The sequence below is a fragment of the Eleutherodactylus coqui genome, chromosome 4 (genome assembly GCF_035609145.1).
Source record: "Eleutherodactylus coqui strain aEleCoq1 chromosome 4, aEleCoq1.hap1, whole genome shotgun sequence".
NCBI lineage: Eukaryota > Metazoa > Chordata > Amphibia > Anura > Eleutherodactylidae > Eleutherodactylus > Eleutherodactylus coqui.
Window position 1 is genome coordinate 243,991,861 of NC_089840.1, and position 104,478 is coordinate 244,096,338.

Here is a 104,478-nt window from a genome sequence, read left to right on the forward strand (position 1 = left end):
GTAACGTTATATCGACGACATGTTTGTTTTATGGACAGGTTCGGAGGTTGAACTACTGAATTTTCACAGATTCCTTAATGACATTTATCCTGAACTAAAGTTCAGTATGACGTCATCTAAAGAGACAATTAACTTTCTGGATGTTAAGGTAATCCTTACAGGTTCTACTATCTCTACGGATTTATTTGTTAAGAATACTGATAAAAATTCTCTTCTGCACTTCAATAGCGGTCACCCTCGGAGAATGATTGAGTCACTCCCTTGGTCACAAATGCTTAGGGTTAGACGGGTCACCGATGATACATCAAATGATATACGCTTGGAGGAAATGAGTCAGAAATTCCTCCAGAGAGGTTACCCTACCAATCTGTTACATGAAGCCAGTGCTAAGGCTAGACAACTCACTAAAGAGGAGACGTTGGCGGTCAAGGTACGAACTCCAAAGGTCAATAGGATACCGTTTGTCTCAGTTTTTGGGCCCATGAGTGGTAGGATTAAAAACATTATCTACAAACATTGGCCATTGATTGGCAAATGTTGTGGAAATATTCCAGAATTTTCCGAGCCTCCACTCGTAGCGTATAAAAGAGGCCGTAACATTCGAGACAAATTGGTACGTCCCTTGGTGTCATCAAATAGTGAACCGATACAACAGGTATTGAGATCTACCCTGTTTCCCCGAAAATAAGACGCATCTTATATTAATTTTTGCTCCCAAATATGCGCTATGTCTTATTTTCAGGGGGTGTCTTATTTTTCAATGAAGAAGAATTCCCATTTATTGTTTAACAAAAAAAATGAACATTTATTACCGTATATACTGCACAGAACCGTAGTTGTCACCACAAACCAATATAGCTAGACAAACTGTGAAAACAAAGCAAAAATTACTCAATGACAGTCATGCCATCATCTTCTGGCACAGAAAATTTGCCTGACTCACATACAGGGCCACAAAAAATAAAAGCTGTAAAGTACCTGGCTCCCACACACTGTCTGGAGACTGTAATGCTCACCCCCTAAGGCTGGAAATACACTCTGTGAGAACCCAGCCTTAAGAATCACACATATGGTTGCCTGACTCACACACAGAGCCATAAAAAAATAAGGGCTGTAATTTAAGTAATGTACCTGTCTGCAGACAGAAGTTCCTCTTGTAAGCAGGGATGGTATTGCAGCTTCCGGCCACCAGGGGGAGCTCATCACAGAAGACGTGTACAGCAGCAACAGAACAACAGTATGGAGTTTTCCAGCCAGCAAGGGGAGCTCACAACAGCACACTCGTACAGCACAGGAGGAGGTAGGAGACAACAGGGATGGCAGCAGGGGACAGGCCTCTCGACTTGCCTGCACACTTTAGTATGCCTTATTATTGGGGTGTGCCTTATATTTGCGATTTCTGCAAATTTCTTAATGTGTCTTACTTTCGGGGGTGCCTTATTTTCGGGGAAACACGGTAGTAAAAAAGGAAATTTTCCCTGTTTATCGTGCTCATGTTGCAACAATATATTAAAAGGAGATCACTTCAGGCACCCTCTGATGGGTAAGAAGTATTATTTGAGGGACAGATTCACCTGTATGACCTCTTTTGCCATTTATTTGATCACCTGCCCGTGCGGATTGGGCTATGTAGGGGAAACCAGTATGGAGGTACGTACCCGTATGACAAACCATAAGAGCACAATCCGCACAGGCAAGGTAGATTTACCGATTCTGAAACACTTCAAGGAATACAGACATTCCATTAGCCAGTTTAAATTTTGTGTTATAGACTGGGTACCCCCATTATCGAGGGGCGTGATCGCTTGGCTATATTAAAACGCAAAGAGCTTAAGTGGATACATGAGTTGGATACACTTGCGCCACTTGGTTTGAACCTTGATTATCCTTTTATGCTGCATCTTTAAATCTTCTGGTATCTGTGTTTGTATTTTTTAAAAATGATCTGTTTTCTGACCCTGTTTTTAATTGCACCTTTTTTTTTTGTTTTTTAGGCCATTTGGGTTACCTGTACGTGTCCTCTTCTCACTATGACTGCATTCAAAAATGTCTAAAAAAAAAAATATATATATATATATACATCTACATTATATGGTTGTTAATAAAATTCCTTTTTTGGCCCTCTGTGTTAAAAGAATTTATTTCTGGAAGAAGTGCTGCACCCTATGATGTTCAAAGGGCTTATTGCCCTTGATTAGTGATAATGAGAGTGAGAATGTAGGTTCTTTATACTACCATGCACTTCAGCTGTTTACTGGTGTGTGCGGGTGTACATACTATTTTTCGTTTGCTCTACTCATTTTGACTATTGAGTAAAACTAACAGTTTCGTGATGTGTGCGAATATTCGCGCATGCGCGTTATACACAGCGATACTGATAGTGCTGCTTCCCCTGGTCGCTGCGATGGTCTCGCGATATGTGCGAATTTTCGCGCATGCGTAGCGATGTTGCATTTTCTTTTCTTAATTGCCGCAATGGTTCTCGGGATGCTTGCGAATTTTCGTACACACGGGATTGGGTGAATGACATCGGCGGCTTTGTTGCCACGTCATTTAACTCTCGCGATTCATTAGAGTATTTGCATATGCGCACTACACCTTGGAGACGCTGCAAGGCATTAGGGAGAGTGAGGACAGATTAGGGTTACACCAATGGTATGTCTGTATGTTTGTAAGCACACACCTGTTGATTGTTTTCTATTTTATTCTGCTGCTATATATGGAGGGTGTGATGTGGGTCTCATTATGCTTGACAAAGATCTCCTGTAGAGATCGAAACGTTGCAGCTTTTACTCTGGAGGTAAAATAAAGTTTTGATTTTTTTTGCATCACTTTATGCTGCCACAAACTACTTTTTCAAATGTGAAGCATAACACCTGGAGATGAACATCAGCGAAAACAGTTGGGGGAGTATCATGGTACTACATGGGCTATTCAAGTCAGAACTAAATACCAACGTAGTAAAACTTTAAATGATGTTTCTAACATTAGTACATTGCTGGCTGATTCCCAAATCTAAGACCAATCTTCAGAAAGAGTGTTAAACATGTCTGCCTCCCATCATGAAACATAAGTCTATTGCGCATGCTAGGAGGAGTGGACAATATGGGACTTCTATCTTTGCCTGAGTTACTGTTACAGCAGCTGTTGAGATCTGCTTTATGGCAAGTAAAAGGACATAACTAAACAAAGTGAAAAAATGTGACTTATTGACTTCTGTAGACATTCTGAATGCTGCATGAACAATACAGAAGTCACTGTGCAGGGAAGAGGAGCCGCGTAAATTATAATTGTCATAGTTGTTATCTACCTGCAGCTTTATAATACAGGTATTACTTATCTCTGTAATCCTGTGTGTGATGAGAATGAGCCAGTAAAACTTTAAAAGTCAGTGTCCTGGGTGCATTAAAATCATCTTTATTCCTCCATAGGCTTGAGAGACTGTGTTACGTCATTTACACTCACGAACTGGCGAAACTCCGTCAGGGTTCTGAAACAGCCGACATATCTTATGGACAGACATAGCACATTAACTGACAAATGCCCAGAACATGACCAAGAATACCCGCACGCATAAACAGATGTAAATAGATACGATGCAAGGTATTGGTTTGTATCTTGGCCAAGATACTTAAAGTCCGCGAGCCCACTTCATGGGTCCTCTTTGTCTCACAGGTCCCTACTCTAACGAGACAACTTCCACATGAAATCTACCTGCATGCATGGCGATCATCCCGACAAGGCTGGCCCCCATACTGGAACCTAGGGACCTACCAAGATCTAGAGGAAACGCAGCAGGACTGAACACAGCTCACATCAACACGCCAGAGATTTGCATACAATATAGTAACATAGTAACATAGTATGTAAGGCTGAATGAAGACATTGTCCATCTAGTCCAGCCTGTCTATCCTACTTTGTTGATCCAGAGGAAGGCAAAAAACCCCAAGGCCAGAAACCAATTAGCCCTTTCAGGGAAAAAATTCTTTCCCGACTTCCTAATGGCAATCAGACTGTTCCCTGGATCAACCCCTAATAGTTCCTACCTGCCTATATACCCGGATTAACAATTAACCTAAGATTTATATCCTGTAATATCCTTCTTCTCCAGAAAGACATCAAGTCCCCTTTTAAACGCCTCTGTGGATTTTGCCATCACCACTTCCTCCGGTAGAGAGTTCCATAGTCTCACTGCTCTTACAGTAAAGAATCCCCTTCTATGTTGGTGATGAAACCTACTTTCCTCTAATCGTAGCGGATGTCCTCTTGTTACCGTCGTGGTCCTGGGTGTAAACAGATCGCGGGAGAGATCCATGTGTTGTCCCCTCATGTACTTATACATGGCTATTTGGTCCCCTCTTAACCTTCTTTTTTCTAGAGTAAATAGACCCAATTTGGATAGCCTCTCTGGGTATTCCAGTCCCATCATTCCATGTATTAGTTTAGTTGCCCTTCTTTGAACCCCCTCTAGTACCGCAACATCCCTCCTGAGCACCGGTGTCCAGAATTGTACGCAGTATTCCATGTGAGGCCTGACAAGTGCCTTATATAATGGAAGGATGATGTTCTCGTCCTTCGCCCCTATACCTCTTTTAATGCACCCCAAGACTTTATTTGCCTTTGCAGCAGCTGACTGGCATTGGTTACTCCAGTTTAGTCTATTATCCACTAATACCCCCAGATCCTTTTCCATATGACTTTTCCCTAGTGGTACCCCAATAAGTGAATATTGGTGACATCCGTTTCTCCTGCCCATGTGCATAGTCTTACATTTTTCAACATTGAACTTCATTTGCCATTTTTCTGCCCAAGCCCCCAGTTTGTCCAGGTCCGTTTGCAGCCGCACATTGTCCTCCGTTGTATTAATTATGTTGTATAATTTTGTGTCATCTGCAAATATTGATATTTTGCTGTGCAGCCCCTCTACCAGGTCATTGATAAATATGTTGAACAGAGTGGGGCCCAAAACTGAACCCTGTGGCACCCCACTAGCGACTATGGTCCAATCAGAGTACGCACCATTTATTACCACCCTCTGCTTTCTATCATTGAGCCAATTTTCTACCCACTTACACACGTTTTCGCCCAGTCCGAGCTGCCTCATTTTGTATATTAGCCTATTATGTGGCACGGTGTCAAACGCTTTAGAGAAGTCCAGATATACGAGATCAATAGATTCTCCCTGGTCCAGCTTAGAGCTTACTTCATCGTAGAAACAAATCTGATCAGTTTCTGATCAGATTTGTCTGACAGGAGCGACCCTTCATGAATCCATGCTGGTGAGGAGTTATTCCCTTGTTTTCCTTGAGGTACTCATCGATGGCGTCTCTCAGAATCCCCTCGAAAATTTTTCCCGTTACTGAAGTGAGACTCACTGGCCTGTAGTTTCCAGGCTCACTTTTGCTCCCTTTTTTTGTAAATTGGAACCACGTTGGCAATGAGCCAATCCAATGGTACTATACCGGTCTTGATAGTGTCTAGAAATATTAGGTATAGCGGCCTAGCTATCTCGTCACTTAGTTCCCTTAGTATCCTTGGGTGTAATCCATCTGGGCCCGGCAATTTATCAATTTTAGTTTTCTTTAGACGCTTCCGCACCTCCTCCTGTGTTAGGTATGAGATGTTTTGTGAGGGGTTCATTTTATTCCCCTGTATCTCGTGTGGCATTTCCTTTTCTTTTGTGAATACACTTGAGAAGAAACTGTTTAGTAGATTTGCTTTCCCTTCGTCATCATCAATGATTTCTCCTGCATTGTTTTTTAACGGGCCATCGCTCTGCCTGCAAATCCTTTTGCTGTTAATGTAGTTGAAAAATAGCTTCGGGTTGTTTTTGCTCTCTTTGGCGATCAGTCTTTCTGCTTCCTCCTTGGCAGTTTTGATCGTATCTTTGCATATTTTGTTTTTTTCCCTGTACGATTTTAGCGCTTCTTCGCTGCTTTGTTGCTTTAGTAGTTTGAACGCTTTCTTTTTTTCGTTTATTGCCCCTCTTACCGTCTTGTCGAGCCACATTGGTTTCCTTTTAGTTGAGTTCCTTTTATTTATTTTTTTTAAACTCGTTTTATTGAAAACATTGTATTGTACAATAACTGAATAATAAAAAAAACTTTGATTACATCATTAGCTCGTTACATGCATGTCAAGTATTTTAGTACAGTCAATTGACATATTTATTTGTTACATTTTTCCCTGATGTTGTGTTTTCTTTGTGGTGCCGGTGAAGGGTGTGTTTCTTTTTTGGTTTTACAAATTGTTTCTAGGCGTTGTTATTCTCATCAAATTATGGAATTGGTCCCGTGTATGCACCGTACCCGTTGTCCCACACCATCTTTCCCACACTTTATTAAACTTTTCAGGGCATTTCCTGTTTTTGTATACGATTTTTTCGTATGGCAGAGCGGCGTTAATAATGTTCTGCCACTTTGTGAGTGTCGGAGGGCGTCTATCCATCCAGCGTAGGGCTATTGCTTTCCGGGCGTAGAATAGTACCCTTGTAAGAAATATCCTGTCATGGTACTGCCATTGTTCTTCGTCTAAGAGCCCCAACAGGCATACTGCGGGATCGTGTGGTACTGGTATTCCCAGTATTTGTGTTAGAAATTCTATGATCTCTCTCCAGTATGCCTGTATATCTACACAGTTCCATATTAGATGATTAAAGTTTGCATTAGGTATTCCACACCGGTGGCAGCAGTTGGTGGTTATCCGATTCATTTTATAGAGTCTAGTCGGGGTTAGATAGCACTGATGTAAGATATATAGTTGTGTTAGTTTGTTGTTTGCCGCCGGTGATACTGTGGTGTATATGGACATTGCCGTTTCCCAATCCTCACTAGTGAGGCTGGGAATAAGTTCTCTCCATCTCTGCATTACTGACATTGGTGTGTCGGGAATTTTAGCTTGCAGTAGATGGGTGTACAGCACTGAAATCAGGCCTTTAGGTCCTTGTGTTCGCAGTATGCCTATTAATGGATACTGGGAGAATGTTTGTCTAGGTCCTGGAAATTGTGCGGTCAGTGCGTGTCGGAGTTGCAGGTATCTAAAGAAACTCACCCTTGGAATCTGGTACAGTTCTTGCATTTGTTCAAAGGAAGCCAGCGTTTGGTCGCTGTATACATGTTCCAGTGTAGTGACTCCTGAGTTTATCCAGAATTGTTTGCCTGGCAGATTCATCAAGTGTGGTAGCGCCCTATTGTCCCACAGGGGAGTCTCCAGGGGAGTGTTCTCCTGTCTAGTTAATGATTTACTTGTCCGCCACACGTTCACTGCCAGTCGGTGGATCGGTAGCATTTGTTTGGTCACCCATCCTGGTTTTTCCAGAAGGATCCAAAGCGATGTTTCCTCGAGGAAGTACATGAGGTGGTGCTCGGAGTTAGGGAGAGGCGCGCCCGACAACCAATGGCGGAGATATCTAACCTGACCCGCCAAATAGTATAGTTTAAAATCTGGCAGCGCCATTCCCGCAGTCTCTTTAGGGCGCTGCAGGGTATCCAGACGTAATTTGGCTCTTGAGTTTCCCCATATAAATGATGTTATTAATGAGTTAGTTTTTTTGAAGAATTTTTGTGGTATAGATGTTTCTGTGTGCTCTAGGCTATATAGGTATTTGGGGAGAATGACCTTTTTTATGAGGTTTATCCTGCCTGCCACCGATAGTGGTAGGGTACTCCAGCTTTTCAACTTTTGCTGCAGAGTTGTCAGTAAGGGAGTGATATTTAACTCGAGGCTTTGGGTGTGTTCTCTGGTGATATGTATACCCAGATACTTAAATCTGGGGGTGATTTGTAATTTACAGAATACGTCTCCCGTCAACCATCCCTCTGGTCTTAGAGGCATAAAGGCGGACTTTTGCCAGTTGATACATAGGCCTGAGAAGACTCCAAACTTGTCTATTAGGGATATGGCCAGCGGCAGGGTGTTTCTAGGATCTGACATATATAATATTATGTCGTCTGCATACAAGCCTATTCTATCCTCTCTGGGCCCTATCTGGACGCCTTTGTATGAGTTATGTTGTCGAATTCTCAGGGCTAGAGGTTCTATTGCAATTGCAAATAGAAGGGGGGAAAGCGGGCACCCCTGTCGGGTCCCCCTGTGTAGTGGGAAAGAGGCAGAGGCCAGGCCGTTTACCGTTACCCTGGCGGTCGGCTCTTTATACAGGATAGAGATCCATTTTATAAATGTATCTCCAAACCCGAATTTACGTAGTACCTCTATCAAATACCCCCATTCAACGGAGTCGAACGCTTTAGCTGCATCCAATGAGGCCAAGGCCCAGTCGGATCTCCATCTCCACCCCACCTGTGTGATCACCTGTGTTCTTCTAATGTTGTCCGATGTCGATTTACCCGGGATAAAACCGGATTGGTCCGGGTGTATAATTTTCCCTATAATTTGGTTTAGTCGGATGGCTAGTATTTTAGTAAGGATTTTGTAGTCCGTATTTAATAGGGAAATAGGCCTGTACGAGCCACATTCCTCCGGGTTTTTGTCTGGCTTAAGAATAAGGACTATGTTGGCCTCCAACATCGACTCCGGGAGGTGGCTCTTGTCTAGGATGTATTCGTAAAGGGTAAGTAGGTGTGGGATTATTTCCTTTTTATAGTGCTGGTAGATTTCCACTGGTAACCCATCCACTCCCGGAGTTTTGTTCTTTGCCATCTCATTTATTGCTTCTTCAATCTCTTCCACTGTAATGGGAGAGTCAAGTAAGGACTTATGGTCCTCTTGTATTTCTGGGAATATTATGTCGTTTAAGTAGGTCTCTAGTTCTGCGGGTGTGTAGTTAACTCGTGATTGGTATAAGTCGTCGTAGAATTGTTGAAATCTACCCATAATTTCTTTCGGGTCTGTAAGCATTTCTTCCTCAATTGATTTAACTCTCAGTATGGTTGGGGGGGCAGTTTCCTGTCTCGCCATATAGGCAAGTAGTTTACTGGATTGATTTCCTTGTTCAAAAAAGGACTGTCGGGTAAAGAAGAGGTTCCTCTGAGCTTTCTCTTTCAGGTATAGTAAGTAGTCTCTTCCTATCTGAAGCCATTTATCTCTTTTAGTGTCTGTGGGGTCAGCTACAAATTCTCTTTCTAATTGTTGGCATTGTTCTGCTAACAGTTCACCCTCCCGTGCCGTGGCTTTTTTGACAAATGAGATTGAGGACCTTAAACAGCCTCTAAGGTATGCTTTAAATGCCTCCCATACTAAATTTATATCTACGTGTGCCTCGTGCGCTTCATAATATATTTGGATCTGGTCCGGTATGCGGTCATTAGGTCCAAATAACGAAAGCCAGAATGGATGTACTCGTGGTCTCTTGATTGTGATTGGGCCTGGGTTTTTAAGGGTCATGCGTATTGGTGAGTGGTCTGAGACACCCCGGGGTAAGAACTCTATTGTGTCTATTTTAGGGAATAGTGAAGGGGATCCGAATATATAGTCTATACGGCTGAGAGCGTGGTTGTGGGCTGCATGACAGGTGTATTCTTTTTGTTGCGGGTGAAATATTCGCCATAGATCTAGCCATCCCGTTACCGAGATAATAGAAGCCAGACGAGTCCTGCCCGCGTCTCCCTCCCTCCGAGCACCACCCCCAAATCTATCCATGGTGGGATCCATAACCATGTTCATGTCTCCCATGCAGACGACTGTTGCGTCTGGAGAGAATGATGCAAATTGTATGCCCTCTGCTAGGATGGTTGTTGTCGCCGGTGGCGGATTATAACAACACAAGAGGACATACGGGTCATTGTTGATTTTAGCCCTTACAAAAATGTATCTACCCTCTGTGTCTCTCCTAATCTGTTCCACTTCCCATCTAAGTGTTCTTCTTATTAGTAGAGACACCCCCCTGGAGTATGATGTGTGGCATGTATGAGCGGACCATTGTACCCATGGTTTCATCAGGACTTTTGTGGTTTCAGGCGTGAGGTGGGTCTCCTGCAGGCACAGGACATGTGGTCGCCAGGAGCGTATTGATGTGTTTATTGCTGTTTGCTTTCTGGCAGATCCCATGCCCCTGACGTTCCAGGATGCAAAGATTATCTCCGCCATGGGCTAAGAGATATTAATCTGATCCGGATACGCTTTCCCATGTCATTCTGCCTGTCAGGTGTCCCTCCCCGGCACTTAATTACATTTTTATCATATATCATGTAACAGTTTTTCAGCATATTTTCAATATCATCATGGAGCACTTGATGTATACAACTTATAAACATTTTGATAAACTACTATCAACTTTAACTCTCAATCAACTTGTAATTAAACAGGTTTTAAAGTTATCCACTCTGTCAAGATCGTATTCGTGGCAATCCTATATTAGGGGGTACCTACAAAGTATAGCTTATTTCAAGACTATACTTGTGGTATTGTTGTGTCGTTGGGTCAGTTGTGTGGACCGGCATTTGTTTGACCGTCACTTTCTGGGTGGGTCCCCTTAAGGATAAGGAGAATAAGGGGAGGGGGGGGCCCCTCAACATGTGGGTCCTAAATCACCCCGCGAGGCAGCGGCGAGGGGGGTCGGCAGAGGAAGGAGAAGGAGGGGACTAGAGAGTTCCGCCAGTGCCGCAAGAAAGGAGGGCTTGTCACTCTCTCCTGCGAGTCGCGGTCTACTTGTCTGCCACAGATAAGGAAAGTCTCAGTTCTGTGCTTTTTAGTTAGGGTGTTCTTGTGGCATGTTTAGGGAATAGTCTCTAGTGTGCAGTTAGGAGCTATAAGGGGAATGTTCATCTTTGTGTAGTGGTCTCGGCACCTAGAGAAGGGGAAAAACAAGTGGTTATGTATACATTACGGCCCTTCTGGTCGTCGTCTGGTGTTCAGCCAATTTCCTGCTTCGGCTGGTGTGGAGAAGAAGCGAGTGCGGTCCCCATCGACCACTCGCAATCGGGCCGGGTACACCATCGAGTACGGGAGCTGCAGTTCTCTTAATTGTTTCTTGACTCCGAAGAATGTTGCTCGCTGCTTTTGGAGATCCGCCGAGAAATCCGGAAAAATGGACACAGTGGCGTTGTCGTGTCGCAGAGGTCCTCCCTTTCTGGCGGCTTGTAGGATTATATCCCTATCACGAGAGTTGAGCAGCTTTGCTAGTAGGGGTCTGGGTGGGGCTCCTGGTATTGGTGGCTTCATGGGCACTCGATGCGCACGTTCAATAACAAAAACTTGCGATAGTCCAGCATTGGGGAAAAGCTCTCGGAGCCAACGTTCTATAAATTCCTCCGGTCTTTGCCCCTCAGCCCGTTCTGGTAGTCCCACTATGCGTAAATTATTTCTTCGTGACCGGTTTTCTAAATCGTCCGCTTTTTGTCTCCAATATTCAGCTTTTTGCGTAAGATCTCGTATTGCATCTGTCATTGGGGCGACAGTATCATCTATGGTAGAAATTCTGTTCTCTGTGCTGGCAACACGTTCTCTTAGGTTTTGGAGATCTTGCCTCAACAGGCTTACATCCATTTTAACTTCATCAATTTTGCTGGTAAGCGTGGCTGTAGAGGTTTGTATTGCGGTCAGAAGCTGCTCAGACAATTGTTGCAGTGTTTGCACTGTTCCCTCAGTTGGGTCTGGGTTGTTGTGCTTTGTCGTTGCGGCTCCCACCGCGGCGGGCGCTGCGGGGTCAGGGCCGGGCTCTTTTCGGGTGTCTCCTCTTGCGAAGGCTTTAAGTTTGTCTACGGATGAGCTTTGTCTCGTGGGGCCCATTTTGCAGCTGTTTGGTTTTCCGCTATAGAAGTTAAGTTCCTTATAGGGGTTCTGTATTTTGACTTCTGTGTGTGGTTTTCACGTCAGTTAGCTTTCTGCGCTGGGGTTTCCCTTATTCTTCTCCCCTAGTTCTCTGGACTGTGTGGTGTTCAATCCTCTTGTGGGTAGGGAGGAGGGGGGGAACCCTCTCTGTGACCCCTTTAACGTACCTTTTCAACGCTTTGTCCGCCAGCAGCACTTGTATGCTAGCGGTCACTTCGCCGCTGGTCTGGCGGTATCGTTCACCCCGCTGTGTGTGCCTCCGGTGTATCTCTGGCGGCTCTGCCCTCTCTCTTCTCCTCTCAGTGGTTCTGTGTTGGGTCCGGGGGCAGCTCTCAGTTCTGCTCTGGGGCCTGTATGTTTATGTTGCCACTCACAAGATGGCCGCCGCGGCCGCAATTTCGCGGGCTTTTCCCGCCGGCAGCGTTTTCTGTGCCAGTGCCTCGGCTGCACCACCTGGAGTTCGGCCTCCTCTCCTCTCTCTCCGTGCAGCTCTGCATTGCACCCGGTAGCAGCGCTCCTCAGCGTTCCGAGCCCTGCACCCTGGCCGATGCCCCTCACAAGATGGCCGCCGCGGCCGCGGTTTCGCGGGCTTTCCCTCCCGCCGGCAGTGCCCGTTATGTCCGCGCTGTGGATGTTCCTCCGGAGGGTTTATCCACCTCCTCTCCCCCCTCCGCTCAGCGCTGTGCCCGACCCGGAGTCCCCGCCGACAGCCTGTGCCTTCCGCTGTATGGCCGCAGCGGTCGCCTGTCTCCGCACCCACCACTGCCGGTATCTCTCCCGCGGCCGTCCGGGAGCGCTGTCAGGGGACTCGGTCCACTCCACCCCCCCTCCGCTGGTGTTTTTCTGGGTCAGGGGACCCTCAGGATGTCTGCAGGATAGCGATTTTGCCGGTAAGCGGAGGAGCTCTCCTCACATGCGACCGGACAGTTCGGCTGCTTGGCCACGCCCCCCGTTCCTTTTATTTTTAAAGGGAATGAACTGCTCACATGAGGCGATTAGGATCCTTTTGAACTTTTCCCATTTTTCCTCCGTACTGATATTTTTGAGGATGTTGTCCCAATTAATGTTACCGATAGTAGTTCTAAGCTCATCAAATTTTGATTTACTAAAGTTTAGTTTCTTTGTCGCTCCCTGATAAGGCTTCCTATAGATTGACAGCTGGAAGTTGATTATATTGTGGTCACTGTTCCCCAGGTGCCCCTCAACCTGTACCCCCTTTATTCGGTCCAGTTTGTTAGTTAGTACTAGGTCCAGAATGGCCCTCCCTCTAGTTGGTTCCTGCACAAGTTGGTTCAGGTAATTGTCTTTAATTACTCTCAAGAATTTGTCACCCCTGTGAGATTTGCAGGTTTCCTTCTCCCATGTTATATCTGGATAATTAAAGTCCCCCATGATAATTACTTCATTGCGGTTTGACACCTCTTCTATCTGCCTTAGTAGTAAGTTTTCAGTTTCTTCTGTTGCTTTTGGTGGTCTATAGAAGACCCCTATCAGGATTTTGTTATTTTTTCTTCCCTGTATTTCAACCCACAGAGATTCCACCTGTTCGTCTCCTACCTCTATATCCTCCCGTAGCCTCGGCTTCAAGTTCGATTTGACGTACAGACATACCCCTCCCCCTTTCTGGTTCCTTCGGTCTCTTCTGAAGAGATTGTACCCCTGCAAGTTCACCGCCCAATCGCACTTATCCTCAAGCCATGTTTCCGTTATTCCGACTATATCATAGTTTTCATCATTCATACTCGCTTCAAGCTCACCCACTTTACCAATCAGACTCCTTGCATTCGTGGTCATACAATTTATATCATTTTTTTTTTTTTTAATTTGTTTTGTTTCTATTCGTACTTATGTCTGATCTATCAATTCTAACTGTATTATCCCCACCCCCTGCTCGACCCCCATTCCCTTTGCTTGGACCCGAATCTATAGTTACACTGGCTACCCCACTATTTCTCATTTTACCCTCCCCCCCAGTCCCTAGTTTAAACACTCCTCCAGCCTTCTAGCCATCTTATCCCCCAGCACAGCTGCACCCTCCCCATTAAGATGCAGCCCGTCCCTACGGTAGAGCCTGTAGCCGACCGCAAAGTCAGCCCAGTTCTCCAGGAACCCAAATCCCTCCTTCTTACACCAACTCCGGAGCCACTTGTTTACCTCCCTAAGATCCTTCTGCCTTTCTAGTGTGGCTTTAGGTACAGGTAGTATTTCCGAGAAAACTACCCTGGAGGTCCGCGCCCTGAGCTTGGACCCTAGGTCCCTGAAATCATTTTTGAGGGCCCTCCATTGACCTCTAACTCATTCATTGGTGCCAACGTGCACCATGACCGCTGGATCCTCACCAGCCCCTCCCAGTAATCTGTCAATCCGATCCGCGATGTGTCGAACTCGAGCGCCAGGAAGACAACACACCGTTCGACGATCCCGGTCTTTATGGCAGATTGCCCTCTCTGTCCCCCTAATAATTGAGTCCCCCACCACTAGAACCTGTCTAGCCTGCCCTGCTCTCCCCGTCCCCGTCTCACTGGAGCAGTCATCCCCCTGGCATTCAGAGGGCATGTCATGCTGCAGCGGTGCTGGCTCTGTAATGGCATCACCATGCACCCTGAACAAAACAGTTCACACCACACGTGCGACACATGCATCGACACGTAGGAACATGGCACTGTTGACACTGAACACACTGAACAAACAGAGGAAAGCACAGCAGCCTCCAGCAGAGGAGCTGGTATATATGAGCAACAGACCGATGGTGATTGGCTGGCTGGAGAACTCTACACCCAGCCAGTTCAATCAACTCCCACCTGTGGGGCTGTGCTGGTGGAAACCCATGTAGTACAACAGATCCCAGCAGCACACCCTAACAGACTGACACAGTTGAAACATTGCATTGACTTTGAAAGTTTACCTGGACTATGCTTTACCTGTGGATTCCAGAATTGACTGGAATATTTTCTCACAAACCTTCACAACGAAGTGTTGCTTGCTGTTTTCTTTCTTTTTTTTTTCTTACTAGAGGGCGATGAGATCATGTTCTGCAGGGATCACTTCTTAGTAGTGAAGTGTCAGTCCTTGTGAGGCTTTGTGGTCAGTGTGAAAACTGCAAGATTTCAAGTACTATATACACTGAGTGAGTGTGGCTGTCTTCTAAAGTGTGCTGTTTTTAGGTGCTCTCCCTAAGGCCCCCTGCACACGACTGGGTTTGAATTGCAGAATCTGCGAACGTGTCCTGTGCAGACGATCCGCAGCATTCCGCACCAAATTAAACCAATGGAATATCCACATGTCCACTCACATGAGCGGACAGCAACTGCAATGTTCCGCTCATGGAAAAAAAATCGCAATCAAAGTCAATGGAAGCCGTCCGACCCACAGCCCTTCCGCAATTAGCATTGCGGAAAGGTTGCAGATTCCACGTCATGACGCTGGAAAAGCAAAAGTTTAAAAAAAAATCTGTACTGCGCATGTCCCACGGTGAGACATGCAGATCATCCGTAGTATAGTTGAATAAGCATAATGACAGATACGTGGGGACGCTGGCCAGGCACAGGGTCAGATTCTGCTGTAGGTTCCCGCATGCAAAATCCAACCCGTTCGTGTGCAGGCAGCCTAAGGAGAAACTATGCCCTTCCTGACCCACGTCTATAGGCTTCTCTCTAGAAAAGCTAGAAACCTGCTGCACACTGATGAGGGGCAATCACCCCTGTGCATGCTTATTCTGGCTTTGGCTCACAGTTCCTGGTCATTGTTACAAGGCTTGTTTACAAAATCTGACATTAACTTGCAGGAATGCTGCCTTCCAAAAGGTGATGCTGCAGAGGTATTGTTCCATCTTCCCATTTGCTTATGTTTTAAGTGTGTGACTTTGGATTTAGGGACCTTGAAAGAGTCACTTGTATTTATTTACTGCTTATCTATTTAAATTTTTTGCATATATTACTGGTATTTAATCCATGTGTACGATCCCCAATCAGAATGTGCTCCATGCTTGACAATGCTGTCCAGTGCATATCTTGTGCCATGTATGCAATCCTTGAACTACCATTTGAGAGTGCATACTTCTGTACAAGATGTGAGTGGGTTGCACATTTGCAAGCCCAGATCCTGGATCTAAATGCATTGCTTGCCACACTATGATCCATTCGCATCATGAAAAGGAGTTTGCTGCTCACTGAGAAAACACGCACTGGGGTAGATATGGGGTGGATGGTAGCATAGGAGGGCAGGATGAACAGGCAGCTAGCTGGGTGACAGTTAAAAGGAGAGGCAGAGGTAAGAGATCTAGGAAGGCTAGTTATGAACTGGCACATCCCAACAAGTTTGCAGATGAGGGGGGTGCCATTACAGGATTAGCCGTGCTGCAGCTTGGAATGTCCTCTGAGTACCAAGAAGATGTCTGTTCCAGTAAGAAGTGGAATAGGAGCGCAGGGCAGGATAGACAGGTCCTGTTAGTGAAAGACTCGATTATTAGGGAAACAGCCAGGGCAATCTGCCAAAAGACCAGGATTGTTGAACGCTTTGTTGTCTTCTTGGCGCTCGAGTTCGATACATCACGGATTGGGTTGACAGATTACTGGTAGAGGCTGGTAAGGATCCAGCAGTCACAGCACACATTAGCACCAATGATAAAGTTAGAGGTAAGTGGAAGGTCCTTAAAAACAATTTCAGGGAACTAGGATGTAAGCTTAGGGCAAGGACTTCCAAGGTAGTATTTTCAGCAGACAAGTGGCTCCAGAGTTGGTGTAGGAAGAAGGGGTTTAGGTTCCTGGAGAACTACGCAGACTTTGCTGTTGGCTACAGGCTCTACCATAGGGATGGGCTGCATCTCAATGGGGAGGGTGCAGGTATGCTGGGGAAGAAGATGCCTATAAGGTTGGAGGAGTGTTTGAACTAGGGACTGTGGAGAGTTATACCAGAGATAAGGAGGGGAAGACAGTGTAGACAGTGGCCTGGGACTAAATAATGAAAATGGAGGTGGAGCAGTGGGAGGGGTTAGTACAGTTATGGCCCATTTACACAGAATGATTATCGCTCAGAATTGTTCAAATTTTTGCACTCCCGAATTTGAACACTTCTCGATCAGTCGTTGCATGCATTTACATTGCTAAATTATTGTTCAGTCGTTCAGTTTCTGCATGCAGAAAAGTAAACGACAGGCCATTCAGTGTAAACAGCAGTGGTTCACTTCTGAATGACTGACTATTTAAAGTCAATGGAGGCGGGCAGGGGAAGAATGCTCCTCGGTCCGCTCCGCCTCCATGCTGGCAGCTCTGTAAGCGATGCCAGAGATACTTGCTCCTACGTAACAGCACAGGAGCAAGCATCACTGAGATGAGCTGCGGGACAGTGGGGGTGCAAGTTGAGGGTCACCTGGGAAATAGTGACCATAACGAAGGAACTTATCCCTGTAGGGTAAGGATCTGTAGCGTAAGTAGCTGCAAGACCTGCTCACATATACTGACTGCGGACAGGATACAGATCGCCAACACACAGCAGGACTATAAGATCCCAGGGACTTTCACATGTTCCACGTCCAATGTTGTGTATCTGATCTGCTGCAGTACATGTCCTGTTGGGGGGCTTTATATCGGGAGAAACAGCGCAAAAACTGAGAGCCAGGATGAGATCTCATCACCACTCAATTACAGAGGGAAAGACTGAACTACCTGTGGCAAAACATTTTTGTAGTTAGATGAGAGTTACCATACTGAAGGGCAACTTCAAATTGCGGCATCACAGAAGAATTTGGGAGTACACATTTATGGTCATGTTTGATACCCTCAAGAATGGATTGAACCTCAGCCTGGAATTCTTGCATAAGTGGAAAATATGAAAGGTCTAAAGAAGGTCAAGAGGGATGTCCTCCTCCGAATCATAATTTTTTTTTTGCTTTAAAACGTCATAAGAATTTACAACTTGACTTGTAATATTGTTACCATCCACTAGGTGGTGCTGCATCTACTTCCATGTTCAGGTTCAAGGAAAGATAAGACACATCATAAAACTGACCTGATCTCAATGGACTGATATACGATGTATGTCTTAGCTCTGTTTGTCTGTTGTTTTAGGTTTTGAGTGCAAAACAGTCTCAAATTTCTGTGTGTAAACATTTATTTAGATCAACAGGAATGTGTTCTTCTCCCCTCTTCATCTGTATGTTATAATTCTGTGCCATCCTAACTAGTTTCATTCAACAGCCTGACGAAGGGGGCGATATCCCCCAAAGCTTGCTTGCTGTAACATCATGCATTTTTGTTATTCCTTAACAGGTATCATATCTACAAGTTTACTTGGTCTCTCACTGAGAACAATCACACAACTGTGTATATATATGAGTGTGTGTATATGTATGTATGTATGTATGTATGTGTATATGTATATATATATATATATATATATTTCAAATAAGCTTAAAGGGGTTGTCCCGCGGCAGCAAGTGGGTCTATACACTTCTGTATGGCCATATTAATGCACTTTGTAATGTACATTGTGCATTAATTATGAGCCATACAGAAGTTATCAAAAGTTATTCACTTACCTGTTCCGTTGCTGGCGTCCTCGTCTCCATGGTTGCCGTCTAATTTTCGCCGTCTAATGGCCAAATTAGACGCGCTTGCGCAGTCCGGGTCTTCTTATCTTCTCAATGGGGCTCCGTGTAGCTCCGTGTAGCTCCGCCCCGTCACGTGCCGATTCCAGCCAATCAGGAGGCTGGAATCGGCAATGGACCGCACAGAAGCCCTGCGGTCCACCGAGGGAGAAGATGCCGGCGGCCATCTTCAGCCGGTAAGTAAGAAGTCACCGGAGCGCGGGGATTCAGGTAAGCGCTGTGCGGACTTTTCTTTAGGTCCCTGCATCGGGGTTGTCTCGCGCCGAACGGGGGGGGGGGGGGGGGGGTTGAAAAAAAAAAAAACACGTTTCGGCGCGGGACAACCCCTTTAAACCACCATCCACCCTTTTACCTGGGAGAAAAATATGTTTTAAAAATTTTACCATTGCTGCATCCACAAAAGTCGAGATTATTAAAATATAACATTAAGGGCTTGGTCAGACGAGCATGTGTTTTCACGCGCATAATGCACGCTTCTTAAATGCCGTGCAGCTAAAAAAGATAAAACATGTTCTATCTTTGGTACGTGCTTACAACAGGACATTTAAAAGGTGCTTCTGGCCAGAAGCACCTTTAAAATGTTCCGCTGTTAACTCCTATTAGTCCCAGCGCAGATGAGGAGATTCCCCAAGGGTTCTGTTAATCCCTACCGGGAGTCCCCTCATCCCTAAACACTGTGACAGCACTGTCACAGCACTGTCACAGTGTTCAGTGATGAGAAGACTCCCCGCGGGGATGAAAGAACCCCCTGCCACAGCTGTCACACCTGTAATCTTCTCCTATTGCTTTTAATGGGACAGGCGCTGCTGCCGCCCCATTGAAAGCAATGGGATGAAGGCAAACCCACAAGGATTTTTGGGGTAGGGCTTGAAATATAAGCCCTACCCCCCAAAAAAGCCCTAGCTGCATGAAAAAATAATTGAAAAAAAACACCTAAAAGCACTGTCCAGCTCCAGCGCTTTTTTCTCTCCCTGACACTGTTATTAATTTCTTCTGGCCAGGAATTGAAAAATCCCCGCCTCCTGGAAGCGCTGCCTCTGAATGGCTGAGTGCTTTGACCAATCATAGTCATTCAATTATTGAATGGCTGTGATTGGTGCCTGCACACAACAAGGCCTCATTCTTTTTCTGAAGTGTTAGGTATTTCTAAGTGGCTTACTAAAGCTCACTCACGTCAGTCGTCTCTAATATATATCGCCACCTAAAAGCGCTGTCCGGCTCCGGCGCTTGTTCTCTCCCCGACACTGTTATTCATTTCCTCTGTCCGGGAATTGAAAAATCCCCGCCTCCTGGAAGCACTGCCTCTGATTGGCTGAGTGCTTTGACCAATCATAGTCATTCAATTATTGAATGGCTGTGATTGGTGCCTGCACACAACAAGGCCTCATTGTTTTTCTGAAGTGTTAGGTATTTTTAAGTGGCTTACTAAAGCTCACTCGCGTCAGTCATCTCTAATATATATCGCCACCAGAGAAAGTAACCGCCACCTTTTTTTTTTTCTTCTTTCAGATTCAGAAGTGCACTTCTGATTTAGAAAATGGGAAGATCGACCAACAAAATGTACAACAGCATCTGAATAAAATACTGAAAGAGCTGAGGAAAACCAGGGAGCAGATCACAAAGCTGGAGCCAGGGGTAAGTAACAGCCTTATATAAGGAGACTGTTACCATGCAGCGGTTGCTGGTCCTCCCGGGGCGGCGGTGTGCAGGGTCCCGCGGTCAAGGCAAGTCCCCCCGGCTTGTTGTCCAGCTGTGGGTGGCGTGATGCTGGTGGCGCGTGGCGCCGTGCGCGCACGCACCTGTGAGTGCAGCTGCCGTGCAGGAGCTCCCTTTTATATTGTTCTGTTGGGAGATGGCTGTCTCCCTCTATCTGCCCCTGGGCGGAGGCTTTTGTTTAAAAGTCGGGCAGAGACTTGCAATCACTGCCAGTTATTGGTTTCCCTCAGTGTGCTAGCCAGTCTGTCTCTGTTGGTCTCCTGCCTCTGTCAGCTTGTCTGCTATACTTTGTATTTTCCGCCAAGCTTTTCCATCTGCCTCAGTTCTGCTTAGTATTGTTCGTGTTGGTTATTTACATCTGCCTTTTCTGTTGGTATTCTACCCTTTTCATCCAGGTATGCCAGCGTCCCTTTTTGGTCCCTAGTGAGAGTAGGGACCGCCGCCCAGTTGCCTGCCTGGGCTTAGCCACGAGTGGAGGCAAGCAGGCAGGGACAGCGGTTGTGGGTGAGATCTAGGGCACCTGGGCTGGCGAATCAACGGTAGTATACCGTAACATATTAATAACTGTCCCTTAAAATTGCTCTCCAATGGAGGCCATGAGTACCCTCATGAGTCAGTTGCAGGATTTAGTGGTCATGATCCAAGACCTGTCCGGTCGTATGGTGGCCCAGGAGCAGAGGGAGTTAGTGCATGTTTCTACCGCCCCTTCTATTCCTGAGCCCAAGTGTCCGCTGAGGTATTTTCAGGGGAGAGGAGCAAGTTTTTTGTATTTCAACAGGCCTGTAGATTGTATTTTTGGATGTGGCCCCGTTCCTCCGGCTCAGAATCCCAGAAAGTTGGATTGATTATGTCCTTACTTCAGGGTCCCCTCCAGACATGGGCCTACTCCTTGCCCGAGAGTTCGGCTTGCCTGCAGTCAGTTGATGTGTTTTTTCGGGAACTTGGAGGTATTTTTGATAAACCGGACTGTGCGGTATCTCATCTCATGTCTCTATGTCAGGGGCAGCAGTGGGTAGAGGACTATTGCTCTAAATTTAGACAGTATGCAGGTGATACCTCTTGGAACAATAGCGCTCTTAAAGATGTGTTCTTGTTGGGTCTTTCTGACGCTGTCAAGGATCTACTCATTTCTCATCCCACTCCTGTGACACTTAATGGTGCGATGGAATTGGCGGTCAAAGCTGACAGGAGGCTGAGATATAGAAAAGAGGAACGTCAGGCCCGTAAGGCTAGGGAATCTGGCAGACCTGCTCTCCCTTCTCCTATGTCAACTTCTGGTGCTGAGCCTATGGAAGTGGATCAGCTGAGTCCCGAGGAACAGCGACGGTTCCGGATGAATCATCGTCTCTGCCTCTATTGTGGGAAAGCTGGACATCATGTAGCGACCTATCCTCAGAAGCGTCTATAACATCAGTCTGAACTGGCAGAAAACTTCAGATCCTAGGCGATTTTTGGGAGGATCACCTAGGATCACAGGTACTCCCTAAGTTCTTGGTGCCTTGTCAGATTGTCTTCCGGAATTTCACTCGGTCTGGTCAAGCTTTTATTGATTCGGGTGCTGCCACCAATTTGATTAGTTTCAGTTTTGTCAGACCTCTGATGACTGAATTCTCGGCGTTAAAGATTCCCATATGCTTCACTAGTATTGATTCTACCCCTCTGTCTGCAGGGGTTGTACAATGGAGGACTCCCATGTTATTGGTGTTCTCAATTCTGAGAATCTGTCGTTCTTGGTTATGGAAAGGATGTCTGTTGATGTAGTGCTTGGTATGCCCTGGTTGGCACTGCACAATCCCCAATTTGATTGGTCCACTCGGGAATTGACACATTGGGGGTTGTCCTGTCATAGCCACTTAGCTACTATATCCATGTGTTCAGCAGATACCATACTTATTCCCGAGTATTTGTCCGATTTTCATGATGTATTTTCCAAGAAACAGTCTGAGGCTTTGCCTCCCCATAGGGAGTGGGACTGTGGTATTGATTTGATCCCCGACAGTTCCATCCCTAAGGGAGCCATTTTCAATTTGTCTGGGCGTGAGCACGAAACCCTTAAGTCCTATATCTCAGAGTCTCTGGCCAAATGACATATCAAGCCGTCCAGTTCCCCTGCCGGGGCAGGTTTCTTCTTTGTAGAGAAGAAGGATGGGACATTGAGGCCTTCTGTGGATTATCGGGCTTTGAATAAAATTACAGTGAAGAACCAGTGCTCCTTGCTCCTGATTCCTGAATTATTGAATCAGGTGGTAGGGGCCCACTGGTTTTCCAAATTGGACTTGAGGGGGGCTTACAATTTAATTTGCATCCAAAAGGGAGATGAGTGGAAGACTGCATTCAACACCTCGTTTGGACATTTTGAATGTCTAGTCATGCCCTTCGGACTTTGAAATGCCCCCGCTGTGTTCCAATTTATGAACGCGGTCTTCCACGACTTCCTGGGGGTATTTTTGGTCATATATCTCGATGACATTCTGGTGTACTCCCCAGACTGGGACTCACATATGCAGCACCTGAGGCTGGTTCTGACCCGTTTGTGTGAGTACCAACTTTTTGTCAAGTTGGAGAAATGCATTTTTGGTACTAAACAAGTGTCTTTCCTTGGTTATATGATTTCACCCATGGAGATTGAAATATTCTGATTAAAGTGGCAGCAATCTCCCAGTGGGTCAGAGCAGATAACCTGGAAGCTCTCCAGCGGTTTTTAGGTTTCGGAAATTTCTACCGTAGATTCATTAAGAATTATTCCGTTATTGCTCGACCCCTGACCGACCTTACCAAGAAGGGTGCTGACTTGGTAAGATGATCGCCTGAGGCCCTAGAGGCTTTTAGTCATTTCAAAATGGCGTTTACTACTGCCCCAGTGCTAGTACAGCCTGACGTGCGGCGACCGTTCTTCATTGAGGTCGATGCATCTGAGGTGGGGGGGGGGGCTGTATTGTCTCAGGAAGTCAGTGGGAGACCTGGGTATAGTCCATATGTGTTCTTCTCACGGAAGTTCAGTTCGGCGAAACGTAACTACGACGTGGGTAATCGTGAGTTATTGGAGATTAAGTGGTCTCTAGAAGAGTGGCATCACCATCTTGAGGGGGTAAGGTATTCCATTACCGTGTATACTGATCATAAAAACTTGGTATATTTCGCCAATGCTAAGAGACTTACGGCTCGTCAGGCCAGGTGGGCGTTGTTTTTTGCCAGGTTTAACCTCGTCATTACATTTATTCCAGGGGAGAAGAACGTGAAGGCAGACGCCCTCTCACGTAGTTTCGGTTCGCCGGAAAGTGAGACAGTGGCTCCCAAGAATATCTTGGCACCTGGGGTGGTGGTGGCAGCTGTAGAATCTGATCTCATTCCTCATCTACAAAATTGTCAGCAGGACGCTCCCTTGGGGGTGCCGGAGGGCAGATGGTTTGTGCCAGAGACCTTGCGTCTCAGAGTCATTGAAGAGTCTCACTCATCTGTTCTCGCAGGCCATTCGGGGGCTCAGGGGACTCTGGATCTTTGTACTAGAAACTACTGGTGGCCAGGCATGTCTCGGGAGATCTGCGACTTTGTTAAGGGATGCTCCATTTGTGCACGCGGTAAAAGTCATCGTCGGCGTCCGGAGGGGCCTTTTTGTCCATGGTCGCATTTATCAGTGGATTTTATCACCGATCTACCTGAGTTTCAGAAGTTCACCACTATCCTAGTTGTTATAGACATTTTGTGACGTTAAAGAAGCTAACTTCTGCGATAGAATTTTCCAAGATTTTTGTAAAAGAAATCATTCGTGTACATGGGGTTCCCGAGAACATTGTATCTGATCGTGGTGTTCAGTTTGTTGAGTAATTTTGGCAGGCCTTCTGTAAAAACCTTGGATCGTCGCTTTCCTTCTCGTCAGCATTCCACCCGCAAACTAATGGTCAGACTGAGCGGAAGAACCAGGATTTAGTACAATATTTACGGTTGTTTGCTAGCGAGAAGGCTCATCAGTGGGCAGAATTCCTGCCGTTGGCAGAGTTTGCGCTGAACAACCGTACTTGTTCTTCCACTGGGGTATCTCCATTCAGTTGCGTATATGGTCAGCATCCTGGCTTTCTTATAACTATTTCTACTCCGTCTGCCTCTCCTGCAGATGATGTCACCACAGATGTGCTGCAGAGGGTATGGAAAGAAGTACAGAAGAACCTGAAAGCAACGGGGGCTTGGAAAGAGTCTGTCAGTATCTGAACCTTACAGGATGGGACAGAAGGTATATTTGTCTTCTAGAAATCTCAAATTGAAGGTTCCATCTTTGAAACTGGCGCCGCGTTACGTGGGTCCCTTTGTCATCACATGGGTAGTAAATCTGCTTGCTTATGAACTTGATTTGCCAGCTACATGAAGGGTTCATAGGGTCTTTCATAAGTCATTATTGAAACCTTTGGTCCCTTCGGTGTGTGACCAAAACATTTGTGTGACCTACCGTCGTGCAATTATGGTAGAATTCATTCCACTGTAGTCTATAATGGCAAAGTTGCATGCAACCAAAAATTTAAAGGGGTTGTCCCGCGAAAGCAAGTGGGGTTCAGCACTTCTGTATGGCCATATTAATGCACTTTGTAATGTACATCATGCATTAAATATGAGCCATACAGAAGTTATTCACTTACCTGTTCCGTTGCTAGCGTCCTCGTCTCCATGGTGCCGTCTAATTTCAGCGTCTAATCGCCCGATTAGACGCGCTTGCGCAGTCCGGTCTTCTCCCTTCTGAATGGGGCCGCTCGTGCCGGAGAGCTGCTCCTCGTAACTCCGCCCCGACACGTGTGCCGATTCCAGCCAATCAGGAGGCTGGAATCGGCAATGGAACGCACAGAGCCCACGGTGCACCATGGGAGAAGACCTGCGGTCCACCGTGGGTGAAGATCCCGGCGGCCATCTTCGCAAGGTAAGTAAGAAGTCACCGGAGCGCGGGGATTCGGGTAATTACTATCCGTTTTTTTTTTTTTAAACCCCTGCATCGGGTTTGTCTCGCGCCGAACGGGGGGGCTATTGAAAAAAAAAAAAACCCGTTTCGGCGCGGGACAACCCCTTTAAGTTTTGGAGTTTTAGCGACTGTCGTGTTGCACCACATGACCTCCCATGAACAATCATTATATGCAAAGTCGCTGTGCTTCTTTACAATCCTCATGTGCAACCACAGTTGCTGCGTAGCCCTAGTCTAACTTGTAAATTGGTTCTGTAAATCGTTGCTCTTCCAAGGCTTAAGAGTCCAGTGGTCAGTCCCCCTGCATTCACTGACAGCTATCAGTGTGACAGACAGCATATTTATTTTATGTGACAGATTCCAGTTGGGAATGCTGATATAGGTATAGGTGGTGATTTGATACATCCATTGAGTGTAGCCATATTGTTATATTTGACATATGTAAGGCAAGCTTTTCCTAGCTTATCCGCCGAATGCACCAATCTAATGCAATGTGCAAAGAGCCTTATGGTTGTACAATCATTTTGCAGATGAGTTCATATCTGTGCAAATGTAAATGAATTAAACAACATGTTTTCTATGTAGTGTTGAGATATATGATCTCTAACCAACAGAAATGTGATGTCTATTTTGTGGACTCGTCCTACAACTTTGCTTCTGACTTCAATGGCAAGCTAAACATGCAAGAGGAGCAGCTTAATCTCCTAGGGCTAATGCTTCCACGAACAGATTTCTAAGTAGTTCCCGTGGCATAAATCCACAGCGGAATTCAGCAGCTATTAAGTTCTATTGAAACTAAAAGCTTTTCTGCCAGCCAATGCCGACATGCATTATTTTACCACGGATTTACGCAAACGGTAGAAAAAAGCGCGGCATGCTCTATTTTCTATGGATTTACGCCGCAGGAGGTCTCCATCAATATAGCCTTGATGGAGACCACGGAAAAATATGCGATATTCAGCGATCAGCAGCGGTTTGTTTACAATCGCGATACTTCTGCGGCATAAAACCACGGACATATCGTGCTCCATCCGTGGGCATGAGCCCTAAGATGAGATCTGTGCACCAGCTGAGGTCCTACTGGTACAGCTGACGGGCAACGTATGGAAATGAGGGTTTGTCGCTTCTACACTCCACCCATTTCTTTCCTATGTGTGCTAAACCCACAGTCCATAAAGTCTTACTGTAAGTCATTGGTTTTCACGTATTGTACTACTGAGTTCATCCCTCCCAGGTTGGTCATTGACATCATACATTGTCATGTCTAAATGTTGGTGGGGATTAAATTATTACATGAACGGTCGACACTGGTGACCCGCCCTGGCAGCACTGGGGTTAACTGAACTGACATAAATGGGGTCTGGACGGCATTTTGCACTTAACCATTTATAAAGCATATCCATCTATAATCGCAGAACTAATTTCTTCTCGCCTGCATGGATTTTGTTTTGCTGCCCAGAGAAACAGTCTTCAAGAAAACTGGTATGTAACAAGATGAACTGTTTGCTTAACTTATAGCATCGCACTTTTATTTTCTTTGATAAGTATTCTTGAGTTGGCCTGCTTTTATATTGTTTGCATTATATTATTAACCTGTTGCCAGTATTACCTGGTTACTGAACTTGAGATTAATATTATGAGAAGTGGAATATAATAAAGCTTGTATGAAAATAATGTATCTGCGTGGTGTTTGATATGATGAACAGACTGCCTCTTAGTTTCTATTTGTGTTTTTTTTATCTCAGCCGTCTCCTTTTAAAGCGATTCTGTCATCAGATTCATGCTGCCCAAACCACAGACAGCATGAACCCAGGACTGGGATGCCTGCTGTCCCCATGAGTGTTCTATTCTGATATACTGCAGCATTTCAGAATAAATACACTTTGCAGTTAGACTCAGAGCTAAGCTCCGAGTTACGGGGGCGGGCCGCAGTGGCTTCTCCCTGCCTCCTGCAAGAAGACTGACTGCTCTCTCCCTGCTTGTGTTTAGCGAGAGAGGGCTGTCCCTCTGCATTCAGTGGGTGAGGAGAGGCTGTCGAGGCCCATCCCTGTGACTTGGAGCTCAGTTCTGAGTCAAACCCTAAAGAACCCTTGTCAACAAGGCTCATCCCCTATAGTCCGGCACTGATTTTACAGTGTCAGACTGTGTAGGTTACACCTAATTGGAAATGAAAGTTGTCAATGTATTCATTTTCAGACAGAATAACAGAATGGCACTATGCAAAGTTCTAGGAAAAGTTGATCCTTAGTAATTTTAAAAGACAGTTGGTTGTTGAATTATTTTTGACAGGTTATCTTTTTAAAATTAGAAAAATTGACAAACAGCACTTCATAGTGCAGAGGGATCCAAAAAGAATAGCGTATAAGGAATATTAGCAGTGTCACAGCACATATATGAGCCTGTCACATAAACACAGTGGCAGGCAGTCTAGGACAGAATAAATAAAACCACTGTAGATACAGGAACCAGGAGGAAATATAAAACAGGACCATGGCACACTTCAAGAAGAGAGGACTAAGCCTAGCTGATATAGTGGAAGAAACTTATTCAGCAACACGCTTCGATGCCAGAATAGCACCTTCCTCGGGACAGTTTTTAAACCTGACTGTTACCATGCAGGGCGGCGCTGGGTCCCGCGGGTCTTTAAGTGAGGCTATGGAGCTAGCGGTGAAGGCAGATAGGAGGCTCAGGTCTAGGAAGCAGGACAGGCAGGCCCGTAGAGTCAGGGAGGTCGGTTGCCCTGGTCCCTCTTCCTCCTTACTAGTCTGTTCCCTAGCTGATGGAGGTGGATCCGCTGGACCCCAAAGAGCGACGCCGGATCCGTTTGTTGCATCATCTCTGCCTCTACTGCGGGAAAGCTGGACATCGGGTGATAACCTGCCCCTGGAGGTCTCAACGCTCGCAGCCGGAACCGGCGGAAAACTCCGAGTCCTAGGCGATTGTAGGGAGGATCGCCTAGGACTTCAGGTACTTCCTAAACTTTTGGTACCGTGTCAGGTCAGATTCCAGGATTTTTCCCGATCAGGGCGGGCGTTTATTGATTCCGGAGCAGCCGCTAAATTGATAAGTCTGTGTTTTGTCCGTTCCCTGATGGCGGAATTTGTGGCGCTGAAGACGCCAATTCACTTTACCAGCATTGATGCTACCCCTCTCTCTACAGGCCTGGTGCGATGGAGGACCCCAGGATTGCCGTTCACGGTGGGGATTCTCCACTCAGAAGAACTGTCTTTCCTGGTTATGGAAAAAATGTCGGTTGATGTGGTGCTTGGTATGCCCTGGTTGGCACTGCACAATCCCCAATTTGATTGGTCCACCCGGGAGTTGACTCATTGGGGATCATCCTGTCATAGTCACCTGTCTACTATAGCCATGTGCTCCACAGATACTGTGCTCATTCCGAAGTATTTGTCAGACTTTCAGGATGTGTTCTCCAAAAAACTGTCTGAGGCTCTGCCTCCGCAGAGGGAGTGGGATTGTGGTATTGACCTGATTCCAGACAGTCCCATCCCTAAGGGAGCCATTTTTAATTTGTCAGGCCGCGAGCACGAGGCCCTCAAGTCCTATATCTCGGAGGCTCTAGCCAACCGACATATCCAGCCGTCCAGGTCACCTGCCGGGGCAGGTCTGTTCTTTGTAGAGAAGAAGGACGGGACACTAAGGCCTTGTGTGGATTATCGGGCCTTGAATAAAATCACAGTGAAGAACCAGTGCTCCTTGCCTCTGATTCCTGACTTGTTGAATCAGGTGGTAGGGGCCCACTGGTTCTCCAAACTGGACTTGCGGGGGGCTTACAACCCAATTCGCATTAGAGAGGGAGATGAATGGAAGACGGCGTTCAACACCCCGTTAGGACATTTTGAATGTCTGGTCATGCCTTTCGCTGTGTTTCAGGGTTTTATGAACGTGGTCTTTCACGACTTCCTGGGGGTATTTCTGGTCATCTATCTTGACGACATTCTGGTGTACTCGCCTGACTGGGATTCACATGTGCGGCACCTGAGGTTGGTCCTGACCCGTTTGCGCGAGTATCAACTTTTTGTCAAGTTAGAAAAATGCACATTTGGTTCTAAACAAGTGTCTTTCCTTGGTTATGTAATCTCACCCACGGAGATTCAGATGGAGTCTGATAAAGTAGCAGCAATCTCCCAATGGGTCAGACCAGACAACCTCAAGGCTCTCCAGCGGTTCTTAGGTTTTGCAAATTTTTACCGCAAATTCATTGGGAATTACTCGGTTATTGCTCAACCCCTGACCGACCTGACTAAGAAGGGGGCCGACTTGGTAAAGTGGTCGCCTGCAGCCCTTGAGGCCTTTAGCCATCTAAAAAGGGCATTTACGACTGCCCCGGTGCTAATACGGACGACTACCCTTTTTCATTGAGGTAGATGCGTCTGAAGTGGGGACAGGAGCAGTATTGTCGCAGGAAGTCAGTGGAGGTCTGGGTATAGCCCATGTGCGTTCTTTTCGCGGAAGTTTAATTCAGCAGAGCGCAACTACGACGTGGGTAACCGTGAATTATTGGCTATCAAATGGGCTCTGGAAGAGTGGCGACACCATCTTGAGGGTGCTAGACACCCAATTACCGTATATACAGATCACAAGAATCTGGTATATCTTGCCAATGCTAAAAGACTCACAGCTCATCAAGCCAGGTGGGCGTTGTTCTTCGCCAGGTTTAATTTCGTCGTGACATATATCCCAGGAGAGAAGAACGTGAAGGCGGACGCCCTGTCATGGAGTTTCGGGGTGCCGGATAGTGAGACCATGACTCACGAGAATATCTTAGCCCCTGGCGTGGTAGTGGCAGCTGTAGAGTCTAACTTCGTCCCTCAACTACAGGATGCTCAGCAGGACGCTCCTTCGGGGGTGCCGGAGGGCAGATGGTTTGTGCCAGAGACCCTACATCCTAGAATCATGGATGAATCTCACTCGTCGGTTCTTGCAGGGCATCCAGGGTTCCAGGGGACCCTAGAGCTTTGTTCCAGATACTTCTGCTGGCCAGGCATGTCTCAGCCGATGCTCGGTCTGTGCTCGCAATAAGAGTCGTCGGCGTCCTCCGGAGGGTCCCCTGAGACCGCTACCGGTTTCTTCCAGTCCATGGTCGCACTTATCGGTAGATTTCATCACTGATCTTTCAGAATCCCAGAAGTGCACCACTATCTTAGTGGTGGTCGACCGGTTCTCAAAGATGGCACATTTTGTGGCGTTAAAAAAGCTACCCTCGGCAAAAGAATTCGGCACGATTTTTGTAAAAGAAATAATTCGCCTACATGGGGTTCCCCAAAATATTGTATCTGATCGCGGGGTTCAGTTTGTGTCGCAGTTTTGGCGTGCCTTCTGCAGAAACCTGGGAACGTCGCTTTCCTTCTCTTCAGCGTTCCACCCGCAGACTAATGGTCAGACTGAGTGGAAGAACCAAGATTTAGTGCAATATTTACGGTTGTTTGCTAGTGAAAAGGCTCATCAGTGGGCAGAGTTCCTGCCGTTGGCAGAGTTTGCACTAAACAACCACCCTTGTTCTTCCACTGGGGTATCTCCATTTTTTTGTGTATACGGTCAGCATCCTCGCTTCCTTACAGCAATCCCTACTCCGTCGGTCTGTCCTGCAGCTGATGCCGCCACAGATACGCTTCGGGGACTATGGAAAGAGGTACAGAGAAACTTGGAAGCAGCGGGGACCCGTATGCAGTTGCGTAGTTAGAAGAGTCTGTCTGTATCTGAACCTTACTGGGTGGGACAGAAGGTATACCTGTCTTCTAAAAATCTCAAATTACGGGTCCCATCCCTGAAGCTGGCACCACGTTACGTGGGGCCGTTTGCCATCACACGTGTGGTAAACCCGCTCGCCTACGAACTGGGTTTGCCAGCCACATGGAGGGTTCACAGGGTGTTCCATAAGTCGTTATTGAAACCTTTTGTCCCTTCGGTGATGCCCACCTCCGGTCCCCCTCCGCCCACCCTGGTCCGGGATGAAGTTGAATACGAGGTCCAGGAGAGCCTGGATTCTCGTCTGTGTCAAGGAACCCTACAATATTTGGTGGCCTGGAAGGGTTTTCGACCAGAAGATCATTCCTGGGTGGCCGCACGTGATGTTCACGCTCCCGTGTTGGTACGGCGTTTCCACCGTCGTTTTCCGGATAAGCCTGGTCGAGTTTCCGGGGGCCCGGAGGTCCCCCGTCAGAGGGGGGGTAATGTTACCATGCAGGGCGGCGCTGGGTCCCGTGGCCAGCTCGCGCCGCTCCGGTGTCGGCTTTGGCGTCCTGGAGCTCTGCAGTCGGGGCTCTCCCGGCGGCGTGGGGCAGCCAGCGTGCAGCGGCGTGGGCGTGTCCGCCCATAGGGTGCCGCCCGCTCTCCTCCACCTTTCTTATGCAACAGCGGGAGAGTCGGCTCCTCCCACTCTCCGCCCCTGGCTTGCAGTTAAAAGGCTGGCAGTGACCTGCCAGTTCTGTTAGCCACTAGTTAGTCTGTCTGCAGCTAGTCTCAGCAGCTCCTAGTTTGCTAGTCAGCTTCCTCCAGCCTGTCTTAGCTCAGTCTTTGTTTGTTGGTCTTTTCCATCTGCCTCTTCTGTCGGCACTCTATCCCCCGTCAGTTAGTTTCATCTAGGTAGTCGCCAGGTCCCTAGCCAGAGCAGGGACCGCCGCCCAGTTGTCCGCCTGGGGTTAGCCAGGGCCGAGGCAAGTAGGCAGGGACAGTGGGGTGCGGGAAGTTCAGGGCACCCCACCTGGCGCTCGGGGGTCAGAGTGCCGTAACACTGACCATATACAATCGGATTTTACTAGTGGTTGTCGGGAACTTCAGTATTGATGACTTAAACTATCCTGAGGATATCATTGTGTGGTCCATCACTTGGGATTACTAGCAATCAGCTGATATCGGACCACCAATGTACTATTCATGCTTATTGAGGGAGATATTGACTTTTTGGTGAATCAGAAATGTTCAATTCCAAATTGCAAATGCATGCGTTGCCTCATTTATTCTTCAGTTCAGTTAATAATTCAGTTTATCAAACTACTAATGACCACTTGTCAGTTAGTGTGTGAGTGCTTCTCATGCTCCACTCCTGGTGACGTCATCGCTCTGCCCCCTGGTGACGTCATCAGCTGTAGAGCTGTGTGTGTGATGTGTGGGAAACATAATGCATGCAGCAGAGCTCTGTGTGTGTGAATCAGGATGTAGCAGAGCGGTGTGTTTGATGTGGGGTCAGGATGGATGTAGTAGAGCTCTGTGTGTGTGATGTGCGAGGATCATAATGGATGTAGCAGAGCTGTGTGTGTAATGTGTGTGAATCAGGATGGATGTAGTAGAGCAGTGTACTGTGTGGGGTCAGGATGGATGTAGTAGAGCTGTGTGTGTGATGTGTGGGGATCATAATGGATGTACCCTGTAGTACAGCTGTGTGGCACATTGCACCACCAGAAACACTGGTACTATAATTTCCTAATAATTACTAGTTATTTTGATACAGGGGAGTCTACTGAAGCAGGGTTGTCCGGTAGCCAGACAACCCTTTTATTCTGGATTAATTCTATATAGAAATCGTAAAATCATGTTCAAAGGCTTAACTTGTCCATTAAAGGAATGGAACTTTACATAGTTAAAAACTAAAATCCGTATAATGGCACATGCCTAACAGAGCTCAAAATTGTCAATGCAGAGTTAATTTTATTTTAGTTAATTTGAATTTGTCCTTTTTTGGTAAATTTAGACCAATAGTCAAATACTTATCTAACAGGGAAAAAAGCTCAATCTACCACGCTGTTTACTCAGCGATGGCCAGATGCTGATACAGTGTCAGAACAGGAAACCGTATCTTTATATCGTCACTTGTGAATATAAGTACAAGCAATTTTATGAGAATGTTGCACTGTGTAAATATTGCACGTAAAAGGAGACAATGAAACGTAGCTATTATTTACTAATACAGGAGAAGGCATCATAAAACCACGACACCTTCATCTTTGCTTTAGTTGGGTGGATATTTACAAGAATACTGTGTAACTTAACTTCCTTGTTACAAATCACAGAAGGACTGGCTACACTGCAGGACTGTAGGACGGTGCCTGAGCTGCACCTCATCACTCCAGAGCTTCTACAGCTGCCTTCACCCACAGCGATGCCAACTGGACTTAGGGAATATCAGCAATTCTAAGGCCCCCTGACCATCACTGGATATACCTGCACTTCATGTATGATTGTGAGTTTGTAACCACTGCTTTACAATGGGCTACATGATTCTATCATGTCAGTCTGAAGAAAACTGCAACTTCACCTATTTTAATTTCTACTCTGAATTCGACAAAACCTTGGCAGTGAAAGTCTTCGAGACCACGTTCCTCTCAGTACTATTCATATTATCATGCTTTGTAAACATTTGTGCCATTGTCTTGCTAGTCAGAAAGAAGAAACTGGTAACTGCCAACTGCTTTGTACTGAACCTGTTTTGTTCGGACTTGTTGTTCATCAGCATGATACCTTTCATCTTAGTCATCCGATGGACGGAGGTTTGGGTCTTGGGTGATTTCTTCTGCCATCTGCTCTTCTTTGTCATCTGCCTCAGCGGCTGTGTCATCCTGATCTCCCTTTCTGCTGTGAGTCTGGAGAGGATGATCTGTATCATGAAGGTGTCCCAGGCTACCTCCTGTAATGTTAAAGTAGTGACAATAGGAATTTTGACCATCTGGGGTTTCTCAGTCATGACTGCCTTACCCATGTGTCTGTTCTTCAATGTAATGACTCAGAAAGTGAATAATGGGGTAAGTCACTTTTTAAGAATATTCCAATAAGCCCTAGGATAACTAAACAATGTTTGACCTTTTAAAATAAAATATTCACTAGTTAAATGGTTTCTCTTCACACATAGATATCGTAAGGTGTCTTTACATGGATAACTGTCATTGAAATGTATGAAGGACAGTTGTTCATTTGCTTCTACACAGGCTTATCTATTTGCAGAGATATCGTTCATAAAGGGGATCTCCATGCAAATTTGTGCACAAAGACTACTTTTGATCAATTGACAACTTTTTTTTTTTTCTGGTAACTTGAAACGACTCCTTAAGGCCCACTTAGACACAACGATTATCACTCAAAAAGCAGCGAACACAGACAGAGAGGGACAGTGCTCAGATGAGTCCCTTTAGTGATCAGCAGGGGTCTCGGCAGTGAGATCCCCACTGATCAAAACTTTTGACATGTCTTTGACATGTTAAAAGTTTCACAAAAGTGCAGTTACTCAAAAGTCAACTTTGTTAAAGAAAAAAATATTTGTTTCATAGTTTCCAAGAAACTGTCCACCAAATTGGCTGTCATTACATTTTCTTTAGGCCTCATGTTCATGGATAGGTCGGATTCCGCATGCGGGACCCCGCAGCGGAATCCCACCCTGCCCGCCGCCGAGGACACTATTTTACCTGTGCCAGTCTTCTGCGTCCTGACCCAGGATCTTCTTCACGATGGATGTGTGTGGGAGTGCTTTTTTTCTAACTTCTGTTTTTCTGTGGGATCCGCAGCTTGTCCGCAGTGTCAGCTGTGGGTGGGTTGCGGATTAGATGGCTTCCATTGACCTTAATGGGTCCACAAATCATTGACCAAAAGGTCCACAAGTCAAATATGCATACTTTAATGCATTTGCGGATGGCCCATGTATCCCTGTGGGTGGCTTCATTTGTAGATCTTCTGCGCGGATTCCGCAAATCAGATCCGCCCGTGGACTTCAGGCCTTAGAGGTTGTTGTCAAGACTCCAGTATAGCAAACTCGCTTGTTTTTACAGCAGTAACCAGTCAGCCTTACATTATAGGATTCTAGTATTGATAGGTGACAGCAGCTGTGCAAGTTACAACTGGAAACATGTAGGATATTATCAAAAGGTTTTCCAGTTTGGACAACCTGTACCTATATTAATGGTATTGTGCACCCAATTAGTAATGATTTCCCAATGAAGCTTTAGAGTGAATTCACATGCGGCAGACTTGTTGCAGGAATTCTGGGACTGTCCCTTGTAGCTGAATGGGGCTTGCAGAAGTCCATGTGCCTGCCGCTGAAACTACTCCATTCAGATGTATGGGATAGATATTCAGTCACAGGTATTTCTGCCCATTTACACAGCTGTATTTTCAGGCTGTGAACTGTCCATGTATTCCACAGACAGCACAGGAGCCCCATTCACATTAACCATTTGTCACTCAGACCATGGAAAAACATCTCTGCGTGTTCTATTCTCGTCCTTTTTCATGGATGAGAATATGACACGCAATGTTTAGGATTCATGTGCTGTGTTATGTGAGTTAGGCTTGAGTTTCTCAGGCACAACTCGATCATGGCCTTATAAACTCAGCCTTACCTGTTCACTTCAACCCTTTTATTGCATCCAACTACCCCTTTTTGTTTACAGCAGATAGCCTCCTTTAATCTAGCTATACTCGTAAGTATCATCTGGGACAGTAACATAGTATGTTAGGCTGAATAACACAATGTCCATCTAGTTCAGCCTGTTTCAACCACCACCCCCCTTGTTGGTCCAGAAGAAGGCAAAAAAAACCCCTAGTGAGCCAATTAACTCCTGTGAAGGAAAAAAATTGCTTCGGACTTCATAATGGCAGCCAAAGTAATCCCTGGATCAACATTTGAGATCAACCACCCGCTGGTCACCTAATGTCTATATCATGTAACCAATGATTTACAAATGATCTGACCATCGACATACCAGATAAAACAGGAGAATGGGCTGTGCAAAGCGACAAGTGATTGGCCAATCATGCATACACTTCTATTTTCAGCCAACAAATGCCATAAAAAAAATCTAGCCTGGCAGATCACATTATTGGCTGACAACTTACTGCTGGCTATTGTGAATAATTTCCAAAATATGATCGGCTAAAATGGTCAAAATTGTCAATTTCTGACAACACTTATCTTAAGAGCAGGTTGAATAAAACTTTTAACAACCTAAGGCCTCATGTCCACGGGGAAAAAAAGAATTAACATCCACAGCGGATTTTAACTCTTCTCACGCACGCGGATCCGCACCCCATAGGGATGCATTGACCACCCGCGGGTAGATAAATACCCGCGGATGGTCAATAAAAGTGAATAAAAAAAAATATGGAGCATGAAAAAAAATGGACCCTGCTCCATTTAGGTGCGGGTCTCCCACGGGGACGGCTCCCACAGGCTTCTATTAAAGCCTATGGAAGCCGTCCGGATTCCGCGGGAGACCTAAAATAAGAATAAACTTACCCGCAGCGGACCGTGCAGATCTTCTCTTCTTCGCGGCCAGATCTTCTTTCTTCGGCCCGGCGGATGTGCCCGGCGCATGCGCGTGGCACTCTGTCGGCGTGCCGAGCACATCCGCCAGCCGAATAAAGAAGATCCGGCCGTGAAGAGGAGAAGATCTGTACGGTCCGCTGCAGGTAAGTTTATTCTTATTTTCAGCCCTCATGTCCGCGGGGCAGGGGGGACCCGCTACGGATTCTCCATGGAGAATTCGTAGCGGGCCTGATTTTCCCCGTGGACATGAGGCCTAAGGGTATGTGCACATGGATGAGAAAGTTGCACCCGAAATTCTCAGGCGAAACTTGCGTTGGACCTCATTCGGACATCCCATTCTTTTTCTATCTGATGTGCCGAAAATTGGATAAAATTGTCCATCAGAATTAAAAAAATAAATAAATAAAGGCCCATACAGTCAAATGAATGGGCCCTATTTCTGTCTGTTGTTTTTTTTACAAATTGTTTGATCTTAAAATCGGACAAGAACAACCCAAAGCCTAGTTTGTTTGTTTTTTTTTCCTTTTCCCCCACTTTCCCCCCTTTTTTGTCCTTGGAAATGTTTTTTTAAGTACCTGTAGTTTGCAGACTTTGTGCAGTGTTGTAAACATGACCAAATACTGTTACATTTATATAGCTATGGTTTATGAGTACTGAAGACCCCTGCCCACAGCTTGCATTTAGCATGCCATGCACCATCAAAATGAATGGTGTGTCACTGGTTAAATGTCAAGTTAATGTTTGCAAGCATCCGGTTTGATTTTCATTATTTGACTACATCCTTGGAGCCAAACAACGATTATACTAGAATCACTGGGTCAGACATTCAAGAACTGACCTGCACCAGATGGACCGAACTGACTATAATGGGGTCTTCCTGGCTTCTGGCATGCTGCAGGGCATAGTGTGTGATTTTGTGCCAGATTTATGCCGGAGGCTCTCTGACGCAGATCTGAATAGGGTCAGTGTGATAGGAATACAGCTTTTTTTGTTGTCAGCTGTGTGCGATCATACACAGTGCCACAAACCTTGCTGGTGTTAGATGGGAATTTTTCTGCCCTCCATTGTAAGGCTCTGTTCACAACATGTTTTTTTGTCTCAGTTCAGGGGTCCTGTCAGAGTGTCCATTTAAAATCCATAAGTGGAATTTCTGGACAGCGCTTGTCTCAGCCATTATAGAAAACTATTGAAATGGAGACCAATAGATCTCTGTTTCGGCAGGTTTCTGTTCATTTGTGGCATTCTGTGCCAAAAAAACCCAAAAACGTGCAGTCTATCACGCTTTTGTTTCTGGCACCGAATGCCGCACAGGATAGAGAATAAATGTTGGATTGCTGAGGGTCCAACCACTAAGACCCACAGTGATCCTGAGATCTGTGCGCCCAGAATCCTCCATGAGAATGGTTCGGTGGTGCATATATGTGGCTTTCTGAAGACCCATTCCCTTTAATCTGTTTCATCCCGCTAAGAATAACTCTGCTGTAGGGAAAATGGGACTCTTCTCTCATGCTACTCCTTACATTCCCCCCATAGGACGATCCAAACTACTACAAATGCTTCTTACCAAATATGTTTTATCTGGGTTTTGCACTTAATACATTGTGGCCTAGGCAACATTTGGAGAATCCCAGTAAATGTACCTTTGCATAGTTGACACTGCTTTATCCTTCTGTAGTGACCGAGGCGCAGGGCACACCACTGAGGAGATGGCGGGGGTAGAGATGGTACTTGTCACAGTAGCTCTACCAACTCCTCCCCTGAGGGACGCTTGTGACCCTTTGCCAGGGCATTGACAGGCCTCTTCAGGCAAACACTGATGGTGCGGTTTACCTGTATAGGAAGTTGTCACGGGTGATTCCACCGTTTATTTCTCCCATTTGGATTTTACCACGGAGTAAGGAAGTTCAGACACACACACGGGTAAATTGTAGAACACACAGTTGCTGGAAACGGGCAGTAACCGGAACTTCACTTGAAGTTTTCCAACAGGTGAATTTACAGGCAGCTTGTTGGTAAATTACACACCAGTGCAGGAAACAATTGAGGTCAGGGAAGAGAACACAGGATGGAACCGGGCCCACAGTCCAAGTTATCTGTGCAGCACCACTCCTGGAAAACAGCACACTCCGGAGGAGGGAAAAAGAGACACTGCACTGCACACTCACACATTGTCTTCTAGACACTGCATGGCAGACTTCACTTCCTTACGTCTTAGTGAGATGAGGTCCTGGGCAGAAACCTTTCTTCCTCTTCCATTCTTCACTACATCTAGGTTGAAGGTACCTACATGTGGTTGGTACTCTCTCTCAGAAGAACCACCAAGACGAAAACTTGCACACATCTTGCAAGCGTATATATCATCCAACGTCACATGACAAGACAAAATTGTTACATTTCCAGACATAACCCAGACATTCATAGACATTAACCTCTCGCACGCTGCAGCTGTGCAATACACTACTGACAGGACAATTTACACAGTGCATCCACAGTGAGAATATGACATGTGAGACAAATACAAGACAGTTATGGTGGGGCCAGATACATAGAGTTTGGGCCACTACACTTCCAACATCACGGAGTAACAGTAGGATAATAAAAGTAGCATTTACCAGCAAATTAGGTTAAACTGAATATAGGCTATATACATAAAAAAAACTGAATATAGGCAAAGGTCGGCAATTCAGGATTGTCCAGACTCCCACATAACCAGTGTCTTTAGGTTTTATACAATGCTGGCATTCAATTCTGTCTTGAGAAAGGTTATTGGCTGAGCAGCATTGTGCATTTTGTAAGGAAAGTAGACCAATAAAATATGATCTTGAATGGAATTCTGCCAATTTTAAGACTTTGTCTTAGTTTCTTCTATATTGTATAGTTATTTTTCATACATTCATTTGTTGCTTGTATTATTGTTGCTAACTGAGCTTGCCAAGTTTTCTTCCTTTCCATAGATTTTCTTTCCTCTTTATCTACTTTTATAGACTAAGGCCCAATTGGGTTTTGGGGGGTTGTCCCACATCTAGCACTTTTGCTGCAGGAAGCAGACAAGTCAGTAGAATGTGCGGTGGTCCAGGATACCGGCTTAGTCCCATTCACTTCAATTGGATTCAGCCTGCAGTACCAACTCAGGCCACTGCTCAGTGTATGGAGCTGTCTGCTTCCTGCAGCAAAACCTCTAGAAGCCGGAAAACACCTTTTTAAGGTACCTTTTCTAGGGCTTCTACCCACTAACGTTTTTTCCAATGCTGCGTTTTTTTCAATAGGACTTTCTAATGTTAAAATCACATTGCACAAAAATCGCAAGTTTGTGCATTTGTGATTTTTGTGCGATGCGATTTTAACATTAGAAGGTCTAATTTAAAAAAAAAACCAGCAATATCGCAGTGTTAAAAAAAAACACTAGTGGGTGGAAGCCCTTTGATGGCGCAACAACAGACATTTGTTTTGCTATTAAACAGAGCGATGATTGCTAATTAGTTATTTGCCGACATATCCTTGGTAAGACGGATCTCCATGCAAATTCATTCGCAAGTATTTCAAATACAAACGACTGTGACTTTACACCAGATAGCCTTTTGATCAATCGGTGACTTTTTTTTTTTAATTGAGCTGAAGCGAATTGACTAGTGACTAGTGAGCGACTTATCACTCATTTACCCTTTTGGTGGCCGTGTTTACATGGAACGACTGACGTTTCCATTCATTCAGCTCTGCAATAATTTGTATCATAGTCGCCCTGTGTAAAGCCACCCGATGGGGCTCATTGACACGGGTGTATTTCTGCTCCATATTATACATGTATTTTGTATGCACATAATACAAAATGCTGAATCCCCATTGATTTGCATTGGAGTATTAAGACCTGTGCTTTTCATGCACGTTAAAAAAATACTTGCAGAATTGAAAATAAAACCTTCCTGTAATTCCGCATCAAAATCTGCAGTTAGTCCTGTGGATTTGTGGATTTTGGTGTGGAATTCTGCAGCTACCGATTTGGCTGCGTCCTGTGGTGTAAGTCCGTCCCATGTGAAAGGTCCCTCAGGGATTGTAGGGGCTTGATTGTGTAAGCTTGTATAACTGATTGCAATAGCGACAGTTTGGGTGGTCACAGGCCTCCCCGGAACCTTGAGTGGTTGCTCCAGTCGCCCCTATTATAATCAGACATTGCCGATATTTATGTCAGGGCTGTGCTTTAGATTTCCAATAACCTAATAGCGTATTTGTTATACATGGCTTGTGTTCTCATTTCGGCATATTTTGTTTTGCATTTTGGTAAAATATCTAATTACCTGTTCAGTCCAGTAAATAAACAGCTGCTCCTTATACAAATCTATTCCGACCATCAGTTAAAAAGCCATTTATACTTGTATTTGCATACATATGACTTTCAAATGTCCTTGCTATGTACTTGAAACCATAATGCTGCTGAACTCCATAGTGACAAGCCTATTTGTTTGGTTTAAGGAACAAATTGCTTCATCATCTATCCCAGCATGCGGCAGGCATGGATCTTCTGCTTTCAGACTCAGGGTTAGAATAGAGGCCTTAAGGACGAGCTGGGATCCTCCCTTTGTGGGTGTAATCAGAGGATTATGGATAGTTCCTAGGAACCTCCATCTTCCTGGTTAGGTAAGGCAACACATTCCCCAGTGGTTAGCTCAAGTTTTTGGGATGAAGGAAGAGGCCATATCGTTGACGGTATGGGGGAGGAGCTGGGTAGCATGATGAATCGGCCGCAGAAGGGGAGGACTGTTAGTGAAATAAATACAGCTCCATGTTCTCTCCTATGTGTAGCCATTTTGTGAGCAAGTAGCCATCTTTTGTGTCAATTATTTTGTACTTTTCCTTTTGCAAAATTTGCTAAAATGTATTGAAGAATAAGAAAAGACCTCGATGATTAGAACATTCCAAGGCCCTAGATTGAATGTCTCGGGTCATTGCGCCCTGTTCTCCTGTCTCTCTTTAAACAATTATTGTATTCTGACAAGTTAATCATGTAGGATTCTACTGTGTCTGCGCTGCTTTTCCTTCAGCAATTCAGATGTTAAATTCCTTATCTTGCATGTTTATGTTTCTTTGACCAATGGTAATAAATGAATTATAATAGATTTGAATTATTGTAATTAGATCATGTGCCTATATATAAGCTGCTATCTGTCAGTCATTAAACAGATTACTTTGGATCACATCCCATACTGTGTGATTTAATGTTAGTCTCCTGAGCTCAGCTTACCTCTAGTAATTGAATTTGGACCCCAATAGCATATTATATAGCGAATATTGTTTTGCACTAACACTATTTTCATCGTCGCATTGCAAGAGTCAAAACTTGCTGACATGTCTGTATGAGGGCTTGTTTTTTTGGGACAAGTATTTTTTTTAAATAGTACCACTCGGGGGTACATATAATGTGTTTGTATAACCTTTATTACATTTTTTTGAGGGGGGAGATAGAAAAAACCCTCATTCTGCCATTGTTTTTTGGTTTTGTTTTTACGGCGTTCACCATTCAATGAAAATAAAAAGATAACTTTCTTATCTGGATCAGCACAATTAGGCTGGGGTCACACGGAACGGAATTGATGCGGAATTTCCAGGCGCATTGTCTGCACGGCAATTCCACACGCAGCTCCTAATCCCAGGATTAGCCAGCAAAGTGGACGAGATTTTGCAAAAATCTCTTCCACACACTGCAGCCAGACAGTGCGGAAATAGCCATGCGGCGTGGAAAACGATGCAGCATGTCAATTCTTTTTTTTTTTCCGCAGCAACCTCTCCTCTCTATGGGGAGAGATGGCCGCAGCGGAAATGCAGGTGGCGAAGCAGCTTCAAAACCCGCAGCTGTGCTGTTCCAGCAGAATTCTTGCAGTTTTTTGGTGTGGCCAATCCACGAGAATTCCGCTGAAAATCCATCCTGTGTGAACCCAGCCTTACTGCGATACCAAGTTATATAGATATTTTTATTTTTTGCTGCTTTTCACAATGAAAACACATCTTTAAAAAAAAGCAATAAGATATTTGTCGCCACATTCTAAGAATCACAGTATCATTATTTTTCGAATAACAAAGTTGTGTGGCGTTTTCTTTTTTACAGGAAGAGTTGTAGGTTTTATTGGTACCATTTTGGGAAATGTGACTTTTGGATTGTTTTTTATTGCCAACCAAAGAAAAATAGCAATTCTGAGGTTAGCTTTTAAAGATGTTTATTAAGCGAGATAAATAACAAGAAAAGTAATTGGTTCATTATAAATGCGGTAATACCTATTATGTGCTGCTTTTAAAAAACATTTATTCAGTATTTTATGCACTTAAAAAGGGTTTTTGTGGGAAAAATTTGTATTTTTTTTACTTTAAAGTTTTTACTGAATTTTTTACGATATTTTTTTAATCCCTCAAGGGGACTTGAAGATGCAACAGTTCGATCCCTGGAATAGTAAACGGTGTTACTTATGTAGTGTATTCTTCTAAGCCTATGACAGCAACCTATTAGACTCTTCGGGAGGCGGGGTCTAATAGGCTCAGTTACATGGCAGACATAGCGGTCTTTTTCAGGCTTCCAGCTGCCATGGGAACCCATTTGATACCTTGGAATCACACTGCAGATTGCCGATGGGTGACAGAAAGATCCCCCTCTCTCTGTTATTTACTTACATGCTGCAGTTGCTATTGATTGTGACATGTGAGGGGTCATGCTCCATTTGGTGTTTGACACTGAAAACGGTAAGTAAGCTGAATGAAACCGATGTGAACTATTGAAATAATAATTAAAAAATAATAATTTAATTAAAAATTTACAACAGTTCAGAGGTTTTAAGTTGCTGACTTACTGTTTTCAATAGCAAACATGCAATGGAGCATGTGTGTGATGTAATTTTTTGCACACCTCTGTATATATTACTTCTGTATAGACCTCTATACAGTAATACTAGGTTTAACACTGATAAATGTAAAGTTCTGCACAAGGGTAGGGAAAATACATGTTGCCATTACATGCTTACTGGGTAACACTGACATGGAAAAGGACTTGGGGATTTTAATTAACTGTAAGCTTAACTGGAGCAACTAATGTCAGGCAGCTGCTGCCAAGGCAAAGAGGAATCATGGGGTGCATCAAAAAAGGTTTAGGGGCACATGATGAGAACATTGTTCTTCCTCTTTACAAGTCATTGGTCAAACCACACATGGAATATTGTGGACAGTTTTGGGCACTGGTACTCAGGAAGGACATTTCAGAGCTTGAGCGGGTACAAAGGTGGGCAACTAAAGTAATAAATGGAATGGGCGGACTACACTACCCATAGAGGTTATCAAAATTGGGGTTATTTAGTTTAGAAAAAAGACGGCTGAGGAACAACCTAATAAATATGTATAAGTATATCAGGGGACAATACAGAGATCTCTCCCATCATCTGTTTATACACAAAGGAACAATAAATGGGAAAAAAAACTAAATCTGGCAAAATGATATCACCGTAGACAACAGAGTATGCTGCAACTCATGAGTGTGGCAGCAACTCCAATTCATCAATGCTCAAAGGTTTGTGGACACATTCAAGTTCAGATCATTAAATGATAATGTCAAAAAACATGAGTTAACCATAGAATGAGTGTTGATGCCTGATGAAGGGTAGACTAAGTAGAAATTGCTGATCTGGGATTTTCACACAGAACAGTCCAGAGAGTTCATGGAGAACATTGAGCAAAACAACAACTATCCAGCGAGTTCCAGTTCTGTACATGATAACATCCTCAAAGTGAAACTAGACTGTTTCAAGCTGACAGAAAGAGAAATAGAAAAATGTGCTTTAAAATGCGCCTCGCTAGCAATTTAAAAATGCTTTTATAGTTAAATAAAAGGTGGACTTCCCCGGTGCCAGAAGGGTTAATCCGATGGTAAAGGAATCAACCCCTCTGCACCTGTTGTCCACGTTTGCCTTCAGCAGGTTTCTTGCTTCTCCATGTTTCCTTTTTGGAGCGGCGTCCGGGGATATCCTTTCACCGTGTTTGTTAGCACGGTCTGGCTGGGTAACGGAGTATAAAAATAGAAATAAAAACTATCCCGCGCCTTGGCAGAAAACCAATGCATTCCATGAGAGCTCCGTGGATAAACAAAGGATAAATAAATCGCCCTAATTGAAGGGAAAAAAAAAAAAAAAAACACGCCCATGGTTGATTGGGAAGTGAGCCCCACATACATGTTATCCCACACTATATAAGGCAGCATATATGACAATGTCTGTATGAACTTGAAAAAGACACAAATTGTGTCGAAACGCGTTGTTTTACAAGAATAAAAAAGATTGGTTTTCTGCCAAGGCGCGGGATAGTTTTTATTTCTATTTTTATACTCCATTACCAAGCTGACAGAAAGGTGACAGCAGTACATCCACACAGGGCAGCAAATCTGTATGACATTGGTGCAGATGCATCTCATTTTTTCCTCTCACCCGTGCAGGGCTTGGCCCAGTTCCCCACTGATCTCACTTATCCTGCAGCAATGATCCCTCGCCCAATGCAGCTACACAGCCTGATACACCGGTAGAAACCTCATTATTGGTGACCAGGATGTAGAGACTGGTGGGGGACCAGGCAAGTCTCTGCACAGGAGAACTGGAGTGTTCTACTCTTTTTTGTACATGAGGAGAGACCTTTCACTCTAAATGATGGCGGTGGGGAGAAGTCAGCACAGCCCACCTCCATGACTCGGAGCTCAGCTCCAAGCCAAACTTCAAAGTGTGTTTATTCTGAAACGCTGCAATGTTTCAGAATTAAACATACACATGGCCAATGAGCATACCTGTCCCAGGTCTGAAGCTGGTGACAGAATCCCTGCAATGAACTGATGGTCAGTTCTGCAATCTGAATCAGTGGCTAGAAATATAAAACATATTTAGACAATGCAAGGGGATGCATATTTTGAGAGACCAGGCAACTCCAGGATCTGTAACCTTGTTCGTCCTAGCCTCTGGGAAACCAGGACTAAGGACAGGAAGGTTTTAAATCTTCTGTATTTCTGTATTTTTCTCTCCTTTTTTTTTGTAAGCACTGCATGTTTTTGTATTAAAGCTTAAAACCTTAATAAGCTTTGTCCCTGTTGTTCCAAACCTATAACCTTTGATAGTGTTAACCCTTTGATTTCTGGAGAGCAAGGAGTGATGGTATTAGATATTCTGACACTTACCAAGGGTGGCGGTACTGAGTATTTTGATGTGTACAGGCTGTGTTGAGGTGTGATCTATGCTCAGTTCACAACTTTATGAAAAGGTGAGCACAAGATTGAATGAAATAGATTAATCTATTACAGTCACAACCATGTAATATGCCTGGAAAGTCAGTATGTGACAGTCGTAATATGGCTTGAGTCCTGGGATGTATTCTACCTTGTGTGTCTAGGTTACTATAGGTGTCAGGGCATCATGTAAATGCCACAACATATTTGAGTATTGTTATTGACTCTGTGAATCCCTTTGTTACCACAGTCCATCTAATGGCTACTTCCAATAGATACGTCTGTGTGACAACACACACACAATCTTTAGCTGATTCTACAAACTTGACAATAAGTGAAGTCACTGAGTTTCCATCTAAAAAATGCACATGGAACAAAGTAGAACATGGCATTCAAGGTGTCCATGCATCATCAGGAAGTGTTGGTCATGCAGCTGTTTCCCCTGCCTCCCCCACACACATGAACTTGGAGCTTAGCCCTAATCCTTCTCCCCTCATACCCTCCACAACATCACCTGTCAGGAAATTTGAGTTACTACCATACACATTAGAGAGTTGTCTGGTCCAACTCCTTATTGGCTGCTTTGGACGACTAAACCCTAATGTGGGCCTTAAAGGGGTTTTCCAGGATCGTTTGGGGTATGCCACTTAGAACCCCCACTGATCAGCTGTTTGTTGAGATTACTGCACTCGTGAGCACCGCAGCCTTTTTAAAGCATATGGCGACACTTCATTAGTTACATAGCCTGAAAGCAGCTCAGCCTTATTAAAGTTAATAGGACTGAGCTGTGATACCAGGCACAGCCGCTACACAGTGTATCACGCAGTGCCTAGTTTGCAGTGAAGAAGTTGTGGTATTCACCCAAACCATTGCTCCTTGAATCACTTGATCGGAGTGAGGTTAGAGCGACAGACCCCCACCATCATATATTTACGACCTATCCTAAGGATAGGTCATCAATATTAAAGTACCGGAAACCCCCTTTAACAGCATGAATGCACAGCCAAAACATCTGCATCAACTATGTGATGTTATGTCTATACGAACCAGAACCTGCTGGGGATATTCCAGCACCCTGTTAAATCCATATCATGAAGAATTTGGGCAGTTCTGGGGGGCAAGGGGCCCCCCATGCTCTAGAGATTTGCATTTTATTGACAAGTTGCCAAGTGTAGAACTACATATTGAGTAATAAATTGTCAAGACAAATTAGAATAGATTGATATATGGAAGGTAAATGAGCCTTGAAAAGCGTGTATAAGGAAATGGACCACAAACCAACAGAGTGAAATGATGTGTGAAGGAAACAGGATGCGAAACTGTAGGATTTGGAGAAATGCAAACACAACAACAGATCAGAGACTTATGCAAACAAGTACATGGTCAAGTGCATGCTTATACTATGCCACGTGACTCAGTAGAGATGAATAATGCCATTATTTGACAGAATATTTTCTTCTGTCTGTATTGATAGCTGAATTTGCCTGGGCTTCGGCACCTTTTGTTTATTTCCACCTTCATTACAACTGCGGTCACCCCTTTCCTATCAATGACTATGAAAGAAAAGTGGGATCGAGGAGCAGCAGGTCCGCACTTCCAGTAGAAAGGAGCTGTGTCTGTGGAGTCTGTCTCCATTAGATTTGTCATCGAAGTACAGAATATTGAAGGGAATCTATTGTCACTTTTGACCCCCCCAAACCGCTAGCCCCACTGCATAGGTGATGTTTTTAGATTAAATGTGTTAATTTGTACCTTTTCTCTTGGTCAGATATGTCATGACGTGACTAGCTTTTCAGCAATATGATTTGGTGATACTCTGTCACAAGATCTTTATCTTCTTTGTCCCTATTGTGGCCACCCAGTGGTTGTGTTGCAAACTGTAGATTTTGCTAGCCTGCGATGATGTTGTGTTCAATTGGTTTCACAAGATTTTGCAGTCCCTAAACGGGTTGGCTAGTTTAGTTAGTTTTTTGCAGCAGTCAGTGTAAATGACATTTGTATTTCACTTGCTCAACAGCTACATATCCTTTCAGGCCCTGTTATGTATTTTTCAGAAATCTAACTCCCACTCGGTAGGCTTCCTGGATGGTTCACATGGCGCACCTGTCCATAAAATGGCAGCCTATGGCAATCAACATATCATTATGCCTCCTCCACTGATACACAGCATGGCTGCGCCAGACTTTGAGCACATTGTGTATCTTTGGAGGAAGGATGATGACCCGTTGGTCACATGCCCTCCATAGGCTGCCATTTTATGGCCGGTAGCACCATCCAGGATGCCTGTCGAGCAGAGGCATGACTTCTTGAAAATCTAGAATGGGGCCTGACAGGAAATACTTTTCAGCTTGTGTTATACATACGTCAGTCACACTAATTGCTAGAAAATAGTAAGAAACTGTTAACCAGCTTAGAGCTAACATAAGAGTGGACACATTGATGTGTTGCTAATCTAAATGGGAGCTTAACTGAGAAAATAAAGTTTTAATCCATCATGCGGAGTATACTAATTAGATACCAATTTTTCCAGGGCCCATAGATGTAAATCCTCTATCGCTGTTGAGTGAAGTGATGACTCTAGAGGTCTTCTACGTCATATGTGTCCACAGGGTAACACAATTACCCAGAAAACTTATCCGAAGCAGGGTAATTTAGTTTATATATATCAGGGGACAATGCAGGGATCTCTCTCATCATCTATTTATTCCCAGGACTATAACAAGGGAGCGCCTTCAAAGTCTAGAGGAAAGAAAAGAAGGTTCCTACACTAATATAGAGGGGGGTATTTTACCTTAAGAGCAGTAAGACTATGGAGCTCTCTACCTGAGAACATGATGATGGTGAACTCACTAAAAGAGTTCAAGGCGGGGAGTCAACGTTTTTCTTGAGCAGAACCATATGAGAAGTTACATTTATTAGGTTTCTGGAGAAGGGTCGGTGATTGCCAGATTTGAAGTCCGGAAATAATATTTTCACCTCCCTCCAATATACGGATACTCTTTCTGATCTGTTCTTCTTTTGCTCAGTTAAGATGCTCATTTTACGTATAGGAACTTACACTATCCTACCAAAAGTAATTGGATATCTGAGCAAGAATCAAAAGTAGTATTTACTTCCACACGTTAATACTTAGCGGGCTTCCTTTGGCCCTAATACCATTGGATACTTTCTATGACATACTTTCTACTAACGTCTGATATACTTCATCTGGTAATTCCCTTCATTCATCCTGCAAACTTCTGTCAAGTTTTTTCAAAGATGATGCATCAGCCTGTCTCCACTGGTGCAAGGAGCATCATTATTGGACAGTTGAGCAATTGAAGAAGGTTCTATGGAGTGACAAATTGGACTATTCAATCTTCAAATCAAATGGAAATACCTGGCTGTGGCCTGGGGAATGCTTTTTGCCTAAGTTGTGCCAACAGTTAAGTACAGCAGAAGTTCTGTTATGCTCTGGGGGTGTTTTACCTGGCATGGTCTCAGTCCGTTTGTTGTATTGACAAGAACCATAAACACATAGGTGTACCTTGTCATTCTAGAAAATAATGTGGTGCCAACAATGTGACAATACTCTGAGAATGGTTAGCAATACTTCCTACAAGACAAATCCAACGCTGTATTACATTGGTTTGAGGATTTGGATGTTCCACGATTGGACTGGCCTACATTGAATCCCGACCTGAACCCTACAGAACATCTTTTGGATGAACTGGAATGTTGGGTCAGAAAATATGAACAACATCCATCTTCTTTGAGGGAACTTGCCAGACGTTTGCAGGAGGAATGGAGGGAAATAGCAGCTGAAGTGTATGTAGCATAATTAGAAAGTATACCATTATGGGTATCTGATGTCATTAGGGCCAAATGAGGTCCCACTAAGTAATAACATGGAAATAAATACTACAAGCTCAGGTGTACAATTACTTTTAGTAGGATAGTGCATCATTGTGGATAGCTGACAAGTTTCAGTGTTGGCCTTATGTGATACTGTTACAGTAAAGGGATTATTTGGAGGCCAAATTCCATTGCACCAACAAAAATTGCAATATTGCCCACATTATTCTGCTTAGCATTACAAGCCTACAATAAAATGTGATGTTGTCCATCACTTATCTATACCAACAAACATGAGACTTTCCAGTAAATATTTTTGTCCATTTCATTGCACAGTGCTGTCATACGAATGTTAATTTTCATGATAAACTCACTAACATTGCAGAAAGAGTTAAAGGGGTTGTCCCGCGCCGAAACGTCTTTTTTTTTTTTTAACCCCCCCCCCCCCCCCCCCCCGTTCGGCGCGAGACAACCCCGATGCAGGGGTTAAAAAAACACACCGGGTAGTACTTACCCGAATCCCGGCGGTCCGGCGTCTTCATACTCACCTGCTGAAGATGGCCGCCGGGATCCTGTCTCTCTGTGGACCGCAGGGCTTCTGTGCGGTCCATTGCCAATTCCAGCCTCCTGATTGGCTGGAATCGGCACGTGACGGGGCGGAGCTACATGGAGCCGGCATTCTGCACGAGCGGCCCCATTGAAGACAGCAGAAGACCCGGACTGCGCAAGCGCGGCTAATTTGGCCATTAGAGGCCGAAAGTTAGTCGGCACCATGGAGACGAGGACGCCAGCAACGGAGCAGGTAAGTATAAAACTTTTGATAACTTCTGTATGGCTCATAATTAATGCACAATGTATATTACAAAGTGCATTAATATGGCCATACAGAAGTGTATAGACCCACTTGCTGCCGCGGGACAACCCCTTTAAACACTGTGGTATTTGATGCAGCTTAGATTATGAGCATGTTGGCTACCAGGAAACCAGACATTCACTGATAGCATCATGCACTAAACTTTGGAGCCAAGTCACACACAGCTTGGGGGTTCTCCTTTTCAATATGTCTGTTTGCTTTGTAAGACGTTGCACTCCCGGTACACATATTAGGTACACATATTACATTATAAATCCATTTACTGATGCACAAGTTGTCTATAGTGACTCATAAGGAATAGGTTTACTTTAGGTTTATTTCCCTTACACATTCATCACACAGATCTTTAGATTTCACAATAGCAGGCATTACCTCCATGCTGGCAGAGATGGACTGTGTCCCAGGCCCTTGTATCTACTAATCAGTTCTCTTTTACATAGTCTGATAAAATCTACTATATAAATCAATTGAAAGGTCACCGCACATGGGAAAAGATCATAAAGCAAGTGAATAAACACTTCCCTTCTTACATAGATTGTCATATTTGCTAAATTAGACATTAAAATGGCAGAGGACGGCATTAGTCAGTTAGAGAGATATGGTGTAGTTGGTGAAGGTAAACTTTGAACTGAAGAAGCTGCTGAACATCTCCAACAGTGCATCTGGTGGGAAAGAAGTGCTTGAAAAAAATCTCCTGCCATACATTGAATGTCCACTTTAGCAGAATGTTGGAACTCTGTTGCCTTTAAGAACCACAACAATTTGTCATGATGTATATCCACAGATATCAGAAGACGTGGAACCATTACTCCACCAGCCTGAACATTTGTCATCTGGCAAGAAGGGTCCCTCAATTTAAACTGTCTGCACCAAATTCTGCCCCTCCCACCAGCAAGGTGCAACAGAAATCTGGATTAATCTGACCCAGCAATATTTTTCCACTGCTCAGTGATGCAATTTTTGTGCTTTTTTGCCCTCTGGAGTCTGTCTGTTTCTCTTAGACAGTAATGGTGTTAGAATTGGTCGTCCGCTGTTATAGCCGATATGTGCTAAGGAATGATAAGTATGTGTTCAGACACTGTGGTTGGAACACAACTGTTGTACAGTATTTGGCTGCAATTTCCTTGATTGTGTTTCAGTTTCTGTACACAATTTTAATTACGTAACACAGTTTTTCTCACTGGGTATCTAGTTTGCCAGTTCAGTGATTGTTTTTCAGCCATACTTTGCATACAATGTGAAAAGGTTCAGCTCTAGCCTGCTTGTTGAAATCCAGTTGTTTCTTGCGAGCCTCTTCCATTCTTGTTTCCACTATTTCTTATGCATCGGTCAGACATTTTTGGTGGTCGCTCACCCAATTAGTAGTAGGCAAGGGGTTGATTTAATCCGTCACTGTTACACCCAAAGCAAGATCGACAGGTAGTTTACCTTGGCATCCAAACATTAGGTAGTATGGTGTGTGGCCAGTTGAGCAGTGCACAGTGTTGTTGTATACATAGATAAGTTCTAGCAGCAGACTTGGCCATTCAGCCTTCTTGTAGTGAGGTATAGTCCTCAGAAAGTGCAGGATTGTTTGATTCATTTTCTCACAAAGTCCCTTGCTTTATGAGTGATAGGCTGTAGTTCTGAGTTTCTGACAATTAAAGAAAGCATACAGTTCATAAAAGAGTTAAGACTCAAAGGTAGAACCTCTATCCATCAAAATCTTCTTCTCTGAACAGCCAAAGGGTAACAAGAAATTCTTCCAGAGCACTGCAGGTGTAGTTTTGGCAGTCAGATCTTTCAGGTGGATGGCCAGAAATTTAGTGCAGTGATCAATGATGATTAGGACGTAGGTATAATCAGTTCTGCTGGGTTCCACTTTAAGATGGTCAGGGGCCACTATTTCCAGTGCGCATTGGCTCACTGTGGAATTAAGTTGAGCCTTCTGGCCAGCTTTCTCTTTACGCTTAGCTTCACAGATGGGGCGTTCTTGACACCACTTTTCTATGTCTACTCTCATAACGATCCAATAAAATCTGCGTTGGAAAGTAGGTTCTGTCTTCTGGACACTGAAATGTCCTGACTAGTCATGATAGGCGGTGAGGACCATACTTGCATCTCTCCATGGGATGTCAATTTGATGGACGCGATTGCCTGTAATGGGGTCTAAGGTGTTGCGATGCAGATCTTTCCGTATAAAGAGTTGCTTCCATTTTCTCTATAGATGACTTAATTCTGGATCTGCGTTGTCTTGACAGATCCTCCCAGGAACTTCTCCGCTGGTTATGAACTCTTGCAGTTCTCCAATAATTCTACTTTCAGTAGAAGCTAGATCCCTTGCCCTTCCTCCAAAGGTAGTCCTGCACTTACTTCTTGTAGCTGTGAGGTGGAGGTTTTCCATGCATTGGTACTGGTTGCATTGTGTTGAGCAAAGCAAGCATAGAAGGTAAGCATCTCAACATCTTCCTAGAGAACTTCCTCTGGTGATGGATCTATTGCTCTTGGCAAGAGGATCTTCCCAGCATGATATTTGACCATGAAGTCATAGTTGGCAAGTCTTAAGGCCACTTCTGTTCTAGAGCTGCTAGACAAGCTTTATTCAAATGAGCAAAAGGGTTGTTATTGGTGTAGACTACAAATGAGGTGGCAGCCAGAGAGTCCTTGAATATTTCTGTCACGACTAGAGATGAGCGAGCACCAAAATGCTCGGGTGCTCGTTACTCGGGATGAAAATTTCACGATGCTCGAGGGTTCGTTTCGAATAACGAACCCCATTGAAGTCAATGGATGGCCCGAGCATTTTTGTATATCGCCGATGCTCGCTAAGGTTTCCATTTGTGAAAATCTGGGCAATTCAAGAAAGTGATGGGAACGACACAGCATCGGATAGGGCAGGCGAGGGGCTACATGTTGGGCTGCATCTCAAGTTCCCAGGTCCCACTATTAAGCCACAATAGCGGCAAGAGTGGGCCCCCTCCCAACAATTTTTACTTCTGAAAAGCCCTCATTAGCAATGCACACCTTAGCTAAGCACCACACTACCTCCAACAAAGCACAATCACTGCCTGCATGACACTCCACTGCCAGTTCTCCTGGGTTAAATGCTTCCCCCCCCCCCCCCCCCGCACGACCCAGTGTCCACAGCACACACCAAAGTGTCCCTGCGCAGCCTTCAGCTGCCCTCATGCCACACCACCCTCATGTCTATTTATAAGTGCGTCTGCCATGAGGAGGAACCGCAGGCACACACTGCAGAGGGTTGGCACGGCTAGGCAGCGACCCTCTTTAAAAGGGGCGGGGTGATAGCCCGCAATGCTGTACAGAAGCAATGAGAAATCCAATCCTGTGCCACCTCCATCAGGAGCTGCACACGTCGGCATAGCAATGGTGAACCTATGTGCCACACACTATTCATTCTGTCAAGGTGTCTGCATGCCCCAGTCAGACTGCGTTTTTTTTATAAATAGTCACAGGCAGGTACAACTCCGCAATGGGAATTCCGTGTGCACCCACAGCATGGGTGGCTCCCTGGAACCCACCGGCGGTACATAAATATATCCCATTGCATTGCCCATCACAGCTGAGGTAATGTCATGTTTAATGCAGGTGGGCTTCGGCCCACACTGCATGCCCCAGTCAGACTGGGGTTCTTTAGAAGTGGACACATGCAGTTACAACTCCGTGTGGATCGACAGCATGGGTGGGTGCCAGGAAGCCACCGGCGGTACATAAATACATCCCATTGCAGTGCCCAGCACAGCTGAGGTAATGTCATGTTTAATGCAGGTGGGCTTCGGCCCACACTGCATGCCCCATCAGACTGGGGTTCTTTAGAAGTGGACACATGCAGTTACAACTCCGTGTGGACCGACAGCATGGGTGGGTGCTAGGAAGCCACCAGCGGTACATAAATATATCCCATTGCATTGCCCTGCATAGCTAAGGTAACGTCAGATAAAATACAGGTGGGCTTCAGCCCACACTGCATGCCCCAGTCAGACTGGGGTTCTTTAGAAGTGGACACATGCAGTTACAACTCCGTGTGGACCCATGGCATGGGTGGCTCCCAGGAACCCACCGGCGGTACATAAATATATCCCATTGCAGTGCCCTGCACAGCTGAAGTAACGTCAGATAAAATACAGGTGGGCTTCGGCCCACACTGCATGCCCCAGTCAGACTGGGGTTCTTTAGAAGTGGTCACATGCAGTTACAACTCCGTGTGGACCAACAGCATGGGTGGGTGCCAGGAAGCCACCGGCGGTACATAAATATATCCCATTGCATTGCCCTGCACAGCTGAGGTAACATCAGATAAAATACAGGTGGGCTTTGGCCCACACTGCATGCCCCAGTCAGACTGGGGTTCTTTAAAAGTGGACACATGCAGTTACAACTCCGTGTGGACCGACAGCATGGGTGGGTGCCAGGAAGCCACCGGCGGTACATAAATATATCCCATTGCATTGCCCTGCACAGCTGAGGTAACGTCAGATAAAATACAGGTGGGCTTCGGCCCACACTGCATGCCCCAGTCAGACCGGGGTTTTTAATACATAGACACAGGCAGGTACAACTCCCTAATGTGAGGTTCGTGTGGACCGACAGCATGGGTGGCTCCCTGGAACCCACTGGCGGTACAAAAATATATCCCATTGCAGTGCCCTGGACAGCAGAGCTAACGTCTGATTAAATACAGGTGGGCTTCGGCCCAAACTGCATGCCCCAGTCAGGCTCGAGTTTTTTATAAGTATACACAGGCACGTACATCTCCCTAATGGGAAGTCCATGTGGACCGACAGCATGGGTGGGTCCCAGGAAGCCACCGGCGGTACATAAATATATCCCATTGCAGTGCCCAGCACAGCTGATGTAACGTCAGCTTTAATGCAGGTGGGCAAAAAATTAATTGGATTACACTGTAGGCGAGGGCCCAAAGAAATTGGTGTACCAACAGTACTAATGTACCTCAGAAAAATTGCCCATGCCCAACCAAGAGGGCAGGTGAAACCCATTAATCGCTTTGGTTAATGTGGCTTAATTTGTAACTAGGCCTGGAGGCAGCCCAGTTAAAATAAAAATTGGTTCAGGTGCAAGTTTCAATGCTTTAATGAGCATTGAAACGTATAAAAATTATTTACAAAAATTATATGACTGAGCCTTATGGGCCTAAGAAAAATTGCCCGTTCGGCGTGATTACGTGAGGTTTCAGGAGGAGGAGCAGGAGGAGGAGGATGAATAGAATACACAGATTGATGAAGCTAAAAGGTCCCCGTTTTTGATGGTGATAGAGAACGATGCTTCCATCCGCGGGTGCAGCCTACGTATTGTTTAGGTATCGCTGCTGTCCACTGGTGAAGAAGAGAAGTCTGGGGAAATCCAGGCTTTGTTCATCTTGATGAGTGTAAGCCTGTCGGCACTGTCGGTTTACAGGCGGGTACCCTTATCCGTGATGATTCCCCCAGCCGCACTAAACACCCTCTCTGACAAGACGCTAGCCGCAGGACAAGCAAGCACCTCCAGGGCATACAGCGCGAGTTCAGGCCACGTGTCCAGCTAATTGTAGGGGGCAGAGGCGTCACGGAGGATGGTCGTGTAATCGGCTACGTACTCCCTCACCATCCTTTTACAGTGCTCCCACCGACTCAGCCTTGACTGGGGAGCGGTGACACAGTCTTGCTGTGGAGCCAGAAAGCTATCAAAGGCCTTAGAAACTGTTCCCCTGCCTGCGCTGTACATGCTGCCTGATCTCCGCGCCTCCCCTGCTACCTGGCCCTCGGAACTGCGCCTTCGGCCACTAGCGCTGTCGGATGGGAATTTTACCATCAGTTTGTCCGCCAGGGTCCTGTGGTATAGCATCACTCTCGAACCCCTTTTCTCTTCGGGTATGAGAGTGGAAAGGTTCTCCTTATACCGTGGGTCGAGCAGTGTGTACACCCAGTAATCCGTAGTGGCCAGAATGCGTGTAATGCGCGGGTCACGAGAAAGGCATCCTAACATGAAGTCAGCCATGTGTGCCAGGGTACCTGTACGCAACACATGGCTGTCCTTACTAGGAAGATCACTTTCAGGATCCACCTCCTCCTCAGGCCATACACGCTGAAAGGATGACAGGCAAACAGCATGGGTACCCTCAGCAGTGGGCCAAGCTGTCTCTTCCCCCTCCCCCTCATCCTCCTCATGCTCCTCACCCTCCTCCTCAACGCGCTGAGATATAGACAGGAGGGTGCTCTGACTATCCAGCGACATACTGTCTTCCCCCCGCCTCCGTTTCCGAGCGCAAAGCGTCTGCCTTTATGCTTTGCAGGGAACTTCTCAAGAGGCATAGTAGAGGAATGGTGATGCTAATGATTGCAGCATCGCCGCTCACCATCTGGGTAGACTCCTCAAAGTTTCCAAGGACCTGGCACATGTCTGCCAACCAGGCCCACTCTTCTGTAAAGAATTGAGGAGGCTGACTCCCACTGCGCCGCCCATGTTGGAGTTGGTATTCCACTATAGCTCTACGCTGCTCATAGAGCCTGGCCAACATGTGGAGCGTAGAGTTCCACCGTGTGGGCACGTCGCACAGCAGTCGGTGCACTGGCAGATTAAACCGATGTTGCAGGGTGCGCAGGGTGGCAGCGTCCGTGTGGGACTTGCGGAAATGTGCGCAGAGCCGGCGCACCTTTCCGAGCAGGTCTGACAAGCATAGGTAGCTTTTCAGAAAGCGCTGAACCACCAAATTAAAGACGTGGGCCAGGCATGGCACGTGCGTGAGGCTGCCGAGCTGCAGAGCCGCCACCAGGTTACGGCTGTTGTCACACAAGTCCATGCCCGGTTGGAGGCTCAGCGGCGCAAGACAGCGGTTGGTCTGCTCTGTCAGACCCTGCAGCAGTTCGTGGGCCGTGTGCCTCTTCTCTCCTAAGCTGAGTAGTTTCAGCACGGCCTGCTGACGCTTGCCCACCGCTCTGCTGCCGTGCCGCGCGACACCGACTGCTGGCGACGTGTTGCTGCTGACACATCTTGATTGCGAGACAGAGGTTGCGTAGGAGGAGGAGGGTGGTTTAGTGGAGGAAGCATACACCGCCGCGGATACCACCACCGAGCTGGGGCCCGCAATTCTGAGGGTGGGTAGGACGTGAGCGGTCCCAGGCTCTGACTCTGTCCCAGCCTCCACTAAATTCACCCAATGTGCCGTCAGGGAGATATAGTGGCCCTGCCCGCCTGTGCTTGTCCACGTATCCGTTGTTAAGTGGACCTTGGCAGTAACCGCGTTGGTGAGGGCGCGTACAATGTTGCGGGAGACGTGGTCGTGCAGGGCTGGGACGGCACATCGGGAAAAGTAGTGGCGACTGGGAACTGAGTAGCGCGGGGCCGCCGCTGCCATCATACCTTTGAAAGCCTCCGTTTCCACAACCCTATACGGCAGCATCTCCAGGCTGATAAATTTGGCTATGTGCACGTTTAACGCTTGAGCGTGCTGGTGCGTGGCGGCGTACTTGCGCTTGCGTTCCAACACTTGCGCTAGCGACGGCTGGACGGTGCGCTGAGAGACATTGGTGGATGGGGCCGAGGACAGCGGAGGTGAGGGTGTGGGTGCAGGCCAGGAGACGGTAGTGCCTGTGTCCTGAGAGGGGGGTTGGATCTCAGTGGCAGGTTGGGGCACAGGGGGAGAGGCAGCGGTGCAAACCGGAGGCGGTGAACGGCCTTCGTCCCACCTTGTGGGGTGCTTGGCCATCATATGTCTGCGCATGCTGGTGGTGAGGCTGGTGGTGGTGGCTTCCCGGCTGATCTTGGCGCGACAAAGGTTGCACACCACGGTTCGTCGGTCGTCTGCACTCTCAGTGAAAAACTGCCAGACCTTTGAGCACCTCGGCCTCTGCAGGGTGGCATGGCGCGAGGGGGCGCTTTGGGAAACAGTTGGTGGATTATTCGGTCTGGCCCTGCCTCTACCCCTGGCCACCGCACTGCCTCTTCCAACCTGCCCTGCTGCTGCACTTGCCTCCCCCTCAGAAGACCTGTCCTCAGTAGGCGTAGCAAACCAGGTGGGGTCAGTCACCTCATCGTCCTGCTGCTCTTCCTCCGAATCCTCTGTGCGCTCCTCCCTCGGACTTACTCCAATTACTACTTCCTGAGTGATAGACAACTGTGTCTCATCGTCATCGTCCTCCTCACCCACTGAAAGCTCTTGAGACAGTTGCCAGAAGTCCCCAGCCTCATCCCCCGGACCCCGGGAACTTTCAAAAGGTTGGGCATCGGTCACAACAAACTCTTCCAGTGGGAGAGGATTCGGAACCATTGCTGCCCATTCTGGGCAGGGGCCCGACAACAGTTCCTGGGAGTCTGCCTGCTCCTCAGAATGTGTCATTGTAATGGAGTGAGGAGGCTGAGAGGAAGGAGGAACAGCAGCCAGAGGATTCAGAGTTGCAGCAGTGGACGGCGCAGAACTCTGGGTGGTCGATAGATTGCTGGATGCACTTTCTGCCATCCACGACAGGACCTGCTCACACTGCTCATTTTCTAATAAAGGTCTACCGCGTGGACCCATTAATTGTGAGATGAATGTGGGGACGCCAGAAACGTGCCTCTCTCCTAATCCCGCAGCAGTCGGCTGCGATACACCTGGATCAGGAGCTCGGCCTGTGCCCACACCCTGACTTCGGCCTCCGCCTCCTCGCCCGCATCCACGTCCTCTAGGCCTACCCCTACCCCTCAGCATGGTGTATTACCAGTAGTGCAGAAACAGAACGCTGTAATTAAATGTGCCGCTTATTGACCTGTGGTTGGAGGCTAACTTCGCTTACGGAACGCACAGCAGAGCCAGGAAAGAATTTTGCGCAAGCCTGCTGTAACACTTAGCTGGCTGCGTATTAATTAGGACTACTACCCCCAGCAGAGACGCAGTACACTCAGGACGGTCACAGGCAGCCCAAATAGAATGTTTTTTCCCAAATTTTTTTGGAAAAGCCCACTGCCTATATAGACAGTATGTCTCTTTCACTGTCCCTGCCTCAGCACTACTGGCCCTGGACTATGTAAAATTACTGCAGACTGTTTCCCTCTGGACAGGATGACAGCGGTAATGTGACGGGCAACGCAGAGCCAGGAAAGAATTTTGCGCAAGCCTGCTGTAACACTTAGCTGGCTGCGTATTAATTAGGACTACTACCCCCAGCAGAGACGCAGTACACTCAGGACGGTCACAGGCAGCCCAAATAGAATGTTTTTCCCAAATTTTTTTGGAAAAGCCCACTGCCTATATAGACAGTATATCTCTTTCACTGTCCCTGCCTCAGCACTACTTGCCCTGGACTATGTAAAATTACTGCAGACTGTTTCCCTCTGGACAGGATGACAGCGGTGATGTGACGGGCAACGCAGAGCCAGGAAAGAATTTTGCGCAAGCCCGCTGTAACACTTAGCTGGCTGCGTATTAATTAGGACTACTACCCCCAGCAGAGACGCAGTACACTCAGGACGGTCACAGGCAGCCCAAATAGAATGTTTTTTCCCAAATTTTTTTGGAAAAGCCCACTGCCTATATAGACAGTATGTCTCTTTCACTGTCCCTGCCTCAGCACTACTGGCCCTGGACTATGTAAAATTACTGCAGACTGTTTCCCTTTGGACAGGATGACAGCGGTGATGTGACGGGCAACGCAGAGCCAGGAAAGAATTTTGCGCAAGCCCGCTGTAACACTTAGCTGGCTGCGTATTAATTAGGACTACTACCCCCAGCAGAGACGCAGTACACTCAGGACGGTCACAGGCAGCCCAAATAGAATGTTTTTTCCCAAATTTTTTTGGAAAAGCCCACTGCCTATATAGACAGTATGTCTCTTTCACTGTCCCTGCCTCAGAACTACTGGCCCTGGACTATGTAAAATTACTGCAGACTGTTTCCCTTTGGACAGGATGACAGCGGTGATGTGACGGGCAACGCAGAGCCAGGAAAGAATTTTGCGCAAGCCCGCTGTAACACTTAGCTGGCTGCGTATTAATTAGGACTACTACCCCCAGCAGAGACGCAGTACACTCAGGACGGTCACAGGCAGCCCAAATAGAATGTTTTTTCCCAAATTTTTTTGGAAAAGCCCACTGCCTATATAGACAGTATGTCTCTTTCACTGTCCCTGCCTCAGCACTACTGGCCCTGGACTATGTAAAATTACTGCAGACTGTTTCCCTTTGGACAGGATGACAGCGGTGATGTGACGGGCAACGCAGAGCCAGGAAAGAATTTTGCGCAAGCCCGCTGTAACACTTAGCTGGCTGCGTATTAATTAGGACTACTACCCCCAGCAGAGACGCAGTACACTCAGGACGGTCACAGGCAGCCCAAATAGAATGTTTTTTCCCAAATTTTTTTGGAAAAGCCCACTGCCTATATAGACAGTATATCTCTTTCACTATCCCTGCCTCAGCACTACTGGCCCTGGACTATGTAAAATTACTGCAGACTGTTTCCCTCTGGACAGGATGACAGCGGTGATGTGACGGGCAACGCAGAGCCAGGAAAGAATTTTGCGCAAGCCTGCTGTAACACTTAGCTGGCTGCGTATTAATTAGGACTACTACCCCCAGCAGAGACGCAGTACACTCAGGACGGTCACAGGCAGCCCAAATAGAATGTTTTTTCCCAAATTTTTTGGAAAAGCCCACTGCCTATATAGACAGTATATCTCTTTCACTGTCCCTGCCTCAGCACTACTGGCCCTGGACTATGTAAAATTACTGCAGACTGTTTCCCTCTGGACAGGATGACAGCGGTGATGTGACGGGCAACGCAGAGCCAGGAAAGAATTTTGCGCAAGCCTGCTGTAACACTTAGCTGGCTGCGTATTAATTAGGACTACTACCCCCAGCAGAGACGCAGTACACTCAGGACGGTCACAGGCAGCCCAAATAGAATGTTTTTTCTCAAATTTTTTGGGAAAAGCCCACTACCTATATAGACAGTATATCTCTTTCACTGTCCCTGCCTCAGTACTACTGGCCCTAGACTATGTAAAATTACTGCAGACTGTTTCCCTCTGGACAGGATGACAGCGGTGATGTGACGGGCAACGCAGAGCCAGGAAAGAATTTTGCGCAAGCCTGCTGTAACACTTAGCTGGCTGCATATTAATTAGGACTACTACCCCCAGCAGAGACGCAGTACACTCAGGATGGTCACAGGCAGCCCAAATAGAATGTTTTTTCCCAAATTTTTTTGGAAAAGCCCACTGCCTATATAGACAGTATGTCTCTTTCACTGTCCCTGCCTCAGCACTACTGGCCCTGGACTATGTAAAATTACTGCAGACTGTTTCCCTCTGGACAGGATGACAGCGGTGATGTGACGGGCAACGCAGAGCCAGGAAAGAATTTTGCGCAAGCCTGCTGTAACACTTAGCTGGCTGCGTATTAATTAGGACTACTACCCCCAGCAGAGACGCAGTACACTCAGGACGGCCACAGGCAGCCCAAATAGAATGTTTTTTCCCAAAATTTTTTGGAAAAGCCCACTGCCTATATAGACAGTATATCTCTTTCACTGTCCCTGCCTCACCACTACTGGCCCTGGACTATGTAAAATTACCGCAGACTGAGGACGCAATGCTCTGCACGGCCGATATACAAAAAAACAAACAAAAATGTGCAACACTGCAAAAAGCAGCCTCAACAGTACTGCACACGGTCAGATGTGGCCCTAAGAAGGACCGTTGGGGTTCTTGAAGCCTAAAATAACTCCTAACACTCTCCCTATAGCAGCTCCACCATCAGCAGCACTTTCCCTGAGCTATGTCAGAATGCACCTGTGGCGAGCCGCAGGAGGGGCCGATTTATATACTCGGGTGACACCTGATCTCGCCAGCCACTCACTGCAGGGGGGTGGTATAGGGCTTGAACGTCGCAGGGGGAAGTTGTAATGCCTTCCCTGTCTTTCTATTGGCCAGAAAAGCGCGCTAACATCTCAGAGATGAAAGTGAAAGTAACTCAAACATCGCGTGGTGCTCGCCTCTAGTAACGAGCATCTCGAACACGCTAATACTCGAACGAGTATCAAGTTCGGACGAGTACGTTCGCTCATCTCTAGTCACGCCCATACAACAGCGAGGAACTCAAGCTTAAAACAACTGTAGTTCTGATCATTGCGTTCTGCTCTCTTGAAAGATCAGCTTGCAAAGGCAATTATCTTGTCTTTCGCATCTTGCACTAGGCTTAAGGCTGCTCCTTGTCCCTTTATCTATGCTTGCATCTATGTAGAGATGGAAAGGCTTGTTGTAATCAGGGTAGCTAAATATGTATGGCACAGTCAGTTTAGCCTTGGGTTGTTGGAAGGCAAGTTCATGTTCCTCTTCCCAATATAATAGAGATTGATCTCTTCTGGGTTTTTTTTGGGTGACCCCATATGAGTTCCTGTAATGACTCAGCAATCCGTCCAAAATTAGGTGGAAAGCCCCTGTAATATCGTGCAAATCCCAAGATTCTGCCCTCTTTCAAAGTCTTAGGTGTAGACCAATTCTTGACTACAGCAGTCTTCTCTGGGTCAGGCACCACTCCTTCAGCACTTACAATGTGTCCCAAGTAGCACACTTGAGTTTGCAGTAGGTGGCAGTTTAAAGGCTTAATTATGAGGCAGTGTTGAATCAAAATCTGGAAGACTTTTAAGCCAGGTGTTGTAGGTGATCTTTACAAGATTTAGAGTAGATGATTACGTCATCCAGGTATAACAAGACAGTCTCAAACTACTTGTAGCCTAAGCAGCATTCCATGAACCTTTGAAAGGTTACCAGGGCATTACAAATTAAGCCCATTGGGGTGGTAAATGCTCTCTTCTTTCAGTTTGCTTCTGACATAGGCACCTGCCGCTGGCTAAAACCAAAGTGGAGAAGTAAGCAGCTGATCCTAAGGCTGTCAAAGATTCCTCAATGCGTGGCATCTTTATGTGTCATGTTGTTAATCTTTCTATCATCCATACAAACTTGGATGTTGTCATCTTTTTTTCCCAACAGAACCAGTGGTGTGGCCCATGGGCTATGTCTTTCCTTGATCACTTCAGCTTCTTTCATCCACTGGAGCATCTTTTTGACTGGGTGACACATGGCTGGTGGAATTTGCCGGTACCTCTCGTTGATTGGGGGGATGAGAGCCAGTTGGCTGTATGTCGCAGACTCTCCCAAAGTCCCTTGGATGCTTGCTGGAAGTCTTTGGGTGACCTTCAGATTCCTTTAATTTGTTTGGAAGGTGTATGCACATCACCTACATGCATATCAGACCACCATGGGGTAATTGAAGACAAACTGCCATCTTTCTCTAGCTGTGCATTTCCAATGCTGGTCTTAGTATAATTTCCCCAGCACACGATGCACTTAATACATCAAGAGTCTCATGTCTCTTCATGTATTAGGTACATCTTGGCATCTCTGTGTGCATGCACGGGAATGTACACCAGGTGCCAACTTTTCACAAAAGCAAGAGCAGAACAAAAGGTAGAAAAGTTGGACAATTTTTGCGCAAACGGGCCTTGCACCAAATTGTGCAACTTTTCCACGCCAGTATTCTGGGGTAAAACCCTCAAACATGTCCTTGATGCTTTAAGTGCTATAAGATGACAGACACTCTTTAGGGTCATTTATAGTTTTGTATGTCAGATAACATAGATTTACGGAAGCTCTAGAGTGCAGGGTAAGAGAAAACTAAATTAGGATATAAGTCTCTTTTTGACTTCCTTAAAAGTTTGGTTTTCATTTTGACACTAAAGGTCTTTCTCCTGTTGGTTGATGTCAACAAAGCCTTAAGAAATCCCCCATGATTAACGTTGTTACACGATAAAACATAAAAAAGGCTAAATGGATGAATACGTTTTACAGAGATTCTCCAGCATGATGGTTCATATGGAGTAATACATGCTTTCATACAGTATGTGGCAGCTTTCCTGGGTAATTCTCATTTTATTGTTGGATGCATAAACAATACATATTCCTTGACTGGATCCTGTTATGAAAGTAAATCCGTCTTCAGGTTACATCTTTTAGATTTTGGGAGGTAAAATTGAAATGTCCCATTGCCTCTCAATTAATAGTTCCATTTTGTCAGAAGAGGCCACCAACAACAAGCTGACCTCGAGCTTGGTTTCCCACTGCTATGACCTCTAGAGATCATCTGGGAAAGAATCCAGCAAGTGTTCAATTTCCCTGCAGCACCACCAGAGGAGAAATAAAGCATTACACAAGTCCCAATGACATCAATGTGTTGTAAGAATAGTCTATGTCCTCCAGAATAAGAGAGGCACTTTGTAGTCGCTCTTTATTCGTGTTAATAAATGTGAGGCCTGAACAGGATGTCTGCTTGTGTTACCGGAGAAGGTAACGCATTTCACTGTTGCACCAATGGCTTTATCGGGCCAAGTAATCAATTCATTTGGCATGATGAAGCTGTTGGTGCAACAATGAAATGCGTTCCCCTAGTGTGTGCTGATCGGAGCTCTGAATTCCGCATCCATCACTTAATAACGACAGTCTCTGTTAGTCCCTGGTCTGTAGAGCACAAGATAGGCCCAGTAACTAGGGTGGGACTGACTGGTCACCCGGATATGGCGGGGCCAGTTTTCAAATACAGTACACATGATGCCGACAAAAGGAAATGTATTCTTCAGAACAGTTCAGAAGAGTGTAGGTCGTCACAGAAAGGAAGGCTGACGGACACCAGGATTGGAAATAACTGCAGATGCTGCACTGGAGGCTTCAACTCGAGATTCTTCGCATATGTTGCAAGCAATCCAACCGATACAGGCACGGCGGTTACCACCACACTGAGAGACGAGGGCTCAAAACATCACCCTGCTCCCTCATAAAACTCATGTCTCCTACTTATGGTCCTATGTCGCTCATATTCCTGCGCCCGTATAGCACTACCCCGTGACCATCCACCAACCAGGGAAAACCTTTTTCTAACAACCAGAAGGCAATTGCAGCAGCAGTAATTGACAACTAGGGGCCATTAAATATAACACTCATTGGAGAGTAAAACAGCAATACTCTAGGCGCACTATACACCACCCCCTTACACATCCATACACTTATTTTTGCTGATATATTTGGAAGGTTAGTAAGAAGTAGTGGACACATAGAGGAGAGTACAATATGACTGCAGGGCCAGACTACACTACACAGGGCATTGAGTTCTGTTTTAGTTAAGAATAGAATACATTTTCTGAAGAACTTTTCACTAAAGGAATAATTTTAAAAATAGAAACGAGGAAGGAAAATAAAGTCGCCAGTGTTAGGTACTTTTTTGGGAGGAGGAACTTTAAAATGAGTCAGATGTTTTGTTGGTATGCTGTTACATGTCATTAATACTATGCGGTGTACATTATTGGTAAGACATAAAGCAATCATCCACAATAACCACAAGTCTCAAGTTTCTGAACTGCTCACTGTAATCCACCTGCTATTCAGCTATGCTGGTTTCCTGTAAATTTACTATTCGCTTTAACATTCGTCTCTTCTAGTTCTCCAGGCTTACAATGATCAAGAGCAGAGATAAATATTAGGTTTGGTTAGCTTTGACTAAAGTATGGTTTCTTTTGTCATATAACCAGGAATAAAAACTCGATTTAATTTTCAGGTTCTATGGGTATAATGTTTTTCCTTGTGAAGAGAAGGGTGCAGGGAGGATTATCTAGAACATGCAATGCTCCATGGGAAAAAGCCATGCAAATGAGTGATGGAATAATCATTCTCAACATGACAGCTGGCCTGATATCAGCTGATTGGAGAGGATCCTGAGAAGTGGACCTTCACCAATCCTTGACAACCTATCTTGAGGATAGGTCGTCAATGGTTAAATCCAAGACACCCCTTTAATAAGGCTTACAATATGACTGGGCATGTAAGCGAAACCAGAGGATGCTGAGCAGTCGACCTTCACCAACCATTGATGACCTATCTTGAGGATAGTCCAAAGAATAATATGAATTAGTGGCAGCATAGAAAAGGTTTTAATAAAAAAATAACCTTTATTACTCCATAGTCTTTTTTAAAAAGGCAGGCTATGTTTCGGCCTAAGGGAGGCCTTTTTCAAGCTACCAGATCAAGAGCAGAGATAAATATTAGGTTTGGTTAGCTTTGACTAAAGTATGGTTTCTTTTGTCATATAACCAGGAATAAAAACTCGATTTAATTTTCAGGTTCTATGGGTATAATGTTTTTCCTTGTGAAGAGAAGGGTGCAGGGAGGATTATCTAGGACATGCAATGCTCCATGGGAAAAAGCCATGCAAATGAGTGATGGAATAATCATTCTCAACATGACAGCTGGCCTGATATCAGCTGATTGGAGAGGATCCTGAGAAGTGGACCTTCACCAATCCTTGACAACCTATCTTGAGGATAGGTCGTCAATGGTTAAATCCAAGACACCCCTTTAATAAGGCTTACAATATGACTGGGCATGTAAGCGAAACCAGAGGATGCTGAGCAGTCGACCTTCACCAACCATTGATGACCTATCTTGAGGATAGTCCAAAGAATAATATGAATTAGTGGCAGCATAGAAAAGGTTTTAATAAAAAAATAACCTTTATTACTCCATAGTCTTTTTTAAAAAGGCAGGCTATGTTTCGGCCTAAGGGAGGCCTTTTTCAAGCTACCAGACACATACACCATACACTGCTTAAATAACAACACATCAAGCACAATGCACAAATCACAGTGTAATTGCCACCCACATTGCTTAAAGGGGTTGTCCCATTGTGTGAAGTGTATGTCAGCACTTCTGTAGGGCCATTACAATGCACTTTGTAATATACATTGTGCATAGTATATGAGCCATACTGAAGTTATATACTTACCTACAGGGGTAGGGGGTACCTACACCCCCCCCCCCCTGTGTTGACGATCCTGTTGTCCTTGGATCCGACTAATTCTTCCAGCCAGCTTCTCCACTAGTCGGGAATGCGCAGTAGAGCTTCTTGGCCCGTGGACGAGCCTGGTGTAGTTTACACATGCGCAGTATCGCGCTTCATTCCGGGACGGCCACGATCAGAAGCATGTACTTGCGGGGTGTGCGGGCTGACAATGTGCTTGCACGGGGGGGACGGGGCAGGCTGTCAATGTACTTGCAGGGGGACTGTCAATGTACCTGGGGGGGGGGGGGCTGGCTGTCAATGTACTTGCGGGGGGTGGGAGGTGGGCAAGCTGTCAATGTTCTGGCCGGGGGGTGGATGGGGGGGATGGGCTGTCAATGTATTTGCGGGGTAAGGGGGGGGGAGGTGCTGACAAGTAGTCGCGGCAGAGGGGCGGGGGAAAGGTGCCGACAAGTAGTCGCCTCAGGAGGAGGGGCACCGACAATCAGTCGCCAGGGGGGACGGGGTGTTAACAAGTAGTCACCACAGGGAGGGGTGCTGACAACTAGTCACCACGGGGGGGAGGGGGGTGCTGTCACTGGTCCTGCACGGGGGTTGGGGGGGTGCTGTCACATTATACTTGCTGGGGGGGGGGTTGGTGTGTTGTTGCTGTCACATAACAGTTAGCGGGGTGCTGTCACATTACACTTTGTGGTGGGGGGTTGAGGGTTCCGCTGCCAGGCAGGGGTTGGGTGGTGGTGCTGTCACATAACACTTGGCGGGAAGGGGGTTATGTCACATAGACTTGTCGCTGTGGGGTGCTGTCACATAGGGGGAAGCGGGAGGGGTGTTCTCACAGTAATTTGTCGTGTGGGGTGCGAGGGGGGCAGTGACAGTAATTTGTCGCACTGGGAGGTGGGCGGGGGGCTGTCACAGTAATTTATCACACACGGTGTAATCCTGCCTGTGCAGGAAGGAGAGGAGGTGAGCTGTGACTGTTGTGAATGGTGGCTCATGTGTTCTCTACATATAAGTGTCACCGATCAGTGTAATCCAGCCTGTGTGGGGAGGGGAGCAGGTGAGCTGTGTTTATTGTGAATGGTGAGTCCTGTATTATCTATATATAGGTGTCACTGTACTTGTGGGGGGGAGGGGCGGGGCGTTGCTGTCGGTGTACTTTTGGGGGGGAGGGGCGGGGGTGCTGTCAGTGTACTTGTGTGGGGGAGGGGAGGGGTGTGCTGTCACTGAACTTGTGTGGGGGAGGGGCAAAGGGTGCTGTACCAGAACTTTTATGGGGGAGGAACAGGGGGTGCTGTCACTGTACTTGTGTGGAGGTGGGACGGGGGGTGCTGTCATTGTACTTGTGTGGGGGAGGGGCAGGGGTGCTGTCATTGTACATGTGTGGGGGAGGGGCAGGGGGTGCTGTCATTGTACTTGTGTGGGGGAGGGACGGGTGGTGCTGTCATTGTACTTGTGTGGGTGAGGGGCAGGGGTGCTTTCACTGTACTTGTGTGGGGGAGGGGCAGGGGGTGCTGTCATTGTACTTGTGTAGGGGAGGGGCGGGGAGGGGGTGCTGTCATTGTACTTTTGTGGGGGAGGGGCAGGGGGTGCTGTGTCTATAGTGAATGGTGGGTCCTGTGTTATCTATATATAGGTGTCACTGTATTTCTGGGGGGAGGGGCTGGGGGGTGCTGTCAGTGTACTTGTGTGGGGGAAGGGTGGAGGGTGCTGTCACTGCACTTGTATGGGGGAGGGGCGGGCGGTGCTGTCATTGTACTTTAGTGGGGGAGGTATAAGTTATACAGCAAAACATTCCATGCAGGAAAAAGTGTAATCCACGCTTGCTTGCAAAGTAAAATTTGTAATCTTCCTTTATTTAATCAAATTTAAAATTGCCAGGTATACACATCTCTAACCAGACGCACATCGGTACCACTGACGAAGGCTCTGTGCAGCCGATACACGTCTGGTTAGAGATGTGTATACTTGGCAATTTTAAATATTATTAAATAAAGGAAGATTAGAAATTTTACTCTGCAAGCAAGCGTGGATTACACTTTTTCCTGCAGGGAATTTTTTGCTGTTTAAAGCCCAGGACCGGGGGCAGGTGAACCCGCTTGAGCAAGCAGTGGATCGTGAGATATATGAAGTGAGCAAGCTGACAGCACAGCACATCATATTCAAGTATAAATTATACATCTCCCTGGATTTACTGTATATAGTTTCACCCTTTACATTGAATTAAAAAAATGCATTAAAACCACATGCAGTTTTTATTTTGTGTCTGCAGCTTCTTAGTAACGTACATTGTTTTTAAATACCACATGCAGGTTTTTTATGTGTTTTTCTTAATTGTAGTTCTAAAATACAACAAAAACATGAACCCCCCTAAGGTCGCTCTCACACATGTTTAGAAAACGAAGCTTAAAATCATGGCATTTTTACTGGAATTTCGAGCTGCGTTTTTGAACACAGGTTACAGCGTTTGACAGTGCTTTTTAATGCACCCCATCATTGTGATGGGTGATGAGGTGTGTTAAAAACCACGAAAATGCAAAAATAGAACAGACAGCTCTCGAAAATCGCAGCGTTAGGAATACCACGTTCCAGCACAGGTTTGAGTAACCTTATTAAAATCAATGGTGGTTAGAACGGCGCTCGGGACACCACGCTAATAGTGGTAAAAACCGGTGTGTGTGTGTGAGAGTGGCCTTTGGGGCTACAAACAAGTTTTCATGTAGTGCAGGAAATGCATCATGTTTGGAAAGATGACGCCAAGGGGCTAGATCGTGTATGCAGCACGATCTAGGTATGGGCACGGGGGAGTGTAGGTTGGAGGCCCCGTGAGGGGGGCCCTGAGCTAAACTTTTGCACCCGGGCCCCTGAGCCTTTAGGTACGCTCCTACCTGCAATGCTTTCTGGAAGAAAGTCATGTAAGTAAGTGATGGAATAGTCTTCCACAGCACCACCTATGGAAGGTAGTTACCCTATGAGTCAATATCTGACCCGCTAGCAGTCCTTGCCAGTCTTGATTTGGCTGACATCCCTAGTCATGTGGCAAGGCCCAATATAAGGTTAGAATTTGATTCATAGGCTGTTTAGGTTCGAAAAACAAGCTTGAAAATCCTTGACCTTTGTTTGGCCTTCACTGAGCCTAATCAATAAAAAAGTCAACTTAGTGTTCTTTTAGGTGAGCAAAGTGACTGTCTGTACAAGTATTGATCAACGATATAACAATTCAGCCCATGCTCATTTAAAAGAAATTTGCGCTGGATGAGGATCACCCAAATAATCAATCGCAAGAACAATAATTTACAATTTATGATCCTTCATGCAGCTATTTATTTCCATGTCTCTCAACAGTATGTCCCCTGCTTACACAAGGGGATGTGCTGCCAACAAACAAGGAGTTTATGCCCACTTAAAAGATCTGAATAGATGACAAACAGGTGCTTCCTTGTTTGTTGATTGCGGGTATATTTACATGGGTCAGTCGTCAGGAACAAAGATAAATGTTCATTAAGCTGATCATTGGCTCGTGTAAATAGGCTTTTATTCAACGGGCACACACAGTTCTGTATAATGAAACCATAGGCACTCCCTTGACCAATATAAGATGTCTTTACGCAAAACTGTATTCTCCCCAAAAAACAATGCTTCTAAGGAAGAATACAAGAATACAACCTTCCTGCTAATCAAATCCCCTTGATTAATTATCAGTAATTATGACTATCTCCATAAAAGCAGAAGTTTTGGCAGTTTGCTGGTCTGGAGCATTCAGGTATGTTAACATAATGCTAAGGAGCAAAGGCATCAGCAATGATCTTAGAGAAGAAATTGTTGCTCCACATCAATCTGGGAAGGGTTATGAGGCCATTTCCAAACAATTTAAAGTTTATCATTCTACAATGAGTAAGATTATTCACAAGAGGAAAACATTCCAAACAGTTGACAATCTTCCCAGGAGTGGATGTTCCAGCAAATTCGCCCCACTAGTTTTAGGGATATATAGATACTGGTATGATGTAAATTTAAAGAAAAGTTCACATTTTCACCAAAAAAATCTTATATGGGTTAGTCAAATCCCCACGTCTAACAATGACGAGGAGCCATCTTGGGTCTTCCACTGTTTCTTCAAACAGACGCTGTATACGGTATGAATGGAGAAGACCACAGCTATTCACTTACATTGGTTTGTGTATTGCACAAGAGGCAATGAATATTAAGCAATGTTATCCAGTGTCAGAACAATGTTTCCTAGTAATTATACATGGCCCCCGCAGCTCTCCCAATAGCAATGTGTTTCTCACAGGTTATTTAGAAAATAGATATTGAACCGCTGCATACAGGTTGGGCAAGTAACATGTGTCTACTATTATTATTGAACCTCCGTTTGTATTTTTATTTGTGCAATGCAACTTATTGAGAATTGTGCTTGCTTTTGTGCCTGATCTTCTCCTTTGTGCCCATCAGGATGTCCAGATCTGCACTCTTGTTTGGCCAACAGTCGCAGAAGAAATTGCATGGGATATATCATTCATACTATTGGACTTCTTGATACCAGGTTTAAGTATTATAGTTAGCTACACCAAGATCTTCAAGGTAATTACATTTTTAATATTTTGGGATTATAGCTACAGTACTTTTAGAAATCTAATATAATCATCCCTACCTAAGGCATACACACCAATACACTCAGGGGGGGATTTCAGTATGTCACAACGGGGGGATTAGTCACCATTTTTATGCAAAAGAGAGTTGGCACATGGAGTAAAATCACTTCCACCCCAAAGTTTATTTTCAATCTGTCTTCTGACAGCTTTTTTGTGCTTCACAGCAATTTACATCAACATAATGCATAAACAACAAATCAACACCTGGCCGTCTGGCCTTTTACTAAACATATACATCCCTCTCTAACGGTCAATATCAAATTGATTGCCATTTTTTTCAGAAGTAGCAATGTTAGTTGTCAATTATTAGAATTAATGATCGATTATCATTTAGTGAACATGTTCAAACAATAGAAAAGTGACAACCTAAGGCCTTAGTCAGACGGGCGTTTTTAGCCGCGATTTGCGCATGCGTCCGGCGATTTTATAAAACCATTGCTTTGCAATGGTATCGGACACATGAGCGCTTTTTATGCGCTCGTCCGATAAATTATAGAACAAAAAATCGCAGATCGCACCTATCTGCGATCTGCGATTCCTGTTCTCTTCTCTATATGCGCTCAATGGGGCCGGCGGCAGCAGCGCCGACCCCATTGAGAACATATAGAAGACAAATCATTCTTCTCTGCCACAGCTGTAACAGCTGTGGCAGAGAAGAACGATGTTTGCCCATTGAATTCAATGGAGCCGGCAATACAGCCGCTCCATTGAAAGCAATGGGCTGCCGGCGTGCGCGGGGTGAATTGTCGGGAAGGGCTTAAATATATAAGTCCTTCCCTACAATTCATCCTAAAATGTGTTAAAATAAAAAAAAATTGTATACTCACCTTTCCGCTGCAGCCGGAGTCCAGCCGCGGCCGCTGTCAGTTCTCCTGAACTGCTTCTCGGCACTATTCAGCTGGCGGGGCTTTAAAATCCCCGCCTGCTGAATGATCTGCCTCTGATTGGTCACAGCTCTGACCAATCAGAGGCAGGTTTCACTCACACACCCATTCATGAATTCATGAATGGGTGAGTGACTGCTGCCTCTCAGCGCTGAGCCAATCAGGGGCAGGTCTGACTCACATCCATTCATGAATTCATGAATGGGTGTGAGTGAGACATGCCTCTGATTGGCTCAGCGCTGAGCCAATCAGGGGGCAGGTCTGACTCACACCCCGTTCACACCCACTGCAGGACGGCCGCACAGAGCTCCGGCTACCGGGAGAAGGTGAGTACATATATATTTTTTATTTGTACACATTTTAGGATGAATTGCAGGGAAGGGCTTATATATTTAAGCCCTTCCCGACAATTCATCCCGGGCTCGCCCGCAGCGCATTGCTTTAAATGGAGCCGGCTCTATTGCCGTCTCCATTGAATGCAATGCGCTGGACAGCTCCGGCCCGTTTCTAACGAAACGCGGCTAGCAGCAGATTTTCGGGTGATTTGCGGGCGACTTGCGTGCACCGGTCACGCGATTTGCGGATGCGCATCCGTCATGCGATCCGCAAATCGCGCGAAAAAACGCCCGTCTGACTAAGGCCTAAACAGAAGCTAATTCAGAGGTGACAACCAACATGGCAGCACTTCTTGCAAATGCCTGAAAAATGACTACTATAGAACATAGAACAGATATATCTAAGTGTAATCAAGCATAATTTCCAAACTACAGCTATCACTCTAATATCAGCTTTACATATATAGTTATTTTTAAATTCTGGGTGGAAATTCTATTTCAGCTAGCAAAAGTGCTGAAGAAAAAAATATTATTTTTTAGATATATAATATAAAACTAATTAAGCTGCGACAGACAAAACTGTGGGAGTATCACCTTACCATTTCTTACTGTTTGCAGTAAGGACTCAGATAAAGATGTTGCAAGGTGTCAGTCATGCAGCATTAGGTTGTAAACAAGATACTCTGCCTTTATTACATCCTAGATTCTCCTTGCCTAATATGCAAGGAGGTCACCCTGAAAAGGGCAGCCATATTTGAGTTCTGACACATTTGCCCTTCAGGATAGCAGGTTCATCAGAAGATCCTTTTTTCATATAAAATTTTCTTAGCCTCCGAAAGGCTCCAGAACTACGCATGGAAAATTGTGTAGTTTTGGACAGCAGTGTAGAAATAAGAGATAACAGAACTGAAATGGGTTTAGAGGTGGATAACTTAAATGTGTTGTTTCCTGAAGACAACCCCAGTTTATATGCCATATTAGGACATATGGACATCATAGAAGGGCTCCACCACTTGGGACCCCCCTACCATTATGAGCCGCTCTGTAGTGAAAATGCCTGACTGGCTATGGCTTTCTTGGCAAAATCAGCTGTTTGTTGGGTCACTTACTGAAAGTGGTTGTCTGCACATTGTTAATATATACTTAGGATAAATTAACAAATTGATACATTTTCTATTTTTTGGAAGATCACAAAAGAAATCAGGGAGCGGATGATCAGCAGCACGGCTTATTCTGAAGTCCACCAGTACCGTGTGTCCCAGAGAGACTACAGACTCTTCAGAACTCTCTTAACGCTCATGATCTCTTTCTTTGTCATGTGGACCCCGGTGTTTATAATTGTCCTTTTGCTTCTTCTCCATAACCTAACGAACAACTTTAACTTATCGCCAACTGTTTTCTTCTGGATTACAGTGTTTACGTTTTGCAACTCAATCGTTAATCCAGTTTTGTACAACATCAATTTGCTCAAGCAGAAATGGTGGAGGGTCATCTTTTGTGGAAACCCTGAGGACAGCGAGGACGATACAGGGACAACGACTAAACGGAATGAAAATCAAAATGGTACATCAAATACCAAATAAAAATTGAGACATTTTATATATGGACTCCAGCAAAAAGAATATTGTACTCCGGTCTTGTACACCCGTTATGTTTGTTCGGTTCAGAGGTGTCGTGATTGTTGACGCTCCAGATTCTTAATATGCTATGTTATCAAAGGACATATCAGGGAACGGAAATACCCCACAGAGATTATGGTGCTGAGTTATTACCCCTCAGGAGTTTGGAATCTTATATATGTTTTTTTAAGACAAATTAGTCATCCAGATACATACATTTCATTTTTTCACTGAACTTTTATACTATAGACACTTTTCTTCTGAGACATGATGCGACCATCTAGTGGTCCCTTCTTATAGTATTCTGTTATGTAGGGCAAAAAAAATTCCTTATGTTGGGTTTTCTTAAAAGCCCATCACTCTACTTTCTATACTATAATGTTGTTCTTTTCGATCAGCTGATAGATATCTATGGATATACTCAACTCTTGCCATTTCACCTTGATCTCTTATATCAAAAAGCTTTATTCCATGACAAGAATTTGCCTTTGAGTGTATTTTATTAACTTCTCACACCATTCATACTAAAGAGGTTGTCCAGAATTACAAAAACATGTCTGCTTACTTCAAAAAACAGCATTGCACCTGTCTAGGGATTGTGTGTCCTACTCTATATGTTACTGGGCATGGAGAGACATAACTGCATGCTGGGAGAGGTAAATGTTGAGGAAGCCGTGTGCCGCTCAGCAGTACTGTGCACAAGACCCAATAATTAGAATAGGACTCATGCGCAATACTCACTGTGCGTTGGATGCTTGACTCAGTAACTATCCCACCCAACATGCAGTTGCTTCTCTCCACTTCTGATACCAAGTAGCACCATAACAAGGATTTAATAGACACAGGAGCATTTTTTTTACTCGATCCCAAAGAAATAGAGTATTTAATTATGGGACAACGCCTTTGACTTCCTTTTTAGAAAACAATTATTCATCTTCTTTCCACCATTTAAAGGGACTCTGTAATGTCCTATAAGCACCATTAACTGACTGAAGAAAAAAGTCACACTGACAGATAGAGTGCCAACTTTCTAGGATGTAAGTATAAAAAGTAAGTAGACCTCCGGACTCCTCTGTCCTATAAGCACCATAACAGTTTATGGTGGTTATGGGGTGTGACAAGTTACTTTTATTTTCAGAAATCACAGTGGCTCTGGTTACTACAAGTCCCATGATGGTTTGTTGAGGACTTACAAAAGTAGAAGTGGCTAAATTATATTTAGTGAAAGCTAAAGTTATGTCACATCTGCAGAATTGACAAAGGCAAGATATGTTAAAGAACAATTACATGGATCCTTCCTACCTCTAGGTTAAATCTAATGTTTTACTGTTGCTAATATGTGACTAATCCAACAGCACCAAGGACTTCATTTATTTCATGCCAACAGCTTTCAGTCTACCCATGCTACCTGCTCATTGATAACATGCAGAGGTACAATTTAAAGCTCCTGTGCCCTGATGCAAAATGTGTAACAATGCCCCAAAAATGTGGCAAAGGGGACTTATGGCAGCCATAGGTACCAGGGCCCAAGTGCAACTGCCTCCCCTGTACCCTCTACAACTATACACCTGGTATCACTCTTACCCTGCTTACTTTCCATCATGCATAGATGAAAACAAGGCAATCCACAATGGAAATTTTTTATTTCACTGTGAGTTCATTGTGATTCTGCTCATGTGATATAGGTCATCTGAATCCCTTTAAATGATATTATGTACAGGATTTTGCACTATTTCACTATAGTGAATATTATAAAGTGTACAGGTTTACATCAAATAATGTACAGTCATCCTGTCAAAGTGTAAGAAATGTGTACGATATGAATTTTTTTAGGTAAAAAAAGTAAATTTTTAATATTTGGAAAGCTGATCTTGACTTCTGATCTCTTCTCTGTCATTATATAGAATTGATGTTTCAATATCAGTCCCATAAATCAATAGAATAAGCAGTGATAACATATCTTGTAATATACAGTATCGTATTACGGAAAAATGCCTCTTTCTTAATTTATAAGACTTAAGGCTTAGTCACATGGGCCCGGCGCATATACGCCGAGCTCACAATGCTGTTGGGCAGGGGGAGACAGTTTAGCTTTGCTAAACTGTCTCCCCCTTCCCTCCCGCTCGCCGTCTCTTGGGAGGGGGGTGGGATGGGGCGGGAGCTAGTGTGCTAAGCTCCTGCCCCCTCTCCACCCCTTGTCGCAGCCAGCAATGGCAGGGGAGCTTAGCAATTAGCAACCCCACCCCTCCCATTGCAAACAGCCAGCAAGGGGTGGAAAGGAGGAGAGAAGGAGGTTGGAGTTTAGCAGTGACTCTGCTGAACTGCCTCCCACCCCCCTTTTTCGGCAGCTGCCATAGGCTCCTATAGGAGTCTATGCAGCCACCGGTGACGTTAAAGCACCTGGCCAAAACGCGCTATTTTGGCCGGCTAGGCATTTATACACTGCTGAAATATGCCCATGTGAACTGATGCATTGTAAACCAATGCAAGAGAGGGGCAGCATATATCGGCCGGGTGTGAAAATATGGCCGATATACGTTTGTGTGAATCCAGCCTTACTCCCCCACCACCTCATGCACAGACCACTGACTCTCAACACACTGGGAAAGTCTGAAGATAAAGTATCAGTTCACTGAGGGATCAGGTTGCAAAAACCCAACTCTATGGAGCAGGGCAAAAGGGGAGGTGGAGAGCAAAGAGAGATGCAGACACAGAGATATGTTACCTCAGCGTCTAATGTTTTATCTCACGCCCGTGCTGGATTTACAGCTACACTGCTCAGTACTGCTGTATTAGGAGTGTAACTAAAAGCTCATGGGTCCTGGTGCAAAAGTCCTCCCCCAGCTCAAATACAGCTGCCCAGCTGTATGTATAGTAGTATAAAGTGCCCTTAAATAATACAGTTACCATATAATAGTCAGATATCAGCTCTATACAGTGAATGCGATTACAGTGCAGTCACCTTCAGTGATCACAGGTGACATTTTATGTGATTGGAGTCATACACCACTTTATCTTTTCCTATTTATATGGGCACAGACCGCCATGAGGAGTTCTTCCAGCCATGAATTGTCACTAGATACTCCCCATCCTGCCACTATCTGCAATGTTCTACTAGTGCCCCATCTACACCCCCACATGCTCACAATCTGTCCTCTGAAATCCCTGCAAACTCATAATGTGATCCTACATTTCCCCAGCTCTGAAACTCCAGAGCACACTCAATAAACTTAAACTCCTACTCCACCCCATCCTATTTCTTTTCTCTATGTTGCTAATACAGTACTCTGAAAGCGTGGAGATGTGGGGAGGTATCGAGCATGCTATACATGCTGTGTGACCTGTCATTTGGAGGCATGAGTACGTGATAAGTTTATTCAGTGTGTTCCAGAGTTTCAGGGGCCAGGGTGCCCAGAAACAACCACCATACCTGCCATCGTGGGGGGGAAGCCGTTGGGCCCCCCCTGGTTAAGGGGCCGGGTCATATCTCTATAGCTGCACCACTGTGCTGTATAATGTTCTACATGCTGCTGTTTCTGACGGTGTGCTACAGGGAACAGGATCTCCTCTTCTCTGTGTATGCAGTGTATGGAGATATCATAACAGCTTGTCTTTACCGACCATCTGAGGGATAACTGATAATTAAAGATTTAGCCCGAAGAAGGAAAGGTGCTAAATAATGCAGGACACAAGTCACATGAAGACCAGAAATAGTGTTATTCCTCATGTACACACACATGACAACTTATTCCAAAAATTCAACTCAAGTGAAAGGTACTCTTTATAGTGGTTGTGCCAAATTATAAAGTTATTGCCTACTCACAGGATAGGGAACAACTTCATGATCATGGGGATCCAATCACTAGGACCCCCACTGATCTTGAGAATGGGGTCCAAAAAAATCCCTGCATGAGCCTAGCGATGATCGTACATGTGTGCTGCTAGTCCATTCATTTCAATGGGAGCACTCGAAATTGCTGAATATGAGCACTCTGCAATCTCTGGTGCTGCAATTAAAATGAGTGGAACCACAATATACTTGGGCAGCTGATGCTTCATTCATCAGAGGGCCTTTGGGATGCCTGTTCTCAAGATCGCTAGGGGTTCTAGTAGTCAGATTCCCACCGATCAGAAAGTTATCCCCTCTCCACAGGAGAGGGGATAACTTTATAACTTGGTACAACCCCTTTAAGTTTTAAAGCAATTGCCTCCTATCCACAGTGTGATCACATAAAGCATAATCTTGTGTACATGCTATGTTACAAAAAGTATTCTCCTTAAGGAGCATTGCTTTAAGGAAGAATATCCCTGTAAGGCTAAATTTATATGGGCTTTTGCGGGCTGTGCCCAAGTCTCTCTGGCGCAGCTCGCATCCCACAACACACGGACAACCGGTTCATGTGCTGTGTGAGGTGTGGGACACTGGACCTTACATGCCCAATTCTCATATGATATTCACACAAAAATAGGGCGCGCAGCAGTTTTTCAATCTCGGACACTAGGTCCAAATGAAAAAATCACAACCCTTTTCTCCCATAACAATAACCCTTGAGTGATTACATCACTTACATCAGGCTTTATAGATTTTTTTTCCATCTTGTAACTACTGTCAGAGATCAGCACTCAAGGGAGGGGGCGATGTTCATTTATGTACATGATTCCTACATGGGGATTACCAGCTCTGTGGTTGTGCTTATATCAAACAATACTTCCTACAACCCTCTCTGCTACCCCTTCACCCTTTTACCATTGTCTTAGAGGATTGTTCTGAACTGCAACAGGTTTTCTTGAGTGTATGTCAAACTTTAATAACCCAGAACCCCCCTACTCTCATAATTATAGTCTCCAAGGACTGAATAGTAATCTTTGAGTGATGATCGATTATTTGATTGTTGAATTTCTTTTACGTTTTTTTATCACAGTTTATCTAGAGCCAATTATTATTATTATTTTTTTTTTTAGGATATGGTGTGCCTTTCTTTCAATGTTCACTATAGGGATAAATAATGTGATAGTTTAATTTATCAGTTTTGCAGACATAACAATACCAATTCTGTTTATTTTTTTATTTAATTATTATTTTTAGATAAAAATAGGGGAACTTGCAATTTTTTATTTTTTAAGTATTTTTAAAAATGTTATTAAACTTATTTTTACATTTCTTTATAGGGGACTTGAACTTGCAATCACTTGATTGCTTGTACAATAAACTGCAATACTTCTATATTGCAGTATATTGTACATTACAATGTTAGGGCTTATTTAGACGAGCATATATCGGCCGGCCGATATACACTTCCATCTAAGCAGTTCCCCCATTCCCTCCCCCCTCACCGGCTCTCTGCCTCTCTCCTCCCCTCGAGCAGTTTGCAATGGTAGTGGATGGAACGGGGGCGAAGCTAATCACCCCTTGTACATTGCCAGCAATGGGAGTGGGTGGGACAGATCGGAGCTCAGCTCCGCCCCTGTTCCGACCCTCCCACTGCAAACGTTGGACTGGAAGAGAGAGGCAGAGAGTCGGTGAGGGGGAGGGAATGGGGGAACTGCTTAGATGGAAGCGTATATCGGGCAGCTGTGAAAACGCCAGCTGATATACGCTCATGTAAATAAGCCCTTAGTCTATTAAGCACTGCCACAGGTACATGGCCACCCAGGTAACCTTCAATAAGTGCTGGTCTGCCATGTGATTTTATCGGCACCTCACAATCATGTCATTGTGAATGTGGTGCTCCTCCAGCTAGCTCCTTATAAGGCTATTTTAGGTCCCAGTTTTTACTATTTTCTGCCTAATTGCTGCAGTCAGCATTGACTGTGGCATGCAAATGCAATTGAAGCTAGCTCCAGCTGTGGCCATTGCAGGTGGGTGTCAACTGTTTCAAGTAACCAGCACTTACCAGGTATGGAGTGGGCTTGGCTCCTAAGTTCACTCCATACCCCCGCCCGCTATTGCCTATCATACATTTATGGTGGGTGAGTGCTAACTGGTTTAAGATGGTTACATCCTATATATGCGCTATTTTATTTCTAGCTATATAGTATTTACATACTTGTCAACGGTCACAATTTTTTGCAAGACTGTCCTGTGCACTAGACCATAAACAGGCAGAATTTATGCTACCTTGCATTAAAAAGGAAGTTCATGAGCAGTTTTGGGGACATTTCTGTGCTAAGTGGAGGTGGGGTGTCGCAATTGGATTTCAGATGTTTTATTCAAAAGAACTATAGTATTTGACATATTGCCCGATGCCGCGGATCCGTTATTGCTTACAGGCAGGAATACGCCGTCTATGCCAGGCCTGAACTCTCATTTTGGCTTTTGCTACCAGTACATAAATCTGTGTTATTGTGCAGAACACGGCGTTATAGACCTGAAATAAATGACAAATGTTTCAGTAAAGTAGAAATGTATCTTTATTGTATCATTTCTGGAAATGCTCCATCAAGCATATCCATGGAAAGGTTTACAGAAGGCATCAGACAGCTCGTGTGAGAAGTGCTATTAAACCATATAAAATACTGTATGTACATTGCTGCTGCAATCATTCCTATATGTCACCTCATATCCAAGTTTCATTATAGATTTATTTGCGAAATAAAGGTTGCAGAAGGAGGCGGAAACTTACTGCAAGCTCGAAATTAGTCCTGTGCATCACAGTACCCTGTAGGGAAGGAGACAAGAGGATCAGTCATGGGCCAGTAACAGGATTTATTAGGCTGTATTCACACACAGCAGATTTGTTGTAAACTCTTCTGTGATTGTCTCATTCATCTGAACGGAGCCTACGGAAACAGCTCAGACGAATGGAATACATTCTCAGTCGTAGAGGTTTCTGCCAAACTTGCTATCAACAAATGGTTAAATTAAACTTTTGCCTGGACTATTGGATGTTTTCATTTGATTAGACCTCTGTCTAAATCGGCATTAGCAATTCCATTTTTGTGTTTCGTCACAAAAGTGGAAACATGCAATTCAAGCTGTGATGAATCCTTCATATATCATGGACACCAATGGTGCTCAATGTCACCCTACTGACTTAAAATTGGGTCTATGACCAGCTCCAGGAGTGCGTGGGCCCTTGAGCGACATAGTCACAGTGTGCCCAGATAATATTATATAGGTTCTGCTGGTCCCTCTTAATAATTTATAGGCCTCACTGTGCCCCTTAGTAATCTATAGGCCAAGCAATAGCCAGCTAAGTCAGTTATAGGCCCCACTGTGTGCCATGAGTCACTTATAGGCCCTTCTGTGCCCCTGAGTCACTTATAAGGCCCCCACTGTGTCACATGAGTCATTTAAAGTCGCCTCTGTGCCCCTTGAGTCATATCTAGGCCCCATTGTGTCACCCGAGTCACTTATAGGCCTCACTGTTTGCCCTGAATCATTATAGGCCCTACTGTGTCCCATGAGTCATTTATAAACCCCACTGTGCCACCTGAGTCATTTTTAGGCCCTGCTATGTCCCCTGAATCATTTATTTAAGTCCCACTGTGCCCTGACAATAGAATAAAATAATAAAGTCCCTCACCCCCTCACACTCCCTCCCTTGGCCTATTCTACGCAAGAGCATGTGTAATGATGCAAGCAACACCTGGCTCCTGTGTGGCACAGAGGGTGCCAGGTGGCGGATCAGGAAGTGCTTGGCTTCCTGCAGTGCTGATGTCATAGTCAATTGTATCTGTCTCTTAAAACGATTTTATCATGAGAATAAACATTTTTACAGCAGCTGGGCTGTTTTAAAATAAAATGCACATGAGCCAAAATTTCTCAATATATAATTAGCAAATGATCCTTTCTGTCTTTTACCAGCAGACATCCAATTAACATTTTGATTGTCACATGTATCATGGCCGGAACGAGCGCCACTCTTGTCCATTGGCTGTGTCTGGTATTGCAGCTTATCCTTATTAAAGTTGTTTTCCCATTACTTAAAATTGCTTCACCATCAGGCCTTAGTCACACGGGCGTTTTTTGCCGCGATTTGCGCATGCGTCCGGCGGTTTTATAAAACCATTGCTTTGCAATGGTATCGGACACATGAGCGCTTTTTATGCGCTCGTCCGATAAATTATAGAACAGAAATCGCAGATCGCACCTATCTGCGATTCCTGTTCTCTTCTCTATATGCGCTCAATGGGGCCGGCGGCAGCAGCGCCGGCCCCATTGAGAACATATAGTAGACAAATCATTCTTCTCTGCCACAGCTGTAACAGCTGTGGCAGAGAAGAACGATGTTTGCCCATTGAATTCAATAGAGCCGGCAATACAGCCGGCTCCATTGAAAGCAATGGGCTGCTGGCGATCGCGGGATGAATTTTCGGGAAGGGCTTAAGTATATAAGCCCTTCCCTGCAATTCATCCAGAAATGTGTAAAAATAAAAAAAAAATGTATACTCACCTTGTCCCAGCAGACGGAGTTCAGCCGCGGCCGGCGGCAGTTCTCCTGAACTGCTCTCTGTAGTATTCAGCAGCCAGGGATTTAAAATCCCCGCCTGCTGAATGAGCTGCCTCTGATTGGTCACAGCATGACCAATCAGAGGTAGCTCTCACTCACACCCATTCATGAATTCATGAATGGGTGAGTGAGTGCTGCCTCTGATTGACTCAGCACAGGGCCAATCAGGGGCAGCTCTCAGCTGAATGACAACCACTTAAATGAACAGCCTTCCTGCATCTACTGAGTTTCCCCGAAAGAAAAGACCTACCCTAATAATAAGCACTACCCTGATTTTTTGCCTTGAAATATAAGCCCTTCCCTGAAAATAAGCCCTAGCTACAATACATGAAAAAAACCCCAAAGCAATACTTACCTAGCAGGCGCCGTTCAGGTCCCTCTCGCTGCTCTACCCCGCCTCCAGCAAGAGATTGCTGCGATTGGTTCAGGAACACCGCCTCAGCCAATCAGAGCCAGCGCTCGATGAACTAATCACAGCCATTCAATGATGTCATTCAATAAAGGGGTGTGATTGGTTCATCGAGCTCTGGCTCTTGATTGGCTGAGGCAGTGTTCCCGAACCAATCACAGCAATCTCTTGCTGGAGGCAGGGTAATCAAGCCTCGTTACTAGAAAGAGAATGCCCTCTCAGCGCTGAGGACTAACCGGAAGCAGCCGGTGCGACGGAGACCAGCAAGAGGGACCCGAATGGCGCCTGCTAGATGAGTATTAAGACACCCCATGAAAATAAGACACAGTGTCTTATTTTGGGGGGAAACACAGTAGTTTACTTTCTTAGGTTTATGACTAATATGACCTGTACAGTGGTTTCCCCCATTGTTTTTATATAGATCCTGTATACTTCATACGATAAAGCTTTTTTGCACCCAGTATATAAGATTTGGACGATTAAGGTTCTCCTTACCATTGTGGACAACAACTCTGTATTTCCGGTCCAAGCAGACCTCCTCCTGCTTTCTCCTAACAATTCTTTGTATCTCCGGAGTCAGGCCATTGACATCACGTGAGAAGATGAAGGAGTAGCTGTCTAAACATGTGCCATCCTCGTTTTCCTCACGACATGAATAGTGGATGGCGTAGTTGTCATAGTCAGTATCCAGCACCCAGTGGTCATCAACTGAAAGCCAAGAGGTCATTGAGATTTATAGTACATGGTAACATTTATTCCAGAACAGGTAGGGCAAGAAATCTGTATACCATTAAAACTTGACCCATATAACAGGTCATTTTCTATGGACACATTCCCTTTAATGATTCTTATCTTTAATATCATTATCTTTCTATTTCATTAGAAACTGTGGAAATTCTGAAATGTTTTACTTACGTCCTTTTTCCAGGATGGCGGCAACACCATAATACTTCATCTTGAATTTAGCAGGGTCTTCGGTCTCTTGGAATGTGCCCACCATATTAGCACACATTTCTACAGATCTGAAATAGAACATGTATGTCAGCAGTGAGGTAGAATGGAGTTTTACAATGTTTCCCACTATATACTGTTTGATATGTATTATACTAGCGCTCAGATAATATATACCGGAAGGAAGTATATAAACACTTATAGTTTCTAACCTATAACCAAACAGATCACTTAGCTATAAGTGTAATTATGGAGGGGCACTAACTTTTTGTTTGCTTTTGTGAAATTGTAATAAAATCAATATCAGCTATATGCAGTGAGGGAACTCTGCAGCAAGTGTTTCATTTCCCTATTGCACCACCGCAGGTGAAATGAAATATTACACAGGTCCCACTGAAATTAATGGACTGTTCGTGTAATGCACATTTGTGTTGGGTCTTCAGAGAGCCCCGTGTGGTGCAAAGTGTTAGGGCAGCAGAAATGCAGTCCTAAGCTCTTGCTCACGAGCTGTTGAATCTTCAGCCTTCCATCCTTCCAAGGTCGGTAAAATGAGTACCCAGCTTGGTGGGGGGGGGGGGGGTAAAGATGACTGGGGAAGGCAATGGCAAACCACCCTACAAAAACAGTCTGCCAAGAAAACATCACCATGTAACGTTACCCTACAAGTCAGTCATGACTCGGTGCTTGCACTGAGAGTCTGGAATGGAGAAGCAGATATTGAATCCACTACTGCACACCTTCTTGTTCTAAGGGCTTAATCACACTGCTGGATTTTTTAGTCTGTGTGCTGTCCGTGTATTTCACAGACAGCACACAGACCCATTATAACTAGTTAGGCTATACACGCAGGCACTTTTTCACACAGGCCTTTAAAAAAATATTGCAGCATGTGTTATTCTGGTCCATGTCACAGCCAAGAATTGGACATAAAATGTCTACTGCCTGCAGGGATCAGACGCGTATCTGATAGGTTTGCGCCCAATAATCTTTGATTATGATGTATAAGGAAAGCATGTTTAACATGGCTGAATGACGGATCAGAGTAAATGCTGCAATATAAAGTTCCTTACCTCAAAAGTTTGACTCTTCCTTTGGCTGTTGCCGTCATTTTTCCATCTTCGTCGACATAGAAATTAGCCACTATGTTATCGAGAAGAAACAGTCCTTCTGGATCCTTCTTGGCTACTGCATACCAAGTCCCAGCATACTGAAAATGAACATGAATGTTACATATGAAAGAGAGGATGTGCACAGAGTCCAAAGTTGCATGAGAAGGTTCTACCTACAGCAGGTGGTGAAGACTCTCTCTCGGGTCCTCCAAACTTGGTAAAATGCTATTTTTTACTATTCATCTCTGATTTTTCATATTTTTCTTTTTCGTTACTCCTGTGGCTAGATAATGCAGCTACATATTTGTTGTGGTGCCCCCTCACATTCTTTTGTTCCCTTCTCTGAATGTCCACCTAAAGTCTCTAGTTTGGGTGAGAAGAAACCACATCTAGTGCAGCGATTCTTATTGACTATCCTGTACAATAGCAGGAATCACTCCGCTGCCCGATCTTGCAGGTGGGATTGAGTTATTGACCATGTGTAACCACTAGTATGGACATATTAGGTGGACTTTCTGAAAAGGAGTCAAAAGAACAGCAGGGGGCACCATAACAAGTATGTAATAGACATGCAAGAGTATTTTTTTATGATTTCAATTGCAAAATTGTTGTTTTATCTGAACTTACAGGTGAATGTAATATTTTCATCATGAGACAACCCCTTTAAAGGGGTTGTACGAAAAACTGATTTTATCCCCTATCAAAAGGATAGAGGATAAAACTCTAATCAGTGGGGTCTCACCACTGATCAGAGAATGGGAGTCCCATGTTCTCCTTTTCTCATCACTGAAGACCTGCTGCATCACCCGCACTGAAGATGGGACTGAATGGAGCGGCGGTCGCGCATGAGCATCGTTGCTCTATTCATTTTCAGTGGAACTGTTGGAGATAGCTAAGTGCTTGTACTCGGCTATTTCTGTCATTACATTGAAATTAATAGAGTGGTGTCACACATGTGGGACCACCGATCCATTCAATCTTCACATCACTGCAGATGGGTGCAGCGACCCTATAAAGAGAAGACGAGGACATGCGGCCCTCAATTTTTGGAATCAGTGGGAGTCTCAGTGGTGAGACCCCTATTGATCAGATTTTAATCCCATATCTTTTGGATAGGTGATAAAAGTTGATTTTGGTACAACCCCTTTAAGGTAGAAAAACAATGAACCTACAAAGCGGTATACAGTCATTGTCCTATGGCCATAGAGTGAAAGCCAATTCATTATGTCATCTAGCAAGTGAGAAACTTTACCATGTTACTACATAAATAATGTGACTGTGTTTATAGCATAGCTATTTAGGTGCAAGGCCACTCCAAGACTAAATGAATGAGAGGTGCATTACACAAATATTACAGGCATGCTATGCTAATGATGTAATGCACCAAGCTGGTCACGAATCCCATTTGCTACATCCATACGTAAAACAGAGTGGCCACGGAAAAATAACCCAACACCTCACTCTCATGAAAGATGTCTAAAGGCATATTCATTTTTACATCTTGGCTGTTCATCATTGCCAGGAGCATCTCTTGAGCATGTTCTCTAGCTGTTCACTATTACTGGAGCACACCCCATGGAGCATACTCAGATTATGCTAGCTGTGCTCCATCCAAAAGCAGTGTTATGAGCAGAGCAGCAGGATGGCAGCGCCCAGTGCAAAAACTTATGCAGTTTATCCTGCGAGCGTAGTTGCGCATACGGCCGTGTGAAGCCACCCTTAGTGTGATAATTACTATTTATGGTGTGATCTGGCTGGTCTGTACTGAGACTGGAGTGGAATGAAGGAGATTAGAGATGAGCGAGCATACTCGGTAAGGGCAATTGCTCGAGCGAGCATTGCCCTTAGCGAGTACCTGGGCGCTCGAGAGAAAAGGTTCGGGTGCTGGCGCGGGGGAGTGGTGAGTTGCGGCAGTCAGCAGGGGGAAACGGGGGGGAGAGAGGGAGAGAGAGATCTCCCCTCTGTTCCTCCCCGCTCTCCACCGCAGCTCCCTGCCCACCGCCGGCACCCGAACCTTTTCTCTCAAGCGGGCAGGTACTCGCTAAGGGCAATGCTCGCTCGGGCAATTGCCCTTAGCGAGTATGCTCGATCATCACTAAAGGAGATCTTCACGATCGCATCCGCTGCATCATGAGCGCTGTGCGCTCCAGCAGGTCACATGATTCACTCTACGTTGTCACTGAGTTCTTTTGGAGTAATTCAACAATGTGAAAATGAATATGCCGTGAAAGTAAATTGGTTTTTGTTGCCCACAGCAACCAATCCCAGCACAGCTTTCATTTCTTATACTACTGAGGTAAAATAAAAGCTGCGCTGTGATTGGTTGCTTTGGGCAACAAATACAGATTTTCTTTTAGATAGCTTTCATGAGAGTATGGTGCCGGCTAGTTTACCATGGCCCATCCTATATAACCAATCTGTATATTGATTGTCCTATTATTCTAATAAACCTCTGCTACCTTTTTGATTTATTTAAAAGAATTGTCCAAGGTTGGGTCAGAGTATTGAATGTGATGTGCAGAAATATTAATCACGATGGACTTTAATGTCATCAGTATAGTGCGGATGAATAACACTAAAGGTGTTGTGTGAGAGGAGGGAAATAAGCATCAGTGTGACTTGTGTTTATAGGTCGTGTCTGGCATTGCACTTGAGCCCCATTCACTTGAATAGGGAGATAGGGATGAGCTGCACTACCAGACACAAAGCATAGGCGGCGCTGTTTCTATTGTGAAAAAATAGAATCGAAAAACAAATGTATTATATAATGAAGGGAGAGTAAAAAAAAAAAGAAATAAAAAGTAATCATCGGATCGCTCTTTACTGCACCTTTAAATGTAATATAAGAAGATGACTGATAAAGCCGATTAGTAAATTAGTCCGATAATGTCATGTCTAGAAATGTTGCAGAGCTTAACTTGTTATTGTGATAACTTTGAGCTGATGCTCAATACTTTACTTGCAGTAAAATAAAAAACCACAGCAATGATCCATTTACACGGGACGATTATTGCTCCTAATGTATTCAAATGGACGGATCTGAGCGATAGTTATGCCGTGGGAAAACACAGAAATCGCTCACTTTTCATTCACAGGTTTTTAAGCTGACAGTTGCGGTAAGTGTGAAAGCATCCACATATATACTTCTCTCCCCCTAATGGACTCTGGCAAAGGAAACCCTGCCCCAAAATTGCATCAAAAACCTATAGCATTAATTTAAAAAGTCACCGCTATACCAGTATCAATTCACCTTCCTTGGGATAAAATATTTGATAGCCAGGATGTGGCTGGGTAAAGACTTGGCTGGCAATTCCAAGAAGGACAATCCCATAAGTGTATCAAGAGTTGCACCTACTAGCACAACTCAGCAACAGGAGTGCAGACTATTCATCTGGATTGCCTGTATGACTCTGATGATCCTACACATGAAGTGGTTCCTGACCAGTGGACCCTGATGGAAGCCATTTTTACGACTGCTGTTTGAATTTGCTCTTTCGAGCGAATATTTGGCCGACAGTCGTTCCGTGTAAAAGTAAATTGAGGAAGAATTCTTGAGTTGACTTTATAGCTAAATAATGTATTAATTGTATTATTAATAGCAGCGTTAAATTGTCTTATAAAAAGGCAGTAGAGGAAGATTTAGAAGTTAGTGATATTTATGGCTGGTGGTGCCATAAACCGCATTGGACCCAATGCAACTGCCTCTTCTGCCTGCATTTACGTTACATGTAATAATGGAAACATAATAATTCTAGTAAGAATAATTCTTCCCACTTTTTCGATACTTTCCAACAGTTAAGAACACAAATGTAATAAGAAAAGTGCACATACCCGATATTTGTCAAAATCTTGCATCACCCTGAAGTTGCTCACACGGCAATCTCTGTCATGAGATCTGTAGGCTACAGCGCTTCCAAAATAGCACAGGGCAAGTAATAGCCCAAAAACTTTTAAGTCCATCCTTCCGACTTCTGAAGATCAGCTTTAAAAACTGTACCAAAGAGAAAAAAAAGTTAGAAAAAAGTGGAATAAAAGGTGAGAGGGTGTAATTATGCTTAGAATGTGAAATAGAAGTATTAGTAGAGCTATGATGGATGCAGGGTCATTGGGACAGTGCTGGGCAATAGATGGAAGAGAAGCTTACAAAAAGTCCAGATGTATGAAACCCTGGAATGCAGCGTCTGGGAGGCTTATATACACCTCTGCAGTCACACGTTTCGTAACATCATCAGCACAGGGTAAAAGACCGATGTTGTAAGCTACCACAGCATCCAGTCCTATTTGGAGAGCGGCCCACTTCAACAAACTTGCATAACATCAAACTGTGCACTTTAACCCCAACCCATCACTTGCAGAGAAAAAAAAATCCAAAAACCCTGCAGCAATCTCATAAGGAACGAAAATATGACACCTTGTGAGAGAACGTAGAGAGGGGGAGAAGGATGTGCCAAAACACATTTGGGAGCATAGTCTGCGGCTCGGAGGTGTTTGGCAGTGAGCCAGCTCTCTGGGAGGGCACACAAACCCCATTCATGTGCAGTCCTGTTAAAGAGCTGCTTTGTTTTGTCCTGTATTTCACATAAAAACACAACTTTCCATCATCCTTCATTCTGGCTGCCCTCAGGAAAAGTTCAAGCTCTTCAATTGGTTTTTTGTTTTTGGCACTAAAATCCATGCATATTAAATCCCAGGTCTCTCCAGTGTCTGCAATGTCAGTCTGAATATTTACGGGACCGTCGGATATTTGTGTGGGTTATTTATTCAATAATTACATAACTGGGGCTTAAAAGTATCTGAGAGCAAAATATACACTAGATGAACCCAATAGGTACCGAGCCAAAGTGATAAATGGGACAGGGCCAGGCTGGTCCTCAAGAGCCCATACTAGAGAGTCCTACAGAGTCTCAACCGATAAGTTGCAGAGGTCCAGCAGAAGGCAAGGCAATTTAGAGATGACTTTACAGCCAATAATGTGCCACTAGGGTTTATTTCTTATGGGTTAGTTCGCATATGACCTATTAGAGCTTACTGAGGATATGTTCTGTGTGTGCAATGATAACAACAATGATTACAATGCAATTACCTTTGCTATTTGCTCCATGCAAGGATGATTGGAGCTCCTGGAAAGAAAGGGCCCAGTAAATGAACCAGTTCTCTTGGCCTTTCTGTCCTGTTGCTATTACCCAGCTCTATAAGGTGGGCATTTGAAGGTGTTTTCTGGGCAAATTCTATAGATGACCATTCTCGGGATAGACCATCAATAGTTAAGTGCTGGGGACCCACCCCTCTCTGGGATCCCCAGCTATCAGATGATCATCCATCTCACCAGAAGTCACCATCGGGAGGCAGAAGCATTATAGAGGGCTTCACTGCCATTGAAATCAATGAAAGCAATGCTTTCTATTACACTTCAGCTCCCATTTATTTCAATGGGAGTGAAGCCCTCTATGATGCATCTGACTCTGACCCTGATGACGATGTCTGTCTCCGTTGCACTGACAGCTGATCACCTGGGATTCTGAGTGGTGGGTCCCCGGCAATTAACTATTAATGATCTATCCTTAGTGGGGCAACACATGCATAGTCACCTGGAACCAGAATCCATGGATCCAATCTGGAATCATTGAGAAAGAATGTGATTGCATCCAGGGTGCAAATATTTGTCTTTATTCTTCCAAGAATCAAAGCAGCAACATTTTGACCACAAGGTCTTTGTCAAGAAAAGGTTCATTTTTGTTTTTGCATTTTTTCTTCTAGGGGACTTAAAATTCCTGTTGTCTGATCACTTACACAGTCTAATGCAATACTATAGTATTGCATTATACTGCCTTCTGAACAGCGTTCTATTAAGATCCACAGGTTCGCCTTAATAGACATTCACTCATGGCAGCTCTGGGGGCCTTCCGAAGGCATTTGCACCTGGATGATACCTCGTGATCCAATCACTGTAGGGGTTGTACGGAACACCTGAACACTGATTGGGGCATTTAAGTGTTGCTGTCAGAAATGATATGGGGCTTCATTTCTTCTCCAGGAGTCTCAAACGCTATGTTCATATTCCTTGCTATTTGTGACTGTAAGAGTATGTCCATATTTTCTACAGTGGAAGATTTGCAACAAATATTTTGCTGCAGATTTGCCATGGATTTCACCTCAACCAATGCAAAGGGTGAATTCCACACCAAAAATCCTCAGTATGAATTGATATTTCAAATCCACCCCAAAAGTCAATTAAGGCTGTGGACTTTTTTCCACAGTGTGTGGATGAGATTTAGTAAAATCTCATCTATTAAGTTAGTAGTGATACAATTTACTGCACTTGTATCTATAGAATGGCTGCTAGGAATCCCATTCCAAAAATCCATAAAACGAAGAACTCTGCACTCCACCATGCAATACAGGCAATAAAATAAAACCGATATTGCCTGAAATGCATATTAAATGCAGAGTTCTTCATTTTACAGTCATCTACTGTGTCGCTACCATAAATGCTGCAGATTTCCTAAATGCAATTCAGCTGTGGAAAATCCACAGTGTTTACGCCTTGTGTGAACATACCCTAAGGATATGTCCAGACATTGCAGAGATTTTCCATGTAACATGCACATTTCGTTTTGCAAAGGGTGAACAAATCCAAGGTCAAAATACACAGCATTTCGCAAGAGCACGGGTATGTGTGCCTGAACAAAGTCTAAGGCTGGATCCACACGTGGTGGAAAATCTGCTATTAAAGGGGTATTCTCATCTCGGGAATCCTATTTCCATGTGTTCGAAATTACAAATCAATGCATTCACCTATAATGTTTATTTACAAAATGCTCCGTTCTCCAGATATTGAGGCTATTGATTCCTCTGCCCTCTGGTTGTTTACTGCTTAATGCCAAGGAAACAGACTATTTCTTCAATGGAAAGAAATAGTGTAGCACAACGGTAGCTTGTGGCCAGGCTGGAAACTAGTGTGCAAGCACTCCGAAGACCATGTCCATCAGATTTAGATTAAATATGTGCGCAAGCTTCGGCTTCCTCTGTTCCTTTGGTATTTTTTTCCTTAGAGGAGGTGGTCTATTCCATAGCAACAAGCGGTAAACAACCAGAGGGTAGAGGAATCAATAGCTGGAGAATGGAGCACTTTAGAAATAAACATCCTGTGGATGAGTGCATTGTTTTTTTATTTCAAACACAATAAAATTGGAATCCCGATATGGGAATACCCCATTAATTTGTCAATGGATTTTGCTGCAAATCTTTGCTGTCCTCAGCAAAATCTGCAAATGTAAAATGCTGATTTTACTGAAAATTTCATTGCTGATTTCACTCTTCTACATTGAAAGGGTTCAAATCCACAGCAAAAATTGACTTTGTTCGGAATTCACGTGGATGAGATTTGTTAAAATTGATGCCCATTTTATTAGTTCTTATTTGCTTGTTTTCCAACCTGTTGTGGTTTTACTCTACTGTAAAATTAAGATATTAGAGAGGATCTTACAAGGAAGATCTACTCCTTACTACGAAGTAAAGTCAAGGAGACTCTGGGAATATGAGCAGACCTAATGCTTCAGCCCTGTCCTTAAACCAGGTATAGGAATCTGTGTAAATCAGTGTTTATCCTGCAGGCCAGGCGCCTCTCCGAGCCGCAAGTCAATATTTGCTTTGTTGTTTCATCATGTCATAAAGTGTTCTTGTCCTTCTGTTAAATATTTTCCAAAAATCATGAGTGTTAAAATGTACACAATGGATGCCATGATCACCAGTCCTACTAGCTGTAGGCAATTAACTTCAAAAGTCATTGAATGACCCAAAACACTTCAGTATTTCATCTTATATTTCCATAAACTTTTTCCTATAAATATTGTGAAATATGAATTCCAAGGATTTTCCATTGCTTTGGATGTGTTTACATGCGGTGAATGGTAAGTCAGGATGATGATAATGCTTCTGCTTGGCGCTACCAACCCTAACCTATCCTAGATTCTTTCTACTGATAAAAATGGTCCTGATGCAATCAGAGACTGATCATACAAACTCCAAAGCAGACATTGTCCTTGGGGAAATTTGAATCCGAAACCCCAATATTGCAACGGCTAACTACTGAGCCAATGTAACATGAATTCTGCGTTCTTAGGAAATTGATGCCCTCTGAATGGCTGTGATTGGCTCTTCGAGCGCCGGCTGTGATTGGCTGCTGGTGCTCGATAAGCCAATCACAGCGCTTGCTTTGCTGGAGGTGGGGTATTCACAACCCCGTCACCAGAAAAAGCTGAGATGGCAGACTGGGAGGACTCTGCAGTTAGCCGCAGCGCCACCAGAGACCATTGGGTCACCACGGACCAGATGAGTACTGATTTTTTTGGGGGGGGAGGGGGGGCAGGTTAGCTAGGTCTTATCTTTGGAGGAGTCCTCATATTTCAAGCCTCCCCCCCAAAACCGGGGTAGGTCTTACTATCGGGGTAGGACCTACTTTTGAGGAAACACGGTAACATGCAATCAAACATCACAGTCAAAAAAGTCCTAGCCAGTCCAGGCATTTCACATGTTTTATCTCAAGCACACCTGATGCAACTAATGAATCCCTTGATTAGTTGCATCCAGTGTGTTTGAGACAATGCCTGACTTGCAAATGTGTGTTCTAATTAAGGATTCTATTTAGGGTGTTGAATTATTCTGAGACTGCAGTAGTCATTAAAGGTTGCATTTGGTGTTGAATTTGGAGAAACCACTTCTTATATTAGTTGTGTTGAGCAATATAAATGCCACTTTATTAATTTTTTTTTGCAAACAGCTGAAAGTTTGTAAGTTTGACAAATAAACCTAATTTGCACTGTGGGTTGAATACTTTTGATTGCAACTGTGTATATATTATATTTATATTTGTGTGTGAGGCAGAATGCAGCATATGTATAAGACAATTGTGATACTACAGCAAGCTTAGATACAGCGACTGAGCTCTATATATGGTCGAGTAGTATAGGTCTATATAATGCAGTCACCAAGCACTGTAGTCAGATACCAGTTCTATTCGATGATAGTAAATACAGGGTAAGTTTCCTCCAGTGATCACAGGTGATTACTACTCTGATTGGAGTAATTCACTTTTCACACCACCATGAAGACTTTTTCCAACCATGAATCATCTCTGTACACTTTCCTCATCCTACCACTATCCCGGATCCGCCCTACACCGTAGTACTACCCCTCATACAGTACTAGTGTCCCCAGACAGTAATAACTCCCCCATAGGCCCTATCACACAAAATAATGCCTCACTTGTGCTGCACAGTAGTAGTGCCATCTTTAATGCCTCCTTGCAATAATAATTTCCCTTTCCCTCCACAATGTAATAATGTTCACTTTGTGCCCTTGCAAATTATTACTCCATGTCCCCCAGAGAAAAAATGCCCCTTTATGCTCCCACAAGGTATAAGTGACCCCTCTGTATCCCCACAAAGTATTACTACTATTGATTTGGTCTGCCTAAGTAATCATGCATCTCTGAGTAATAATACCACCATCAAAGTAGTAGTGCCACCTCCACAAAGTAATAGTGCTTCTTCCGTGCATCCTCAAAGTCATAAAGCCCTCTATGTGCCTCCACCAAAGTAATAATACTCCTCTGTGCCTCTTTAAAGGGGTTGTCTCGAGGAGGCAGTGAATTTTTTCTTTTGCCCAGTCCCCCTAATTAAGCATACATTACTAAGGCCCCCTGTAAATGACTTTTCTAGCTGGTTTGTACTTACAGTTCCAGCGTTTCAGCAACTTATAAAAATTTTCCCAAGATGGCCACCACCTCTTTTCCCATCGCTTGCTGTAGCCCGACGTGCGCGCTCCCGAGACGCTACCAGCTGTGTCTCCCTGACAACCAGACGCCCCGCAGCCGCCGACCGGATCCCTGGATTGAACACGGCCGACCAGTCACCCACCGCCAGGCAGCAGGTAACCGACGCAGCCCCCCCCCCCCCGGCACGGCGACAGCCCCCCCATCGCAGCGACAGCCCCCCCCCGGCACAGCGACAGCCCCCCCATCACAGCGGCAGCCCCCCCCCCCCGGCACAGCGACAGCCCCCCATCGTAGCGACAGGCCCCCCATCGCAGATACAGCCCCCCCGGCACAGCGACAGCCCCCCCATCGCAGCGACAGCCCCCCCATCACAGCGGCAGCCCCCCCGGCACAGTGACAGCCCCCCCATCGCAGCGACAGCCCCCCCCATCGCAGCAGCAGCCCCCCCATCACAGCGGCAGCCCCCCCCCCGGCGCAGCCCCCCCCGGCGCAGCGGCAGCCCCCCCGGCCCATCACTTACCTGGGCGGCAGGACGGCAGGACGGCGGGACAGCTGGGCGGCTTCTCGGGACAGCTGGGCGGCTCTGCACCTTCCTCTAACAGAGGATGGTACAGAATGGCCGCTCCAGCGCGCTCCCGAGCAGTGACAGCTCGTCTGCGCATGCGCAGAAGAGCTGTAGCGGGGAGCACACTGAAGCGGCTCGTGCTGAAAGGAGAAGAATGGACTGCGCAAGCGCGTCTAAAAAAGCAAGCTGCCAGCGAATTTAGACGGAACCATGGAGACGAGGACGCTAGCAACGGAGCAGGTACGTGAATAACTTCTGTATGGCTCATAATTAATGCACGATGTATATTACAAAGTGCATTAATATGGCCATACAGAAGTGCTGAACCCAACTTGATTTCGCGAGACAACCCCTTTAACTAACACTGTGACCCCTGTCCCCAACACATAAATTGTGCCACATTTGTGCCCTCGCCAAAGTAATAAATATTCCTTGTGCCCTTCTGCGTAATAGCTCACCTCTGTATGCCCGTTCTCCTAAAAACAAAAGCTAGCAGTACAGCCAAAACCTTATCACTTGCTGAACACAGCATGGCTCTTGCATAGCCCATCTTCTGCTCTCACAGTACATTATATGCAGGACATGGGGGTAGAGTCAGGCTATGCTGTGTGCAGTGTCCCGTAGGGTGACCCAGGACACATGGCATATGCTGAGAAGCTGGGAGGGCAAGATGCTGGCTTGTCACAATGGCACTTACCACGCTCCCTCCCGGAGGGACGCATGCTGCCACGGCCAGGGCAGCGCTGGGCCTCTTCCGGACACCCCTAGAATAGGGATGCCCAATAGATGGTAGAACAGGGATTGTGGTTGTCACGGGTGACGCCACTGTTCCGGTACCCCCTGGCATGAACATTGGTAGGGAAATAAATGAGCCACAGACAGTGATATAGTGCCTTAGGTCCCCCGGGAACGGTCAGGGCCTGGAATAACCTTTACTTGAATAAACACAGTGCTCCAAGTGTAGGTAGCGTTATAAATATATACAGACAGATTTGAAAATGAGTACCTCCACCCAGCGATCCCAGACCTCAGAACGCCTGGGCGTGAACAATTAAGTAGAAGAGTACCTCTGCACTGGGCCTTGTGTAGGAAAGCCTTAGGACTGGCTCATGCTCTCTCTCTCTCTCTCTCTCTCTCTGGGGGCTCACTCACTGATCATGCTGATCCTTGTGTTCAGGAAATCTCTCCTTCTCTTCCATCTTCAGCACACGAGGACTAAAGGTGCCCTCATGTGCCTCTGTGCTTTTCTGTATGAGCTCCAGAATATGGACTTTTGACTCTACTGCTTTTTCCTCTCTCAATCACTCACATTTATAGCCTCTCTCATACCATGTGACAGGACATAAATTGATACATTTACAGACAGACAGCTCACACTTTGCAGACATTAACCCATCATTTGATGCAGCTCTGCAATACACATAATGGAATGACAAGACAGTTTTGCACAGAGGATCTACATAAGACATATATGTATGACATTATGGAAGGGGCCAGGAAAGTATGTACTGGGCTACTACACTTTGTCTAGCAGCATATGTGAGAAGGTTTTGACTGTGCTGCTGGCCAGTTTTTAGCAGCTTGGCATCTGTCAATCGCCCATGTAACAAAACTGCAGAGGCTTCAAGCAGATGAGTTCAACCATGTAACTGCCCCTTGTGTCTGCCCTTGATTTTAGCAAATCCTAGACATTGGGTGATCTCTCCGGTCACTCAATGGCACTTATTGGCACTTTCTTTGGCTGCGCAAGCTACAACTATCTCCCTGCCAACTTTATAATTAGGATTAGTTTGTAGTGTAAGATCAGGATTAGTTTGTAGTGTAGGTAATCTGTGGTGTTCTTCATGCAGGAAAATAGTTACCTGTCCGGAAGGTCTCCCCTTTTCCCAAGATTCATTCTGACGTCTGGTGAAAGGAGCCATAACTTCTGATTGTAGGGAATATACAGTCCTCCAATAGGATCAATGACTGCATTTAAGGCCCTCATACTCTGATACATTGACCGTCCCTGTTTTACTTAGGACAAAAAGTTTTGCATCAATTCATGAGAAACTGACTAATGCACAGTATAATACAGCAATATGGATTGCAGAGGTTTGAAGCACAACGTGAATATGCCAATTGGTCTACAATCCTCAGACATAGAGATTTACATTGGCGGTGCACTGACTGTGGTAGAACTAACTGGTCCCATTGACTTCGAGCTTCAAACTTTAGACTCACCTCATTCAAAGCTTCCACTACCTAAACACTTTAGATGTATGAGAGCTAGCAGAATGCTAGTACAGTACTAAGGGAGACATGCTCTGTAATCTTTCACTGCCTCAAATTCAAGATGATGAAAAGAGAAATGAGTTGGGATGTAGCAATTTCTATCCAAGAATTCATTATTAATATTTTGCAATTAATCTCTTTTACATTATTCGTGCAGATCTAGATCTTTGCTTTCCTGAGGGTAGGGTGATGGATCTGTAAAGACAGATACAACTACTAGCACTGAAAAAACATAATTGTTCATAATTATATCTACAATTAGGTAGATGGGATTGAGCCAAGTTGGTGAAAATTGTGCAGAGTTCACTTATATAATGAGCAATGGAAGATTATGTACATATATATGTAAAGATGACTGTAGTCAGTGGCGTAACTATAGGGGATGCGGTTGCACCCGGGCCCAGTAGCCTTAGGGGGCCCTTAAAGGGGTTGTCTCGAGGAAGCAGTGAAATTTTTTTTTTGCCCAGTCCCCCTAATTAAGTATACATTACTAAGCCCCCCTGTAAATGACTTTTCTAGCTGGTTTGTACTTACAGTTCCAGCGTTTCAGCAACTTATAAAAAGTTTCCCCAAGATGGCCGCCGGCTCTTTTCCCGTCGCTTGCTGTAGCCCGACGTGCGCGCTCCCGAGACGCTACCAGCTGTGTCTCCCTGACAACCAGACGCCTCGCAGCCGCCGACCGGACCCCGGGATTGAACGCGGCCGACCAGTCACCCACCGCCAGGCAGCAGGTAACCGGCGCTAGGCCCCGGCTCCCCCGCGCTAGCCCCCGGCTCCCCGGCGCTAGCCCCGGCTCCCCCGCGCTAGCCCCGGCTTCCCCGCGTTAGCCCCGGCTCCCCAGCGGTAGGCCCCGGCTCCCCAGCGGTAGGCCCCAGCTCCCCAGCGGTAGGCCCCGGGGCCCAGCGGTAGGCCCCGGCTCCCCAGCGGTAGGCTCCGGGGCCCAGCGGTAGGCTCCGGGGCCCAGCGGTAGGCTCCGGGGCCACAGCAGTAGGCTCCGGGGCCACAGCGGCAGTCAGTCACGCGTCACCCCCGTCAGTCCGTCACCCATCACTTACCTGGGCGGCTGGGCTGGGCTAGGCGGCTCTGCTGGGCGGCTGGGCGGCTTCTCGGCACGGCTGGGCGGCTCTGCACCTTCCTCTAAGAGAGAATGGTAGCAGAATGGCCGCTCCAGCGCGCTCCCGAGAAGATACAGCTCATCTGCGCATGCGCAGAAGAGCTGTAGCGGCGAGCACATTTGCTTTCCTTAATTGGGAAAAAAATACCTGCTCTGCCAGAGTTAATAACTCTGCTACCCTCAAGTTCTGTGACACATTAGCAGGGACACAGCACAGTTATTAAACTTAGATTATTCATTGAATATACGCAGTGGGTCCTTTTGGTGTAAAAAAAGGGAAACGAAATCTATTTGTCCTGCCTCTGTCCGTCCTAAGGGCTGTGGACACGTGTGAGCTGCGTGTACAACGTTAAAAAATCAGACGCACCCAGCTACGGTTTACTGCTGGCTTCGCCATTTGCTTTCCTTAATTGGGAAAAAAATACCTGCTCTGCCAGAGTTAATAACTCTGCTACCCTCAAGTTCTGTGACACATTAGCAGGGACACAGCACAGTTATTAAACTTAGATTATTCATTCACTAGAGGCAGTGGGGCCTTTCGTTTTCAAAAAAGGGAAAAAATTATATTTGGCCTGCAGTCTTGCGCCAATTTATTTCCTGCCTGTGAAATCAAATCACTGGTAATACAGCATGCTGAGGGGTAGGGGTAGGCCTAGAGGACGTGGACGCGGCCGAGGACGCGGAGGGCCAAGTCAGGGTGTGGGCACAGGCCGAGCTCCTGATCCAGGTGTGTCGCAGCCGACTGCTGCGCGATTAGGAGAGAGGCACGTTTCTGGCGTCCCCACATTCATCGCCCAATTAATGGGTCCACGTGGGAGACGGTTATTAGAAAATGAGCAGTGTGAGCAGGTCCTGTCCTGGATGGCAGAAAGTGCTTCGAGCAACCTATCGTCCACCCGCAGTTCTGCGCCGTCCACTGCTGCAAATCCGAATCCTCTGTCTGCTGCTCCTCCTTCCTCCCAGCCTCCTCACTCCACTACAATGACACCTGCTCAGGAGCGGGAACACTCCCAGGAACTGTTCTCGGGCCCCTGCTTAGATTGGGCAGGAGTGGTTCCTCTCCCACCAGAGGAGTTTATCGTCACTGATGCCCAACCATTCAAAAGTTCCCGGGGTCCGGGGGAAGAGGCTGGGGACTTCCGCCAACTGTCTCAAGAACTTTCTGTGTGTGAGGAGGACGATGACGATGAGACACAGTTGTCTTGCAGTGAGGTAGTAGTAAGGGCAGTAAGTCCGAGGGAGCAGCGCACAGAGGATTCGGAGGAAGAGCAGCAGGACGATGAGGTGACAGACCCCACCTGGTGTGCAACGCCTACACAGGACAGGTCTTCAGAGGGGGAGGCACGGGCAGCAGCAGGGCAGGTTGCAAGAGGCAGTGCGGTGGCCAGGGGTAGAGGCAGGGCCAGACCGAATAATCCACCAACTGTTTCCCAAAGCGCACCCTCGCGCCATGCCACCCTGCAGAGGCCGAGGTGCTCTAAGGTCTGGCAGTTTTTCACAGAGACGCCTGACGACCGACGAACAGTGGTGTGCAACCTTTGTCGCGCAAAGCTCAGCCGGGGAGCCAACACCAACAGCCTCACCACCACCACCATGCGCAGACATATGATGGCCAAGCACCCCACAAGGTGGGACGAAGGCCGTTCAGCGCCTCCGGTTTGCACCACTGCCTCTCCCCCTGTGCCCCAACCTGCCACTGAGATGCAACCCCCCTCTCAGGACACAGGCACTACCGTCTCCTGGCCTACACCCACACCCTCACCTCCGCTGTCCTCGGCCCCATCCACCAGTGTAGTTCAGCGCACCGTCCAGCCGTCGCTTGCGCAACTGTTGGAGCGCAAGCGCAAGTACGCCGCCACGCACCCGCACGCTCAAACGTTAACCGTCCGCATAGCAAAATTCATCAGCCTTGAGATGCTGCCGTATAGGGTTGTGGAAACGGAGTCCTTCAAAAGTATCATGGAGGCGGCGGCCCCGCGCTACTCAGTTCCCAGTCGCCACTACTTTTCCCGATGTGCCGTCCCAGCCCTGCACGACCACGTCTCCCGCAACATTGTACGCGCCCTCACCAACGCGGTTACTGCCACGGTCCACTTAACAACGGACACGTGGACAAGCACAGGCGGGCAGGGCCACTACATCTCCCTGACGGCACATTGGGTGAATTTAGTGGAGGCTGGGACAGAGTCAGAGCCTGGGACCGCTCACGTCCTACCCACCCCCAGAATTGCGGGCCCCAGCTCGGTGGTGGTATCTATGGAGGTGTATGCTTCCTCCACTAAAGCACCCTCCTCCTCCTCCGCAACCTCTGTCTCGCAATCAAGATGTGTTAGCAGCAGCATGTCGCCAGCAGTCGGTGTCGCGCGGTGTGGCAGCACAGCGGTGGGCAAGCGTCAGCAGGCCGTGCTGAAACTACTCAGCTTAGGAGATAAGAGGCACACGGCCCACGAACTGCTGCAGGGTCTGACACAGCAGACCGACCGCTGGCTTTCGCCGCTGAGCCTCCAACCGGGCATGGTCGTGTGTGACAACGGCCGTAACCTGGTGGCGGCTCTGCAGCTCGGCAGCCTCACGCACGTGCCATGCCTGGCCCACGTCTTTAATTTGGTGGTTCAGCGCTTTCTGAAAAGCTACCCACGCTTGTCAGACCTGCTCGTAAAGGTGCGCTGGCTCTGCGCACATTTCCGCAAGTCCCACACGGACGCTGCCACCCTGCGCACCCTGCAACATCGCTTTAAGCTGCCAGTGCACCGACTGCTGTGCGACGTGCCCACACGGTGGAACTCTACGCTCCACATGTTGGCCAGGCTCTATGAACAGCGTAGAGCTATAGTCGAATTCCAACTCCAACATGGGCGGCGCAGTGGGAGTCAGCCTCCTCAATTCTTTTCAGAAGAGTGGGCCTGGTTGGCAGACATCTGCCATGTCCTTGGTAATTTTGAGGAGTCTACCCAGGTGGTGAGCGGCGATGCTGCAATCATTAGCGTCACCATTCCTCTGCTATGCATCTTGAGAAATTCCCTGCAAAGCATAAAGGCAGCTGCTTTGCGCTCGGAAACGGGGGCGGTGGAAGACAGTATGTCGCTGGATAGTCAGAGCACCCTCCTGTCTATTTCTCAGCGCGTACAGGAGGAGGAGGAGGAGCATGAGGAGGATGAGGAGGAGGGGGAAGAGACAGCTTGGCCCGCTGCTGACGGTACACCGGCTGATTGCCTGTCATCCTTTCAGCGTGTATGGCCTGAGGAGGAGGAGGAGGAGGAGGAGGATCCTGAAAGTGATCTTCCTAGTGAAGACAGCCATGTGTTGCGTACTGGTACCCTGGCACACATGGCTGACTTCATGTTAGGATGCCTTTCTCGTGACCCTCGCGTTGCACGCATTCTGGCCACAACGGATTACTGGGTGTACACACTGCTCGACCCACGCTATAAGGAGAACCTGCCCACTCTCATTCCCGAAGAGGAAAGGGGTTCGAGAGTGTTGCTATACCACAGGACCCTTGCGGACAAGCTGATGGTAAAATTCCCAGCCGACAGCGCTAGTGGCAGAAGGCGCAGTACCGAGGGCAAGGTAGCAGGGGAGGTGCGGAGATCGAGCAGCATGTACATCCCAGGCAGTGCAACAGTCTTTAAGGGCCTGGACAGCTTTATGGCTCCCCACCAAGACTGTGTCACCGCTCCCCAGTCAAGGCTGAGTCGGCGGGAGCACTGTAAAAGGATGGTGAGGGAGTACGTAGCCGATCGCACGACCGTCCTCCGTGACGCCTCTGCCACCTACAACTACTGGGTGTCGAAGCTGGACACGTGGCCTGAACTAGCGCTGTATGCCCTGGAGGTGCTTGCTTGTCCTGCGGCTAGCGTCTTGTCGGAGAGGGTGTTTAGTGCGGCTGGGGGAATCATCACAGATAAGCGTAGCCGCTTGTCAACCGACAGTGCCGACAGGCTAACACTCATCAAGATGAACAAAGCCTGGATTTCGCCAGACTTCTCTTCTCCACCAGCGGACAGCAAGGATACGTAAGCAATACGTAGGCTGCACCCGCGGATGGAAGCTACGTTCTCTCTCACCATCCAAAACGGGGACATTTCTGCTTCATCAATCTGTGTCTAATATTCCTCCTCCTCCTCCTGCTCCTCCTCCTGAAACCTTACGTAATCACGCTGAACGGGCAATTTTTCTTAGGGCCACAAGGCTCACTCAAATAATTTTTCTGAACAATTTTTAAAAGTTTCAATGCGCTTAAAAGCGTTGGAACTTTAACTTGAACCAATTTTTCGTTACACTGGGCTGCCTCCAGGCCTAGTTACCACTTAAGCCACATTAACCAAAGCGATTAATGGGTTTCACCTGCCCTCTTGGCTGGCCATGGCCAATTTTTTGGATGTACATTAGTACTGTTGATACAGCAATTTTTGTGGGCCCTCGCCTACAGTGTAATCAAATGAATTTTTAGCCCACCTGCATTACAGCTGACGTTACCTCAGCTGTGTTGGGCAATGCAATGGGTTATTTCTATGTACCGCCGGTGGCTTCCTGGCACCCACCCATGCTGTAGGTGCACACGGAGTTTTTACTACATCTGTACACTTGAAAAGAACCCCAGTCAGACTGGGGCATGCAGTGTGGGCCGAAGCCCACCTGCATTAAGCACGACATTACTACCTCAGCTGTGTTGGGCAATGCAATGGGATATTTTTGTGTACCGCCGGTGGGTTCCAGGGAGCCACCCATGCTGTAGGTGCACACGGAGTTTTTACTACATCTGTACACTTGAAAAGAACCCCAGTCTGACTGGGGCATGCAGTGTGGGCCGAAGCCCACCTGCATTAAGCACGACATTACTACCTCAGCTGTGTTGGGCAATGCAATGGGATATTTCTATGTACCGCCGGTGGCTTCCTGGCACCCACCCATGCTGTAGGTGCACACGGAGTTTTTACTACATCTGTACACTTGAAAAGAACCCCAGTCTGACTGGGGCATGCAGTGTGGGCCGAAGCCCAACTGCATTAAGCACGACATTACTACCTCAGCTGTGTTGGGCAATGCAATGGGATATTTCTGTGTACCGCCGGTGGCTTCCTGGCACCCACCCATGCTGTGGGTCCACAGGGACTTCACAATAGGGAGTTGTACCTGCCTGTGTCTATGAATTAAAAACCACGGTCTGACTGGGGCATGCAGACACCTTGACAGAATGAATAGTGTGTGGCACATAGGTTCCCCATTGCTATGCCCACGTGTGCAGCTCCTGATGGCGGTGGCACAGGATTCTATTTCTCATTGCTTCTGTACGGCATTGTGGGCTATCGCCCCGCCACTTTT

General features: G+C 45.7%; 2 protein-coding genes across 2 annotated transcripts; one reads left to right on the forward strand and one right to left on the reverse strand.

Annotated features, from left to right (window-relative positions):
• Positions 1 to 33,120: 33,120 nt before the first annotated feature.
• On the forward strand, positions 33,121 to 74,548 carry FFAR4 (free fatty acid receptor 4). Its single transcript, XM_066598826.1, has 3 exons — positions 33,121 to 33,745; positions 71,466 to 71,594; positions 74,072 to 74,548. The coding sequence occupies exons 1-3, from the start codon at positions 33,212 to 33,214 to the stop codon at positions 74,465 to 74,467; spliced, it is 1,059 nt and encodes a 352-aa protein (XP_066454923.1). The 5' UTR covers positions 33,121 to 33,211; the 3' UTR covers positions 74,468 to 74,548.
• A 6,348-nt stretch (positions 74,549 to 80,896) lies between these two features.
• Positions 80,897 to 89,711, reverse strand: RBP4 (retinol binding protein 4). Its single transcript, XM_066600972.1, has 6 exons — positions 89,570 to 89,711; positions 89,257 to 89,416; positions 85,387 to 85,523; positions 84,281 to 84,387; positions 83,861 to 84,073; positions 80,897 to 81,162 (listed from the first exon to the last, which is right to left on the reverse strand). Exons 2-6 carry the CDS (start codon positions 89,383 to 89,385, stop codon positions 81,140 to 81,142), a joined length of 609 nt encoding a protein of 202 aa, XP_066457069.1. The 5' UTR covers positions 89,386 to 89,416; positions 89,570 to 89,711; the 3' UTR covers positions 80,897 to 81,139.
• Positions 89,712 to 104,478: the final 14,767 nt, after the last annotated feature.

What these genes read in the sequence shown, in the direction of transcription:
- FFAR4 (XM_066598826.1), top strand. Translation starts at nt 33,212, where the DNA reads ATGGGCTACATGATTCTATCATGTCAGTCTGAAGAAAACTGCAACTTC. An exon ending in CTCAGAAAGTGAATAATGGG is followed by an intron (nt 33,746 to 71,465) that starts GTAAGTCACTTT and finishes TGTGCCCATCAG; the next exon opens with GATGTCCAGATCTGCACTCT. An exon ending in GCTACACCAAGATCTTCAAG is followed by an intron (nt 71,595 to 74,071) that starts GTAATTACATTT and finishes ATTTTTTGGAAG; the next exon opens with ATCACAAAAGAAATCAGGGA.
- RBP4 (XM_066600972.1), bottom strand. Translation starts at nt 89,385, where the DNA reads ATGGACTTAAAAGTTTTTGGGCTATTACTTGCCCTGTGCTATTTTGGA. An exon ending in AAGATTTTGACAAATATCGG is followed by an intron (nt 85,524 to 89,256) that starts GTATGTGCACTT and finishes GTTCATTTTCAG; the next exon opens with TATGCTGGGACTTGGTATGC. An exon ending in CAGAGTTGTTGTCCACAATG is followed by an intron (nt 81,163 to 83,860) that starts GTAAGGAGAACC and finishes CCTTCCCTACAG; the next exon opens with GGTACTGTGATGCACAGGAC.